A 144179-nucleotide genomic window follows, 5' to 3' on the forward strand; every position below is an offset into this window, starting at 1 on the left:
CATCCCTCTTTTGAGATAGTAAGCAATCTCATATACATTTTACATGTGCAATCGTGCAAAACATTTTTCCATATTAATCCTCTTGTGGAAAGAAATGCTAATAAAAAATTAAGAATGTGAAAAAAGTTTGCTTTGGTCTGAATTCAGACTTCGTTCTTTTTCTTGGAAGCAGTTGGCATTTTTTTTAATGAGTTCTAGATTATTGTATTGCTGAGAATAGCTAAATTTTTCATAGTTGTTCATTGAATGGTATTCCTGTCACTGTGTACAATGTTTTCCTGGTTCTGCTTATTTCTTTCTGGTTCAGTTCATGTAAATCTTTCCCTGAGCTCCTAATGCTCATCATTTCTTAAAGCACAATAGTATTCCATTACATATATTATAACTTCCTCAGCTATTTCCCAATTGGTAAGTATCCCCTCACTTTCCATTTCTTTGCCCACACAAAAAGAGCTGCTTTAAATATTTTTGTACATATAAGTCCTCTCCCCCCCTTTTTAATCCCTGAGAGACAAATCTAGTAATAGTAGGGTGAGGTCAAAGGAAACGTACTGTTTTATAGCCCCTTGGGCATGTCAAAACTGTCCTCAAGGATGATTGAATCAGGTCATAGCTCTCCCAATGGTGCATTCATGTCTCAATTTTCTCACATTCCCTCCAACTTTTGTCATTTTCCTTTTCTGTCATAATAGCCAATCTGGGTGGTTCCTTGAAGTTGTTTTAATTTTCATTTCTCTAATTAATAATGATTTAGAACATTTTTTGCATGGCTAAAGAGAACTTTAATTACTTTGTCTGAGAACTGCCTATGCGTATCCTTTGGCCATTTATCAGGTGGAGATTGACTTGTATTCTTATATTTGACTCATTATTTATTTGAGAAATGAGACCCTTATTAGAGAGACTGGTAAAAAATCTGCGCCATTATGATTGCTGTGTAGTACTCTCCATCCTATTTCCACCTTCCACCCCCATTTAGTTTCTGACTATTTCCTTCCCAAATTTGCCCTCTTTTTTATCAGCCCCACCCACTTATCTTATTCCCTTCCCCTCCTACTTTCCTATGGGATAAAATAAATTTCTATATCCAATTGATTGTGTATGTCCTTCCCTCATTGAACCAATTCCCAGGAGAGTAAAGATAATGTGCTCCTTTTCCTATCTTCCCCATTTCCCCCTTCATTGTAAAAGCTCTTCTTGCCTATTTTATGAAATAATTCACTATTCTATTTTCCTTTCCCCCTCCTCCAAATAAATTCCTCTCTAATCCCTTAATAAATTTTTTATATCATTCCATCATATTCAATTCATATCTTTGCTTTCTGTCTATGCTTTAATAATGATAAAGTTCTTTGGAGTTACAAGTAGGGATGTACACAATTTAATCTTTTTGAATGTCTTTTGATTTCTCTTTCCTGTTTACCTTCTATGCTTCTCTTGATTCTTATATTTGAAAATACAATTTTCCATTCAGCTCTGGTCTTCATCAGGAATGTTTGAAAGTCCTCTATTTCATTGAATCCCCATTTCCCCCCCTGAAGGACTGTGCTCAGTTTTGCTTGGTAAATGATTCTTGGTTTAAGTCCTAGCTCCTTTGCCCTTTGGAATAACATATTTAGGTCCTCAGATACTTTAATAGAGAAGCTGCTAAATTTTGTGTTATTATGAATGTGGCTCCACAATATGTGAATTGTTTCTTTTTTTGGCTACTTACAATATTTCCTCCTTGTCTTTAGAGTTCTGGAATTTGGCTCTCTTATTCGGAATCTCTTTTAGGAGGTGACTGGTGGAGTCTTTCAATTTCTATTTTGCTTTCTGGTTCTGAAATATTAGGCAGTTTTCCATGATAATTTCTTGAAAGATGTCTAAGCTCTTTTTTTGATTGTGGCTTTCAGGTAATACAATAACTTTTATATTATCTCTCCTGGATTTATTTTCCAGGTTGGTTGTTTTTTCAAGTTGGTTATTTTTCCAATGAAATATTTAACATTTTCTCCTATTTTTTAATACTTTTGACTTTGTTTCTTGATGTCTTATGGATTCATTAGCATTTACTAGCCCCATTCAAATTTTTAAGGCACGACTTTCTTGAGTGAGCTTTTGTACCTCCTTTTCCATTTGGTCAATTCTACTTTGTAAAGAGTTCTTTTCCTCAGTGAAATTATGTGCGTCTTTTTCCATAAGGCCAATTCTACCTTTTAAGAAGTTGTCCTCTTCAGTGCATTATGTATAACTTTTTCTGTTAGGCCAGTTCTGCTTTTGAGAAATTGTTCTCTTCACTGGATTTTTGTGCCTCTTTTCCTAGTTGTCCTATTCTGTTTTAAAAAGTTTTAATTTCTTCAGTATTTTCTTTGTGCCTCCTTACCAAGCTGTTAACTTTTTTTTATCATGCTTTTCCTGTATCACTTGCATTTCTTTTCCCTACTTTTCTTATTTGATTTTAAAAATCCTTTTTGTGTTCTTCCATTAATTCTCTTTGGGCTTGAGAACAATTCATATTTTTTGGAGGTTTTAGATGCAGAAGTATTGACTTTGTTATCTTCTGAGTTTGAGTATTCCTTGCCACTAAAATAACTTTCTATGTTGAGTTTTTTCCCCTCATTTTCTAGCCTTTTTCTTTTCTAATTAAAAAAAAAACAACAACTGTTAAGTTGGGCTTTTAAACTGTGATGAAGGGTTCACTGTTCCAACCTTCAGGTTCTTTGTGCAATTGCCTTCAGAGTTGGCTTTGAGGATCACTATGCTTTCAGTTCTTCCAAGGTGGTATGATACAAGGAGAGATGCGTTTAATATTTTCCTAGTCTGTGCTCTGATCTGTAAATCACAATTACTCTTTTTCTGCCTTGGAACTATAACTAGGATTTCCTGCTCCCTGTGGCTGCAAGTGCTGGTGTGTTAGTGTTCATCCTCATCTGTAATAGTTAAAATTATGAGGCTAATAGTAGCTTATGAACTTTATTAAATCAAAGTAATAGGAGCATAAGGCTTAAATTAAGGAGTTCGACAAAGTGAGGAGAGTAGTTTAACAGAAACTTTGTTTAAGAAAAAAGTACAGATAGAAAGATAGGAGAGATTATTAATTTTATACCCTATAAATATACCTAAAATTCCTAACACTACCTAAAATTTTGTAAAACTATCTAATTGTCTTCTCAGGACAGGTTCTTCTGCCTGGCACATTAAGCCTACTCTATTCTACTCTACCTATAAATTATTCACTAACTACCCAATTCCCTAAAATAATAGACAGCCACCACTCACTCATTCCTTCAATCAGTTTTCTATAGCAGCCCAACTGTCAGGAGCCAAACTGCTGGCAGATCCTTGCCTCAGAGACAGACCTCCTGCTCTCTAGAGATCCTAGAGGCAAAAGACCCTAACTGCAGGCAGCTGCTTCCTTTTCTCAGTTCTGGTCTCCCTGGCTCATTGACTCCTGTCAGTTCTGATTTACTTAGAAACCTTGTTTTCTTGCCTCTTAAAGAGACAGAGGAAGAGATTAATAAATCCTTTTAACAGGAGTAGTAAAGAGAGGGAATGGTAGGAGAGAAGTAGAGAGATACTTCACTTCCTAATCTATTGGCCAACCATGATGAGCATGTAGCTAACTCTGACAATGGCTCCTCAAGCCTCCACACTATAGCCAGAAGACCCCCAATACCACCTGGTCTCCACTTATTAACTCTTTTCTCCATCCACTAGCTCTCACATACCACATCTCAGGAACCAACCACCATTTCTTAATTTGCCTGGGCTGCCCAGGGAGGGTTAGGGTTTGCCTGTGGAATCAGTTTCCTGTCTCTTTGGTTGCTTGGTTCTTGAACTTCCTTTCCCCGAGGGCTTATCTATGCCTGAATTTACTCAGTGGTTTTTGACCTCCAGGTCACTGAGATGACATTCAATGACATTAAACAAAGCAACATAATAGAGAGAGACATTTTCTTCCAACACATCCTGAAGCCTTACCCCAGAACTGCTATCTGTATCTGCACACAGGCAATATAACAAGAATTTTATGCTGAGAGTCAGCAAAGGGATCTCTCTAATATCCTTCTGAATAGTTGACCAACCTCCCCTAATTGAGAGTGGCTGAGAGCTCTGGAAGGTTATGCTGAGCCTGTCACCAGTGGGGCCTGCCTTGGCATGTGCTTTATATTCCATCTCTACCCTGGTGCACTAGATTTCTTGCTCTGGTATTCTAAGTTGTTTTGGACTGAAAAATTACTTCACCCCATCTTTTTGTGAGTTATGCTGTTCCAGAATTCATTCTGAGGAATTACCTCATAGTTTTTTGGAGGATAATTTGGTAGAGATCAGATGGGTCCATGTGCTTTCTCTGCCATCTTGGCTATGACCCCAATTTAGATATCTTAAAAAAAATTCAACCAATTTACTCATGAGTTTCTCAAATTATTTTATTTCTGAAAAGTGTTTTATACTTATATTCATATAGTCACTGGGTGAACCTTATTAGGGTACATTCTAAGATATTTTATAGCTTATCTTTTCTTTGAATAGAACTTTTCCTTCTAGATCTTTCTGCTGGATTTTGTTGGTTGCTTAAATTTACTTGTTTTCTTTTCAATTTCCATCTCCTACCTTTAATGAGAATATTTTAAACAGTATACTAGGTCTATTAATTTAAATCCTATACTAAAAATATCTAAATAACCCTCCCCAAATCTAAGTGCTTTCTTTGTAGTTTCTTCTTGTCTGACAGAGCAGACCTCCTTAAACTTACTCTCACTAATCTAAAATGACATTCTCTATCTAACTAAACTATGCTAATTATTAAATTCTTTTTCAACCTCCTTAACCAAGTATCAGGAATTCAAACTGTCAGTGGTGGAAACACAGACAATTCTCCAGTTCAGAGGAGAAGAGCTCTTGGGGTTAAGCCCCTCAGAGATAGACTTCTTTCTTAACTTTGTAATACAAATCCAACTCCCCAACCCTAAAACCTGCCAGTTTCTCTTGACAGAGAGAAAATTGACCCAGTGCCTTCAAACTCCTCTCAGCCTGAAGCCAGAGCAAAATGAAGTTGCTCTGATTTTTTCCTGCTTTATAGTTTTCTCTTAAAGAGATGGAGTTTAATTCTGTCTGCTACAGCCTCTTAAAGAGACAGAGTGATATTACTTAACTTCCTCTAACCTAGAAATTCTTCTCCTAAAGGGACAGAGCAAGTATTAAATAAATTCCTTATAACACTTGCCACTCACAGTCACTTTCTCTGGTTTCTTTACTTACTATTCTGATATCCTCGACCTTAAAGGTCACAATGTTCATTGTTTGTTGACTCTCTAATTATCAAAACCAATGCTCTTTTTCAGCCCTCATCTTCCCTAGTGCCTCTGTCTCACTATTGATCACCACCTCTCTATCTTGGGTGGTAAGGCACCAAATGCTCCTTGTTCTCCTCCCAAATGTTTCTTTTGCCTTGTTTGTTGGCTCCAGTCTGTTTGCAGTTCCAGTCACAAGGAGTTTAAAGAAAAAGTATGGGGAAAACTATTTATGTATATCCCTTAAGCTAGGGAGCAACTACAATGAAGGAAGAATAGCACTCACATGAGACCTCATATTATTCACAAATTCATGAAAGACAAAATTCTAAGAAACAGGTAAAAATATTTGGATCCAAATGTTAATTCAAAGTTTTGGCAAGAAGTAAGAGGAAAACTGTTGGATTTATACCCCAAAGAGATAATTAAAAAAAAGACTTGTACAAAATATTCATAGCCTTGCTCTTTGTGTTGGCAAAAATTGGAAAATCGGGGAGTGTCCACTGATTGGGGAATGGCTGAATAAACTGTGGTATCTGATGGGAATGGAATATTATTGTGCTTATAAAAAGGAATTCTTTATTCCTTTTTTAATTTAACAGGGGACCTGTAGATCCTCTTACCATAGAGATGTGTAGGGATTAACCAGCCCATAGTGACAGGAAGTAGAAACCATAGAGACAGGAAGGAGGAACCATAAAGACAAGAAGTGAGATAGGAAAAGATTATAAAAGGGGCCAGCATGAGTTGGTCAGGTGGTCAGTTGCTGACAGAGTTGGGAGTTGTGGTGAAGTTGGCTGTTGGGTGTGGGTTGGTTGTTGGGGGTTGGTTGCTGGTTGTGTGGGTTGGTGGTTGGGAGATAGTATATATATATATACTCTGCCTGGTGAGCTGAGCTGAAGGGTGATCAGCTGGACTTTCACGGGAGTTATAGGTGGATATTGGCAGTTTTAGGTAGTAATTATAGGTAGTTATAGGATAAATAATATAGTCATTAGGAAATTTTCTTTCTCCACCTCTTTCCTATATTCATTTTCCTATATTCTTTTACTATTTCTATTTTAATTAAACTAAATTGTTAATTGTTAAAAGCTGCTAGAAGTTTTCTTTTTCCTCGCTTAAAGGGATACTATTAATTTACAACTCTACTATATTCTCATTAAAACTTCAGTTATTAAAAGCTGCTCTCTTATTTTGTTAAAACTACTAATTTAACCAGCAACCATGAAGGGACTTGAACCCTCAATCTTATGATCATTTTCCTTACTTATTACTGAAACTATCCCTAAGTCAAGTTCCTTGCAGTAAATTCTATTACAGCTGTTGATCCTTTATGTTAAGCAGCGCCATCTACTGACAGAAAGTTGAACTGCAAATAAAATTAACAATTAGATTAACTGATTCTGAGTAGTCTAGTTCAAATTGTGATGCTGTTTCTTGTCTATCTAAAATGGCTTATTATCCAACAGAATATTTCACTGTGGCTTTATATAGCACTGTTTCTAGATGTACTTATAGTGATAGAAGGCTTGGCATTTTGCCTATTCCTCCTCAGGAAGAAACAGAATAATAGTTTTGCTGAATTAAAAGCTCACCTTGAAGAAAAACTACGAAATAACTTGAATTACCTTAAGAAGTCTGAGGAGAGTTTGGGGGATCTCAAGACTTATATAGAAAGCATTGAGAATGGCTTAAAAAATCCCCTGAGTAAGCAGAGAGATTTCTCTCTCAACACTCCCTCATCATTAGAGTTGACTCAGTCTCTGTCCAGTCCTGCTCCATGCATTTCTGCTCATACTCAAACTACCTCAACTCCTCCTTGTTCTGTTCTAATTATCTCTATATCTACCCAAACTTCTCCCACTTGACCTATTTCCCCACCTACATCTATTACCTGTTCTATGGCAACTCAAATTAAAAAAAAAACAACAACAAGAGGCAGAAACCAAAAATAATTCAGTTACTGGCCTATTTCCCTTAAAAGATGTACCCACCTTTAATAAGAGTGAAGATGTAATCTTGCTAAGGTATCATCCGCCATTCACTCCCAAAGATATTGAGCGATTCAAGTAAAATATCCCTTCTTTTGAGGATGATCCAATTATGATTCTTAAAAAGCTAGAGAACATTTTTCACACATATGATTCTGGATGGATTGATATTGAAAATTTGCTCCAAATTTTTTAACAGAGAGAAAAATAAAATTGCCTCTCTTGTCAGTCAGGCTCAAGGAAGAAGAGGAGTTCATTGGACTCTGCAAGACCCAAAATGGAACCCCAACAATGAGCAAGATTACACAAGACTATGCCAGGCTACTGAGAGCTTGCTATGATAGGCTTAGTACATGGATAAAATTTGAAAATCTTAAACAAAACCCCAATGAAAATCTATCCCAATTCATGAATAGACTTATTGAGCTTGGAGGTAGATACATAGACCTAGGGAAAGGGATTTCAGACAAATAAGGAGACAGTTTGTTAAAAACTGTTGTAAAATGGTCAGAGATTATTTTAAGACCTATTGTTTGAATTGGGCTAGTATGGACCTTGAAGAATTGAGGAGAATAGCAGTTTATGTATTTAATGGCCATAAAAAGAAAGATGAGGAGAGAAGTGACTTAATAGAGACATTAAGGAGAGAAATTAAAAGTTTAAAGGAGGAAATTGAAAGAGGAAAAGCAAATCAAGCAGTGGCCATACATAGCCTTTTTGCAAGAATATACAAATCAAACACCAGTGTGTTATTTCTGTGGAAAAAGGGGTCATGTAATGTTAAACTGTAGAAACTGGAACCAGGTACTCAGTAACATAAAATTTAAAAACAGTAGCAACTCTAGGAATAACAACTTTAGAAATAATAACAATAGGAATGCATTTAGAAATAAGAATCCAAATGAGAAAAATGATAATTTACAAAAATATATCCAAAATGGGGCTTGTCCACACAATACTCAGGGTGGAAATCCCCCTTAACAAGAGGAACCTTAGAGAAATGGACAAGTACCTTTATGTAGGTTGGCGAGGGGAGAAAGGATTCTGGAATCAGAGAATGAAACCTTTGATTTCCCAGGCACTGATATCTTAATACCAATTGTCCCAGTCCATTCTCCCCTACATAGCAATGAACCTTAAGTAACCTTGAAAACTGGGGACACTTATTATGATTGCTTCTTAGACACTGGAGTTTCCAGATTAGTGTTGATGAGTAAACAAGATTCTGAGTGCAGTTCTATTGGATCTCTAAATTTAGTAGGTATATTCTGGGCATCTCTGAAGGTCCCAAAGCTTTCTCCTCGAATGGTGTCTGTGGGACCTCTATTACTAAAGAAAGCATTCTTTCTTTCTAATGCCTAGCTCCCCTAAAAATTTGACAGGGAAAGTCCTTTTATATAACCTTAGAGTCACAATTTCATGCTCTCAAGATGGTGCTATGATGCTAGAATTGCCTGAGGAGTCTTTGAATTTGCTTGCTATACTTTTAGAAAATCAGGAGGTGGACAAATCTCCAACCTTTGAAATACCCGCTAATATACCTGAATCTCTCTGGGCCACATCTTTCAATGTAGGTCTACTTAAATCAGCTGTTCTTGTACAAATTAAAGCTAAAGGTGGCCCATCTCCTTCCATTTCTCAGTATCCCCTATCAAAAGAGGCAATTGAGGGATTTACCCAAGTGATAAGTTCTTTAAACAAAAAATAATTCCATGTGTATCCAAATATGATACATCTATCTTGCCTGTTAAAAACCCCAAATTAGATGGAAATGGAAAACCTGTCTATCAATTTGTACAAGGCCTGTAAACAATCATGTCATCAAAAGACATCTTGGGGTTCCAAGTCAATCCATAATTATCTCCTCTATTCCTAGTACAACCTCATATTTTATGGTTGTAGATTTGTGTTTAGCATCTTTCTCAATACCCATTCATGAAGATTCCAGAAATATATTTGCCTTCACCTGGAAAGGTTCCCAATGGATGTGGTATTATTTGCCCTCAAGGGTATGTGGAAATTCCCACTTAATTTTCACATATTTTAACAGAAGATTTAGAAAATACTAAGTTTAAGGAGAGCTGTTTGATATACTTTGTAGATGATTTGCTCTTGGCCTCACCAAATGCCACAGCATGCCAAGAAGATAGCAAACATCTTATTTTGGAACTATATAAGAGGCCACAAAATCTCAAAGGCAAAAGTTCACTGGTATCTCCCCAAAGTGCAGTATTTAGGGCATATTTTAACTGCTGGTGTCCACTTCATTTCCCCTAAGCACATCAAAGATATTAAAAAATTAAGCACTCCCTCCACTAAGAAACAGTTGAGAACAATTATAGGAGTAACAGGGTTTTGTAGATAGTGGATTGCTTGCATGGGGAAATCATAAAAACATTAATAGCACTGACAAAAATTTCAGTCACTCAACCACTTAGCCTAGAGGAGGAACATCTGTCAGTTCTTTCTAAATTGAAACAGGCTATCCTGTCTGCCCTTCTCTAGGCATCCCAGAATATAAAAAGCCATTTACTTTATATGTACACAAATGGAGAGGGGGTAGCTTCAGGTGTTTTAACTCAAACTTTAGAACCTGCTCAATGTTCAGTTGCTTATTATTTGGCTCAACTAGACCCAGTAGCTTCAGGAGCACCACTATGTCTTAGAGGAGTAGCTGCAACAGCTTTGCTAGTAACAAAATCTGAAATTTAATATTGGGATGCCCACTAACAATAATGTATCCATATGAAATCAAAGTATTGTTGCTAAGACATAGAACACAGGCATTTTCTGACCAAAGACTCACAAGATATGAAATAACCTTGTTAGGCAATGATATCACCTTAAAGTGCTGCATAACACTCCACCCTGCCACCTTGCTTCCAGATTTACCAGTTACAGGAAAACCATTACACAATTGTGAATCTTTAGTGTCCATGGCTGAAAAACCTTGAGATAATCTCCTGGACACTCCTTTAGGCAACCCATATCTAGTTTTATTCACTGATGGTTCTTCCTTCATGAGGGATGGCATACACTACACTGGAACTCCTGTAGTCACAGAAGTCGCCACTCTGTGTTCAGCTTCATTGCCCTCAAATATAAGTGCTTAAGGTGCGGAAAACATAGTTTTAAAACATGCCTGTATAATTGCAAAAGATAAAAAAGCAACAATTTACACAGATTCCAGATATGCATTTGGAAAATATCATACAGTGGGTATGCCTTAGCTTCAAAGGGGATTTTTAACTTCAGCTGGGGAAAGTATTGCAAATGCAGAAGTCATTAATGAAGTTCTTTCTGCTTTCCAAATACATGAAACCTTGACTGTTGTATATTGTTCTGCCTATACAGATGGAACTAACCCTGTCTCTAGAGGGGATCACCAGGTAGATACTGCTGCAAAACTCACTGCCTTAAAAGGGCCTGAACTGATTCTAACTCTGGAGACTAGTAACAAATCAGATTTATCCCTTTCTTATAATGAAAAGGAAGTGCAAAAAAATGGAAACAAAAATTAAAAGCAAAATAAATTAATGGAGTAAAGGTGTCATCTGAAGGAAAACCCCTACTCCCTAGAAGTTTTTATCACCAAATATGTCAATCCCCTTATAAAAACGGTCATTTTGGAACTTAAGGCATTGTAGATACTGTGAAAACAGTATGGATAGCTCCTGGTATAACTTTCATAGCCTCTAAAGTGTGTGCAGCCTGCTCCACCTGTCAAGCATGCCTTTCATTGAAAAAGTTTTTGGTGAACGTCCTTTGACTTACACACCTTTTGCACATCTACAGATTGATTTTATTACAATACCAAATGCTGGACATTATAAATTTTGTCTAGTCATAGTAGGACCAGCTGACCAGATGGCCAGAAGCATTTCTTACCACTTGAGCCACAGTGGCTTTTTTTTTTCCAAAGTGCTCTTAAAGGAAATTATACTTCATTTTGGCCTGCCAGCACATATTGACAGGGGAACTCATTTTACTGATTCGTTTTTTTCTCAAATTTATTCCTGTTTGGGGATAACACCTAAATTCCATGTACTGTATCATCTCCAGTGCTCAGGCCAAGTTGAAAGAATTAATAGAGAACTTAGGATCATGATTGGAAATCTGTGCACCGAGACTTATTTAAAATGGCCTGAGGTTCTTCCTCTAGCCCTATTTTATCTTAGAAGCAGGCCCAGGGAGATCTATATATCCCACCATTTGAGATGCTTTTTGGACATCCATATATATATATAATCTAAGCCTTTCCCCCCTACATATACATCATTGCTAGTGGGAGATACTTCTATTGCTTCCTATATATATGGGATTTACAAATAAAATTAAGAGAACTTCAAGAATCCGGAGTTGTAGTACAAGCAGGACTTATGGACTTTTCCCTTTATGATCTTAACCCAGGAGACAAAGTATATATAAAGAACTTCCAGCGCACAGGGGCAACTTACCTGGCCTGGGAAGGTCCTTTTCAAATACTGTTAACCACTCCAACAGTTATAAAAATTGAAGAAAAGACCTTATGGATACATTGCTCCCATCTAAAATGAATACCTTCCATTGAAATTGATTGACTGTATCCTGTCACATGCATTGAAGATAAAACTACAAGAGACAACTGGATACTATTTTCACTGATATTGAACTCTGGAATTTTTATTTTTAGGGTATTTGATTTTTCCTTGTATTTGGAGCACATAATACCAGTATTAATATTTTTTTTTGATTTTGCAATAGAATGAGTTTAGACATCCATTAGCCAATGAGTAAGTATATAATTGACATTATATTATTGTATTTTGTTTTAAGTATGTGTACTGGCATGTATTCTGCTTGGAAATGGTTATTACTATACTTTATAGGGCTATAATGAAAAGTTAAATAAGTAAATGATAAGTGTTAGAAAATGTTATAAGTATTGGTCAACACCTGCCTCAGGAGGGAATTGATTGTATACTTTTTATGTTTTATTTCTTAGATTGCATACTTTTTTATGTAGTATCTGCTAGATTTAAATTGACATCTCGAGGTTCTTATTTTCCACAGAGTATAATTTTCATAAATTCTAAGATTTAGGATTGTATTATTTGTGATTGGGAATTGTATTTTGTAAACTACAAGATTTGAAATCTTTTGAGGGTAATTTTAGGATTTGTTAACTCCCCGAATCAAGAAAAGTGAACTGTTTTAAAAAGACACCATAAAGAAACCTACACTGCATTGGAAGATCTAAAGTGAACTGTGGGAAGTTTGACTGAACTGAAGGGGGTTGAATGCATTTAATGAATGTAAATTTCTTATGCCAAAGGGGATTGCCCGCTAACTGGCTTTTTTGGCAATGTGCCTACCTACCATTGGTTTTGCTTTTTTTCTCTTTTATTTCCTTTTCCTTATTATTTTAGTTTTCTAAGAGTGTAATATTACAGGCACTTTTAACTAGAAGGTTTTTAGAAGTATAAGTTAGATATGTTTAAATGATCCCTGGGGAGACTAGCCTCCCAAAGGATCACAGGGGTAAAAAGGGGAGAATTCTTTATTCCTTTTTTTAATTTAACAGGGGATTTGGAGGTACTCTTACCATAGAGATGTGTAGGGATTAACCAGCCCATAGTGACAGGAAGTAGAAACCATAGACAGGAAGGAGGAACCATAGAGGCAGGAAGTGAGGTAGGAAAAAGGTTATAAAAGGGGCCAGCATGAGTTCGTCAGGTGGTCAGTTGCTGACAGTTAGGGCTGGGAGTTGTGGGGAAGTTGGCTGATGGGTGTGAGTTGGTTGTTGTTGGTTGGTTGCTGGGAGATTATATATATACATATATTGATTCTGCCTGGTGAGCTGAGCTGAAGGGTGATCAGCTAGACTTCTCTAACAGCAGTTACAGGTAGATATAGGCAGTTTTCAGTAGTAATTATAGGTAGTTATAGGATAACTAGTATAGATATCAGGAAATTTTTTCTCTATCTCTTTCCTATATTTCTCTCCTTTACTATATTCATTTGGCTATATTCTTTTACTTTATTTTAATTAAATGAAATTGTTAATTGTTAAAAGCTGCTAGAAGTTTTCTTTTTACTGGCTTAAAGGGATAATATTAATTTGCAACTCTACTATATTCTCATTAAAACTTAAGTTATTAAAAACTGCTCTTTTATTTTGTCAAAACTCTTAATTTAACCCTTACATGATGAAAGGAATAATGAACTGGAGGAATTCCTTGTGAACTGGGAAGACCTCCATAAACTGATGCAGTATGAAAGGAGCAGAACCAGGAGAACATTGTACACAGAGACTGATACACTGTGGCACAATCAAACATAATGGACTTTTCTACTAGCAACAATGCAATGATACAGGACAATCCTGAGGGACTTAAGAGAAAGCATGCTCTCCACAGCCAGAGAAAGAACTGTGGGAGCAGAAACGCAGAAGAAAAACACAATTTATCACATGGTTTAATGGGTATATGATTGAGGATGTTGACTAAAAATTTACTCTACTGCAAATATGAATAATATGGAATTAGGTTTTTGAACAATGATACATGTATAACCCAGTGGAACTGCTTGTTGGATTTAGGAGGGGGGAGGAAAGAGCAGGGCTGGGTGGGGGGGAGAGGGGATCATGAACCATGAGAAAGTATTGTAAATAAAAAAATAAAAAAAATAGAAGAGGAAGGGGCAAATTTGACCTTATAGTTAGCCCTGATAATTGAGATGAAACCCATGAATGGAATGTGGCACTAAAAGGGTATGCCATATTCAGACTAAAGATAGGTAAAAGGGAGTGGGAGGTGGAAGGCATTGTTGCCTAAGGTATAGTCATATGATGAAACACAGGAAAGAGTGGGAGAAGTATGGGTGATAACCTGTATTTGAAGGTCAATGCAGGGGGAAAGAGGAATATAACATTGTCATTGAAATATTGTAGTAACAAACCATCTGGATTGAAAGAGGAAAGAAGGAATTTAGGAAATAGGATTATAAGCCCTGCATAGAGACATGGTCTAGTAGTTGTTGTGGTAAGAGCAATATTTGTCAAGGTTTCTACCATATAGCCTAGGCAGGTTTTTCTCTAAAAGAATTATTGTTCCAGAGAATTAGGGCTTGAGGTATTCATTGGTGTAGCTTCTTAGTCACTTTGGGCAAAATAGGAATGAAGTCAAAGGAAAAAAAAAGGGAGACACTCTTGAAGAGAACCTTCCCTGGAAATGATGGTAGAAATATGCAGAAGGTAGAAGGTATGCTTTTTAAATAAAACCCTTATCTTACATCTTAGAATCAATACTATGTATTGGTTCCAAGGCAGAAGAATAATAAGGGCTAGGCCTTACTACTGGGGGTTAAGTGACTTGCTCAGGGTCACACAGCTAGGAAGTATCTGTGTTCATATTTGAATCCAGGACCTCCTCTCTCTAGGTTTGGCTTTCAACCCACTGAGTCACCTACCTGCCCTGGAAGGTACTTTTTATGACTCTAATTTAGACAAGGTAGAAATGATTAGAATGAGATAAAGAGGCAACAGATAACAGGAGAATGACTTAAGACAAGTGACTAAATTTTAGAGATTTGTCCGAGAAAAAGTTTTGTGTGATGAATGTGGGAGAATTTTCAGTTGCAACTCAACTAACCTTATAGATTCAGGAAGATTCATACTGGAGTGAAGTCTGATACATGTAATAAATGTAGGCAAGACTTTGGTCAGGTATTTGATTAAATATTCTATCCTGCTAATACCATTTGACTGATGAAGTCCAAGGTTCCCATTATTTAGTATGAACAAGGGCTAGGACTATTCCCACTTCATTTTTAAGGCTTTTCCTGGCCTTTGGTTGCAGATGTATGGCCTTTGCAGAATTTGTAAGGAAGAAATTACCACAATCAGCTGGCAAATAGAGCATGAGTAAGCTTCAACATACTGCTAAGTGTGCAATAAGCTAAGATGATAGAAAACATAAGTGTAATATATAATTTTATATAATTTAATATGAAAGATAATATGTAGGAGATCAATGGTTGGAATAGGAATGGGCCTGCTCCTCTGATAAGGAATAACAGAAGGCCAGAAGGAATGCTCAACTGGTCCTCACATAATGCTAATAGAAGCAGGCTTCTTAGTGTATCTGGGGAACTGTATATACAGAACTTATGGGAGAACATGGACAAGAAAGAATGGTCGAGTGGACTGTAGATTGTGACCTCTCCAGTGAGAGTACGTACACCATATCGCTCATGCTATGGTATTGTATTTTAAATTGTACAGTATGCTTTCGTGCACTTTGTGTGTTTTAACTTTTTTGCTCTTTCTATTTTTGAGAGGATCACAGTTTTTCATTCTGCCTTTTTGGAATTTCCCCCAATTCCTGCCATGACACGAAGGAATACATGGCATGCTTATCAAATTTGTGCTTAACTTGAATCTGTGTTAAAGGCAATATGCATTATAAAACTGGATCTGAAAGATCTCAACAACCTTAAATGATGGGCCAAATCCAAATAGTATGGCATTTAGTAGGGATAAATCCAAAGTCCTGAATTTAGGCTCCAAAAAATCAGCCACACAAACACAGGACCGTGAAGCACTGGCTTGATAGCAGCAGTCAAAATGAAAAGGATTTGGTGATTTTACTTGACCTGAAGTAGGAGTCAAATAGTGTGATGTCACCTCTACTGAGGCTAATGCAATCTCAGACTAATGAACAAGAGAGGTAACAACAGTCCCATTGTATTCTCCAGTGTAAGACCCCATCTAGCATGTCTTGCACAAGTAGACATACCATGAACACCCCCAAGTATCATAAGAGGGAAATGGATGTTAAGGGAATCTGAAATCAAAGCATGAGGACAGGTTGGGTTGAGGGAACTAATGTCTTGTTGCAAACATATCGGGCAATAGAGACAACACTGCATGCTCAAGGAAGGAAGAAACAGGACCATCAGATAGACTCTGAAGGGAAGTAGATTTTGGTTTAAAAGAAAGATTTGTGAACAATTTGAACTATCATTGAAAGCATTAATAGTTTTGATGACCTCATAGATCCTAGGTCTGAAGATTTAGAACTAGAAGGAACTTCTGAGATCTTCCAGTCAAGCTCAGAGGCAGGAAGGGACCTAATTAGGGTCTCCTGGATGGCATCCAAAGTGATATTTGCATGTAGGTTTGAAGGACCACAAATCCCATGCTCTGTTTACTACACTGTATAGCTTTTCTGTTGTAATAAAATTGCAACCATAAACAGAAGTAGAATAAAATGATCTTTTCACTGCCTCAAGCCTCTAGGATTCTTATATAACTATGAGTATCAACTAGAGAATGTGGAAGGTGGTGGAGAGAGATGAAGACTTATTCAACCTAACCACAAACTTGAAAGCCCTTTTGGAAAATTAAAAAAAGGCAGATATTAGCTTATTTACCTTTGTGTAAATACTATGCAGAAAGAATTTAGTTTTTGAGAATGAAAATTATTTAGAATCCATATAAATGTGAGACTTAGTTTTACAATAGCCCAATGAAGAACAAAAGAAGGAACAGCTGTAAAGAGATTGGTTCATAAGTCAATCAACAACAATCTGCTTTTTAAATGGATGTGGAGTTTCCATGCCCAGAGCTTCTTATAAGAATGTGTAGGGTTTAAACAGTAGGATTTTGATAAAAGTGAGGAGAGCAGGTGAATAAAACATTTAGTTTAATTTGAGAAGTATAGATAGAAAATAGAAAAGGAGGAAAGGGAGATTATTATTCTAATACCCTATGACTATACCTAAATTCCTAATACTATCTAAAATTTCTAAAACCCTACTTCTGTCTTCTAAGGACAGGTTCCTTTTGTCTGGTAAGAACAGGCCTATTTAACCTACATTATCTAAAATTGATTAACTAACTACCTATCTTCCTAAATAATCATTCATCACTCACAAACTCCTTCAATCCATTTCTACCACTCAACTGTCAGTAGTACACTGCCAGTAGCAGTCAGACATCCTGTTCTCTCAAGATCCAGAGGTAAAGACTCCTAACTGCCAATTGCCAGTAGCAGAGACAGACCTCCTTATCTCTTGAGATCCAGAGGCAAAAAGGTCTCAATTGCCAGTGTTCCTTCCTTATCTCTCCCTTCATCTCCTTGGTAATGAAATCTTCAGCTCTGGCTCATTGACCCCCATCACTTTTGCTTTACTTAGAAATTCTCCTCTCTTGCCTCTTAAGGAGACAGAGGGAGAGCTTAAGAAAATCCTTTTAACATAACCCTCCTGAGATCCTTTGGGAGACTAGTCTAATACTATATATTCACAGTCAAAGTTGCCTGTACTATTACTTCTTTCCAATAGAAAACTACACTAATATGAGAAACAGGGAGAAATAAAGAAAAAGAAAGCAAGTCTCAAATTACAATTACAAATAATTATAGTTACAAAATTATAAATATAGTTACAAATAACACAATCCTGACTATACTCTACAGAAATAAGAACCTAGATATTAATCCAAATTCAATTTACAATTATGTACAAAAATATACAAGAACATAATATAAATACATTACATAAATACAATATCTCCTCTGAGGTGGGTGTTGACCAATACTTATTAACATTTTGTAACACTTTATTATTTACCTATCATTCAGTTATTTTAATGTTTTCTATAATCCTATAAAAGTATATTAATAATAATTTTAAAGCAGGATTTCTATAACAATAGAATTTATACACATGTATTGGCTATTGCTCATTCTTTTTCAAAATCAAACCTTCAAGTACAAGAAAATCACACCTTTTATTGAAAAAATATAAGTTTAGGAGTTCAATATCATTTATATATGCAGTCAATCTTTTCCAATGGAAGGTACTTTTTTCACATGAGAGCAATGGATCCATGATGCCTTTTTTCCAATTTTTATTGCTGTTGGGGTTAACAGTACTTGGATGAACCTTCCCAGGCTGGCTGAGTTGCTCCTGTGCACTTGAAGTTCCTTATGTATATTGTATCTCCTGGATTCAAATCATGTACAGAAAAGTCTATAGGTCCAGCTTGCACCATGGTTCCTGATTCCTGAAGTTCTTGTATTTTGGTTTGCAGATCTCTTTATATATGAGGGAATAAAAGTATCTCCTCCTAGCAATGATATATACACAGTATTAAATGGTTTAGTATGCATTGGTGGATGACCAAACAGTATCTCAAATGGTGAGATGTGTGGATCTCCTCTGGGCCTACTTCAAAGGTAGAACAGCACTAGAGAGAGAGCTTCTGACCATTTCAAATGAGTCTCAGTGCATAGTTTTCAGTTCCCTGTTCATTCTTTCGATTTTCCCTGAGCGCTGAGGATGGTGTGGTACATGAAACTTTGGAGTAATCCCTAAACATGAGTACATTTGTGACAAAACTAAATCAGTAAAATGAATTCCCCTGTTTGAATTAACACATCCTGGCAGGCCAAAATGAGGTAGGATTTCTCTTGAAAGCACTTTGGCAACAAAAACCATTGTGGCTCGAATGGTAGGAAATGCTTCTGGCCATCTGGTTAGCTGGTCTACTATGACTAAGCAAAATTTGTAATGTTTAGCCTTTGGCATTATAATGAAATCTATTTGTGGATGTTCAAAAGGTGTGTAAGCCAAAGGATGTTCACCAAAGGCTTTTCTGCAAAAGACCTGCTGGTTATATGCTTGGCAGGTGGGACAGGCTGCACACACTTTAGAGGTGATGTTAGTTACGCCAGGGGCTATCCATACTTTTTTTCAGAGTCTACAATGCCTTGGGTTCCAAAATGACTTTTTATGGATGGACAGATTTGATAATAAAAGTTCTAGGGAGCATGGATTTTCCTTCAGATAACACCCATACTCCATTAATCTGTTTAGACTTGAAGTTTTCTTTCCATTTAAAAAATTTTTTTCATTACGGAAAAGGATAAATCTAAGTGATTGATAATTTCCAAATTTAAGATTAATTTGGGGCCTTCTATAGCAGCAAGTTTTGCAGCAGCATTGGTCCAGTGGTTTCCTCTAGAGACAGGGTCAGTTCCACTTGTATGGGCAGAGCAATGTACAACAGCTAGGGTTTCAGGTAATTGGAGAGCAGAAAGAACCTCATTGATATCTTAATATTTGCAAGACTTTTGCCAGCTGATGTTAAAATCCCCTTTGAAGCCAAAGCCTACCAATAGCATGCCATATTCTGAAGGCATATCTCAAGTCAGTGTAGAGTGTTGCTTTCTTTTCTCTTTTGATTACACAGGCATGTTTCAAAGCTATTAATTCTGCACCTTGAGCACTTATATTTGATGGTAGTGAAGATCACCACAGTGACAAATTCTGTGACTGCAGCTGCTCCAGTGTAATGTATACCATCTCTCATAAAGGAAGAACATCTATAAACAAAACTAGATCTGCACCTGTCCAGGAGATCATCAAGAGGTTTTTCTGCCATGAATACTAATGATTTTCAACTATGTAATGGTTATCCTGTGATTAGTAAATCTGGAAGCAAAGTGGCAGGGCTGAGTGTTGTGCAGTATTTAAGGTGATATCATTGCCTAACAAGGTTATTTCATATCTTGTAACTCATTGGTCAGAGAAAGCCTGTGTTCTATGCCTTAGCAACAATGCTTTAACTTCATGAGGACACATTATCGTTAATGGACATGCCAATACTAGATGTGTAGATTTGCCTACTAGCAAAGTTGTTGCAGCTACACTTCTAAGACATGGTGGTGCTCCTGAAGCTATTGGTTCTAGTTGAGCCAAATAATATGTAATTGGATGTTGAATGGGTCCTAAAACTTGCGTTAAAACACTTGAAGCTACTCCTCTCTGTTCATGTACATGTAGAGTGAATGGTTGTAATCTGGGATGCCTAAAGCAGGGGCAGATAGGATAGCCTGTTTTAATTTAGTACTGCTGCTAGGTGTTCTGCCTCCAAACTAAGTGGTTTAGTGACTGCATCTTTTGTCAGTGCTATAAGGGGTTTGCTGATTTCCCCATAGCCAGGAATCCATTGCATACAAAATCCTGTTGTTCCCAAAATTGCTCTCAACTGTCTCTTAGTGGATGGGGCACTCAATTTTTTTGGATATCTTCAAACACGTTTAGGGGAAATGAAATGGGCACCATCAACTAAAACAAATCCTAAATACTCCAATTTTGGGAGACACCACTGAACCTTTGCCTTTGAGATCTTGTGTCCTCTTATATAATTACAACAGGAGATGTTTGCTATCTTTTTGGCATGCTGTGGTATTTTTTGGTGAGGCCAAGAGCAAATCATCCACAAAATGCATTAAACTCAACATTTGCCAAATTTTGTATCAAAATTTGGGAAAATAAAGTTGGACCTTCTACATAACCTTGAAGCAGATAATACCACATGTAATGAGAACCTTTCCAGGTGAATGCAAATATGTTTCGGGATTCTTTATGGATGGGTATTGAAAAAAAGGCAGAAAACAAATTTACTACTGTGAGATATTTAGTAGTGCTAGGAATAGAGGAAATAATGGTGGATGCACTTGTAACAACAGGATGTCTTTTGATGACATGATTATAAACAGCTCTTAAATCTTGAACAAATTGATAAAACAGGTTTTCCATTTTCATCTAATTTCGGGTTTTTAATAGGCAAGATTAGGTGTATTGTATTCTGATCTGCATGGGATTGTTATTTTTTTGTTTTATTAAATAATTTATCACTGGGGTAATTTTCTTAATTGCTTCTTTTGGTAATGGATATTCAGGAATAGATGGATTTTTGATTTCCCCAAATGGTTCTAATTTGAACCCAGACAGCTGATTTAAGGAAGCCTATATTAGAAGATGTAGCCCAGAGAGATTTGGTTATTATCTGTTGGTATTTCAAAGGTGGGAGTTTTAGCCATCTCCTGACTATCCAGAAAGAGTACAGGGAACAAATTTAGAGATTCTTCAGGTAGTTCTAATGTAATATAGCCATTTTGAGTACATATCATCATGGCTCTTAATTTACAGAAAAGGTTTCTCCCCAACAAATTCATTGGGGAGTTAGGCATTAGAAGGAACAAATGTTCCACAGATAAAGGTTCCAGAGACACCATTCATGGTGAAAGCTTTAGGACTTTCAGAGGTGCTCCTGACACCCCCAAAACATTGATAGAGCCAATGGAATTACAATTAGAATTAGGTGTACTCATCAGCACAGATCTTGATGCCCCAGTATTTAGAAGACAATTGCATAACATATTTCCTACATTTAAAATCATATGTGGTTCATTGCTATTTGGGGGAGATGGACTTGGATGACTGGTATAATTATATTGGTGTCTAGAAAATCAAATGTTTCAATCTTTGATTCTAGAATCCTTTCTTCCCTTTCAAACCTTCATAAAAGTCCATGTGCATCTCTCTGAGATTCCTCTCATTGAGGAGGATTTACATTTTGTCTATTACATGGACAAACCCCGTTTCTGATATATTGTAATATGTCATTTGTCTCATTTTGATAATTGGTTCTATCATTCCCATAATTTTATTTCTGTAATTGTGTTGTCATTATTTCTAAAATAGTTGTTGTTCCTACAATAGTTGCACCTAAAGTTTCCACCATTATTTCTAAAATTAATGAATACTTGTGTCCAGCTTCTGTAATTTAACACTATGTGTTCCATTTTTTCTGCATAAGTAACACCTTGGTCTTTGGTTTGTAAATTTTTGCAAAGGGGCCACAACTGTTCCATAATTTGTATCTCTTTTTTCAATTTTTCCCTTTAATGCTTTTATTTCCTTTCTTAATGACTCCATTAAGTCACTTTCATCTTTCCTTTCATGCCCATTATATACATATACTGCCACTCTCCTTAATTCATCAAGGACTATATTCAGCCAGTTAGGGCAGTTGGTTTTGAAATACTACTTGACCATCCTGCAACAATTTTTCACAAACTGCCTTCTCAATTATCTAACATCCCTTTCTCTGGTAAAATCTAGGTCTATATGTCTTCCTCCTAGTTCTACAAGTCTGTCCATGAACTGTGAAGGATTTTCTCCCATCTTGTTTTAGTTTTTCAAATTTTGTCCAGGTACCTGGTCAGTCAGAACGTGAGCTCAAAGATTTAAGTACTGAGTCCCTAGCTTGACACAATCTTGTGTAGTTGGTTTCATTGTTAAAATCCCACTTGGGGTCTTTTCACAGCTAGTGAATTGCTCTTCTTCCCCAAGGCTCATTACTGAGTGTGATAACCTTTTCATTTCCCCTTTTTGTTAACAATTCATCTAGCAAATGCTCAAAATCAGTCCAGGTTGGATCAAATTGTTGGCATATGCCTTCCAGCCTTTTGATAAAAGCTATGGGCTCTTCCTCAAAAGAAGGGGTGCTTTGCTTAAATCTCTCAATATCCTGAGGGGTAAATGTTCTTTGATGTCTTATATTAACTAGCTTGTCTTTGGGATTAAAGGTTGGTACTTCTCTTATGGGGAATAGGATTGTACTTTCTTTCTTTTGGGTTTTTGCTTGAGATGCCCTGGAGTTGGTGGAGGAAGTAGGAACAGTAGGAGAGAGAGGTTGGCTAAAGTGAGAGATAGTTTCATTTAGTTTAGAAATAGTTTTGGCCATTTGATACAATCTTCAAGGTATACAACTCTAGTCTCCATTAAGCTATCTTTCAGCTGTTTCTTTTTCTTATAGAGAACTTGACAAAATATTTTATAAAGTTGGTATCCCTGAAGTAATTCTGACAGAATGAATAATCCCAGAAATGGTAATAATCAGAGACAATCTAAAATTGTGAGGTGTAACAGCTCAGTAAATCTCCCTAGCAGCTGGAGTTGTTTAAGATAGATTAGAACCTCCTTCTTCACTACATGTACCATGATATCTAGCACCATTTAAAATTGCCTAAAATTTCCTACACTTCTACCTTTTTGCCTGTTCTTGAAAAGTAGGGATAGTAAGAAGTGAAGAGCAGAAGATTAAAAGATTGATCAAACTTCTACCTGACTTGCCAGGACTGTAAGAGTTAAACAGTAGGATTTCGACAAAAGTGAGGAAAGCATGTGAATAAAACACTTTAATTTGAGAAGAAATACAGATAGAAAACAGAAAAGGAGGAAAGGGAGATTATTCTAATACCCTATGACTACAGCTAAATTCCTAATACTATCTAAATCCCTACTTCTATCTTCTTCTTGTCTGGCAAGTCCAGGCCTATCTAACCTACACTATCTAAAATTAATTTATTAATAACCTATCTTCCTAACTAATCAGACATTCACCACCCACAAACTCCTTCAATCTATTTCTACCACTCAACTGTCAGTAGTCAACTGCCAGAAGCAGAGTCAGACCTCCTGCTCTCTCGAGATCTCGAGGCAAAGATGCCTAACTGCCAGTTGCCAGTAGCAGAGATAGACCTCCTTATCTCTTGAGATCCAGAGGCAAAAAGGCCTCAACTGCCAGTGTTCCTTATCTCTCCCCTCATCTCCTTGGTAATGGAATCTTCAGCTGTGGCTCACTGACCCCTGTCAGTTCTTCTCTACATAGAAATTCTCCTCTCTTGCCTCTTAAGGAGACAGAGGGAGAGATTAAGAAAATCCCTTTAACAAATGAAATTACAGGTCCAGACCTGTCACATATATATTGTGCCATGTATATAAATCACTGAGTCTGGGTACAGTGAGAACTGTCTTTATTACCATTCATTTTCAACAATGATTACTGGAACTTAAAAAAAAAAAGTCTTTTTAACCTAATAGTTACTGAAAAAGCCAAACCTTCCCAGCCCATTTCATATTCTCTTTCAACCATTTCAAGGCAGAACAATGTTCCAAACTATAAACCTGTTCCATGGTGATATTCACGGTCATGTGCTTAATGAAAAGCTTTGGGTCTGATATCCGAGCAGCCTGGACCAGTCTTTCCACTGCTGTTCGGTAGTCATCCGTAGTCTGTACTTTGTCATCTTCACACCTGTAAAAGGACCATTTCATCAAACACCAAAATGGAGAGAAGTCAACAGAAAGTCTGCTTCCTTCATGTGACATCACAGCCAGAGTGGTAAGACCACCCAACTTTCTTACCATGCAGTATGTAGTTAGTGGACAAAGTCCTGGACTAGGAGTTCAAAGACTTTAGGCAACTTACTCCATCTGATTGAAGCTGTTTTCTCATCTGTAAAAGAGGTCCTTGATCCCCAGATGAAGAAGGCATTTTTAAATTAAAGGGAGCAGAGTTTGAACCCATTGAGTCTGGGTTCAAGGTCTGGTCCTGCCACTTACTACATGGATAGGCTGCTTAACTGTCCTGGGCTTCACAGTTGTTCTCATCTGTAAAATTCCAAACCCCAACCCTTTGACTCCATGGTACAGGACCACAGATCCAGACCTAGCAGGGCCTTATACAATTCTCATATAGGATCCCCATAAATCTGGGAACAACAGAGCTAGGCTTTGTCACATCAAACCCAGGACTCTATCTACTTTACCATGGGAGGGTACTGTCTTCCCTACTTGAGAGATTGGAGGTGAGGATCATTCAAGACAAGGAATTTAAAAGTGCTTTGGAAACTCCATAATTCAGAATACAAATATGTTATTAGATAGTCACTGTTAAAAATCTAGGGCTGTTTCAAATTTAGTAAGTGCATATTAATGCTTGCTGCATTGTGTGGCCTCTTTTAGGTGCACATAGAACCTAAATGTTTTCTCACCACATTTCTTAGGTCTCTTCAATTCCTGACCCCCACACTAATAAATTGTTCTAGTTCTAGTCATCATTTCTCACCTGGACTTCTCAAAGAGTGTACTGAAGGTACATTTTGCATCATAATATCAGACAAAATCTCCAGGGAACTGTCCCAAGAATTTGTGTTTGGTCCAGTGATGTTTCACATTCTCATTAATGACTTGGTTTGTAAAAGCACAGATGACTTGCTTTTCAAATGTACAGATGACATAGCTTAGAAAAAAAGGGCTAGCTAACACATTGGATGAAAGTTAGGATTCAAAAGATTTTTAAAGGCTAAAATGCTGGTCCAGATATCATGAAATTTAGTAGGGAAAAAGGTAAATGTCGTGTTTAGGTTTAAAAAAATCAATTGCATAAGTACAACATGGGGAAGATAGAGTTAGATGGTAGTGTGTTTTTAAAAGATCTGAGGCCTTTAGTGGGTTTCAGTTTAGATGAAGTAACAATGTGTTGTGGAGGCTCAAACATCTAATCAATCTTAGGCTGAGAGTGCCTGGGTAAGTGTCTCATAATTCTCACTGACGGCTAATTGACTGGGCTACATGCATTAGAGAGGCAGTGCATACAGGACAAGGGAGGTGAGAATTTCATTGTATTTGGCTTTGGTCAGACAACAAAGGCCACTGAACCAGCTGGCAAGTATCCAGAAGCAGCAGCAGGATAGCTGAAGGTTCTGGAGTTATTGTCCTATGATGACCAATTGACAGAACCAGAGATTTGAGAAGCCTAAAGGGGTATAGGACTATTTCATGAAAAAGATTTTTTTTCACTCCAGCAGGTAGAACAAACAATGAGCAGAACTTGTAAAGAGACAACTTTGTGCTGGAGGTATGGAAAAAAAACCCCACCAAAACTTCCTACCTATGAGAGCTACTACAAAGTGGAGCTAATTCCCTGAGGAAGTAGTTGGTCCCCCCGATGAGAGGTTTTCCAGCAGTCTGGATGATCCTCCTTTGCTGGGTATACTGTTCCAGATGCTAGAAGGTGGCTTCTGAAGTCCATTCCAATGCTGAGGTTATTAGTGACTTGTCACAGCCTTCTGACTCACCTCCCTGCTTCTAGCCTCTTTCTCCAACCTACTCCTTCCTTTACTATGCGTAGTTTTAAATGAACATTTACATTAAATTAGCTGTTTACTGAAAAAATAACACCATTGGCTAGACAAGTGAAACAAAGTTTCTAGTTTGGTTTGTCCTACTGAAAAAAGGGACTGACACCAAATACTTTGAAGTATAACTCTGCTACTTATTTGAACAGCAGTTGTTCAGTCTTTGTAGCAGGCTCCCTCCCACAAAGCTTTGACTATTACATGGAGATATTTGACCACTTTCTTTTTGACAGCTGTTGGCTATTCTTCCTCTGGCCCAGTGGCACTGCCTTGAAGGATTCAAGGCCTGCCTTTACTAGGACAACAGTGAACCTCAATTAGAAGAAGATGAGAGAAGCTCCTTTTCTTTTGGAAGAAGTTGTTCTTGTTTTTGGAGAGAAATCAAGTAGAACACCAGAAGCATGAAAGGAGGTCATGAGAGGGTGAGAAGTAGATAGCTTTTGCTAGGAACCCCTTAAGAATATTTGGATCAGAGAGGGCAGAGGCAAGATGGTTGCTTAGAAGCAGCAAGGACCTCTGTGAAAGCCCTTCCACACCAATCAAAAACAAAGTGCTTCAAGGGGACAGAAAACCAAATCTAACACCAGGACAGAGCCAGGGGACCCTCCTGCACAATTCAACTTAAAAGGTACACAGAGAAGGCTGAATTCTTGGGTTTAAGGAAAAGGAAGAAGGAAGGTCCCAGGACCCTTCCCCCACCTACTGTGCTGAATCTCCTGCAGTCACTAGAATCTCGGGGCAAAGACTCCAGTCCAGAGGGAATGCCTTGCTGCCACAGTTGCGCCAGGCTCAGGGCTCTAACCACAGCCAGCAGGGAGGCAGCTGGAGGAGAGGTGTGGAGGGGAGGGCAGCCTAATTGCAGCCACTACTCTCCACCTTGGGTCTCCTCTGCTTCTCAAGGTTTTGGCCTTGGGGCACATCCAGCTCTGCAGATCAGCTCTGCCCAGGCTTACTCTTGTCTATCAATAGAGCAGATAAGAAGCCTTCAGAGGGCTGGAAAGTTCAATCTCCAACATCCCTCCCCCATTGACTGCTCTGAGAGCTGAAGTAAGAATCCTGATGAATTGGATCCCAGAGTGAAGGCTGCCACCATGACAGAATACCTTGATAACAGGGCAGGAAGCACAGCTCCATTCAGTCTCCACTTCTTCACTTATACCTTTAGGTTCTCCTACCAGCTGGGGAAGATCTGACCTCAGGGCTCATTAAGACTCCATCTACCTAATCTAGCCAATTAGCAGACTAGAGAAGAAGCCCCTTAAGGATGGAATAGTCCAAACCCACAGATCCAGCAAATAATCAGAGGAGCAAGATTACAGTCAATGATGGGGTTGGGGGGGGGGCGGGAGAAGGGAAAACATGATTAAACAACAGAAAAAGAAAAAAGAAATTACAATTCACAGCTTTTATCCAGGTAATAAACAAAGAGCAAATAGAACAGGAGGACCAAGGAACACCAAGTAAAAACACAGAAACTCTTCAGCAAATTGGACTCAGGCTTTGGAAGAACTCAAAACACAATTCAAAAACAATTAAGAGAGGCTGAAGACAATTGGGAAAAGAACTTAAAAAGCAAAATAAGTCATCTGGAAAGAGGCACACGAATTAAAACAAGAAAATAGTGTCTTGAAAGCCAGAATCGACCAGCTTGAAAATGAGGCAAAGAAAGTGAAAGATGACCTACAAAGAAAAACAGACCAGAAGGAGAACAATGACCAAAAAGCCAGGGATGAAATTCAGTCTTTAAAAATGTGAACTCAACAAGTAGAAGCAAATGATTTCACAAGGCAAGTCTATAAAACAAAATCAAAAGAATGAAAAAAAATGGAGGAAAATATTAAACATCTCACTGATAAAACTACAGACCTGGAAAACAAATCCAGAAGAGACAATTTAAGAATTATTAGACTACAGGAAAATCATGACAAAAGAAAAAGCCTGAACATCATTCTACAGGAAATTATCCAATTTCTTGAACATTCTTGAACAAGAGGAAAAATTGGAGATTGAAAGAATCCACAGATCACCTCCTGAATTAATCCCCAACTGACAACATCCAGGAATATTATAGCCAAATTCAAGAATTATCAGATCAAGGAAAAGATACTACAAGCTGCTAAGAAGAAATCATTCAGATATCATGGAACCACAGTAAGGATAACACAGGACCTGGCTACATGCACACTGTAGGCCTGGAAGGTATAGAATATGATATTCTGGAAAGCAAGGGAACTGGGTCTACAACCAAGAATCAACTACCCAGCAAATTTGACTATATTCTTGCAGGGGAAAGTATGGTCATTTAATAAAGTAGAACACTTCCAAGCATTCATAAAGAAAAGATCTGATTTAAATAGAAAATTTGATGCCCAAACACATAATTCAAAGAATCACCAAAAGGTAATTAAGAAAGGAAAAAACAAACAAAAACCTTTTTTAAGGGACAATAAGTTCAAACAATTTGTAGTCCTATAAGAAAAGATGATATTGGTAACTCTTAAAAATTGTTATTATCATCAGGGTATAGAAGAAATATACTTAGAGGGAAAAGTAACAAAATGTATAGAATGAAATGTAAAAAAAAAAATATATATATATATATATATATACACACACACACACACACAAAGACTAGGGGTAAAAAAATGAGGATAATTCTAAGAGAAATGGGAAAAGAAATAAAATTGGGTAATTTTATATTTCATAAAGAAGTATATGGGGAGGGGAGAGAAGACCAATACAATGGAAGGGTCAAAGAGGTTGGAGACAGACCCCAAGAAAATTTTAATCATTAGAGTGGGAAGGGTCAAAAAGATTCAAATGGAAGGAAAATCTCCAACTCTAAATTCAATCATCATTATCATCATCCAACACATCACCATCAATATTTAACTATCCATCTTTTCCTGACCCAGGAAAAATTTTTGCTAGGTGGCTTAACCTAATAGCATACTATGAAGAGTACTGAATGAGAGCCAAAAGACCTAAACTCTAGGCTTGAGTGCCACTATGTTTCCTTTGGGGGTAAAAAGAAGAAAGCTTTCTTTTTCCTGGACTCAGTTTCCTCATTTATGTATGACTGAAGCTTATCTGGCCTCTGCATTAAGTTAATCAATTAAATCAAAGAATAAACCAGGTGTAAACAAGGGGGAAAAAAAGACATTCTTCAAATCCCATGTTCTAAAAAGGCTTTTCCTAGCTCCCCACTCCTACTGCTTGTGCCATCCATCTGCACATTAGATCGCATATAACCTTTAAGTATGTGTTTGCATGTTTATTCTGCCCTCAGATTGTGAGCTGCTTGAAGTCAGAGATCTTGTTTTTGCTTTACTCCGTGTTCCCAGTGTTTAGCACATTGCCTGGCACACAGTGAGTCCTTAATAAATTCTTAATGTCTGGCCCAAAAAAAAAAGAAAAAAAGAAAAAGAATATTTGGATCATCAGATCTAAAAGAAGTAGCAATCAAAAAATGGGAGGCAATATGGTACAGAGACAGAAAAGAACACATGATGAGGAGTTAAACATGATTCTAGGCCAAATTCTGTTACTAAATTGGGCAAAATCCTTAACTCATTATGGGTTTCAGTTTCTTCACCTGTAAAATGATGGGTCTAGATTAGTTTCTAGAATTCTGTTGAAAGTAGTGGCAGTGCCTGATTGAGAGCGGGGAGGAGTCTTCAAAATCTGTGCCCAGTCAGCACATACACAGAATATGCACACAATAGTCTTAGGTCAACTTTCTAATAAGGCCTAAGATTAATACAGAGGTCTGAGGGACATAACAAATGAAAAAAGGAAACATGATAAATGAGTAAAAGGGGACATAGTGTTGGGAGACTAAGCTGGTGGCACTGCAGAGGATAGTACTAGGACAGGACAGATTTATAGATCAAAGAAGAGCAGTTAGCATAAGCTGGATTATACCTGTGGGAACCAAGATATAATAATGCATAGTGTCAAAAGGCTGTGATAGTAAGCCACAGGAAGCCTTTCATTTATAATATAGTATGAGGACTGCAAAATAGATGCTTATAACTGGAGAATATGCCATGAAAAGAAAAAGAGGAATTACTATGTCTCACAGAATGGAACAACTTTTCCTGTGTTTCCTAATGCTGCTTCTATATTTAGAGATCAATCGTCTCCCTGATATCAGTGGTCTATGCAATGGTGTAGATGACCATGTTTCCATTCCCTTTCCTCCTGGGTTTCTCTAGGTCATATCCTGCAAGAAAAACTTAATAGGGCTTCTACTGAACAGGCTGAAGGTCCTTTCAAAAATCTTGATAGTATGAGGGTGCCAGTGGAAGAGTAGGTTGTTCCTGCTTTCTCTCACTCTCACAATATGGCCTTTTGCAGTCATCCATCATTCTGATAACATCTTCTGTGATGCTTCTCTTGTACAATTCTTTATTAGGAATATACTACATCCTATAAATGCCAACTATTCACCTCTCCATTGCTTTTTGGGTGGCTCTGAACTTGAGCTTTAATTATCCAGAGGCTGTGGCATTTCATGACTCAAGGTCATAAAGCTCACCTAAAGAATACTGCTTTTAGAAGATGAGCCTATTTTAGAGAAAACTTGGGATGTTTTTAAAACCCTCATCTTAACCTTTGGTTCTAAGGCAGAAGAGTGGTAAGGGCTAGGCAAGGGGGGTTAATCGACTTTCCCAGGGTCACACAGCTAGGAAGTGTCTGAGGCCAGATTTGAACCTAGAACCTCCTGTCTCTAGGCCTAGCTCTCAATCCACTGAGCCACCCAGCTGCCCCTGAAAACTTGGGATTGTTCCAAAGTTCTGTACCATTTACCAAGGGCAATCCATTCTACTTCTTCCTCTTGTTCACTGATCTTGCCCAATACCTGGCCAAGATATATGGATGGCCTTCACAACTCTACTGAATGTCCATTCAACTGAATGGCATAGTTGGATGAAGCATTCTTCATCCATTTGTTTTTTTTGGTGTGGCTAGTTAGGCTTAACTCTTTTGAGTGATTATGGGTCTCATAAAGATATTTGGCAATATCATAATGCAGTCAATATATTCTTTGAAAACAGGAGTTATATAGAGGGCCTTGCCATCTACATAGATTCTCTTTTTCCATATATTTAGTGTTAGATATATTTCATGAAAACAGTAAACACTTTGGGAGAATATATCTGTTCTTATTTTGAACTTTGAGGAAAATAACTAGAAAGATTATCTTTTGTCATATACTTTATGGATCATTCTAAAATTCTGACAAATTTATGGTAAGTTTAGTTTCCTAAAGTTACAACATGTAATATAAGAGAAAAAAAAGAATAAGTCTGCTACTTGAATGGATATTTTTGTGATTTCTTTCTGCCTCATTTCCCCTCCCTATTAGGACTGTCTTAATGGATAAGATATTAAGTGCGAAAATCAGCATTTCTAGAGAAACTGGCCAGCTGTATAGAGAAGAAAGTTTAATCAAAGTAGGTAAATTCAACTGAAATATGAACATTTAAGGGCACAGTCTCCTTTTTTTTTATTGAAATGGAATCATAAGTAAAAATTTTTGATTGTGAAATTTCTGATTATAAGGTACTAGAGTCCGTGAGCTACACAAGCATGATATTTTCATCTCAGGTAGCTTTCTTGGGAGGATTTTTAAAGTTTAGAGACTTTGACTAAAGGATGTTATTTATTTGGTTTTCTTCCAGGGACTATTACATTTTTATCTTTGTACGCCCATGAACTCATAGCTAAAACTAGGCACTTGGGCACTGAGGCCAAGCTGCCCAAAAAAAAAAAAAGTGCCTTCAGTAAGACGGGAGGCAGAGAATAGAGAGACCAGAGAGAGGGGATGAATCTATGCAGAACTATTTGACTAATTATTTTTGCCAACTAGGCACTAAATTCTATTGTTTCTGTGTTGTAAAACGATTATAAGGCCACCAATGTCCTCTAAATTTGGCACCTTGGAAAAAGCCCTAATTATAACTGTACTTGATAAGTGTTTATTGAAATACAGATCACTGTCTAGGCTAATGACTACTATTCCACAGTATGCATAATGTGAAAAGAGTCAGCAGAGTTTGTAGCAGACTTTCTATAGCAGTTAAGGCCAAAAGTTTGAGGCCTTCAGGTAAGACATGAGGCAGTAAGTGGCTCAGTGTTTTAGGTCTGGAATAAAGAAGATCCAAGTCCAAACCCAGCGGAGACACTTACTAGTTGTGTGACCTTGTGCAAGTCACCTAACATCTGTCTGCCTCATTCCACAGTAGAAGGAAATGGCAAACCACTCCAGTATCGATGCCAACAAAACCTCATGGACAGGGCTGGCATGCTATGGTCGACAGTTTCACAAAGAGCTGGGCACAACCGAACAGCAGCAACGAGGGAAGGCAAATGGGTAAACAATTGGTAAATGGCTGTGTGGGCATTGGCAAAGAGCTCGAATAGGAGGGTAGAAGCCAGAATAGCTGAATTGTCTTTTTACTTTGACCCTATTATATCAGCCTAAGTATTTATAAGTAGAGAGACTATGTCTTCTGTGTATATATAAGATGATAAATGAAAAAAAATCTGTGAGATGGAAACTGCCTTAGACTTCTTCAGACTCGTGTGTGTGTGTGTGTGTAAAAGATATGTGACTTTCTGACATTTCTGTAAGATCACACTCTTAAAACTTTCCACACTTGTTCAGACAGTCTAAAAATATTCTTGAGGGTAGAAGACGGTACTTGATTGGCTTAATCTGGGAATGTATTTCACAATACCAATAAATCAAAACAAAATTCCAATATCACTAAATTTTGTTTCTCAAAGCTATCTTCTCAGTCCTACATTCCTGACTTTGTAGCTTCTGGCATGGATTCCTGTCTTTAGTCTGTTCCATACCAATTGTTCTAAAGCACACTTGGGATCATAGTCCTTCAGAGATCCCCCTCTGCCTCTAAAATACTGCCCAAAGTTCTTGATAGGACATTCCATCTCTAAGCATTTTATAGGTTCCTGGCTGGGGCCTTAGAAATCATACAGTCCAAGATCCTCATTTTACAGCCAGAGCCTAAAGTCACATAGGAGTAGGTGAGGTACTGGGACTTCCTGGGCTCTTTCCATTTTACCAATGGCTAATCTCTGCCCCTGAGGCCCCTCCTCAATGCAGAGCTTCCCTGTCAGTTTTCAATGTTATAAAAGCAAGGCCCACTAACCTTTTCAGTACTATCTGCAGGGTCTGGGAAGAAGCACCAGGACTCTGAATACTACTAGCATTAGATACTAGAAAAATTTCAATAGCTAAGAGCATTTCAATCTCAGACAAGTAGGAAGGAATCAGCAGAAGTTTTCGGTACAAATTTCCCTCCAAGGGTGGGTAACAGCCCAGTGACAGAGCACCTGAAAGTTAAACAATACATTTATGATAGGTCAAATGTTACAAAAACTTCACACACACACACACACACACACGAATATAAACTTCTATGGAGTCAATTATTTGCATTATAAAATAATGCCATTCTCCATAAAAGTATTTTATAGATGCCTTTTTAAATTAATTTAAATAATCCTTCCTGGCTCATTTAAAATATGTATCAATTTACAAATATTTTTTATGTAAAATGAAGCAGCAAATATCTCTATAAAAAGACTGTTGAGTATCTGCCAAGAACACACTTATTTCAAGAAAAAGTCATTACTACAAATATCAGAACCCTAGATGGATGCATGGAATTTGCTTTACTGAGACCTAAACATGCAAATGAATCATAAGTATACAGCACAATGGCTTTTTAAAAAATCTCTTCTAGAATCATGGAATCTCAGAGTCAGGAGGGGCCTCTCAGAGGCGACCCAGTCCAACATGTATATGCCTGAACAAGAATCCCCTCTATCACACAGTATGATCTTTAAAAACTAAGTTGTATTCTGTTAAAAGTTTGAAATAGTAGAGTTAAGGATAAAAGCTGCATAATAGATTTTTAAATGATCATTATGAAAATAAACTTAATTCTCTATTATAAATTTATACATTTTTTAAGGCTGGTATATATTTCAAATTACATTTAAATTATATGATATCTTTTGTCATTTTTTTAATATAAATATAAAAATTCAATTTCAGAATTTGCAAATGCACCTTAAAACATGATCATTAAAAATTACCAAATATGTAAACAATACATATGAGATTTTAAGATTCATATGGATTTCAACTGTAACTTACTTTTGTAATGGGCTCTGGCTTTTGGCCATAAACAACTTCTCCCTAAAGCAGTAATTAATCTTCTGAGAAAAGAAAAATCAATAGGGATGTTCTTTGAAAACATGAATTCTGCTACAGAAGATGACACACCCAGACTATTGCTTTCTATACAAGCATCTAGAAGCTTGTTAAAAAGAAGGTTATACTGCGAGACCTCCACAGTTTCTGAAATGAAGAAAGGATATTAAATTTAATAAACTGATCTGATTTAGTGCTTCTCCAACTTTTCCCCCTTGAATAGTCACAATCACCTCTCCAAACCTTCCTTCATTTGCTTCCCCCAAGCATGCGACTGCTACTTGAGGCTACAGTGACGTAACCTCGCCTTAATTTCTATGGCCTTTGCTGATCGTACCATCTCTACTTAGACAGCGCCCTGACTATTTTGGGTGTAGCTATTAAGTGGTGGTGCCTAAACTCTGACTTGGGGCCTTGTTATCCCATGATGCGCCCTTGGGTTCGGGCATGGATGCCATCTCTGTCTCTTTTCCTGCCCCCCCCCCCCCCCCCCTTAACTAGGTAGAGAATCTCCTTAATGAAGTCACTTCTTTCATAAGGTATTACTGCCTGGCCCTGGGAGCCCAAAGGACACTACGCTGAAGAGGACTGAAGATTCAAATCTAATTGGATACCTGAGCAAATGCCTTCAGGACTACACCTGGAGATTCATGGGGTGGAGAAGAGAGTAGGCAGGTCAGAGCTAAGAGCTCACGAGAAACACAAACACTTGGTTCTCTCGAAGAAAGCTTCGGCATGGAGGAGCTCCAGGGAACCACATTGGTCTCAGAGAGGCCAGTGATAGAATTAACGCTAGAAGGGACATTCAGGGGCCATCAAGTCCAACCCCCTCATTTTAGAGAGGAGAAAACGAGGCCTAGACTAGAGCCCAAGGGACTGGCCACAGGTCACACCAGAAGTAAGTGGCAAGAGCAAGATTCAAACCCAGGTCCTCTGTTGCCAGCATCAGTACTCTTGGACTTGATCTTTAGCAACCATGAGACCTTTGCACAAGGACAAGCCTTCAAGGTAGAACATGAGTCTGGAGGACTATGCGGGGCTCATCCAACAAGGACCCCTGATGGGCTCAAGTGTGAGAGGCACTTGGTAGGGAGGACTTTTTGATCTGTCTAAATTAAGCTGTCTACATTTTGTGAGCTTGACATGACAGCTGAGAGCGCTTTGGTGTTCGTGGTGAGGACCTAGACACGAGCCAGGTCCAAGGAGACCTAGGAAGAAAGTTGTGTCAGTCAAGTGCCGGGTTCAGAAACCACGCTGTATAGCAGAAGAAGGAGGATGACTGATTGGCTAATGAGGAAGAGCAGGAAGCTGAGTGAAGAAGACCCTGGAAAGATGAAGAAAGTTGGAAGAGACAGCAGGGTTAAGGGAAGATTATCTCCAAGGACAGGTGAGTCTTGAGAATTTCTGCAGGCAGATAGAGGGGAAGGAATGCCTCAAGTGTGAGGAATTGAAGAGAAGAAAGGAAGTGGGACTGGTCAGTAGGTTCCTAGAGGACACAGAAGCAAAGGGTTTAAGGACACAGGTAAAAGGGCTGCTTTCTCTTCTAAAAATGAAGAAAAGAGCTAAAGATAGGTGAAAAATGAACATCTCAAATCTTTTTATGCTCTGGCTTCCTTCAGTTTTTTAAGTTCTACCCACATTATATAGAAATCGCAATAAATTCTGTTAAACTGATCACACTTTTAAAAATTAAGCATTATTACTAATGAAAACATAGTACAACTTACATAAACTGAACTCAGTGTTATCACCCTTGGATTTTTTAGCATGCCCATCTTTAAAACTATAGTAACCTTTTTTTTACACAATTATTGATGTTGCAAGACTTACTCAATTTATAAAAATTATTCTTTAAAGAGCAAATATTTAAACATTTTATTTGTATATTCACTACTTGATAGAGAAGCTAGGAAAGAGAAAATAGTAAAACAAAGCTAGTATTGCAAGTCACTGAAAAATGAAGACAAATTTAAACTAAAGTGTATCTGAATTTTTAATTTAAGTTAATATGAAGACATGATTTAATTTTTAGAAAGGTGCCACATCAATTGGTTATTGAATAAAATGAGGGAATATTCGTAAAGTGAGACAGATATAGTAACTATGTGGAATTTAAGATTTAGTCTCATATAAGAACAGTTCTAATGGGGAAATAATGAACATGAATTTTTCTAAACATACCTTGAGAATTTTGGAAACCAGGTAAGTTCTGAAGAACTTCAAATGTTTGTCGGTAAAGGTTCTTGGCTAAGATCTCATATGCAATTGTACAGAGTAGGTTATGTCTGTTGAGGACATCCATCCTGTCACAGGGCCACAGTGGTGTATTTATTATCCATTCAGACTCTTAAATGCAGAAAGAAATATTGAATTATGAATATTTCATTCATGTAAATTAAGGCTATTAAAATTCAATTACCTATATTGTTCTAACAATTTTTGCAACCATTTTATATGTTATTTCTTGGAGAAAATGGCAAAATTTAAATGGATGTTTAATTAAAAGAGGCTTAAATCATTTAAGAAACAAGTACTATATGTCTTAATAGCCACTATTCTAAACAGATTTTTTTCATTAAAAATAGTTTAAAATTTTTTCCTGTTTCAGACAACATAATTTCTTAGTATCACATTTCCATGGTAAAAGCCAAAATGTTTATTAGGATCTGAATAACACAAATGTTAAACTAAAACTCTTAATTTGGCTTATTTCTTTCAACGATGAAGACTGTAGCCCCTGTCTGCCCATCCAGTGGGATTCTTGTCCAAGTCCTCCCATAAGTTCACCACAGTGGATCCACTCAGTTTGAAGGCTTTCTTCAATTTGTCATGACAATGTGAGGACCCCAGTGTAACACTTGGGCTGTCCATTTGTCATTTCTAGCTCTCATCATGTGACTAACATTTAATTTTCCTGATATATTTTATTCCTGCTCTTCTTCAGAAGTCTTCATTAATGACATGTTGCAGCTTGCTCACACCAATCATGAGTCTCTCTATGGCCCTGTGTGTGACATTCATTTTCAGTACTTTGGAGACTGTTGTGTTTCATGCCATACAACTATACAAAAAACACTAACACTGGTAGTAAAAAATGTTGGGTCTTATTTCTGGGAGAAGCTTTGAGTTATTAAAGGAGCCTTGCTTAAAGCTGCTTAAATTGTGGGTCCAATTTATCTATATTCTGCCTCCATAATGGACAAGCGTAATAGGTAGTCTAAGCAAATGCCTGCCAAAATCTAGTCAATGGAAGTCTTGCACCCACTGGGTTTTCCTGCATGGACAACCTGGAGAAACTGCTTTGGGTGACTGGATTTCTTCTGGGAGGCTCTGCAAAGCAATGTTTTGGCACATAATGCAACCAGAATGTCAAATGCAAAAAAGAACATCTGGTGGATCTCATCCTCTATATGAAATCTCTTTTAAAATTGGATTCTGTGCTGGGTCTCGTCACAGTGGTGAACACCTTTGGGAATCATGCATTTTCTGGTTTAATATACATGATGTTTCCGACCAGTCATTGAACAAGGTTATTTGTATTGCTTTATCTTTCAAGAAATCTTCAATGATTTTATGTAAGAAAAGGAAACACTTTGTTGGAAGAGAATTTTTATATCACTCAACTGAGTCAAAATGTGTTTTCATAACCAACAACCGATTGTTTGCACAGTGGTAGCTTATACCCTCAACATTTTTCAGTCAAATATGTGACGGTAAAGAGAAAATCCACTGTAGAACATCACTGTGGAATGAAGTAGAAAAGGGGGAACTGGAAGGAAGAGGGTATCCTGTTGGTATAAACCCAAAGGGATAGTTCTCAGGAAAGCTCTTTTCTTCCCAGGACATCAGGAACTAATCTATGTTATAAACTTCCTGCTACCACTACTGACTGCTTCCCAGTCAATGTTTTCTTTCTAGCTTAGTTAGTGCTAAAACAGAATATTGTCTCAGAGCTTCTTTCCTACCTCTCCCTGAAGCAAGTGTATAATAGACCTTTGGAGATCAAAAAGTTTGTTGTTTTTTAACCAACAGCAGTAATGACAAGCAACCCCTTTTTAACATTGGGGAACAAAAACAGGGGAAGATGTAAAAAGCTCCTCATATTTACTTTAAAAGACCAACCACTCTATTATTGTCTTTTGCCTATTTAGATATGTTAGAGAAAAGTTATATAGAAGCACAAATTTGGCATTTAGATACTAAAGGGGTGAAATAAAAAGTATTTCTAGTTCAGCAGAAATGGAGATAGTAGTTTATTCTTGTGATATTATCAATACCAAAAAAGGCTGTCTTGTAAAGGACAACAGAGGCACTCTACCACCCTGGTCTGGAGACCACCTTAACAAGACACTCCAATTCATCACTTTAAATCTCTCAGCCCCTCTAAAGCACTGTGATCAAGAGCGACAGACCTTAATTCGATAAACTTTTATTAACCATGGCTATATAGTGCTGGGAACATAAAAATAAAAATGAAATAATTGTCTTTAAGGAACTTAATTCTTTACATACTTTCGGAGGTGAGGGAAGTGAAGGAAATAATATAGACACAGGTAAGAAAAGACAAGGAGAAAAGCATTAACAGTGGGTCAGGCACATCTTTGCACCAGAGGTAACAGCCTGGCTGAGATTTCAGAGCCAGATATTCTAAAAGGCAGACATGATCAGGAAATGTACCCCAAGCAAGGAGGCCAGCTTTTGGTAAGGCACCAGGACAAGGGATGGAATGTCAAGTTTGGAGAAGAGCTAGGAATACACAGTTTGGTTACAACAGATTGTGTGTATGTGTTGGGGGTGGGGAAGGAGGGTGAAGTGAAATAAATCAAGGAAGGGAAATGGGAGTCAAGATTGCAGAGGGCTTGAAATGCCAAGATGAGGAGTCTGTAATTTTATCTTACAAAAATAAGTAGCTGTTGAAGATTTTAAAGCTCTAGTTAGACCCAGGTTTAAGGAACATGAATTTGATAGCTAGGTGGAGAGCAAGATTGCCTCTCTCACCAGATAATCCTTCTATCTGCCACTACTGACAATCCTTGACCAGCAATCCCTTGCCCTGGCCTAACGGGTGAGCAAACTGCAACCTTCTGTTCCGGACTCACCATAGTTTCGATTCACACCATCTTTGTGGATATACCAGCCTTACAGTCATTGTTCTTCCTTTCTCAAGGAGTTTGGTCTGTAGCTCAGTTTAACCTACTCTGTGGAGACTACAATGTTGATGTGGATGACTTCTGGAACACCAACCCTATGGCGCATCCAAGTCAAAGTGCTCAACTCTGGTTCTATTTCTCTACCCTACCCTGGCCACTTCCATGCCATCTTTACCATCTCATCCAGTCCAATTCTTCCTTTGCCCACTTTATCATCCTTGTTCTTGCCTTTTCCCTCTCTTCACAGTTATGACCTATTTAGCTAGCCACTGACCCTTGACTCTCTTTCTTTTCCCTACCCTTTCTTATAATGTTTCTGTGCATTGACCCTGGACCCCCTGTCTCCCCAATCCCATTCCTTCCTTTCCCTTGTTTTGAAGATGAAGCTATTAACTGTGCTAGCTGGGCCCACTAACAGTCCCCAATTGTGCCCCTATGTATCTTCATCTTCCCTGCCAACTTTCCCCTTCAGCAGTTCACTCAGCAGCTGGGGGTGTGTGTGTGCCATAATACATAATACACAGAGTGCTAGGTCTGGGGTCAGGAAGATGTAAATTCAAATAAAAACTCAGACACTTACCAGTGTGACTCTGGGCAAGTCACTTAATCTCTGCCTCAATTTCCTTACCTGTAAAATGGGGGTCATAACCTCCCATGGTTGTTGTGAGGATCCAACGAGATATCGTAAAGCACTCTGCATAGTGCCTGGCATATGGGAGGCATTTAATAAATGCTTTCTTCCCTTCCCATAACAAAGACATTTAATTTATGGAGAAATTTGCTCCTCTAGCCTGAGCTCCCTCTTCTTCACCTCAAGACTACCATCTAGACTTTCATTCCTTCTGTCTAGGGGAGTGGGTGGGGCAGAAGAGAAAGAAAGTAGATTTTTTCTAACTGAAAAAGTATATCATTAAAAAAGAGAATGAGAACTACTGAAAGGGTAGTCTTAGTTAAAGGATGAAGACAGAAAGCAGATCGCAGAGACTCTGAGGAACAAGTAGAGAGATCCATTTCAAATGGTAAGAAATTTAGACAGATCCTCTCCATTTAGAACCTTTCCCCTGCCTAGGGTCTGGCTTGTGCTAGGCCTGTGGGAGCCGGGGTGGAGCGGACACCGAGTCCCCAATGACGAGGGTGCCATATACTGGACGCCAGATTTCTCTGGACAATCGGCTCAGGTGGTACCTAGAAAGGTGGCTCTCAGCCACATTCTCGAGCACAGCTTTTGGTTCCTTAGTTTGGGGTTAAGGTGTGTGCTGCTCCCCAGCCCCCATCAGCCCTGGAATACAAAGTGGGACTACAGGCTCAGCAGTACACCCCCCCCCTTCTCCCCCTGCTTCCTGCAACTCTCACTCTCACTAATGGCTCTGCCTCAAGATGCACGAATTTTTCTCAGCCTACACCTGATTAATTCAGTCTTTCAATGGGGTGTCTCAGTGGAATCTGATGTCCAAGCACTTGGGCATGCTCTGCTTCCTAGGCGGCCAGTGTCCTGCTCTTTCTCCCTATGAAATGGCTAAAGGGCAAAAAGAAGAGGAAGAAGCAGAAGCGAAGTTCCAGGAGATGGGGGCTGAGGTGGGCGCAGGGTGGTCAGAAGCGACAGTCTGCAACCGTGGCTGCGCAGGAGGGAGCCTTCCATGATGGGGCTGATACATGGCAAAAAAGTTCTTGCTTAGGAAATGGAGGATTGGCTGAAGAACTGGGGATACAAAATGCCGAGTCGAGAGGTTCTGAATTGGAGGACTGGGTGAGGTGCGTCCAGGGCTCAAGCTCCTCAAGGGGGTGATGCTGGGCTTAACAGAGTCCCCAAGATTTTATACAGTTTTCCTGGCATGGACATCTTCCAACTTTAGTCACTAAGCTTCTGTTGGGAAGCGGAATGATAGAAGCCATAGTACGGCTTTGTACTTGGGGAGCCGGGGGGGCTGAGGGAGAAGAGTTCGGGGAAGGCGGCCAAGCTTCCTTTGTCCCCTGCTCAATGGCTAGTATCTGGCACCGGAAGTGGCTCAGACCCCAGAAGTCTGATTGCTCAATAAACTCTTTTCCCATCTTCATCATACCACCAGGACATGTAACTTGATGCTTATAGGACTAACTTACTATATAACAGATATTATAACTGATGCCCTTTACATTAGGAACATCTTTTATATATCGTATGCCGCTTTACACCACTTTCAAAGAAGCTGATAGATAACTCCAGGGGGATTTAATGGTCTAGAGAAGCAACGGGTGTGGGTGGATGATAGGATGGGGGACGGAGTGACGTCTTTCAATGAATACTTACAATGATAATAGTAACAATGATGATGACAGTCAGCATTTATAGGTCTTTAAGGTTTTCAAAGTACTATACAAATATTTTATCATTTTATTCTTATAGCTCTAGGAGCCTAATGCTATCATCATTATCTTCATCTCCATTTTATAGATGAGGAAACTGAGTCTAAGTGACTTGCCCAGGGTCATGCAGTTAGTAAATGTCTGAGACCAGATTTGAACTCTGGATTTCTGAACCTGCACTATTCTCTGAGTCACTTAGCTGTCCCATATTTAGTATTTATTAAGTCCCTTCAATAGTACTAGAGATACAAAATATGAAAAAATAACCCCTGACCTTAAGCTTAAGAAGTTTACAGTGTATTATTAAAGAAAGATAAGATATATATAAATGAAAATGACACAAGGTCAAATTTTAAGAAGTTTTACTGATGCCTTTTGTTTTTACATACGTGCTTTCTTGATACTGTAACCTAGTCAACAGTTAAGCACCCCCTACTGTCCAGCAGCTTATGGCACTTCTTGGTTCCTTAATTCCCCACCTCTTCTTACAAGAAGAGGGATGGGTATTTATTTCCTCTTTTGGAACTACCACTGGCTATTCAAGGTGGTTGTAACTTTGAACTCTGAAATTCCATTGTCAGCCCATTTCCTCATTCTGTCTGCCCATCCCAAACCCTGTTTTATGTCCACATGGTGACTAAAGATCCCTTGACCTGCCAATTTCCCCCCAGGCCATCACCCTGGTGCTAGCTACCCTTGCCTCCTTCCCCAATCTTAGCTCTTTGGTCCAGTTCATTTCTATACTGTTCTCTTGAGTCCCTTACTTCCCATCATATCATTGATCTTGCCCTGATAAGCCTCAGACTTAGATCACCCTCACTATCTGCTCCCTCTGCTCCTAGGCATTTGTTGAATGGTGGTGGAGAAATCATGCAACTGTCTTCTTGCCTGGGTTCACTACATATTTATGCTCCATAACCTTCAAACCAAGTTCTCCGTGCTATATAGCAACTTTTTTACACCTTTCTAATTAACTCATTAACTCACTCCCCACAGTGGCTCTTTCAAACCTTTTCATCTCTCCCCAAACTTTCTATATTTTACTGAATAAAAAAAACAAAAACAAAAAATGAAGGCCATTGATGAGACCTTCATCTTCTCCCCTTCCTCACCTCACTTATCATCCTGATGCCTTTTGCCCCTGCCTCTTCCTTCACCCTGACTCACATGAAGAGGTGGCTCTTCTCTTTGCCAAATTTGCCAACCCCTCTACATGCACAAGTGGCCCTCCTTGATCCCAGATTTCTCCAGCAGACTGCTTTCTCTATTCTCCTCATTCTCTGCCTTATTTTTGATTTCTCTCTGCCTATACACATGTTTATATCTCCCCAACTATTAAAAAAAACCTCACTTGATGCAGCTGTCTCCTCTATTGCCCCATGTCTCTCCTGCCTTCTCTAGTTAAATTCTTTGAGAAAGTCATTACAACAAGTGCCTCCACACTCTCCTTAACTCTCTGGATTCTGGCTTCTAGTCTCATCATTTAACCTAGACTCTTTTATCCAAAGTTACTAACCATCTCTTATTTGCCAAATCCAGTGGCCTTTTCTTAATCCTCACACAGTCAACCATCACCTTCTTCTTGAAATTGTCTTCTTTCTAGGCTTCTGAGTCAATTGTTCTTTCCTGGTCTCCTCCTACCTCTCTGCCCCTTATCAGTCTTCTCTGATGAATCTTCATCCAGCTTGTGTCTGCTAACCATTTTAGGCCTTTGCCTCTTCTCCCTCTATATTCTTTTACCTAGAGATCTCATCAGCTCCCTTGGATTCAATGATCATCTCATCTCTATGATGATTCTCAAATGCCATCCCCCCCACCCCTCCAACTCTAGGGACTTTTTTTTTTTAACACCTCTGTGATCAAATACAAATTTCTCTGGCATTCAAAGCTTTTCATAACCTATTCTCCCTCCCTCTACCTTTCCAGGTCTCTTACACCTCATCCTGTCCCAAGTATCTTACACTCCAGTGACACTGACCTACTGGCTGTTTTATGAACAAGACTCTCCATCTCCTAACTTAAGGGTATTTTCTCTGGCTGTCTTCTGCATGGAATTCTCTTCTTCCTCACCTCATTCTCCTGGCTTCCTTCAAGCCTCAGGTAAAATCCTGCCTTTCTTAAACCTCAGTTCCAGTGCCTTCCCTCTGCTAATTACTTCTGATTGATATTTATGTAGCTTATTGGCACACAGTTATTTCTGCACATTGTCTTGGTCATTAGGTTGTGAGGTACTTAAGGGCAGAGGCCATCATTTATCTTTATTTGCATTTTTAGCCCTTCGCACAGTGTCTGGTACCCAGTGGATGCTTAATAAACACTTAATAAGTGCAGTGACTGACTGTAGCAAGATTCTGAGTAGAAAGAATGGAGGTAGAGAAACTAATTAGGGAGATGCTATTACACATAAAGCAGGAAGTGACAAGGGTCTTTAGAGATTTAGAAGTAAAAGAAAATTATCTACGTCTGAAATATCATGGATAGCATTAGTAGACTATGGCTATGGGTTAATAAATGGGAATGGAGGGCTGAAAATGATTTCCGAAGTGTAAGCCTGAGAGTCTTTATTAGTGATGGAGAAGCCGGACAATCCTTATGTAACAATGGGGATTCTTTCCATGTATGGCCATTGAGGTCTTTATGGTTCTCTGATAATTTGAGGAAATAGGTGTGTCGGTCTCAACAAATGGCATCCATTATCCCTTTTAAGAAACAAGAATGACTGTGATCCTTCCATCTTTAATACTCTGCCCTTATCCCAGCTTCTACATCTGAATCAACTCTGCCAACACTGAACTGGCATTTCTACTTTCTGTGGTCAGCTATCTTCCCTGGCATTCTGTGTGACCCCTCTAGGAGGCATTCATCCTCAGCTTGTGCTCTCTGCCCTGCAGACCCAGATGTTCAACATCTTCCCAGGCCATAGTATCTGACCCAGATTTCAAAGATGGGCCACAGAGCCATGCCCATTTGAATCTCAGAATGGTGACGATCTCCCATGTAAAGGATCACAATGCCAAAGATAAAAAGGTCCTTGAAGGTCATCTGGGACACCTCCCCCCCCACGTATATATTCATTCATTCATTCTCTCTCTCAACCATATTCTCTGCAACAAAAGTAGATTGCATTTTCAACAACTTCAGGGGAAAATCATAATTAAATAAATTCCATTTAGGTTAGATGGGGATTGTATGTCTAATTCAAAGAACAATGTTTTCCAATCTTAGATAAAACTAAGTGGTTCAAAGAACCTTTATTTAATCCATTCAACTTTGGGTCAATCCTTGCCTTGGCCATCCCCATCTAGTATGCCACCACTACACCGGCATGGGCAGCATAAGCACCTTAGTATCTACCTTGCTACCAAGTGCCAATCTGCATCCCATCAAATTTCCATTGGACACAGGGAACAACAACCAGATCAGCATTACAATTTCATACAAGGAAAACATCTATTGGCATACAGACTGAAATACATTCTCAATTCCTTTATACTTGGAGCATGCAAACATGAACTTACCCCTCAATACCCAAATGGCGCCATCTATACTTCCACTTTTAAGAAAAATTTCTGCTGCTACATTAACAATTTGGCATCGTGATGCTAATTTCTCAGGGCCAGCAAGTCCTTTTAAACTTGTGAAATGGATTTTCAGCTCATGCAGTTTATCAAGCACCTTCTTTCCCTAGAGCAAAAACAAAGAAAACAAACTAACTTGATTCAATGTCTGAGTTATCTAGAACTTTACTATCTTTAGCATTGGATCACTTTTAAGGTGTTTCAACAGTAACTAGTTGTTCAATTAGAGGGCAGATTTAGCCACTCAAATAACAAAAAAGCCAAAATAACCATGTTTTATCAAAATTTGCCTTTTAAAAATCAATTCAGATAAAGGTCTACTAAAAGAGAAACACAGCTCAAGTTAGGCTTTTAGATTATCTGTGTTTCTTATTTACCATTGATTGTCCATTTACCATTGATTTTAAAGAAATCTAGATAACAACAAGAAAATCTGTATCCTGGTTTTTCCCTACCATATAGAATTAAAAATATTGCCAAATTGAACCATTAAAAAAATTCATCTTTCCTGCTCTTATGGAGGCATATAAATTCTAAAAAGTCCTTTAATATAGTGCCCATTCTTGTGAGGGGATCTCAAAGATGGTTAGGTGTCAATATGAGGGACCTAGAATACTTTGAACTATATAGAAATCCCTCAAAGCTACACAGTACAACAACTTATCTATGGAAAGCCACATAATATTGTCACACCGATTAACCTCTTGGAGCTCCACAGAGGACAGACCTCAAGAATTGTATTCAACTGAGTAAACACAATATCAATTACCAGAGGTAAATAGGGTACAAAGAAATGTAAGACAGTCCTGGATCTTGAGGGGTTCAGTCTAGTGGACAAGTTATCGATAGAACTGGAATCATCATTAGGAAGGGGACTAAATTATGGGGGGGGGGACTAGGAAAAGCTTTCTGTTGAAGGTGGGATTTTGGCTGGGACTTGAAGAAAGCCAGGAAACAGTTATTTCTTAATCAAGAATCAAATATCAAAATAAATAGACAAATTTAATCATTTTATGGAAACTACATAAAGTTCTATTAAAAATATTTTGATGGGGCAGCTGAGTGGCTCAGTGGATTGAAAGTCAGGCCAAGAGATGGGAGGCCCTGGGTTCAAATTTGGTCTCAGATGCTTCCTAGCTGTGTGATGCTGGACAAGTTACGAAACCTCTATTATCTAGCCCATACCACTCTTCTGTCTTGGAAGCAGTACACTGTATTGGTTCTAAGACAGAAGGTAAGCATTTAAAAAATATTCTTAATAATAGAGGTTCTTAAAATATTACTGAAGTAGGCAGAATTTTAGTCGTGAAAGGTAATTGGAGGGAACTCAAAGACTAACCTCAGGAATAGATTCTTTAACATTGGTTTTATAAAGGAAATATAATTACTTCTGTGTTTAATAACAATAACACATAGCATTTACATGTGCTTGAAGGTCTTTAAAATGCTTTACATATATATACATATATATATATAGTCTCTTTTAGAGGTAGGTGCTATTTTTTTCTTCACATTTTATAGAAATAAATAACTTGTTTAGGGTCACATAGCTACTAAGTATATGAGGAAGGATTTGAATTCTGATTTACCATAATGCATGGCAATTTAGACAGTACAAAATAACCTTATTGGAGAAGGCAATGGTACAAAATACATTATAGCACCTAGCCAGGGAAGGTCACTCTCTTTCTTACTTTTTTTTCTTTAGACTATTTCTCCTTAGTGTCTTGTATTCTGTGACATGAATACTGAGGTTCTTTTTTGTCCCAAAGGGTAGGCTTCCATTTCTTAAGGATTTATGGAGGCTGATATTATAATAAGCACAGTTAGCAGGTTAAGGACAACATAAAAGCAGGCCTTACATTCCGATTCCCAAAGTCAATTTTTTAACACCAAGATATGTGTTGGGTAGGTTTTAAGGGGAAATATAATTATCCTATACTCACTCAGACCAAGCCCAGCTAACTGTCATTACCTCACAAGAAAAGTAACACGTTAGAAATGACTTTACTAAACTTCTATGTCCCTCATACATTGGGTTAAGATTCTAAGGCTGAGCAGACGGGCCTTTAAAACAGCTATGATTTATGTCATGTTATGGAAGTATTGTTTCTTCTGACCTTTTTACATCCCTGGTCTCCAACTCATCACCTATCTGCCTGGACTATATTTTTGTCTCCCATAAATAGTATAGATTTTGGGCTTGAAAATTATTAATTATCTAAAATTTTTAAATGGACACAATTCATCCCCAAAACAAAATAGTTCCCCATCCCCTCCAATGAAATACCTTAGACCACTGTAGTAGTTTGTGATAAAAGTAGATTACACTGATCCCAATTCTTCCCAGTAAAGTCTTATCAATCTCACTGTTTTGGGGATCTTTGCTAACTGAAAAGTAAATAGTTATAATATAACAATGGAAATAGCAACTTAACATGCATAAACTATATTAAAATAATATCTTGAAGTCATCATTTTAATATTTTATAGTAATCAACATATGATCTCAAGTAAGGTCAAATTATGTGAGGCTTCATATTTTCTCTGTTTATTGGGGACTTAAATCAGGAAGAAACAATTCTCATTCTCATCCCAATTCACCAGCACCACTGCTGCTACTTCAAATGATAAGGAAAAAAACAAGGTTTATGAAACAGTGGAGATTAGAATGCCAGAATCTTTGATTTAAATGCAGTCATTCATGTAATTTGCATGTAATTTAGTTTATAAAATGCACTTTTAGGTAACACATGTCATTTAAAGAAGTAATGTCTGCAGGTAGGAGTTAGCTGTGTAGCAAGTGGGCTTCCTCTTCATTTTAAGTCATCGAAAGGGTCCCACCAGCTCTTCCTCTGGTCTCACTAAGACTGAGAGCTAATGTCTGCACCACCTAGTTCTCAAGAGACCACAATGGCCAACTTTTACCTGTATCAGCAAATTCACAAAAAGGAATTCCTTGTCTTTCTTCCTTGTAATCTTTTGTTAATGCGTTAGCAATGTAAGCTGAAAATCTCTCAAGATCTGCAAATTTTTCACAACCTATTTTTACATTAATGTAAAAATTTCCCAGGCTAGTCCAATCACCTTTTTCTTTACAATGCTGTTAAGAGATGATAGAAAAAAATGATTACATAACAAATAATTACAAAACCAAATAAAACCTTTAATAAGCATTTCAACTCTATGCTAAGTTAAGGCGCACCTCTCTTTTCTGAATATAATAAATCCTCATGAATTCAGGAGTTAATTAGAATTCATAATAATTTAGTTGCCCATTTAAATGTTCAACTTCTTATGAACTCAATAATGATACCATCCATCCTGAATGGCAAGATGGGATGGGTTTCATAGAACTAGGGTTTTGGCATAGTAATATATATGTAAACTGCTAAAACTTTACTACTTTAAAATATTTATATTTTCCCATGACTTGGGCTTTATGAATTTAAAAAAAAAGTGGTTTCTGCCCCAAATTCCAAATATACAAGATTGTATTGATATATCCTTAGAAAATTGGCTGCAAAACACATTTCTGCAAACAGAATCCTATTTTCCCACTCATTTCTATTATGTAACTAGAATACATTATTACAGAAAAAATGTTGCCCAAAGACATAAGAATGACCTTTAAGTGTGAAGTAAATATTTATAGTAGGTATTTTTAGAGAAGAATATACTTACTGATAAAATATTAGTTTGCTATAAAATCTATATTGAAAAAAATGTGCTAAAGGTCACAATTCCTATTCTACATACAAGATCTGAATTGATATACTTTTATTTAGTGATACAAGTGTGTACTAAAAATGCTGCCCTCACATTGTGATACATTCCTAATTTGAAGAATGTAAGTAGTGAGTAGATAGAGTGCCAGGATGGAGTCAGGAAGATGAGTTCAAATCAGGCCTCAGATACTTATTAGTTGTGTGATATTGGGCAAACTGCTACTCTGGTTTCCCTCAGTTCCCTTATCTGTTGAAGGAGCTGAAGAAGGAAATGGCAAATCATTTTAGGGTCTTTTCCAAGGAAACCCCAAATGGGGTCCATGAAGTATAGGTCATGACTTAAGCAACTGAACAATAACAAAACTCCTACTTTAATATTGTTCAGTTGATCATCCATTTAAAATGTTTATAATATTGTTCCCACAGAGCAGTTGTGTTGTGTGATACTTCATTTAATGTTCCATTTTCACAGTATCAATGAAAAACCTTAGGTGGTATATACTGATTAAAATCATCACCATGTAAGTAACACCAACTCCGCTTTATTCACACAATTACTAAATCAATGGCTAGGTCACCTAAACGAAAACAATCTAGAACCTGAAGCTTAGAAAATGCCCACCAACTATTATCTTTAATAGATTACATTTTCAAGTTAAAATGCATTTTATTTTATCAAATTAAAAAAAAAACACAAAAAAACAAGAAACCTAGATGATACAGAAATGAGTGTTAAAATTCTTAAGTATGTTCCAAAACAATTATTTAAATTTGGTTTGCTAAAAATTTGATGATTCTTCCCTGATTTCCAAAATTTTTAAGATAAAGCTACAATTGGGGGCAGCTGGGTAGCTCAGTGGATTGAGAACCAGGCCTAGAGACGGGAGGTCCTAGGTTCAAATCTGGCCTCAGCCACTTCCTAGCTGTGTGACCCTGGGCAAGTCACTTGACCCCCATTGCCTAGCCCTTACCACTCTTCTGCCTTGGAGCCAATACACAGTATTGACTCCAAGACGGAAGGTAAGGGTTTAAAAAAAAAAAAAAAAAGATAAAGCTACAATTAAACAATTTCTTTGCATTTTTGTTGTATGTTGTTTTTAGACAAATTGCATATTTTCTACTCAAAGATCCTAAATGTATAGGTTACTTACCTCTATTTCAGTAATTGCTGAATTTAAGTCAGAGAGCCAATTCTTTTTAAACTGTCTCACCCGTAACCTTTAACAGTGGGAAAAGGCAAATTACTCTTATGCTCACTAATGAGAGTCATTAATATCTTGGCCACAAGATTTTCAAGAAGTTTACATGTGTTTCACCTTTAACAAATTTCAAGCTACTACAGAAGTTCCTAATCTCTAAAAATCATTCTAACCAGTAATTTCCAGATCCAGGGGTTTTAAGAAATATTTTTTCTGAGTCATCAGAAAATTTCAAACTAAAATTTATTTCAAATATATCATAGCATTTGTTATTACAGAATAATCCTGAAAATTGTCACAGGGAAGAAAGAGGCAATAATGGCAAAAAAGGTAGGTGTTAATCACTTAAAAATGGTGATTTCCTAAGTCTTCAGTTATGCAAATAGAATGGTTTTCAGTTATCTGCTGGGGGTGGGGGAGTGGGGGTGTTAAGGATCACAGCAGATTAGAAATCTACAGGGAAACTGCTGACAGAAAGGAGAGGGGCTCAAGGTGGAGAGTAAGATGTCTGTTTTTGGATAGGCCAATGGAGGAATTGGCTTTGTACATGTGTTTTGTTTTCCTAGTTTTCTTGCCTCACCTTGGGGGACCGGGAGAGAGTCGATGCTTAACTGAAAATCTCTTAAAAAGGAAGCTCTGAATAAGTATGGGGTTACCCTTCTGCCCATCAGTGTCTCTTGACCATCTGGTGCTACCTCAACGGAAGCCTGATTTGTATATATTAGGGAAAAGTTCTTTTTACATCTGGCTGGCAGCATTCCTTGGGCTCTAAGGGTGTGGGACAGTCTCTTCAAGACCTAAACCAGGACACTGGTTCAAATGAGGCTGAGTGAATGACCCAGTGGCGATGATACCTGTATCACTACTGTCTGCTGATAAGGAAAACAAACTAAAATCCCTTGACTTACGAGGGGGCTACGTTCTAAAAGTTTATTACTTAGTCACTTGTTGAGAACTCAGAAAATTTTTCCTTTAGAAACATGAATGTTGTTTGTAATGGCTATGCTATTCTTTCTTTCTCAACAAGGGGATGGAGAAGAGGTAGGAAGGAAGAAAGATAACAGATTTTGGTTGAATGAGAAAAATAAAATTTAACCAAAAAACCAAAAACAATCTAAGAATGTTTGGTATTTCGGGCAGCATATAAAAGCCTCTTTATAGAATCAAAGAAGACCATACCTGGAACAGACTTTCCTTTCTTCACATGTACAGGAAGAGTTTGAATCAGGTTATCTGTAAAGCTACTACAGGTCTCTAATACCACTACTTAAGATTATAGGACCAGGGCTATACCTCTAAAATAATGCAAACTGGCAAAGAAGACTGGAGCATTGCTGCCAAAATATGGTGTTTTGGGGACCAGAAAGGTTATTTAGTTAGGATAGAGAATGTCAGGTGAGGAAGTATCCTTTGCTCCTGCTCTGTACAGTTACAGGGAGAGGCCTTCGACCCAGAGTTGAGAGATCTACTGGGGGTCCTACAGCCAGTCTGGGCCTGAGGGCCTATGGACACCTTTTCTTTTGGACTTTGCCTGAGGCCAGCTCTGTATCCCCTGCAACTCAATGCTTCTCATTACAAAAGTAAAACAAACAAAAAAAACCCCACCTGAATGAGGATTTTAAAAACAGAACATCATCAATGAAGTCTGAAAAAAGTTTAATTGAGATGAAGAGATAAAAGGAAGATTTATGGCAATTCTGGAGGTGTTATTTAGATACTCACATGGATTTGAGTGTAAGCCAACCTAGACTAAAAGTAAAAAGTGTCTAAACTGTGAAGTGGTAGGAAACGGAAGAAAACTGGGAAGGTAAATGTGTAAAATTCCAATGAGAGAAAAAAATGGAGGTGGTGGAGGAGGAGTCTCGAGGATCAAAGAACTGTCAAAGCAGCTTGCTAGCTAAGGGCACACAGAATGGCTGTCTGATGTGGCTTTAGTGGAGGTAGACAAAGGCAGTATGTGACTGACTTTCTTAATTTGTATGTGTGCCATTTGGCCAGGTCCTGAGTATGAGGCTTACTTGTATAATATAATAAATGTTTTGTGATCAACTACAATTTTGTGTTGTTGTCTTAACTTCTGAATTTATTTCCAAACCTGAAATAAAGACATTTTTGGTATTTTAATATGAACAACTTTCTCACCTGGATTTCATTTCTAGGACAGCGTTTATTTCTTGTTTGGAAGCCTGTACTTGGTATAAGAGCTTAATGAGATAGTTAAAATGTTCAGAGTCAAGAATCATCCCAGCTTCTACAAGCTGTAAAGGAGGAAGAGAAAAAAAATGTTTACAATACTTTCTCCTGCAAACACTGAGACAAAATGTAAGTATTCAGCTATTCTTTTCCTTCAGCTATTAAATATCACAGTTTTAGAGAATTTTTAAAAAATTGCCAAAAAGAATGAGGATGGAGCCTACTGGGATCAGGAAAGAATTAGCCAAAAAATACAGTATGTAATCAGAGAAATACTATTTGCAGGCAGAGGAGAAGTGGTTAATAGGTTTAAAAATCTAGTCATAAAGATGCTGATGTAAACAAAGCCACTTTGAAAACAATGTGATCATTAAAAAGTATGTTAAGGGTGTGTGAGCAAGCTTACACACAGTATGGGTAAGTTTAAGTCTTCCCTCTCTAATCTCTTTCTTCTAACTCATTAAGGAGAAGTGCCACTTTCTTCTGTGAGAAAAGGCAAGACTCTTCTACATGAATTTAAAAAAAAATCCTTACCTTTTGCCTCAGAATTGATATTAAGAATCAATGTTGAGACAAAAGACCAGTAAGGGATAGGTAATGGGGGTTAAATGACTTGTCCATAAGACAGCTAAAAAGTGTCTTGAGACCAGACTTGAACCCAGGTCCTCCAGATTCCAGACCTGATGCTCTATCCACTGTGCTACCTGGCTGCCCCTATACATGTATTCTTGAACCCATTCTATTCTATCTGCTCCACATTACCCCCTAAAGACACTCTCTTTCACTAATCTTCAATCAAGATTCTTTAAGTGTAATTTTTGTCTAATCCTCATTTCTCTATCTTTTCCATAAAAGTATGAGATACAATATCAAATGCTTTGCTAATGTCTGGAGTTTGATCTGCTGACATATGAATTTAGTAATCCTGATTAAAAAAGGAACTAAAATTAGTCTGGCACAATCTAATCTTCATTAGGTTGTACTCTTTCAGCAATTACCACTTCCTTTCTAGATCTAATCTTTTCTTTAATGATCACAACTAGGATTTTCCCTGGAATTGCAGTCAAGCTCACTGGTCTACAGTTTGCTATTAGTTCTTTCCTTTTTTTGAAAAATCAGCAAATGACCTGGTTCAGGTAACCTAAAATTCATCAAAGGTAACTTGAAGTTCTCTTATGCCTCATTGCTCATCCCGAGTTTCAATGCCCTCTAGGTTAATCATTTATCCAGACATACACTCATAGCCACAGAGAAGACCCACTATCTTTCCTCTTTTCCCTCCAGATTTTACTTTGTAGCTCCAACAAATTGCACCTCTCACCGGGTCTACAAAAGATGCCTCCATATTGATTTTCCTGCTTTCAGGCTAGTCATCCATCCCTTCTTTCCAGAAATGTAACTCTCCTATTTAAGTTGGCACTGGCTGGCCTAACTGCCTCTAGGGCAAAATCTGGCCCTCCCACCCCCCACTGCCATTTCCCAATCTGTCCCTCAACCACCTTTCCAGACTAATTTCATATTACTTGACTCAGTACCTTATATTACAGCCAATCTTTGGACTTGACATTCTAGCCTCTCATTTCTGCTGCTTGGAACAGGTTGTCCTGAGGGCCTCTCTCTCACTTGTTTCTCTCAGAACCCCTCAGGTTCCACTTCCTACAGAAAGCCCTTCACTAGCTGTTAGATCTTCCAGTGCTCTATCCACTGCTGCTACCTCACTACCTACGCTAGGCCCAATAAACCAGACTTGGCAGAGACCTGAGTTCAAATTTAGCCTTAGACACTTACTAGTTCTGTGACTCTGGGCAAGTTACTCAAAGGGGATGATAACAGCACCTATACTCCAGAGGTTGCTGTGAAGATCAAATGAGTTGATTTTTGTAAAGTGCTCAGCCCATAGTAGGTACTTTATAGATGCTTGTTTCCCTCCTTTTGTCCCCTTTCAAACTGTCTTATATTTCCTTATCCATATAACATGTATCATCCTAGATGAACACAGAGACACTCCATATTTTTCTTTTTCTCAGGGCCAGGAGTTGCTTAATAAACATGTCTTAAAATTAAAAAGAAAAAAGTGGAAGAGAACAGTCATACCTTGCAAAATATCTCAATGAGAGTTGGCACAGCATTCCTTAAGTTCATAGATGCCACATGCTCAAATACTTTGATTAATACTTTTAGAGCAGGCTGGATAAAACAAAAAAAAAGATGCACACTCATTTTCACAATTTCTTCTCTTTCAGGATACTTTTGCTTTCTCAAATTAATTCAGGCTGAAAATTCACTTGTTCTCTAGGAGGTATTTAATAAACATAAACATCAAGCCACTAAATTATGCAAACATGCATTATGAAACAACATTCACTTAGTGAAAAAAACTTTCAAAGGTATTTCTCAGTTACTTACCAACATTTTGACCATTATGCTGATATTCACTACCTGAAACACTTCTTTCAATAAGCAGTGCTTGAGTAAAGAAATCAGAAGGTCATTTAGCACTTGTGATTCAAAATGGACCCCAGGAGGAAACTTTCTGTAGTACTCCATAAATAGGTTTACTGAAATGTAAGATTTAGATGATATAAGTTTAAGACACTGTTATTCTTTGATTAAACACAATTCATCAATTTTTATTAAAAAGATACAAAACAAGAGGCTGTTCGTTGGCTTAGTGGATTGAGAGTCAGGCTCAGAGACTGGAGGTCTTGGTTTTAAAATTGGTCTCAGACACTTCCTAATTGTGTCATTTAACTCCCACTGTTTAGCCCTTACAACACTTCTGCTTTAGAACCAATACACAGTATTAATTCTAAGATAGAAGGTGAGTTTTTAAATTAAGAAAGAGGAAACCAAGTCCCACAGAGCTCCATAGAAACCAACTTGTCCCCAAAGTCACATACATAAACAACAGAGCTGGGATAACTGACTCTATAGGCTATATTCCTTATATTACATTACTGATGCTAACTTAGAATGAGAGAAATCTCAAATAATTTTCATAGCAACCAATAATGACAGTGTTTACAGGGCAAAGCACGTTACAAGTATCACTCAAAGATAAGTAAATTGAGGCCCACAGAGCTAGCAAATATTGGAGAAACAATTGGAATTCAGTGCTTGAGTAAAGACTCATGTACAACACTAGCCACTCAGGCACTGTCATAAAAAATGAATGAGCACAAAAAGCAGAAAGTCTTGAAAGTATTAACAAAGACATTAACATTAACTCAAACTTTTTTTTTTTTTAAAGCAATCTTGGAGGGGAAAAAAGAAGCTCAGAGTTGGAAGAAGCGTGGGCTAATGATAACAGGGGATGCTCAGGTCTTATTAGGTTCTTGTCTCTGTCTTTGTATTGGAAAGGAGAGAATACAAAGAGTTAATCAGGACTTGAAGAGCAGTAAGCTGTAGAGCCTAAAGTACTGGCCCGGGAGTCAAGAAGACTCAAGTCCAAGTCCTGCTAGCTCTGTGACCATGGGCAAATTATTTAATCACTTAAGGCTACTGGGTACTCTTAAGACTCTCAGTTACATATGGGCCATTGACTTGAATTGGACAGAACTTCCATACCAATATATTCCACATTACAATGAAACCAAACAAAACACATTTATTAAGCAACATGCTCTGTGCCAAGCAAGGGCAAAGAATGAAACAATCTCTAATCATAAGAAGTTTGCATTCTAGATACACATCTATAACCTGCCACTCAATCATGCAAAAAATGGAGAAATGGATGCCCAAGGCAAAGAGCTGGAGAGTCCCTAGGAGAAGCACCCGATGACTGTAAACCACCTGGCCTAGATCAACTACGAATAGGTAGTGAATATATCACGATATATTCACAGATGTGATTGTTGAGCCACTGTCAGTAATCTTAGGAAGAGATCCTAGAGGACAGGGAAAAAGGGTATGGACAGATTCAGAGGCAGCAGAAATGGAACCAGTAGATAGGGAGATAGTTCAGATTAAGAAGGTGATCAAAGTGGCAAACTACAAGAGGAAATAGAGGATATGAGATTAGGATGTGAAGAAAGGGATCAGTCTTGATAAAGAAAAGTTGGAAAACATAACTTACATTGGTTAAAAGAGTTAGAATTCAAACAGGTCAAATAGAACTTGGCAGGCTACTCTAAAAGGTGACATGTAATAGGGATAAATGCAATGTGCTATACTGGGGTTAACAAAAATCAACTTCGTCCCTATAGATGGGGATTGAGGGGTGTTCCAAACGAATCCATCTATATGCATCCTGGACAAAGTTATATGCAAATGGCTGTGACAGGATGGGATCAGCTTTGACCTGGAAGAGATCAGTCTGTATTTTTCTAAAAATGCTCATCTTTAAACTAAGAAATATTCTTCTAATGATTCTATATATAGCCATGAATCACAGAATAACTCAAAGGTCTATGATGGACAGAAGCAGTGGGTACATCATGATATGATAAAAATTTGCATATAATTAGTTGAACAGCAGATCTCTGAAGGTATAAAGGAATGGAAAAGACAGAAAACGAGAGTACAGAGGAACAGATTAACTGAACGATATATGAACATCTCTGGCATGCAAAATAAAATGTCTGCAGCATGTTGGGTTGGTCTTGTATAGATTTATGGTAAAACACGGATAAAAAAACATCAAGGGACTGCAATTAGAATCTTGACGTGAGTACCCTTGTCAAGGAATTTAAATGTTGAAGTGTGCAAAGACAGAAGACTATATCCTAATACACAGTGGAAAAGATTTTCAACAAATTGAAATAAAGTTTTAAAAAATTGTTAACCATTCTCTCAATGTCTTCAAGTTCTTCAGGTAAACAGTTTTACCGAATTCTTCTGCAATGCTCCAGAGCCACAATATCCTGCCTGTGATCTGTGATTCATCTCTTATGTTCTTCACTCTATTTTTACACAGCTGTCAGTGAGGGTCCTTGAACTCAGGTCTGACCAATTCACTCCCCTGCTCAGATGGGAGTGACTCCCTACTATGTCTAGGCCCAAATACAAATTCTTCAACATATTCACAATTTAGTTTCTACTTCTCTTTCCAGGTTCCTTCTGTAGCAATGGATATTTGTGACATGCTGCTCACTCTCCTTGCTGAATTCTATAGTTCAAATTCCTCTTATAATTCATCACACGTAACCACTGTCCTCTCTGTTGAATTCTCCATGACTGGAATGTTTTCTCCCATTTTACCACCTTTTAGAATCCCTTGTTTCCTCCAAAAAGTCACTCCAACTGGAACCTCCTATATAAGGCCTTTTTTAAGCTTCCAATTTCTAGTGCCTACCTGGTCCCTGAACTACCTTTATTTGACCTATATTACATGTATCTATGCTGTCTTCTCTGATATAGGGCAGGAGCTGTTTCATTTGTCTTTATATCTCCAGCACCCAACACGGTGTCTGGTACAAGTAGGCACTTAATGCCAGTATCTTGTAATGTCACTAGTGAAGAAGGAAAAAAAAAGAACACCACTGTTCTCTTGCTAGGTATCAAGTCCAATATTAGTGGAGGCTTTCTGGCTTTTGATCTGATAGGCTTGGTATTTTCTTATTTTTATTTTAATAGTTGTTAATAGTATTTTCATTTCAAGAAAACATGTTAAAATCAGAAAAATAAAACTTTGACTAGAATTGTCTGAGGTTTGTAGTTGAGAATGGCATTCTGTGGAACATGTAAAATTTTCATGAAGATAAACCTTAAAGATTGCCACTTAATGGTACCAAACCACTAGGCAACTATATTCTGCTTAACAAAACAGGACTTTCTTTTAAGAATTTCCTTGAGTTGAGGGAATAATTCATTGTAGAACTCAGAAACTATAGCATCACACTGGAAAACTCCTACACACCCACATATTTCCCTTCTTTGGGTAATGTTATTGTTACAGGAAAGTCCTGTTCAAAGTTAGGTGGCTCTTCTGCAGGAGTCAACCAGAAAAGCTCTCCCAAGCTCTATTAGAGGAACTTCCCTACTCTGCCCAAACTTATTTAGCATGTTATCAATAATGAGAAGTTTCTCCCACTCCCAAAAGAGTGAAAGTCCCCCTCTCCACCCCAATATAGTGTGCTTGCTCCAAGACGACAGTATTATTTCCTTCAAGGTCACAAGCAGAGTTTTGATGCAATTCTCCTCTAATCTCAATCTTATTTGTCAACCACTTCTAAAGACAGGTTTTGGACTATACCTTTGGTTACCCCTACTTATCCATTTGATCCTTTAGTAGTTGTGACAGAAAAAAAACCCAAGTAACTTTTCCTAGGTCCTAGCCTCTATCACCACAGGGCACTTTGCTGCCATGGAGTCTCTGCTCACTAATTCCTTCCATATTGTCCTGGTGAATCTAGCTCTTTTGTTTTTCCTCAATACTGTGGATAATAATGAGCATTATTCCTCTCACAAAACAAAAAGTCTGAGAAAGGGAAAACAGATCTGTGGAGAGCTTGAGATAAGATCCAGATAAGACTGAGCACTTTCAGAGGAAACTAGAGACATTTCTAGAGTGCTCTATTATGAGCATGAATGACAGTGGAACCATCATTTTTTTTAATTGTAACACTTTAGTATCTAATATTCTATATGAAGAATCATACAGAAGATAAAGTTTAGAAAAAGCAGCTGCACCAAACCAAGGGTACAGAGAACTGTGCTGGAGGAGACCGTTTGGTAAGGATTCTTGTTCTAGATCCCACATAGCAAATGGCCAACTCTATCTACCTGGTTCCAGTTATACTTCATATTCTACCTCAACCATATTTTTTGGAGGAGGCAGGGCATATCTATCCTGCCTGAAGCTGACCTTTCTAGACTACTGGGACCTGGTCATTTATCCTTTTGTAAATGGATATCCTACTCCCTTTTCCTTTTCAGATAGAATTATAATCAGATCAGTATTCCCCTGTACCTGGAAAGAACATGCCAATTACTTCCTCATTCCCCAAACAAAATCCCCTTCCTTGGCCACCTCTTCTCTATGTTGTCTTCTACTATTAGAATGTAAACTACTTGAGAGCAGGGATGGTATTTGTATTGCTGATGTTTGGCACATAGTAGATGCTTAATATTTTTTATTCATTTATTCATGGTTTAAAACAAAAAATGTCACAGAAAGTACTGCCACAAAAAAATTTGAGAAGACATCAGTAAGTGCTGACTCAAAGTCTACACTCTCCTTAACCATAAAATTTTTTTGTGAATGCTCTATTCTTGTACCAAAGTAACTTTTAACAAAAATAGAAGGGTGAAGGCAGATATTTGTAGAAAATTTTATAAAATTTAGATAATCTTTGCACATAGAATTAAAAAAAAAATTCCTGAATCTCTTATATAAGACAACTACCAAACATTTGGCTAGATACTCTTTGAAGAAGTATGGGAGAATAGAGACAAGAATTTTATTGAAGTTTTGGGTTGTGATGGAAGGGAAATCTACATCAATGATATCATTTAGCCATGAAAACATTGAAGCATAAAAAAGGTAGCATGCTCAGAGAAATAGAATCGAGGATGGAGAAAGTTTTCCTTGATAATTAATATGAAATATGAGAATAGAATAGGAAAAAAAACCTCCTTCATCTGTATAATTAGCCATCAAAGTATTTGAACTTTGCTATATCCCTTCTTACTTTAAAATTTAACTGATAAAATACATAGTAGCAGAGGTTCAAAATGATTGCCAAAGAATGTATTTTACAAAATAGACAATGCTATTTCCTTTAGGAGACCTACTTTTCTCTTCCCAGTAGCTTTAATGTAATTTATTTTTATATAGCATTAACATTAATACCAGTCTCCACATAGTCTTCTCTGGTTGCTTTGAGAAATACAGGTCTTTAGTCATCTGAAGGGACTTATCATTCACTGCTTTACACCAGAGCATTTTGTAGATGCAAAATGAATCAATTAATTGGTTCTCAACTAAACATCAAGATTAGTATCAACAAGACTTTTGGTGAACCATTGGCTAATAGATCAGAGGGGAAATTAAACATATAAGCCAATTTCATTTGACCAATTTCAATATTAAATCTTTTCTATAAATTACTGATATCTATTTTTCTAACACTGCCAAAATTTCTACCAGCACTCTCTCTCTCTGTGGGTGGAAAAGGAAGAGAAAAAAATGAGAAACTGAACAATACATTAAAAAAAATCTGAAAATATATGCCATTTTCCACACTTGTCGACCTCACATATCTGTGAAGTTGTGAGGTGGAGGCTATCTTCTCATAACTCTTCTTTGAAGCCATGCTTATTCTTTTTAATTTTGCCACATGCCCTTTTGATTGTTTTGTGGTTGTTCTCCCTCATTTACATTGTTGTAGTCACTGTGAATATTGCTCTCTCAGCTTTGCTGATTACCCTTCAGATCATTCCATGAGGACCCTTCGTTGCTTCTCATCATAGCTGCCATTTCTTACAGCACAGTAACTTGCACCCTAATCCATTTAGTCATTCTTCAATTGACGGGTGTCTATAATTTGCTTCTAGTTCTTTGCATCACAAGAAGTGCTGCTATAGCTATTCTGGGGTCTCTAGGGATTTTCTTAGCAGATGGCTCCTTTTTATTTGTATGACTCAAAACTGCTTTTCACAACTGCTGTACAGATTCAAAGCCTCAACACAAAATACCGAGGGGCCAATTTTCCCACAATACCTCCAACACTGACTATTCCTATCTTCTGTCACATTTGTACAAAATGTCCAAGCCCTTCTCCCAGAATAACGTAAGCATGTCCAATTAAAGTACCTTCTTTTTGATACATGGTGTTTTTTGGACATATTTAACTATTCAACTTTGTGGCTAGGTGCCTGGGGCCAGTGATGATAGGAGTCAATAAAGAATAACTTGATTTGCACTATTTGATATTATTCAGACAACTTAAGAATAGATTAAGTTGTTTTCTACTTTATACTAATTTTTTTAAACCCCTGCCTTTGATCTTAGAATCACTATTGTATAGTGGTGCCAAGGCAGAAGAGTGGCAAGCACTAGGCAAGGGCACTTAAATGATTTGCCCAGGGTCACACAGCTAGGAGTGTCTGAGGTCATAGTTGAACCCAGGACCTCCTGTCTCTAGGCCTGGCTCTCTGTCCAGAGCCATCTAGCTTCCCTCTGTTTTGTACAAATTATTAAGACTGCTTGACCCATATGGGATGGGTCATCAATTCTATACTACATGTAGAAGAATGATTTCTTAATATTCTAACAGTGCCACATGAACCACAAATTCCAGAGGACTAAAGTATCTAGACACAATCAAATTGCTCCTCTTGTTCTAGCTGCCAAAGAGCCAGACCTTTAAGATCTCTGTAGAGTTGGCACTGTCTGTTGTGGGTCTTGAGGCCTCATACAATAGGGTCTCAAGGTAATTACACAATAGTATTAAAATTTGCCCAATCTGGCTTCTCAGGGCGGCTGACTTCTCAATAGCTCAGCACTGAAGTCACTTGGCACCCACCAATGTGGAGTGAGCCAGTGTTAGCCTGCAGGCACTGGGCCTATGGCTTCATGGCAATCTCAGGAGTTCCTAGTATCCTTTGGTGCAGGTTGTATTTCAGATATTCTTCACAATACCCCCCCTTCTCCAGTCTCCCCAAATGTTGTAGATATATCTCCAGCTTCCAGCTTTTCTGGGCTGTGCTCAGTGTTTTGGTAAAAGGATGGGGATGACAGGGACATTGAAATATTACTCCCTTGTATATTTACTGTTCAAAGTATTTAACCAAAAGGAAAATTTCAGAAAAGAATACTTTTTTTTTTGACAAAATATTGCCAAAAAGCAATAGAGACCTTTTATATTCCTGTCTCCTCTACTTCTAACCCGGTAATTTTCACCTGCCATTTAAAAAATGGCAGGTGAAAATTGGGAGGGTTTACTTTTGAACTACAAGTCCAGACATGAGTTAACTAAGTGCTCTTTGTATATTTTACATGTCTTTAAGAAGACACATATTGTCTCACCTGTGTTCCATCTTCATGGAGCAAGAACCCCATTTACCATGTTCCTCAGGGCAAAAGAGTTTTAGAAAAAGTGGATTTGCATAAGCCAGTAGGAGAAATAATGCAATTTGTGCATGTTTCTATAAAAGAATCAATATGTAATTCCAGTAGTACAGGACAAATACTTCCTATGTAAGCAAACTGATTTAGCAAAATCTTTTTCCATAACTGACTGCATATGAAAGTTTTCTAAATAACAAAAAATGGAGCTTAATAATTATTGTTATGGTATTAAAATAAATACAACACTAAATATAATTGAATACTTTCTTGGATCAATAAAATCTTTTCGAGTAAGTCATGATTTTTTCATGCCTGGGACATGATATTCATTGTCTAACACATGCAACTGAACTTTATATTTGAAATAATCAAATTACTGAATTACATTTCACCAGTGTCTCATACCTGCACGTTGAAGCAAGCACACCTCACCGATATTTATATATTTCTTAAGAATTTCCATGCAGACCTGCAGAAGCCATGAAAAATTGTTATGATGCATTTCTGAACAGATCATTAAAATAAAATGCACATAAACGGTGCTTCCATCTTCTTGGCTATTCCACATCTTGCTTAAGTTTAACTCATTTGAGATGAAAAAGATGATCTTAATTCACATTGACAAACGGAAGAAAATAGCCAAACTTAAAATATATATTAGTATTAGGAGCCATTAAAAAGTATTGTTATGAATTTAAAAAAAAATTACTGATCTCTTCAGAATATCAGGACATAATTTACTAGGTATATAATTAAAACATTCAAATTTTTAAATTTATAAAAAAGTAAAAAAGTGAGTTTATGGTAAAAGCTTTTATGTAGGAAGCCCCAAAGAGTTAAGGTTAGGGTTAAACTGCATTTCTTGTCTACCTCTGAAGAGTTTTCCTAAGAAAGCTCTGTATAATAGTGTTTTTTACTTTGCCAAGTGTAGGGAGATTGCTTGCTTGGGAAATCCAGTTACTAATTTTTAGATCAAAACCATCCCATGTTGAAATGAAAAAATACAGTTCTCTTTTGCTTTTAGCTCCTGAATCAACAAGACTTTTCTCAGTTTTAATTTAAAATAAGCATTATCATAGATCGTACTATTTGGAAGCATTTTTGGATATTCATTACAAACAACTGAATAACCTGAGTGACTAGAACCATATCACACCATTTGTGGCCACAGTTTTATAGGTTTTGATACTTCATCCTAGACCACTGTGTTTTTCCACATGAGACAAATGTTAGTCTCAATGGTTTTACAAATTGAAGATGTGTCAGCTAGAAAAGGGCCATATCTCAGAATTGGAGTTGGAAGGATCTCAAAAGGTCTCCTAGTGCAACATATACTGAAACAAAAATCCTCTATGACATGTCCACTGATAACAATAAACTCAATATGTCAAGAGAATCCATTTCTCCCCACCTCCAACACCCCCCTTCTAATATCTATTTGGACAGAAAGTATCATCCAATCACAACCTCACAATTAGCCCTGATTTCCCACACTCCTTTACCTCTCATTTCCAAACAGTTGCCAAGTCTTATTGATTCTATCTGTATAGTGTCTCTTGCTTTTAATAACACCTTTAAGCCCTCTGCTCATTTCCCGTGTGGGGGAAATGAGGAACTATAGCATAGTCAGCTCTCTATCCTACTGGATGCCTAGAAAGCACTAACTTGCACCTCTATTATCCTTAATTTCTTTCCAAGTTCAGTTCAAATTCCACCTCCAACTTGTATAAATGGAGATTTTGAACTTTTGGACTTCACCCCCCCCCCCCCCCCGAAGTTCCATCATGGTCGCCATGAATGTGGGTTTTAAAATTAATATTCAGTAACTAAGTATTAAATTTTTAAAGTTTTATTAATAATAAAGTGAAAGAACTACCTGAACCCAGCCTGGTTGTGAGAAAAAAAGAGGAAGAGGGAGGAGCTACAGAACTTATAAAGCATAATGTTACCACACAAATGTGGTGGCGCAGGAGAGATTAAAGGGAATTTTGGGAAATACTAAGGGACTTCTGGGGGACGAAGTCCAAAGGTTCAAAATCTCTATGTATACAAAATAAAGCCTTTTTTGTTCTCCTAAGGTCTAGTTCTTTCTCTTTGAAATAACCTTGTATTGACTTTGTATATTCTCATATGGGCATCTCTCTCCAGATAGAACATCAGCTCTTTAAGGACAAGAGTGATTTCATTTTTGTCTTTGTACTGTAAGAGCCTTATGCAGTGCTTAGCACAAAGGAGGTGCTCAGTAAACATCTGATGATTGATTTATAGGTGATTAAACAGTTCACTTTCCCCTGAATATCTGTGAAGAGGAATAATCTACCACCTTTGGAAAAGGCAGCCCACTTTTGCCTAGCTCTGTTAAGATGTTTTCTCTTCTCTCAGGCCTTTAGTTGCTTCTTTGCAATATCCACCTACTGCTGCTAGTTCTGGGGCCCAGCAGAATCATTTAAGTGCCTCCTCTGTGCCAGGCACTGAGATACACCTGGGTAGAAAAAGATAAAAAAATAGAAGGCAATGCTTGCTGCCCAAGAACTACTATAGGGAAGGGACAACTTGTCTACATAAAGACAAAATAAACACAATCAATCAACCAACAAGTGCCAACTCTGTGCCTGGCTCCAGGGAGGCAAAATGGTTGCAGATTTCTGAATATCTAATCTGCCTATCAGATTCCCAAACTAAAGAGAAAAGGAAGATGTGTTTTATCATCTGTCCTTTTGGACTATGATTTATTGTTGCATTTAATCTAAGTTCATTGCCTTTTACTTTTATAATTGTAGTCACTGTGTATCTTGTTTTCCCGTCTTCATATGAACCTTCCCATTTCTGAATTATTCCTAGTAGTAACTTCTTATAGTGTTATAATATACTATTAGGTTTACAAACCATCCTTAAGATGAACCACTTTATTTCTAGCTTTTTGCTATCACAGAAAATGCATCCATTAACATTGCATTATAAGGTACCATCTTGTCTTTGACTTCCTTGGGGCATACCAATCTAGTGACTTTTCTTAAATAGCAAATTCTTTTCTACAATAGTTGGACCAGTTCAGTTCTACCAGCCATCATGTCCCACACACCTTCCTACATCAGATTATTATTATTTTTTTAATCTTTGCTAAGTTGATGGAACTGTGAAAACTCAAGAGCTGCTTTAATAAGCATTTCTGAATAGTCCTTGGGGGCATTTTCTTATGGTTAATAGTTTGCATTTCTTTGTTTGAAAACTGTTCACATTTCTAGGAGGTCTTTTTTCTGTGAAGTAATCTAAGTCACATGATAATGATTTTCCTATAGTAAAGCCACCTTTAACACAAAGAGAAGAATACTAATAATAGCTAGTATTTACAAAGTGCTTTAAGGGTACTAATTACATAGAACAAAAGGCTTTACACATATCATTTCATTTGATCCTCAAAGCAATCCTATAAAGGAGGAGGCAATTGTTATTCCCATTTTACAGACAAGGAAACTGAACCTGAGAAAAGTTAAGTCCTATTGGAAGGGAGATAAGGATGCATTCACCTGTCCTTTCATTCAATGCACTCTCAGAGAAACTCCTGGACTCTGACACCTGGCTCTGGCTCAGGAGACTCTGCATGTTCCTCAGAGTGAGGAAGAGGTTGGCAATGCTCAGCCTAACATGAGTTGGCATGAATCTTAAAATCAGAACATTTTTGGTTAAGGCTATCCCCTAATTGTAACAATGAAGGTACTTAGTCAGGAATGTATGTGAGAACTTTACATTACTCCACCCATACTTAGGCATACTTTAGGGGAAGATAAAGTTGTAAAACTCCTTAGTGAACAATGAAGGTTCTTAACTCATACTTCTAGTGAGGCAAAAGCCCTTAAGCTGGGTCTATTTTTAGATCTAATACAAAAGGGTGCTAAGTACCTATAAAGGTCAAATCAATCACTAAAAGTTCAAGCAAGCTTAGCAAGAGGTGTGAAGTTTTAGTCTACCCAGAAGGTGATAACAAGATGTGAATTAAGAATGGTCAGGCCTTTGGGAAACGTCTACCATGATTGGTAGATGTGAAAATTTAGGGGGAGGTAACATAGGAGAAAATTCTCTTTAAAAAGGAGGTTAGAGGCCTCTGGACTTAGTTCAGCTTAGGAAGCTGAACTGGAGGGCTTGGTGGCTGAACTTAGTTGAGCTGAGGAGCTGAACTGGAGCGTCTCTTTGAACACCAGAGTTTTGCTTGGAAAGATCTTGTGGTGAGTGATTAAAGACCGACTTAGGTTCTCTCTTAAAGAGAAAGGCCTAGGCCAATGGCCTAGGCCCTAGCCTTTTCTATTATTTTCTCTTACTCTGTCTCTCTCCCCTCCCTTAATTCCTTCATTTATATTAATTAAAATCTCCATAAGACCCAGATGACTTGGGTATTTCATATTTGGGAATTTTTCCCATGGCGACTACTTATTTTTGATTTAAATCAAGACACTAAAATTATCTTTACAGTTTGGCAATTCACAGTCTTGAACCCACATTTTCGTGGTCACAGTTTATGGCAACCACAAAGGGACTAAAGGCTAAACCTTTTCCCCCTCCATATACATCACTATTAGGGGGAGATACTACTATTGCTTCCTATATACAAGAGTTACAGCACAGCTAACTATGTGAACTTCATGAATCCGGAGCTGCAGTACAAGCTGGACCATTAGACTTTTCTCTTCATGACCTGAACCCAGGAGACAAAGTGTATATTAAGAATTTCAAGGGTACTGGAGCAACTCCGCCTTCGTGGGAAGGACCATTCCAAATATTGTTAACTACTCCAACATCTATAAAGGTTGGAGAAAAGGGCTCTTGGATTCATTGCTCATATGTGAAGAAAGCATATTCTGTTGAGACTGATTGACTCTACCCTATCATATGCATTGAAGATAATAATCCATAGACAAATGGATGCTGGTTTTTTTTTGAAGACACATTGAATTCCTGATTTTCCCCCTTATTTATTATTGCTTTTCTTTTATTTTGATAAGAATATTTGATTTTTTCTCATTTCTTGTACTAAAAGGTACATATAATTAATATTATTTTTTGCAGTAATATAAGTTTAATATATATATATATTAAATATATATATGCTTGCTATAATATCAATGCATACCCAAAAGTAGTAAACTATGGGAACCTGCCATTTATTGATAAAATGTTATGGGACTGTGATTAATGTCTATGTATGATTCCAGAAAAAAGGGGATAAAAAACAAGGAGCACAGACTTAACCTGAAAAGTGCCAAAAAGAGCACACAGGAAATACTAATGTGAGACTCGAGGTTGCGACGATTGACATATGTCTATCCTTTGTTTGTCACTCTTATAAATAACATGTTTCTAGGAAGCACCATGTAGGCAGAAGTTCTGGTCACCCAATCCTTTTCTCTAGTCCTTGGGAAACTTAACATGTTTCTTAACAAGATTTCCAATCTGGTTAATCTTTGGACGTTTCCTTTCACTGAGAAGCAGGTACATCCCCGGCCACCCCCCCCCCCCCCCCCAAATCAGCTTGTATTTCTCTTGGGACTCTTAGACACTCTTAGGCAGTCATTCTGATCACACTGACTGACCTGAGTCAGTACTTCTCTTCTCGCTAAAAGCATCTCCCTCCTGGGTGTCATGTTCTGACCCAAAGATGTTCATCACTGTGTCACAATTCTCTAGTGAGGATCATTTGAATCTTTCCTTGAAGAATCAGTTATGTGGGGGAAGCTAGATGGCTCAGTGGATAGACCACCAGGTCTGGAGATGGAAGGTCCTGGGTTCAAATCTGACCTCAGACACTAGTTGTATGATGGGCAAGTTACTTAATCCCTACTGCCTGGACTTTACTGCTCGCTCTTCTGCCTTAGAACTAATATTTGGTATCAATTTTGGGATGAAAGATAAGGTTAAAAAAGCAGTTATGTGGTTCTGTATCTAATGGTGCCAGATATGATGCTACTTTGGGAGTGCCCTCAGAGCTGCTTCTGTCCTGGATCCCAAAGCAGTATAGAACCTGATCATGAACCACACATGACTAAAGAAAAAGACAAAAACCCCAGCTCCTGCCTTTTCTGATACAGCAGCAAATGACCTGCACAGCAAAACAAGGCAAGACATCTTACTCAGGGCATCCTGCCATTTCTATCAAGTTTGGGACAATCCATAGGGCCCATCAGGATTAAATGTGAATATCTGCTGGATCTGGGCTGAGTTCTTTCTGGTTTGTGGCCAACATTATTTCCCTTTACTGGTATAGTAAGTTAATGAGCTTCTCATTTGTTACTTCACTTGTAGGTCAACATCTTTTTTGGAAATGATTTTTAAACTTAAAAGGATAAATAATATATTGAAAGATGGACTGTAACTACAAAAATCTTTTCTGATTGAGGACTCATCAGGATGCATTTCAGGAAATGGTGGTGGTGGGGGGGTAGATACTTTCTCTTATGTAATGTAATGATAAGAAAAAGATCAAGAACTGGCTCATCAATAAAACAGAAATAGAAATTGACCTCACTGAGGGCTGAAGAAACTACTATATCTGGCCATTTTGTATGTAATGTTAATCTTATCTGTTGAAGCTTAATAAAAATGACTAACTTTTAAGAGAAGTAGAAAATATTTAAATCCATCATCTTAGAACCATTAATTTTAAATAAAACACAGGTATAAGCCAAACTTCCAATTTTCTTAGATGTTTACTACAAATAACCTCTCCTTAATGTTCGAAACCCTTAGAGACTTTACCTTTTCATGCGCTTGTTCAAGAACATGGGTAAATTTACACAGTGATCGATCACAGCCATGTAATGTATTAAAATGATATCTGCAATATCCATGAGGTAACATCATCAATCCTAGGGACTTCTGGAACATCTAAGGTTGTTTTTTTTTTTAAAGGAAGAGAGAAAAAAAGATAAATGTTTTTGGCTAATAAAAAATAGGTAATATCTGTGTGGGAAGGAGGATATGAGACATTAAGAACAGGTGGGAATGTTATATATACAAAAACGAGCAAGATTATTCAGTGCTAATTTAATAAGAAAATCAACAAATTAGCAAAAGAAAAATTCAGGTTTTCTACCAATTTTTCTACTTTCCCCAATATAATTTCTAATAAGGTTGTAACTTATTGTTCAACATACATTTAGAAGTTTGCTTAACTGAGAAAACACAAGAAATAGGAGGACATGAAAAACACTTAATCTGATATAGAGTCACCAGACAATTAATGAAAATGTAGGAAATCTGCCTTCAGTATTTCTAAGAAGGAGCTTCTCATAACCACCTTGGATTCCTCCCAACCCCAACCTGAATTCTCTCTCTTTTCAGAGTTGTATCTCCTCCAGTGATCAGTGCTTAATAACAGGACCCATCACTCCTCTTTGTAACATCCTTCCATAACTTGTCTTTATTCCAACCCCCCCCCCCCCCAATTTGGCTGTCTTCTCAGGTAAGTTATCATTTTTTTACTCTCCCAATAAAGCCCTACTTTGACTTCTGCTCTATATGAGGACAAGCAAGGAAATACCATTAAGTCCTGTGGGGGAAGCTCATTCAAAAAAGATGAGGCACTCACCCCTGCATTTTTTTCCCTTTTAAAAATTTCACAATTTTCTGGATTTTGCAACATCAGGAGAGGATATTTCCCTGAAAATCTAAAATCTGGAAAAGAGATATAAATGAATTACTATTACTATTCCTTCATAGTCATAAACTTTACTTAAATGTGTTGATTTTTCTTAAAACTTTGGGAAGAATAAATTTCTGTATGAGTCAGAGACAAACTCTTCTACCACAGGAGGGACAAATTTTCTTGAAAGTCAAGGTGCTATTAACATTGCAAACAACAGTCTTTCCCCAGATATCCATAATGAACCTAATACAGCATTGTGAAAACAGATTTTAAACTCACCTGAAGGGTGGCCATAGAAGGAAGCTACTTGTCCAGAGAGGAGATCTGTGGTTTGTTCTGACCCAGGGCCACTGACTATTCCCAGTGGTCTACTGAAAGCCCCTCCATTTCCTGACGTGTGTGTGTGTGTGTGTGTGTGTGTGTGTGTGTGTGTGTGTGTGTGTGTGTGTGTGTAAGGGTAGAGACAGGTGGTGGTAAAACTTTTGCATGAAATACATGGGGAAAATATACATATATGTACCCACACATATGTAACATATATACATACACACACCATCCATTATATGCAGCAGAAAATTTTAGTGGTAATATCAAAGAATCAAGAAGAAAAAACAATGGTATCAAAATCATTACTATTAGAAAGGCCTTTTTGCCTAATACAATGATGATCTCCTTTTCTCCTCCAAAAGATTGTGAATTAAAGGCTAGGTCTACTCAGGTGGTACTGTCAGTGGAATTGGAGGAAAGAAGCACAGAACAATGGAGCTGAATGAGAACAAGGTAGCTTCCTGAGTGAAGCTGCTGTGGTTTCAGGATTTGGGTGGAAACATTATGAATTTCCAGGAAGCCTGAATAAAATAGTGACAACCACTTCAAAATTCTATAATATCAGATTTTTGAAGCCATTTATGTGATCCCATTTGATCCTTAGATTAAGCAAATCACATAGGTATTATTAGCTCCAAAAATAGATGATGGAAATGGAGGCTCTCTGCGTTTCTGTGACTTGGCTCAAAGTCACACTGTTAGTAGGGATCAGGCCCAGGATTTGAATCTGATGCTTTCAACTTCAAGTATAACACTCTTCTATGATATCTTGCAACTTTATTTTCAAATAATATGTAAAATAAAGAAAAGTCTTGTAAATCCCATTTACTTATAATAATGCACCTTTCCCCTGTCACATATAATCATGATTTCACTGTGCCAATAGTAATAAATCACTGGGTGGAAGCTTTTGTATATTAATAGATGAATATTAATAGTGACTTTCTAAACCATGACTGCAGCTTTCATTGGACATCACACTCCCCCTTCTCCTAGTTATTAAAATAGCAACAAAGACAACAGATTGTTATTGTTCAGAATATAATACCATTCATCCAGGGTTTCAGGATTGTGCCATCCTGATGAGCTTTTATATTCAAAGAAGGTATTGGCAGGCATGGGGTTGTTGGACACAGAGATGCTATCTGACGCTCACCCGTGAGAATCTCTGCATATTTAGAATCCTTGCTATATGAAAAGAAAACAAATTGCAACCAAAATTTGTTAAATCAGTGAATTATCAAGTATTACTTGTAGTATCCTAAGTTCTACAAAATGGCTTTAGAACTTAAAAATAAATTTACTATGCTTAATTAGCTTTCCCAAAGTCTTACTTTTATGTTCTGACATGGTCTGAAGATAACTTTGCAAAAAAAAATTTTTTTTAAAGGGGAAAGGACGTACTTGTACAAAAATATTTATAGCTGTTCTTTTTGTGGTAGCAAAGAATTGAAATTGAGAGGATGTCCATCAATTGAGGAATGGCTGAACAAATTGTGGTATGTGTTGGTAATGGAATACTATTGTGTTATAAGAAATAAGCAAGATGATTTCAGAAAAAGCTGGAAAGATCTGTGGGAACTGATGCAGAGTGAAATAAGCAGAATCGGGAGAACATTGTACACAGTAACAGCAATATTGGACGATAATTATCTGTGAAAACTTGGCTATTCTCAGCAGTGCAATGATCTGGGACAATCCTAAAAGATTTATGATGGGGAATGCTCTCCATCTCCAAGAGAAAGAACCATTAAGAATTGTCTTTCACATCACTGAATCTTTGGTCTTATATTGGGGCTTTGGTTATGTATGAGTTTGCTCTTACAACAATGAACATTGTGTTTTGCATGACAATAAAAAATGAAAAAAAAAGTATTAAGGAATTATCAGCCCTGGCCAGCCCTAATTCATGGCAGAGGATTAGCATATGATGAGGGTCACAAAATGTGTAATGGTTGGCCCAATTATATTCAGAGAAGCCAGGGTTCTGGAAGGTGCTTCTGAAGAACATTTAATTAGTTAGGAAGGGTCAAAATCTACATTAGTTGAAGAATTTCCCATACAAGAGGGAAAATCACAGTGATTTAAAATGTTAAAGTAATTATCTAATAACAAGTAAAATTTCATTCTAACCAGAACATTTGCTCTAGAAAATTTATAGTAAAATTAACTAAGATTAATGACTTTTTTATAAGGGATTTTTACAGGGGAATTAAAAAGATGAATTGTATTTATTGTGTGACAGGGAAATAGTGGGAGAAGGCTCACTAAGATTCTAAGTCATCTGATGATTGACTAGCAATGAGTTCATCAGCCTGAATTCTTCAGGGCTACTGCATATGTGGAGAAAAATAAATAGGGACAAAAAGGAATACACCTTTTCAGTAGCACATGGTACATTCACAAAGATTGACCATTTATTAGGGCATAAAAACATTTCAAACAAGTACAAAAGAGAAGAAATAATAAATGCAACCTTCTCAGATCACAATGCAATGAAAATAATAATTTGTAAAGGTTCATAGAAAAGACAAATAAAAAATTAACTGGAAATTAAACAATTCTCCAGAACCGGTTAGAGAACAAATCATAGAAATAATTAATAACTTCATTGAAGAAAATGACAATGATGAGGCATCCTTTCAAAATCTATGGGATGCAGCCAAAGCAGTACTCAGGGGGAAATTCATATCCTTGACTTCATATATTAACAAATTAGAGAGGGCAGAGGTCAATGAATTGGGCATGCAAATTAAAAAACTAGAAAGCGAACAAATTAAAACTCCTCAGATGAAGACTAAATTAGAGATCCTAAAAATCAAAGGAGAAATTAATAAAATTGAAAGTCAAAGAACTATTGATTTAATAAATAAGACTAGAAGCTGGTACTTTGAAAAAATAAATAAAATAGACAAAGTACTGGTCAATCTAATTATAAAAAGGAAAGAAGAAAACAAAATTGACAATATCCAAGATGAAAAGGGTGATCTCACCTGTAGTAAAGAGCAAATTAAGGCAATCATTAAAAAAATTATTATGCCTAATTATATGGCAATCTAGGTGATATGGATGAATATTTACAAAAATATAAATTGCCTAGACTAACAGAGGAAGAAATAGACTACCTAAAGAACCCCATATCCGAAAAAGAAATTGATTAAGTCATCAAAGAACTCCCTAAGAAAAAATCCTCAGGTCCATATGGATTCACACATGAATTCTATCAAACATTCAAAAAACAACTAATACCAATATTATACAAACTATTTGACAGAATAAGCAAAGGAGTTCTACCAAATTCCTTTTACGGCACAAATATGGTACTGAGTCCAAAGCCAGGCAGGTCAAAAACAGAGAAAGAAAACTATAGACCAATCTCCTTAATGAATATAGATGCAAAAATCTTAAATAGGATACTACCAAAAAGACTCCAGCAAGTGATCACGAGGGTTATTTACTATGACCAGGTAGGATTCATACCAGGAATGCAAGGATGGTTCAATATTAGGAAAACCATCCACATAATTGACCATATTAACAAGCAAACCAATAAAAATCACATGATTATCTCAATAGATGCAGAAAAAGCCTCTGACAAAATACAACACTCATTCCTATTGAAAATACTAGAAAGCTTAGGAATAGAAGGGCCTTTCCGAAAAATAATAAACACTATATATCTAAAACCATCAGGAAACATCATCCTCAATGGGGATAAAAACTAGAAGCCTTTCCAATAAGATCAGGAGTGAAACAAGGATGCCCATTATCACCTCTAACATTGTACTAGAAAAAACTACCTGTAGCAATTAGAGAAGAAAAAGAAATTGAAGGTATTAAAATAGGCAATGAGGAGACCAAGCTATCTCTCTTTGCAGATGATATGATGGTCTACTTAAAGAATGCTAGAGAATTAATCAAAAAGCTAGTTGAAATAATCAATAACTTTAGCAAAGTTGTAGGATACAAAATAAACCCACACAAGTCATCAGCATTTCTATATATCTCCAACACATCTCAGCAGCAAGAATTAGAAAGAGAAATCCCATTTAAAATCACCCTAGACAATATAAAATATTTAGGAATATCTGCTGAGACTAACACAGGAACTATGTGAACACAATTACAAAACACTCTCCACACAACTAAAACTAGATCAAAACAACTGGAAAAACATTGACTGCTCATGGGTAGGACAAGCTAACATAATAAAAATGACAATCCTACCCAAATTAATTTACTTATTTAGTGCCATACCCATTGAACTACCAAAAAAACTTTTTACTGAATTAGAAAAAAACATAAAGTTCATTTGGAAGAAGAAAAGATCAAGGATATGCAGGGAAATCATGAAAAAAAATGCAAAGGAAGGTGGTCTTGCAGTGCCAGATCTCAAACTATACTATAAAGCAGTAGTCATCAAAACAATTTGATACTGGCTAAGAGACAGAAAGGAGGATCAGTGGAATAGGCTTGGGGTAAGCGACCTCAGCAAGACAGTCTATGATAAGCCCAAAGATCCCAGCTTTTGAGACCAAAACCCACTATTTGTTAAAAACTGCTGGGGAAATTGGAAGACACTATGGAAGAGATTAGGTTTGGCTCAACATCTCATACCCCACACCAAGATAAGCTCAGAATGGGTGAATGACTTGAATATAAATAGCAAATTAGGTGAACAGAGAATAGTATACCTGTCAGATCTTTGGGAAAGGAAAGATTTTAAGACCAAGCAAGAGCTAGAAAAAAAATCACAAAATGTAAAATAAATAATTTTGATTACATTAAATTAAAAAGGTTTTGTATAAACAAAACCAATGCAACCAAAATTAGAAGGGAAGCAACAAATTGGGAAACAATCTTCATAACAAAAACCTCTGATAAAGGTCTAATTACTCAAATTTATAAAGAGCTAAATCAATTGTACAAAAAATCAAGCCATTTTCCAATTGATAAATAGGCAAGGGACATAAATAGGCAATTTTCAATTAAAAAGAAATCAAAACTATTAATAAGCACATGGAAAAATGTTCTAAATCTCTTATAATTAGAGAGATGCAAATCAAAACAACTCTGAGGTATCACCTCACACCTAGCAGATTGGCTAACATGACAGCTATGGAAAGTAATGAATGCTGGAGGGGATGTGACAAAGTTGGGACATTAATGCATTGCTGGTAGAGTTGTGAATTGATCCAATCATTCTGGAGGGCAATTTGGAACTATGCACAAAGGGTGCTAAAAGACTGTCTGCCCTTTGATCCAGCCATAGCACTGCTGGGTTTGTACCCCAAAGAGATAATAAGGAAAAAGACTTGTACAAGAATATTCATAGCTGCTCTCTTTTGTAAACCTTAAAATTTCTTAGACTTATAAATGTTGGAAATTTCACCATTGGGAAATTTCATACTTGAAAAATTTCCTATTGATAGTGGGAACTCTATTGGAATGTGAACCCCATTGGCATGGGAGGTTCCTCCTTCTCCCTTCTTAAGATTACTTTAGGACAGAAACCTTTTGCTGAACAATGGAAAGGGCTTTGACCTATGCTTAAGCATAGAACAGGAATTTCTTTGAGTCATGATTGATTTTAGAATTGATACAATAGAGATACTTGGAATGACAGAACCAGGTCTTGGAAAATACAATTTCCACCCCACTCAGTCCTAACAGGATTTAGGGAGGGCTGCAGCAAAGGATCAAGATTTAATTATTTGAGAATATGACCTTCAACAGACATGTGCAAAGCCACAGACCTCTGGGTGGTCCTGGGTTAAGGTAGAGCCACCATTGGCACAGGGAAGACATGGATAGTGATTGGTAGATGTGAGAACTGAGGGGAGGGAACTTGGATGGTTTCCTTAAAGAGAGAGGGGTCTGAGGACTGGGGGGGTGGTTGGAGAGGTTTTTGCTCTGAGAGGTGGTGCTTTGAGAGTTGGCTCTGAAGGAAGCTGGAGGTGGAGGCCCCTGAGACTGTTTCTCCATTTTGGTCACGTGAGTAATAGGGACTGATCTCCTTTCTTTGCCTCAGCTATCTAAGGGCTTGGGCCTTTTGGCCCAGCCTAAACAGAAGGGGTATTTAAGCCCTATTCCCTTCTCTCCCCTTTCTCTCTCTCCCTCTCCTTCTCTCTCTCTCTATCTCTAATTCCTTTCTTCCTCCTGTTTGTAATTAAACTCTATAAAAGGTTGACTGCTGACATGAGTTTTCATTTAGGAATTACATAGCTGAATTCCTTGGCGACCTTAAATTAATATATATCAGTCTTTTAAAGTGATTTCCTTGTCACACTTTGTGGTGGCAAAAAACTGGGAAATGAAGGGATGCCCTTCAATTGGGGAATGGATGAATAAATTGTGATATATGTTGGTGATGGAATATTATTGTGCTCAAAAGAATAATTAAGTGGAAGAATTCCATGGGGACTGGAACAACCTCCAGGAAGAGATGCAGAGTGAGAGGAGCAGAACCAGGAAAACATTGTACACACAAACTGATACACTGTGGTACAATTGAATGTAATGGACTTCTCTTTTAGTGGCAATGCAGTGATCCTGAACAACTTGGAGGGATCTATGAGAAAAAACACTATCCACATTCAGAGGAAAAACTGTGGGAGTAGAAACACTGAAGAAAAACAACTGCTTGAATACATGGGTAGAGGGGATATAGCTGGGGATGTAGACTCTAAATGAGCATCCTAATGCAAACACCAACAATATGGAAATAGGTTCTGATTAAGGACACATGTAATACCCAATGAAATTGCATGTTGGCTATGGGAAGGGTGGAGGGAGGAGAGGGAGGGAAATAATATGATTCTTGTAATCAAGGAATAATGTTCTAAATTGACTAAATAAATTCATTTTAGAATTAAAAAAAAAAAACCAAGAAGTTAGATAATTTTCCAGTCAAAGAGTTAAGGCGGAACTGGCAAAGACAAGTTGATTTATATATTTTGATGTATTTTATAAAACAGGTAGACACTATTTTAGTTTAAGCTCAGCTCCTCCAACATATAAAGTTTGTCTTTTGGATAATTTTCCTTTTTATAAGATTTTCCAAATGGTTAACTCATGAGAAACATGATTTGGAAGAGGGAAAGGGAGAGTACTGCATTTGTAGGCAAAAGAATTGAGTTACTAACAAGATGGCCTTGGGCAAGTCATTCATTATTGAGCCTCTCTTTCCTTATCTATAAAATGAGGGGGTTGGGCTAAACTGACCTTTCCTATCTTTGTTTTAAAATTTTATAATCATATACCGCAGTTTTTGAAGTTTTAAATGCTATATACCAACCTAATTTGTATCTAGCTTCTTTCAATAATAATCAGCTTTAATTTCTTGGCTATTTTGTTTTCTGGGCTTCAGTTTCTTTCTTTTTTTTTTTTAAACCCTTACCTTCCGTCTTGGAGTCAATACTGTGTATTGGCTCCAAGGTAGAAGAGTAGTAAGGGCTAGACAATGGGGGTTAAGTGACTTGCCCAGGGTCACACAGCTGGGAAGTGTCTGAAGCCAGATTTGAACCTAGGACCTCCCGTCTCTAGGCCTGACTCTCAATCCACTGAGCTACCCAGCTGCCCCCTTTCAGTTTCTTTTAGTAAAATAAGGGAGTGAATTATAAGATACAAAGTTTATGTGAACTCTAAATGTTATTTCTAAATGTACTCATCAAATGTGAATCTAGGAAAAAAAAAAGTGGCATGATTGTCCATTCTTGTTTTTGCTTCTAAAACATTCACAAGACCAAATATTCCCCCTGTAGTATTTATCTCTTCTGGGTTTTTTTTCTTTAGCAATATGTTTTTTAAATTTATTTTTTATTTTAGTAACAAATTTTCACAGAAATTTTCTGAAGTTATATGATCCAAATTGTCTTCCTCCATTCTCCCTTCCCCCTCCCAGAGTTGGCAAGCAATTCAATTTGGGTAATATATATATTTTCATGCAAAACATATATCCATATTATTCATTTTTATAAGTGAATAATCTTACAAAACCAAAACTCAAACATATACACAACAGGTGATAAACCATATGTTTTCATCTGCATTTCTTCTACTCCAAAAATTATTTCCTGGAGGTGTATAGCATTCTTTTTCATAAGTCCCTTACAATTGTTCTGGGTCATTGTATTGCTGTCAGTAGTTATCACATTTGATCTTTCCACAATATTGCTGTTACTGTGTACAATGTTTTCCTGGTTCTTTTAGCAATATTTTCTGACTCAGACACATATATACTAGTCTTAAGAAACCCAAGTCTCTTTTGGTAAAGAACAACAATTCTCATAGTATACTATACTAATTTTCTGACATTTTCAACAAATCATGTTCCAAATTTGACCCATTGCTTAAGTTACAAATTGTATTAATACCTTTTAAAATATCATGTAAAATTATAGTGCTTTAAAAATATTTTGACAAACCTTTTCTCAACTTCATAAATATTTTCTTTTTCTTCTTTTATTGCCACACTACTTGAAAATTTACACTGTGAAGAGATCAGGGGTAAACATGTTTTAGATGAAAATTAGCGTTATAATTTACAAAAGCTAGGTTTAACAGGAAGCAAATTTAAAGCAATTTGTTATCAAGCTACATTTAGTCAAAGTTAGAGACTCAGTTTCTTACATAGCTCTAAAAAATAACAGAATCATTGCATTTTTATATGATTTTACATGGTCACTGAAGCATAAGAATCACAGCAATGCATTTCCAAACTTCACTCATATAGATCATATAAGCCAAAAGGTTAAAGTTTCTGATAAGTCAAGTTGTTTGCTTCCTAATATTTAAAACAAAATGCCAAGTCAGATCAATTTTCATTTTCATTTTTCAAAAAGTGTTGAGAAATTTATAATTTGCTATAAATATTTAAACACCTTTAGACTATATTTTGCTTGGAAAAAATGACTATAGCTATTTATTGTATGGTTATTTTCCCTCAAATAACTGCCAATAATTTAGAAATCTTGATTAAGCCCAGGCACCTCAAGTTCTTTTAATATAATGTACTAAACAAGTGATCAGATCTTAGGTGTTGGTTTCTATCCTTGGGTTTTGTTTCCTATTCGCATGACATAAAAGAGAAAGTAAAGTTCTAGCAAGGGCTTTTTTACTTTCTTCCCAATGAAAACACCTAGTAGATAAAAAGGGTTTAGATCATCCTAGATACCTGGTGCTTAAATATAGAAAATTCTTTAGTTCCATATTCCTTTGTCAAATATAGAGTTTACTATATGGAAGTAGCATTCAGAAATTACCATTTCTAGAGACATAAGAAGCCAAGTAGTGAGGATGTGGAAGAGGATTCTGAAGAGATGCCAGTCTTTAGTAAGTGTTAAGTCATAGAGCTAATGGGTTAGAAAACCTGAAGAATGTTGCCATGCTAAAGGTTCAGAAACATTTGAACATACAGCAGCACCATAGAGTATCCAAGAAGGCAGGGCTTGGCGTCAAAAAGATCTTAGTCCAAATCCGAAATCAGTCATTTACTAGCTATGTGACTCTTAACCTCTTTAAGCCTCAGCTTCTTCATCTGAAAAATGGAAATCAGAATGGCAGCCATCTTTAGAAGCTTGTGAGAATCAAATGAGAAAATGGTTATGTAAACTTTAGATCTATTAATGTGAGCAGTTTTTGAAGGCTTAAGTTTATCTACAAAAATGTGAATGAACAAGTATACTAGTATTTACTACACGTCACATAAACTAATGTAACTACAGCAAACCCTATCCTTCATTTTGATTCCTACACAAAATTAAAGCCCAATAACTTTGTTGCTGTTCCGTGGCATCTGACTCTTTGTGACCCTATCTTGGGTTTTCTTTGGCAGAAATACTAGAATGGTTTGACATTTCCTTCTCCAGGTCATTTGAGAGGTGAAGAAACGGAGGCAAACAGGGTTAAGAGTCTTGCCCAGGGGGTCTGATGTGAACTCAGGAAAGATGAGTCTTCCTGACTCCAGACCTGATGCTCTATCCACTATGCCACTTAGCTGCCCCAACTTCACCAGTGACATTAAAGCTAAAGATATATGTAAATGTGTGTGAATTTATACACAAACACACATCTTTTAAATTTTATATGTATATTTAAATTAGATCATATTCACTAAGAATTGTTTATCCTTGTAACAATTTGGTCACATACACAATATTTTAGACTGATTTTTAAGTTAAAAAAATAAAAAATCTATAATCTTTTCTTTTATGAAGCATGGAATGCCCCAAGACCACAAATACATCTTAGTGAACTGGCATTCATAAAAATAGGAAGGGGAATAACTATCTAATGCTTACTATGTGCTAGATGCTGTACTAAGCACTTCATGAGGATTATCTCATTTGATCCTAACAACAATCTTGGGAGGTAGGCGCCAGTATTATCTCCATTTTACAGTTGAAACTATGACAAATAGAAATTGTGTGACTTGACCAGAGTCACACAGCTCAGCATCTGAGGGTGGATTTGAACTCAGCTTTTCTTGACTTCTGACCTAGCACTACCCAAATGAATAAAACTGTGCTGACACATTGACAAGGTAGTATTTTAAAATAAAACAAAGTCCTCACTACTAGACCAGGGTACAGTTCAATGTCATGTGTAAAAGTATAGCTTTATATCTCAAAGTGGGAATCCTATACATGGATCTCATCCCCGTTGGGCAAGGTTCTAATGTAGCATTATGACTAAGGAGAGAGAGAAAAAGGTAAAAAATTTCCCCAAATACCTTTTCATCTACATCCAGCCCCTTTTTGTGCTCATTTAACTCGGCTGGTTTTTCATCCTCAGAGGTCTCATTAGTAATTCTTCCCAAAGAATCACTCAGAACTGGAGAATCATGTTTAATCTCATTTGCTGAAAAAAAGAAATATTCAACTATAAAAACTTTAATGGTATAGAGACCCAGTTACTTAAAGGTACAAAGAATGTTAATTCAAATAAACCAAGAACTCAATGCTTAACATTTAATGGTTAATAATTTAAATATGAATTGCCTCCAAATTAAACAATTTCCTCTATACAAATAACTCATGTAGAGCTCTCCATAACCAATCAATAATGTGATATAGTTTTAAAATTAAAGTTCTGAAGTAGGAAAGAGATAAAAGGCTTGCAACAAAACAAGAACCTTCATGCTTATATAGGATGGATGCTTTCCTTGATAACAGAATCTGACATGATAAAAAACAAAATAAGGATTAATTTGATTACAGTCTAACACATAGGAAACAACTGGATACTGATGAAACAAATAGTTGTCTGTGTCCAGTCAAATTATAGATTTATCAGAGCAAAAATTAAAATAAATGTCAAATGAGAAAAATAAAAATGAGATACAAATGTACATCTGAGGAAATTCTAATCTAACCTATTTAAACAGACTAACAATTGGAAAAACTGAAAAATTGAACATAGAGTAGTATACCTGTCAGATCTTTGGGAAAGGAAAGATTTTAAGACCAAGCAAGAGTTAGAAAAGATTATAAAATGCAAAAATAATTTTGATTACATTAAATTAAAAAGGTTTTGTACAAACAAAACCAATGTAATCAAAATTAGAAGGGAAGCAACAAATTGGGAACCAATCTTTATAACAAAAACCTCTGACAGAGGTCTAATCACTCAAATTTATAAGGCGCTAAATCAACTGTACAAAAAATCAAGCCATTCTCCAATTGATAAATGGGCAAGGGACATAAATAGGCAATTTTCAGATAAAAAATAAAAATTATTAATAAGCACATGAAAAAAATGTTCTAAATTTCTTATAATCAGAGAAATGCAAATCAAAACAACTCTAAGGTATCACCTCACATCTAGCAGATCTAACATGACAGCAAAGCAAAATAATAAACGCTGACAGGGATGTTGCAAACTTGGGACATTGCTGGTGGAGTTGTGAATTGATCCAACCATTCTGGAAGGCAATTTCGAACTATGCCCAAAAGACTGTCTGCCCTTTGATCCAGCCATAGCACTGCTGGGTTTGTACCCCCAAGAGGTAATAAGGAAAAAGACATGTACAAGAATTTTCATAGCCAAGCTGTTTGTGGTGGCAAAAAAATTGGAAAATGAGGGGATGCCCTTCAATCGGGGAATGGCTAAACAAATTGTGGTATCTGTTGGTGATGGAATACTATTGTGCTCAAAGGAATAATAAAGTGGAGGAATTCCATGTGAACTAGAACAACCTCCAGGAACTGATGCAGAGTGAAAGGAGCAGAACCAGGAGAATGTTGTATACAGAGACTGATACACTGTGGTAAAACCAAATGTAATGGACTTCTCTACCAGTAGCAATGCAGAGATCCAGAACTATTTGGAGGGACATATGAGAAAGAACACTATCCACATCCAAAGGAAGAACTGTAGGAAAAGAAACACAGAAGAAAAACAACCGCTTGATCACAAGGGTCAATGAGGATATGACTGGGGACATAGACTCTAAAAGATCACCCTAGTGCAGATATTAATAATATGGAAATAGGTCTTGATCAATGACACATGTTTAAACCCTCTAGAATTGTGCTTCAGATACAGGAGAGGGGAAGGGAGGGAAAGAACATGAATCTTGTAACCATGGAAAAATATTCTAAATCATCTAATTAAATAAAATTTTCAAAAAAAAAAGAAAAAACTGAAAAATGAAAGGTATCAATACCTTCCAAAGAAATTTAATGTGAATAAATCAATCACCATAACAAGGAGACTAAATGGGACTAAACCACTTCAGCCAGCAAACACAATCTCCTTGCCAAGCAGTTAGATAGAGGGGAAAATATGTAAATTGTTTCATCTTGGTCTAGACCTCAACATGAAGGTCATACTAACCCCCCTTCCTCTTCCTCACCCCAAAATCTAAAAATATGCATTTGATCAAGCAATGCAAGATGTTGTCTTAAAGGCTCACAAGGTATCTCCCAAGCCCAAGTCATGAGATGTGAAAGTCCTCTGGATAGCTCTATAGGAGGAGACCACTGTCCTGATTATCATTTAACAAAGGCTTGAGCAAAAGGAGTAGTATAAAAGATATCAACAGAAAGATAAATTAACATGAAAAGAAGGTTAATCATGAAATGAGAGATGGCTAAGGTGTTCCACTGAGCTCTCTGCAAAGTGAAGGTAACGAAAAAAGTGGTTCCTCCTAAGGAGGTGAGTTATGAAAGTTACAGGATAACAAGGACCAAAGTGGCAAAGAATGGGCAGGCACAGACAGATTTCAGTCGTTTAGCATTAGGGAGAGTATCTGCATGAAAGCACAGACCCATACAAGCAGAGAAACATAACTCATAACTTCGTTTAATGGGATATCAATAACACTGGATCCTATGATCCTTGAAAGGTCAATTAATTTCCCCAAAACTTTTAAATTTGGTAGTCAAAGAAATATAATCAACGAAGCTATGTCTTTCAAAGTAAATGTCAATTATCATAAGATTTAAAAATAAAGCTGGCAAGATATTTTGAGACTTAAAGAAGTCTAGTTTTTTTTTTTAATCACAAAAATAATTCAAAGAACATCTAGAAAAAGTGTCCTTGAAGATTGAACTGTGAAAGACTTTCAGATTACAACTAGTTATTATGTTCTAATACGAATTTGGCCAAGTTAAATTGATTAATTTTTGATCCAGTCTGAAAAACAATTAAATTCCTATTTAGCATTATAATTCTGAAATTTTAATTATTACCAGTTATTAATGAAGCATTGGAAGAGATATCTGATGTCAATGATCCATGGTCCTGTGCAGGAAATTCTCTATTATAAAGCAAACAAAATTTAAAAATCAAAATGTATAATCAAACATTAACAACCATCATATGATACTTGTCACTGGCTACAATAATGCTATATGCCTAGCTCGAATCTGAATTTCTCTACAAAGTCTTACCTGATTACTCCAATCTACAGAAATATCTCCATATCCTTTGAATTTACATTTGATTATGCTGTTATTTGGCACTTAATCATAATGAAAAAAAATTTAAAAATGCATGGAAGTATATGAAAGACTATAAAGTATTTATACAAATTCAAATTACATTTGCGATATCCATCTCTGACTTGTTAAAAAACTACTGTATTTGAATCTAGGCTCAAATCCAAATTCTGCTATTTACTTTTTTATATTTTCTACATGACAAGTAGACAAGTCTTGACAGCCCTCTAGTTTTAGTTTTCTCATCTGTAAAATGAGCAGATTGAACTAGAAGACTGCTAAGTCATGCTTCCATCATTCTTTCCAGCTCTAAATCTATGATCATATGGATGAGTCTTTAAGTTCCTCAAAAGTAGAACCATTGTCCTATAAATCTCTGTATACTCTATAACAATTTGAAGAGCACTTTACACACAGTAGACATTCATATTGACACTCTTATGTCATTCGTTTTTTAATATATCCTTTCCTTTCTCTTACCTATCAAACCTAATAAAGAGCATCAATTTAGCTCTCTTCCTTCCACCTTTTAGGCATATAACTCTAAGATTCCCTGTAAGAGATGGGGAAGGACTGACCTTTCTCTGCCTCAGGCCAGCATCAAGGCAATCTCATCCACGTGGGGGCTAGTAGAGGGAGACTCAAGAATGCCTGTGTTTGGGCCCCTGGCAACCTTTCCATTTTTTGTGTTTGTTCTTTCCTGGTCTTAGGTGAGTAAGTATTGTTCCTGGGATGAATGGATTGAGGCAGAGGAGACTTTATGAATTCAAGAGGTGCAGATTACGTGGGTCCAATGACTGAAGCTATTTGGTGGCAAAAGAAGCTTTCCCATTTGCTTCAGTTTCCTCATTTCTCAAATGAGCTAGAGAAGGAAATGGTAAAGCATTCTGGTATCTTCACCAAGAAAACTCCAAATGGGGTCATGGAGAGTTGAACATGATGAACAACAAAATAAACTATGGAATATTACTGTGCCATAATAAATAATGATGAATACTGACTGAGAAGCATGCAAAGGCATATGAACTGGCATGCATTTTTTGGATTCCTTTTGTTTCATGTTTATGGAAAGAAAAATAAACATGAAACAAAGGGAATCCAAAAAATTAAAAAGCAAATATGGCCTCCAAGGGGTGATTTGAGAAGATATATTCCTTCATTTGTCTGCAGAGGTGGGTAACATTGCATATATTTTCAATTTCTTTTTCTGTACTTATTGGGTTTGATGACTTTTTTTCCTTAAAAAAATAAAAACAACAACAACAAAAAACAACACACAACCTTGCAAGTTCTAAGAGATTTCTTCATGACTCAATTGTCCTTAGAAACAGCAAGGAAGGGAAACTGTTTTTCCTCCCTATCAGAAAAAGACAAAAGCTGATACTTCTTCAAACATTAAGGAGTTTATTGTCTATGACTGAACTATGATACCACTATCAAGTTATTTTAAAATGAATGAATTTTTTATTTTGATAAATACCATGAGATGTGTGAATGGGTTAAGAACTATTTGGTTTTTAAAAAAACTATCCTTAAGAACTACTTGGAACTTTTGATATGGCATTTGGGAAGCTGTTGAGAGCTGTATACGCATATTTTATAGGCACTCAAAGCATTAGGGAGGCAATTGAATTGCCAATGCTGGATCCATCCTAGACCATTCTGGAATTGTGGATTTGTACAAGAAGATCCTACGATAGGTGGGGCTTCAGTTTAAAAATATAGACAACTGCTTTTATTGCTCTCTAATGGTCATCTCTCTCCTCCTTACTTCTGACTTCCTAACACTTGTGGTTCTGTTTTAGTTGTGTCTGACTGTGATCCTATTTGGCTTTTGTTGTTGTTGTTGTTGTTTGGCAAAGATGCTCGAGTGGTTTGCCATTTCCTTTTATAGCTCATTTGAGAGACGAGTAAACTGAGGCTAACAGGGGTAAGTGACTTGCCCAGGGTCACACAATTAGTGTCCGAGGGCGAGACCTGAAATCAGGTCTGACTCCAGGACTGGTGCTCTATCCACTACATCTATCCACTAGCTGCCCATCTATCTCATAGCAGGTACTTAAAAATGCTTGAAGTCATCTATCCCATGTGGAAGCAAGCCCTACTAGCAGTAGAATGGGTACTAGCATGGACAAAAACAAACCCAGTTTAGTAATTAAAAAACAAACAAACCTTGCCTTCTGTCTTAGCATCAATTCTAAGAAGAGCTGCAAGAGCTAGTAATCAGAGTTAAGTGACTTGCCCAAGGTCATACAGCTGGGACACCAGATATGAACTCAAGCCTCATGTCTCTAGGTGTAGATTTTAAAATATCCGGTACTCCAAGTATAATATTTATAATATTTATTAATAGTAAAACTTGAAGCAATAGAGAAAGAGAGCTCAGCAACCTCTCATGTGAAAAAAGAGAGGGAGAGAAGCATTACCCACAGCTTAAGAACAAGAACATAACAATGCTAATGTGAACGCAGAGGAAAAGGATTCTTGGTTCAAGAAAAGAACTTTGGGAGATGGAGTCCACATTTTTCTAATTATGCATAGGCCTGGCACTCTATCTACTATGTTACCTAGCTGCCCTTTGTAGTCATTAAAAAAAAAATCTATAATTGATGGGGTCCTTCCACACAAGTTAGCTATCACCAAGGAGGGCTAAGAGAATGGGGATTCTTAACCTGGTGTGTGTGTATTTAAAAATGCATTTAAAATGTCCTTCAGAGAGGGGATCCATAGACTTCATCTGATAATAAAAGGGGTCCCACTCCATTCAAAAGGTTATGAACCCCTAACAGAGGCTAGTTTTGGTAACTAACCCTGAGTAGGTAGGAGGTATCTTCTTCACATGGTATCCCTGAAGCTGCTCCTGGTCCTCTTTACATCTGAGGATCCACTATCACCCATAAAAGAGCTGACATCTCACTGCCCAGACCCCATTGTTTAGATGGTAGCCTTGATCTTTTCAAAAAGGGAAGGTGTAGCCTGGGATTTCTGATCTTTGTCCTCCCATATTCAGTCACTTTCAGGAACCATGACATTGCTTGTTGTATTTTGTTTTTGCTGTGTTTCTAGTTTAATTTTCCTCCTTCAGAGTTACCCATGCCAGGTTTTTCAAATCTCCAAGGTCAGGGTTGTCCACTAAAAGCCTTAACACCTTTTTCAGTGGTGGAAGATCTAAAGGGAAAGTTATGGGAAGGAAATATAAATCTTTATACTTGTCTCAAAATTAGGTTTAGGGCTAAAAAGACAGGGGAAAGGCAATGTAAATATATATATATATATGTATATATATATATATAATCTTCAAAATATATTTTAAGTTCTAGGGCTAGATATTTTTTTTTTAGTTATTAAATTCATTGGTTTCCTTAAGAAAGAATTATAGAGGCAATGGTAGAAAATTTGAAAGAATATTCCCAAAAGTGCTCTGAAGAATTATATAGATTCCATATGCCAAAGCTCTATTCATAAAGGTCAAGTATGTTCTCTACTCTATTACAGTGTTAATTCAGTATCTCATAATACTGCTTTGTAGCTTATTCCAAAGTTGGGATTTTCTCACTTCCTATCTCAAAACTCAGAACTATCCCCTCAAGTCCATACTAATCTTGGTTTATGACTACCATATACCATATAGGAAAAGCTATCTCAAAAGAATGACTGCCTAGATTAAGTAGCAAGCCATCGTGCAACTCAATCAGTAAGACAATTAAAGAGCTACCTTTAGAGGGAATGTTTTTTACTCCGAGAATAATTTACCTCACTTTCTTCACCTGTAAAATGAAGTTAATTCCTGGGGCAACCCTCAGGAGTGTTGTAAGATTCAAATGAGATAATGGATTTAAAGTCAGTTTTTATTTAGGACTAAGTTACAGTACTGTGCAAATTACTTGGGGAAGGGGGAAGCAGATTCTCATGGTTTCATTTTGTGAACGCCATGTCACGTACACAAGATTCCAATGCACTAGGCCAACTCAGAACGTTGGATCTTGATGAGATCAAATAGGATTGCTGCTCATTTCCACACCTTTGGTTATTTCTCCATAAACTATGTGCAGGATTTTGTACCAGGGAGTTCACTGACTTTAGGGATTTGAAATGCATAAGGTATGCTACTGGTCCTCAAGGAATTTACAATCTAATTAGATAGCTATGACTAATGTATGATGTAGCAAAAATAAGCGTAATGTGTAAGCAGATGAAAAGAAGCATTGTAGGAGTTCAGGTCAATGAAGGCTAGAATCACCCAAAGGCTTCATATAGAAGACCAGAAGTAAACTTGAGAAAGTGGGAAAAACGGGAGGTCCTTCCAGGTCAAGAGGATACGAGCAAATCACAACCAGAGAAACACAAAGTAGTGAGCACATAGGTAGACAGTGATGAGCAGGGAAAGGAAAAGAGGCCATTCCTTGAGACTCAGGCATGGGAACTAGACCCCTGGAAAAACTTTACTATTCACTAAATTCAGGAGAGGGCAGTCATTTCTGCTCTACAAATGAACAGAGGTGAAGAGATTAATTTTTAGCAGGCAGACAAATAAGCAGAACTTGGGTTCTGATGTACAAAGAGAAAGGAAATCTCTGGCCACTGAGAGGTGCTGATAGAATCCAAGCAGGCTCCAGAAGGTTTTGACTTTATCTTTTTTTCAGTAAGGGAAGCAGAGTAATACTTGGATTGAGCTGTCCAAGCCCAAGTGCCAGAGTCCTCAGCTATAAAATGCTTGTACTAGAATCTGATGAAAGGGGTTTGTAAAGTCTTCTATAAGCATGAGCCTTCAACATAGGCCAAATGCTAGCCACTGTGATGATGAGCCTATGTCCTGAGCCCTGTACCAAGAGGTTCGATGTGGTATAACAGCTCTCCCAGCTCCTGAAAATGAGAAGGTCCAGGGAATGTGGAACAAATCCAGATGTGAAAACCCACAGCAGTGTCCAAGGCAGCAGTTGGCACACATACCTTCCTACCAAAAGTGTTAAGGAGACCCTTTAGGAGGCTATTATAGTCATCTAAGTATGAATTGATAAGACTAAGTTGATGGCAGCAAGAACAGAGAGGAAAGACAAATATGAGAAATTACAGGGGGAAAGGTGTGATGGTACTGATGATTGGATAGGACTGTAATCAGGGAAGAGGGATCACACTGCAGCTAGAAGGGATTTTACAGAGCATCTAGACAGTGAGGAAAGAGATCTATAAAGGTGGAGAGACATATGGGGGGGTGGAAAGGGAGAGGGAGGAGTTTTAAGGTGAGACGGGATTTTCTGGCAGATGGTTTCAATTTTCCATATAGAGTACCTATGGAAGGTCCTCAGTTAAGAATAGTGTATGAGGGTTGAAGAGAGAAGAGGTTTGGAATGGCCTTTGTGAGGGATAGGGTAGAGAATCACTGCTGTTGATCCATATGTCTAACTCTTTTAATTCCATTTAGGGTCTTGGAAAAAATAGGAGAGTAGTTTGCTATTTCCTTCTCCAACTCATTTTACAGATGAGGAAACAGGCCAACAGGGTTAAGTGACTTGCCCAGGGTCACAAAGCTAGTGCCCGAGACTGAATTTGACCGTGGGTATTCCTGCCTCCAAGTTCAGTACTTTTATCTATAGCCACCTAGTTGCCTCCTGCTATACAGTAGGTACTTAATAAATGTTTATGGACTAAGTGCTTGAAAAAGTGCCTGAGGGTTTCAGTCTATGTGAATGGGTAAATAGTGCAGAGAGAAAAGAAGAATGATTTAGGGGAAGTTAAGTTTAACTTAAGATCCCACAGGCTGAGTAAAATCCAGAAATGTTTTTCCTATGAAGCCACTCCACAGCAAAAAACATGATGGTATTAGAAATCAGCTTTTTCCCAATGCCAAGACTAGTATTAAATACTCACTAATCATGTACTGTAAAGAGAAAGCTTTTTAGACAGGCACAGCACACACTTTTGTGTTATCAAAAGATGGCAAATGAACAGAATGTGGTTCTCCATACACAACATTTGATGGACTAGAAGAAACATGACCTGCACCTTCATAAGCAATAAGAATAGCTACAGTATGGATTCAGACCTGTGGAAGTGGAAGCAAAGTAACTGAGCTCTCACGAGCAGGCCCTCACTGCCCACCTTAATTTTGAAACAAACACAGAGACTGTCTCTTCTCAGAGGCCATATTTAGTTTCGAGTAATGCAATGGCTTTTCCTTAGGTCGATTGTGAAGATGCATTAACTTAACTGCAGCCTTGGCAGACAGTGTTGTAGGACAATGATTCTGCACTTACTCCACTGACTATAGGGGCTTACTGATGTGGAAATTCCCTGATGATGCAGACTACATAGAGTCCATCCATGGCTGCTAAGGCCTTGGGATTCTGGCCCAGGTTCTCTCCAGTTATCCATGGGGAAAGGGAGGAAGGTCTTAATATAACCAGATGAAGAAATGCCCAAGTCCCAAACAAGTCTACTCTTCCTTTATGCCCAATGCCTCCTTCACACCAATACATTCAAAACTTCAGTTAGTCTAAAATGCATTTCCCTTGCTTTTCTCTTCCAATGCCCTCTCCTTGAGAAGCAAATCTTTTGCAGTCATTCCTCACTGTTGCGTCTTTGTAGATGCCACTAAATCAGTAACTCCTTTTTTCAATTTTCAATTGCCTTCTAGAGAGTTCTAGTATCCTGATTATAAAACCTCCTTAGTAGATTATTTCTGTACTAGACAAAAAACAGTTACTTGCTGATGTCTAATCTTGCCTATTTTTGCATACTATCCTTTATATCTAGAACATTTCTCCCTTAATATCTTCAGACTGCTTTTTTTTAAGCCCCAGATCAGATACTGCTTCCAACAAGTCCTTCATACCTCAAAATTCAGACTCATTTAGATTTTTTGTAGGCACTTATTTTAGTTTATTAGGGGTTGTCTTCCTCTTCTGCTAGATCGCAAACTCTGGAGAGTAGGCACTAGGTCTTATTTCATGTTTTTAACAAAAATGCCCAGTGAAGAGCATTTCCTCATTCCTATCGAGGGCTTTCTGGGGATCATTTCTGTTGTGGGTTTTAGTATTCTGCCAGTTACCCAAAACTACAACTTTGGAATCATCCTCAACTCCTTGCTTTCATGCACTTCACACATACAATCAATAGCAAGATCACTTATGTAGGACCCCTTATTTCCATCAGGGAAGTCTTGTTCTAATTACTGATTATTAAGATGTTTATAAAGTAGTTCCCAGTTTGAATCCCAGGTTGATTCCAGGGGCCAGGCCACCAATGGTTTTCTGCCTTGATGTTTTAATAAACACCTCTTTAACTTTCTCTTCCTGAATTTTGCCTTTAATCAGGACTAAGACCCAAACATAGGTTATGTTCTGTGCAAACCTGGTTGTTTACATTTTCTTCTCCTATAAGCTTCTTGAGGGCAAGGGTTATTTGTTTTCCTTTGTAACACCAATCCTTGGAATATTGCTGTAGTACATAACAGTAAGAAAAAATGCTTTTTGACAGACACATTGATTTTAATGCCCTTTAAGAGCTTCCAAATCAAGAAAGATATCCATCAGGTTGCCATGCTTGCTCCCTATATCCTATTACAAAGCACTAAACACTTTAGCCACCTACTCTTGAAACTATTTTGTTACCTTTGACTATTCTCTTATCTTTTGTCTTAGAATCAACACTAAGTATTGGTTCTACGGCAGAAGGGTAGTAATGGCTAGGCAATCATGGTTAATACAGCTAGGAAGTACAGCCACCTAACGAGCCCCTGTAATATCCTTTTTAACTCAATTGCCTTCAGTCTCCCTCTTCAAACCACCTTGTAAATTGAGCCCCAGAAAGAGGCAGTAATACCTGAGTTTAAATCCAGATAAAACCTGAGTTTAAAAACAACTTCAGACTTGTATTAGCTGTGTGATCTTGGGCAAGTCTTTTACTTTCTGCTTCAGTTTCTTCAACTGGAAACTAATTATAACAATACCCACATCTCAGAATTATTATAAAGATCAAATGAGATCATTTGTGTAGTATTGGCACAAAGGAAGTGCTTAATAAATGCTTCCCTTCTCCAAGTTTGAGTTTTAACTTGGAAAAAAGATGGATCTTCAAAATAAAGGATCAAATATTATCAAAGCCTCTGTCTTCACTCAATTCTCAAGACCTCAGGCACATTGTTTTACATTTGTCCCTTATGTTCCCTAGCTAACAAGAAGGACAATAATATTTGTTCCATCTCCTTTATATTTATGACAGCTGATGATCTAATTATTCCATATTATATTCTAAAGCACTTAGAAGGTATAAAAACAATAAAACTTCTATCCCAATTCATCATAACCTTTGCCTGACTTAGAGCAATCTTCTCCAACCTTGAGATGAGCTTTGAAGGATAAGGGCTTCCCCCAGGGAGGGGTGGGAGATGCAATATTGTATGAAAAGCCCACTGAGAACTCAAGGGAGTAAGGGAAATAAACCTTAAAAGGTATGTTAGTCCCAGGTTGTGACGGGCTTTAAATGCCAAATAAATGAGTTTGTTGTATTTGATCATAGAGGGAAGAGGGAGCCACTGGAGTTTGAGTTGGAGTGACCTGGTCAGATGTACACTTCAGGAAAAATGACTCTGGCAGCTGGGTGAAGGATGGACTGGAGGAAGAGGAAACTGCAGGCAGGAAGACCAATTAGGAGGCTGCTCTACCAGATTGATAAGAGATAATCAAGTCCTAAGTTTGGACCATTATGGTATGAATGGGAAGGAGACAAAGGAGACATATGTGAGAGCTGTTGTAGAGGTAGAATGAACAGGACCTGGGAACTCATTAGCTATGGAGGATAAGAAAGTGTGTGAGGACTAGGGTGGGGTAGGACAGGTGACAGGTCAGATTGGTGCTTTAAGGGCTGAAGTTTGGATTGTAGACAGTGAGCGTCAGGATAAAGGGGGACATGTAGGTGAGATGCTATAATTCCTGATGTGAGGTTAAGTGAATTTCCTTTTTATTGGGTGGGTGGAAGGGCAGAATTACTAGATGAAGATTATCAGAATACTGCAGATAGCAGAATTGAGAAGAGCATTTCATGAAGTCAATCATGCTATTCTAGTGGGAAAGATGGAGAGATGTGGATTAGATCATAGTATAAGTAACTGGATTCAGAACTGGCTGAAGTGCCTTGGAAGGTCTCCAGTAGATAGCCCCTAGGATCTGTGCTTGGCCCTGTGTTTTTTGTGTGTGTGGGGAATGCTTCTCAAAATGGGCAGAAGAAAAATCTGCAAGAATAGTTGTTACACATGATGGCCCCAAGAAGGTTCAATAAGATTTCAGATGAAATTTAAGAGTGACAAAACATGTCTTGTCTTTAGTAGACTAAAAGTTCAAAATATCTAAGATCCAAGAAAGCTATAATCTAGGCAGCAAGAAAGGCATCATGCCCATTGTGCCACTGTTCCCTGCCCTGATCAGACTACATATGAAATACTGGATGTAGTTTCCAGTACATTTTAAGAAGGACATTGATAAGTAGAGGAGGGCATCAGGACTGTGAAAGCTCTCAAATTTATGTCTCATAAGTATTGGTTGAAGAATTCAGGATGTTTAGCACAGAAAAAAATGGGTAAGCAAAGAGAAAGGAGAAATATATGATAAATTGTCTTTAAGATAGTCTTTATGGGAGAAGAAACAAGTTTGTTTCTCTTAATCCCAAGTGTAGAATTGGGGAACAAGGGGCAAAAATTATCCTAGAGATTTAAAAAATCCCAATGATCAGAGCTGTCCAAAAGTGATATAAGCTACCCAAGAGTACTAGTGCATTCCTGAACACTGGAAGTCTTCTAAGAAAAGTCTGTGTAAAAGGGATTCTTGTTCAGGTATTGATCAGTTGGAATAAGTTCCTGATTCCATGATTGCTATTTGCCATTATTTCTGGGGGAAGGAGGTGGTGAAAACAGATATCTGGACTAGGATCAACCAAACTCTAGAGCATAGTTTCCTCCCCCAAACTACACTATATAGTGAATGGCACAGCTGTTATAATACAGATTATTACAGACATAGCATACACTGTATTCTATCTTTTGTCCCACCAAATGACATTACTTTTAAAAGCAAACATCTGGTTTTTTGGCAACAAAAACTACTCTCCTTATCAGAAAATAATTTCCTAAACATACCTGCATGACAGAATGTTAGTAGGAAGAGAAGCAGACATGTTCTGATATTACTGAAGTTCTGATAGGAGGATATCTGATTGAGTAGAACAAGGCATTTGGGCTCACCAAGTGAAATGACTACCCAACCTTGGGACTTCTTTACCTATGGTGTTGCAATGTCACTATCTATTAATATTAATCCAGGTAAGAGACATATTTCATAGAATATTTATGGAGAAGATGTCAAGCTGTGGCCTATACATCAATGAGTTTGAACCAGTGGTGACAGTGTCAGAGGAGGAAAGGCTGTATATTGGAGAGATTTTGTAATAGATTCAGAACTGAACTATTTAGATGGATTCAGAACTAGTTAGATGGCCAGATTCAAGTTTCATACTGAAGGCTCAATGTCAATTTGGTAAGAGGTCTCTGGTGTTCTGCCTTCAGGGATCTGTGCTTATTAGCATTTTATCAATGATTTAGACAAAGATTTATAGCTGGTATTCTTAATGAATTTATAAGTGATATGAAATGGAGTAAAACAGCTAAAACTATTGGAAGCCAGAAGCAGGATCCAAGAGGAATCCACAGGCTCAATCATTGGGTTGAACCTAATAACACAATAAACACAAACTTTTACATCTGGATAAAAAAAAAACACAATGGTATAATCACAAGAAGGATAAAGCATGCTTAAGCAGGTTGTCTAAAAATGATTTTGAGATTTTCATGGGCTAAAAATTCAATGAGACAGTAGTGTGATATATGACAGTGAAAGGAGAAAATGTGATCCTGGTCTGCATTAGGGAGCAGTTTCCAGGAATAGGGAGATGATATTATCATCTGTACTCTTGTCAGACCATCACTGTGCAGCTCCATGCACTCTGGTTTAAGAACATATTTAAGATGGAGTGTCTAAAAGGTGGCCAACCAGGATGGTAAAACACTTAACTCCCATGGGCTCTTCAAGGAGAAGATGGATGACAATTCACTTCATTTATTATGTGGGTTGATTAGTTGACTAGAGGTTTCTTCTAGATTCTGACTCCTTTCAAAATCTTTTGAATCTGAGTCCCAGGAGCATTTTCATATATTATTAGGAAAATAGTTCTCCCTTGCCTGTGTCTACAGGTGGAAAGTAGCCAGGAGCCTAGATGCTTGTCTGAGAGTCAGAGCTCAGCTCTTGTCTAATAAAGCTAACCCTGGATTTTCCTTTTATCTCTCTTCTTTACTTGGGGGGAGATGTATCTTCATACTATCTAGGAAATGATGTGCAGAAAAAAAGTCTGGTAGGCATTTATTTTAATCCCTCATATTAATAACAAAATTAAAGGTATTTATTACATTTATAAAAATCGGCAAATTTATATTTATATAATAAGAGGTCAGTAAATGTCAGCCTTGGGAAAATCATGAATTTGACCCAATTCAAACAAAGGTAGCAAAGAATTTTTTTAAAATGGTAGCAGACTGGATGAAGAATTATCAACTCCATACAAAAACATGAGATTTGGCAACAACAATGAGTAGTTTTAAAGAGCAGATATTTAAACAAAAAAAAATCATGAGTATATTTCATTTAAGAAATACCATGTAATAAATAAGAAAGAGGGCAAAAAAATTTTAAGGGCTTCACTAAGGTCATATTGTTTATACTCCTATATGGAAAAATGATATTTGTAACTCTCAAAAACTGTATTCACTATCATAGTATTTAGAAGAATTATTCATAGGTGGAGGTTGGGGTACTAAGTGGTTTAAGATGATATGTAAAAAAAGAAAGGGGGGGTGCCATAGAAGATGGCACCAAGAGAAACCTGAAGGAATAAGAAAAATATGATAAATTATACCACTAAATGGTATAGTGGCTAATGGGGAGGGGGAGGGGAAGAATACTTTTATAAGGAGAGGAAGAGAGTGCTAATAGATAATACTTAAACCTTACTCTCAGTGGAATCAACTCTGAGAGGGAAGAGCATCTAGATCCATTGGGCTATTGAATTCTATCTTATCCTACAGGAAAGTTGAGAGGGAAAAACCAAGGGAGGGAAAGAGGGGGAGCAATTTAATAGAACCTTAAGAAAAATAAGAGGGAAATAAGAAGGCAGGGGGTGGAAAGGGAAGTAAAATAAGGGTGGGAATTAGGGGAATGACTAAAAGCAAAACACTGGTGTAGAAGGAAATAGTGAAAGAAGAAAGGGCAGGACTAGAAATGAAATCAAAATGATGGGGAATACACAGATGGTAATCATAACTCTGAATGTGAATGGAATGAACTCATACATAAAATGAAAGTAAATAGAGTGGATTAGAAACCAAAATCCTACCATATGTTGTCTACAGGAAACACACATGAGGAAGGTAGACACACACAGGGTAAAGTTAAGAAGCTGGAGCCAAATCTATTGGGCATCAACTGATAAAAAAGGCAGGAGTCACAATCATGATATCTGATAAAGCCAAAGTAAAAATAGATCTGATTAAAAAATATAGAGAAGGTAATTACATTCTGATAAGAGACAGTATAGACAATGAGGAAATTGCAGTACACAACATGTATGCACCAAATGGTGTAACATCCAAATTTTTAAAGGAGAAACTAGTGGAGCTTAAGGAGGAAATAAGACAGTAAAACTATACTAGTGGGAGACTTGACCTTCCTCTATCAGATCAAGATAAATCAAACCACAAAATAAATAAGAGGTAAGAGATGTGAGTGAAATCTTAGAAAAATGAGAGTTAATAGATATATGGAGAAAAATAAATAGGGACAAAAAGGAATACATACACCTTCTTTTCAGTAGCATGGTACATTCACAAAGACTGACCATGCACTAGGGCATAAAAACATGGAAAACAAATGAAAAAAAGAAATAAATGCAATATTTTCAGATCACAATGCAATAAAAATAATAATTAGTAAAGGTACATAGAAAGGCAAATCAAAAATTAATTGGAAACTAAATTATGATTCTCCAAAACTTGTTGGTTAAAAAACAAATCATAGAAACATCTAATACTTTCATTGAAGCGAATGACAACATATCAAAATCTATGGGATGCAGCCAAAGCAGTACTCAGGGGAAAATTTATATCCCTGAATGCATATCAGAGAGGGAAGAGGTCACTGAATTTGGCATACAAATTAAAAAACTAGAAAGAGAACAAATTAAAACCCCCCAGATAAAAACTAAAGTAGAAATTATAAAAATTAAACGAGAAATTAATAAAATTGAAAGTGAAAGAACTATTGAATTAATAAATAAGACTAGAAACTGGTACTTTGAAAAAATAAAATAAATACTGTTTAATCTAATAAAAAAGGGAAAGAAGAAAACCAAATTAACAGTATCAAAGATGAAAAGGGCAACCACCCCTCTAATGAAGAGGAAATTAAAGTAATTATTAAGAACTATCTTGCCTAATTATATGGCAATCGAGTTGATATGGATGGTTATTTACAAAAATATAAATTGTCTAGATTAACAGAAGAAATGGAATACTTAAATAATCCCATATCTGAAAAAGAAATTGCTTGAACAAGCCATCAAAGAACTCCCTAAGAAAAAAACCCCCGGGGCCAGATTGATTCACAAGTGATTTCTATCAAATATTTAAAGAACAACTAATCGCAATACTATATAAACTATTTGACGAGATAAGCAAAGAAGGAGTTCTACCAAATTCCTTTTATGACACAAATATACTACTGATTCCAAAGCCAGGCAGACTAAAAACAGAGAAAGAAAACTACAGACCAATCTAATTAACGAACATAGATGCAAAAATCTTAAATAGAATACTAGCAAAAAGACTCCAGATGGGATTTCTATCAGGAATGCAAGGATGATTCAATATTAGGAAAAACATCCACATAATTGACCATATCAACCAATCAAACCAATAGAAATCACATGATTATCTCAATAGATGCAGAAAAAGCCTTTGACAAAATACAACACTCATTCCTATTGAAAATACTAGAAAGCATAGGAATAAAAGGGCCTTTCCTAAAAATAATAAACAGTATATATTTAAGACCAAAAGCAAGTATCATCTGCAATGGGGATAAATTAGAAGCCTTCCCAGTAAGATCAGGAATGAAACAAGCATGCCATTATCACCTCTATTATTTAACATTGTACTAGAAACACTAGCAGTAGGAATAAGAGAAAAAGAAATTGAAGGTATTAAAATAGGCAATGAGGAGACTAAACTATCCCTCTTTGCATATGATATGATGGTCTACTTAAAGAATCCTAGAGAATCAACTAAAAAGTCAGTCAAAATAATCAACAACTTTAGCAAAGTTGTGGAATACAAAATAAACCCACATAAATCATCAGTATTTCTATATATTTCCAACACATCTCAGCAGCAAGAGTTGGAAAAAGAAATTCCATTTAAAATCACCCTAGATAATATATTTAGAAATCTATCTGCCAAGATAAACAAGAATTATATGAACACAACTACAAAATATTTTCCATACAATTAAAACTAGATCTAAACAATTGGAAAAACATTAATTGCTTATGGGTAGGACAAGCTAACACAATAAAAATGACAATCCTGCCCAAATTAATTTATTTATTCAGTGCCATACCTATCAAACTACCAAGGAACATTTTTACTGAATTAGAAAAATTTTTTAACAAAGTTCATTTGGAAGAACAAAAGATCAAGAATATCAAAGGGAAATAAGGGAAAAAAATGTGAAGGACGGGGGCCTACCAGAACCAGATCTTAAACTGTATCATAAAGCAGTGGTGAACAATATGGTAGTCAGAAGGGAGGTTCAGTGGAATAGACTTGGGGTAAATGACCTCAGGAAGATTATGTATGATAAACCCTATGATCCTAGAGCTTTTGGGGAAAAAACCCATATTTGACAAAAACTGCTGGGAAAACTGGAAAACAGTATGGGAGAGATTAGGTTTAGATCAACATCTCATACCCTACACCAAGATAAATTCAGAATGGATGAATGATATAAATATAAAGAAGGAAACTATAAGTAAATTAGGTGAACATAAAGTAGTATACCTATCATATCTATGAAAGATTTTAAAACCAAGCAGGAGATAGAGATTACAAAATGTAAAATGAATAATTTTGATTACATTAAGAAGTTTTTGTACAAACAAAACTAACGCAACCAAAATTAGAAGGGAAGTAAAAAATTGGGAAATAATCTTCATAACAAAAACCTCTGACAAATATCTAATTTCTCAAATATAAAGAGCTAAACCAATTGTACAAATATCAAGCCATTCTCCAATTGATAAATGGGCAAGGGACATGAATAGGCAATTTTCAGTTAAAGAAATCAAAACTACTAATAAGCTATTAAAAAGCACATGAAAAAGTGTTCTACATCTCTTATAATTAGAGAAATGCAAATCAAAACAACTCTGAGGTACCACCTCACACCTAGTAGATTGGCTAATATAACAGCAAAGGAAAGCAATAAATGTTGGGGGGGGGATATGGCAAAATAGGGACATTAATGCACTGCTGGTGGAGTTGTGAATTGATCCAACCATTCTGGATGGCAATTTGGAACTATGCCCAAAGGGCTTTAAAAGACTGTCTGCCCTTTGACTCAGGTATACCACTGCTGGGTTTATACCAGAATGAGATAAGGAAAAACACTTGTACAAAAATATTTATAGCTGTGCTCTTTGTGTTGGCAAAAAATTAGAAAATGAGGGGATGCCCTTCAATTAGGGAATGGCTAAACAAATTGTGGTATCTGTTGGTGATGGAATACTATTCTACTGAAAGGAATAATGAACTAGAGGAATTCCATGTGAACTGGAAAGACCTCTAGGAATTGATGCAGAATGAAAGGAGCAGAACCAGGAGAACATTATACACAGAGACTGATATACTGTGGCACAATCGAATGTAATGGACTTTTCTATTAGCAGCAATGTAATGATCCAGGAAAATTCTGAGGACTTATGAGAAAGAACGCTATCCACATCCAGAGACAGAACTGTGGTGGGAGAAACACAGAAGAAAAACAACTGCTTGATCACATAGTTTGATGGGGATATGATTGGGGATGTAGACTCTAAGTGATCACCCTAATGGCAATATTAATAATACGAAAATAGATCTTGCATCATTGACACATGTAAAACCCAGTGGAATTGTGTGTTGGCTACAGGACAGGGGTGAGAGTAGAGGAGGAAAGAACATAATCATGTAACCATGGAAAAATATTCTAAATTAATTAAATAAACTTAATTAAAAAAAAAAAAAGAAATACCATATAAACTACAATAGGAATTCAGCGGGCTGACACTGTCTGATGGGTTAGAAATAGATATTTTCAAATTCCCATTAAAAGATATAATTGTAAAACAATTGCAGAAACTTTTGATGAAATGTTAGGATTCCTGACTGAGTAGGTTCTGGAACAACCAAATGAAGTTACCTCAAATAAAGCTAGATTGAAATAACATTTCACAAAATCAGGAAAGTATGTTTAAGCAAAGACTATTATAGCCATAACATTCAGTTTTTTACTTCAGAAAATAGTAGTTATTACAAGCACCATTCATGTTTTTGCAGGGGGAGAAACTAAAATAAAGGTGAGAAAGCACACTAGTATGGAAAATGAAAACTTTTAAAAAATTGTCAATATTACCTCTCCTTTATTTCTAAATCCTTACAACAATTAAAAAAAAAGGGGGGCACAAAATCAAGTTGTACGTGCCGGAAGATATATATGAATTGTTGAGAAATTGTAATCTTCTTAAATTCTCCATTAAGCTTCCCTTGTAAGAGAAAAAAGGTACTCCAGCTACCACATATCTCCTAAATAATACCACTCTTAGAGCTAATACCAAACTCAGAGCCTGTGAAAGAAGAAAGGAAAGCACCGTATGATTTAGAGTAATTAAGACAGATTTTTGTACCTCCAAATCATTAAGAAATTAAGTTTCTGAACACTAAAAAAATGACTACTTGGCTTCTAGGGTAACTTGCCAGGCACAGATTGGCACAATGCTCACACAATTATCTAAGCTTAAATAGTATACAACATGATCATTTATGCAGAGATAGAGACAACAAAATTAACTTGTTAAATTACAATTTTCTCAATCACCAAGAATAGGAGATGCAATTATTCCCTGGCATGAATACTACACAATATTGAGGGAAAAGTATTTGAATATAGAGATTTTTGTTTTGTGACCAATATTAGAAAACACTACTGAAATAACCTATTGATAGACAGGAAAAGTAGTCATTCTATTAAAATGTGGGTTGACCACCAGGTGTTTTGTTTTGTTTTTGGACAGGGGATGGGGAACAGTAGTTCAACTTAGGGAAAGTCTCCTAAAGCACAAAGTATTGAGGTATTGAAATAAAATGTAATGATGATGGTCAATGTGTGATTATTTCTATATTCTTACCCACATCATTAATGGAGAACTGTGCACTCAAATCTGTCTTAAAATCCATTATACCTAAGGTCCCTTGACAACTGAGTTATTATGGTATAAAGAGCACTGTCAGGAAAGACCTATGTTAAAATCTTGGCTCTTCTACATGTGACTTTGGGCAATCAACTATGGGAATCTCAGTCCAAAAATAATCTCAGTGTACCAGTTCACCTGTAGGGTCCCTTTTAACTCTTATTTTCTTATGATAATACTATCTTTAGAATTCAGTAACAACTAAAAAAATTGGTTAAACATTTAAGATTAGAATTGTACAGTACTGTAGTTTTCAATAAAATTCAAGTATCTTAAAAATTTTTGGTACACCTCTTGGTAAAGAACTGTGCTAGGTACTGTTTTCTAACTTTAATTACAAATGACATCTTCACTAAAACCAGAGTTTCAAATAAAAGTCAAGTTTTTTGAGTTTTTTCTAGTAGGGATGAATGAAGGAATGAAATATATTTGTACCTAACAACATTTTTATGTCTGCTAAGTATCAAGTATTAAGCTTAATGAAGTCAACATTCCTGCTTGGAAAATGAAAAAGGCGACCATAATTATGTCTACTTAAGGGCAAGTATTATATTGTCTATTACCCTCTACACCTCCATCTGCTTTTATATTTTTATTAAACACTAAGGCTAACTCACTTAAAGGTATAAGCAAAATGGAAGATGCAACCTCTCCCTTAACAGATAAAGCTTGTCCCCACAGAAAGACTCCCCCACCCACCCACCCAAGAACTTTAAATATCTGAATAACCAACAATAAGAACAAAAGTTGAGATTCAAGGGAGAAGCACCTTTCAGGAAAGGAAATTAATTAAGAAGGTATAAAAAAGGATAGGAACTTGAAAATAAATCAGGAACCCTCTCTGCTAATACTGCTCATTTTCCATTAATTACAAAAGCAATTTTAATATTCACTATTGATTTGTAAAACTTATCCAAATGTAACAGTTGCACAAGAAAAAAAAAAAAGGTTCTCTCTCACATATACACTTGATATTTTTACCTAACCTACATCACCATGATTCTAAGATTCTAACTTTTACTTCCACCTTGTTTTAATCAATTAATTCCTAGTCTTAGTACTCTGCTGTGAAATTACACTAAAGGCCTGGGAAAAAACCAAAGAAACCCACCACCCACTTCATTGGTAACTGAAAATAGTGTCACCTAAAAGAAAAAAAAATTGAACTTCTACAATATTTTGCATCTAAAAAGGTACCTTTTTACATGCTGACAGGCATACCTAGAGTCATTGCTTGGCTCTCTTTTCTCTGGTAGTTTCATAGGCTTTGAATCAATTTCTTGGTAGTCTTCAGCACCAGTAGGTTCTTGGTTTTTAAGAGCATCATCTGAAGTAAACAAAGGTTCCCCTTCAACTCCAAAGAGGTCTGGATCATCTTGAATTACATCAATTACAAGGACATCATCTTCATAAGCTTGAAGAATATCTGGAAAATCTACTTTAATTTCTGCAAAGCTTTTTCTAGATGCTTCCCCACCAACTTCTCCAGAGGAAATAAAAGAATCAAACAAATGAGGTTCTGTAGAAGGTGAGCATGTAGGGCTTTTCTTTGTATACCTGGAATCAGAAGAAAAATCATTCTTTTCACAGATAGGAGATATAGCTTCTGTGCCAACTTCAGAAAGTTGGTCAAGTGGGTTGGTTTTAGCTTGCTTCAAGGAGCTCTGAGAAACAGTACTGGAGTTTCTACTGCAGATCTCATCAGGATTGGCTTGCATTAGTGTAACATCAGCTGGGATACCAAGAGACTGCTGATTTGGATTTACTGTACAGTCAATTTCTTTCATCCTATTCTGCCTAATCTCTGTTGTAGACAAATTGTCAAGGAGCTCTAGGGGACTATAGGCTTCTTTCTCTGATTTAACATTTAACTCCTTTTTAGGTTCTGTTTTATTCTTGAGTAAAGGAATTTTAAAGTTTGTCAGCCGTCCAGTGTTTAGCATTTTCACTAAATTTGGCACTGCAAGTGTCTGTTGGGCAAGAGCTGCTTTCCGCCTCATAATTTTGCCCCCATTATTGTTTATATCCTGATTATCTTGAGAAGTGGATAGATTAAGTTTTGTTGAAATTCCTTTATCTTTTCTTGGATTTACTGCCAAGTGTAGGGTCATATTAGTGAAATGATTATTTTCACTGCCATTAGAAATCACTTCTGATTCAATTCTACTCAGATCTTCTGACTTCCCTTTTTTGTTACTGTTGATTATATGCTCTTCTATATCCATTGAAGGAGATGTTCCTGTAGTAATGGAAGACAAAAACTCTGCTTTTATGTCCACCTTTTCTTTACTTGAAGGTACTTTCTTTGTCTCTATAACAAAATTCTGTAACATTAATTTGGAGTTATCAGCTAGGTGTTCATTACTTAAAAGCAGCCTATCAGAATTATCTTGACATAAATTTTCTTGAGACCCAGAAGGAAAGGCATTTGATTCAACTAAGGTATCCTTTTTATGAGACCAAACAGATGTCCTGGCACATGAATAACAAGGCCAAATTCTTTTACCAGTCATTGGAACTATTCTTCTACAGCTTAACTTGAATTCCTCAGTTTCTTCTGAAGCTTCCTTTTCAACATAATGATAAATAGGAATACCAAATATATCATGAGATACTTTCACTACAGGGCTTTTTGCCAACTTAAGGTGTTCATCCCGCTTTGTGCTTTTATGATCAAAGGGCTCTGCAACAGTCTTAGTTCTTTCTTTTCTACTACAAGGTTCAAATGTTTTCTCAACTATATCATTTGCATGGTGTTTTGAACTCATCTTCTTGTGATTCTTCTCTTCAGTAACTTCCTGAGGACTTCGAGAATTATCCATTATAGAGGAACCCTTCCTTAAAGCAATTGAATTTGTCTTAAACTCTAAAGTTTCTTTGCTTTCTGTGAACATTTGCTTTGCTTGCAACAATAATTCATCTGATTTATTATCTATATTTGGGAAACTTATCTCAGTGACTGTTTCATCCATTTTTTCAGACAATCTCATCCTTTTCCTGGGTTTTCTCCCAACCCCTTTTTTTACTTCCTTGGAGTGCTTGTTTTTTGTATTTTGAAGACAAGAAAATGTACCATTATTTCTATTCTGGTGTAATCCTTCTTTGTTCCCTTCTAACACTTTTTTTACTCCCACAATATTTTCTTCACTTTGCAGAAGATGAGGGCTACCATTCATATCACTCTTCTCCACATTTTCTCTCTTTAACTTTGTGGCCATTTCTGCTACATGCCCATGCTCACTTTTATAAGCAGAGTTTCTTCCATCACTAGAATCCTTTAAAAAGGGTTGGCAATTATAATCACTTTTAATCACTGTACTTGTTTCTACTGTAGGTGACAGGCTGTTATGAGAATAATTGGAATTCTCCCTACACAGTCCATCTTGGAACTCTGCTAGAGTGTTCTGTGCATCCTTATTTTCAGTTACTTTGGGAGATGGGTTTTCCAAACCTTTAGGTTTTGTGAGTCTAATTTTTCTTTTATTACAAGGTACCAAATCTTCCTTGCCCAAAGTCTGCATTAAAGTCATGCTTTTAATTCCATTGGGCTCCATTGTTTGAAAAGACTCAGAACTGATTAATGATTCCTTCATGCTACAATCCCCTGGGAAATTCAAGTCAGTTGCTGGCTGAAGTTCATCTTTTCCACTTGAACCTTCTTTAATTTTTTTCTTTGCTAAATATAAAGCAAAAATCAACATTTCAGATGGCTTTCAAAGTTAGTAAACAAGTAATTTTCAACTTAAACTAATCTTCAAGTAACTGTATCTTTTTAAGGGGAGTGGCTAAGATCATTTTAATAATTTTTTAAAAGGCCACCTTCTTTTCCTCAAGCCACCCCTCCCTTTCTGAAAGAGGACACAAAGCCACAGTGAATAAACTCAGATATGAGTAGCTCAGCTATGGGAAAGGAGGAGCCTGAGGCACCCAGAATGAGGTCCCAGCCTCAGTCTCCCCATCTGCAGAACAGGGATGATCACACCCCCAGTTCACTGACGCCAAGGCTCCCCTAAAAGCCCCCACCTTTCTCCTTGGACTCCAGCTGCGGCTCGGGGCTGGCTGCGGCCGGGGCCCCGGGAGGCGGTGGCTGCTGCTCTGAGGCCCGGGAGGGCAAGCCCCGCCCTCCGAGGCTCCGGCTGCCGCTGCCGCTGCGCCTCCGCCGCTTCCTCTCCTTCCTTTCACCGCCACCCGCCCCGGCGCTGAGGCTCTGCTCGCCTGAGGCCTCGCTCCCAGCTCGGCGGGGTCCCGTGGGCAAGGAGGCTGCTGCCCCTCTCCGGCCCCGGCTGCGGCTGCGGCTCTGGCTGCGGCCCCTACAGGGCCCGCGCCCCCGAGGCTGCTCCGGCGGGGCCTCCTTGGTGCCGGGCCTGCGGCCCCGCTTCCGCCGCGGCGGCACCTCCTCCTCAGCCGCAGTTGTGGCCGCCGCACTTGCGGCCGCCACAGCCTCCCGGGCCCGCCGCTGCCTCCGCCGCCTCTTGTCCCGCTTGGCTGAGGCGGGCTCCGGGCCAGGGCCCGCCGACGAGGCCGAGGCCCGAGTGCACAGGCGGCGGCCTGACGCCGACTCCCGCTCTGCCTCGTCGCTGCCGCCGCCGTCGTCGTCGCCGCTGCCGCCGGGCCGCGCGGGCCTCGAGCCCCGCGACCTCAACCGCGGCATGGCCCGCCCCGCCCCCAAGCCGCTGCTGCCCCGACGTGCGCCCCGGCTCCGGCCGCCGCCGCCTCGCGCCCTGCCTCGAGCCAGCCTCTCTCTCCCGCGCTCGCGGCTCGTGCTTTCCACACAGAATGGGCTAGCCGGCGGGAAGCGGAAGTGACGCGGGGCACTCCCTCTCCCTCTCTCTGGCCTGCCTAGCCTAGGGCCCTGTCAGTCAGGCGTGCTGCGAGAGCGAGGCAGGGAGGGGGTTGGGGGAAGCGAGCGGGCGGGGTGGGGGAGGGGGGGAGGGAGGGGAGCAAGAGAGACCTGTCAGTCAGGCGGCATCCAGAGCGAAAACGAGGCCAGCGCTGGGTGGGAGCGGAAGGAGAAGGGTAGGAAGACCTGTCAGTCAGTCACAGTAGTGAAAGCGAGGCCGACCCAGGAAGGCCTGGGGAGGTGCGGGGTCGGGGAGCAGGAGCGGCCCCATCAGTCAGGCAACATCCCGAATGAAAGCTAGGGCTGCGCCCAAGGGGAGTGGGAAAGAGGCCTGTCAGTGCCGAGGAGGACCCCAGCAGGGAAGAGACACTGTGCTACCCTGTAAGGCTCCTTCCTTGCATAGAGGACTAGAGCCGGACAACAAGCACTTATGGAGCGCCCCCTGTGTGACGGGCCCACTCTAAGACGTGTCCCTCAGAGCTGCCTTTACCCTCTCACCCCTCGTCTCCTGGGCTCCCAGCAGCCTCAGCACAACGGCCGCCTCGAGTACCTTCAGAGGGCACCAGGCCCCGCCTCCACCTCGTGGGGCACCACCCCTTCCGGCCAGGCTGGGCGCCTCAGCTCCTATCCCACTGGGCCTTGGACATTTAGCCCTCCCTCTGTCCTCCCTGTTGGCCCTTTGGGCCTTTTAGATCGGACCTCAGCCGGGCGCAGGGCTGGCCACCTACCCGTGACGCCCTTGGTCGGAGAGCAGAGGACTCCGTCCTCCCTTTGCCAGCTCCCCACTAGGCCGGGCAAAAGGACCCCACCCCTTTGTGCACTGGTTCTCCCATGCCCTGGGACAGCGTCGAAGCTCCTTGGTACAGAACCTGTGACATCCTACCGCCCTCACCTCGAAGCCTCCCCTGCCTTGTCTTTGGCCAGGAGCTGACCTCAAGGGCCTCTTCTGTGTTCTTCCTCTCCCTCCCCGGGCCCAGGAGAGACATTCTCCTGGACTCGGCTCATCACCTGCGCCCCATCCCCCCAACCCCAGCCATCAGACCTCTCTACCGCCCTGCAGCTTTCTGAGACGCCTTTTTCTACCCACTCCAGGCCGCACTCTCACTCTAAAAAACCCGCAAAAACCAGATTGGGCCTGGACCTTCGTCTTCCTGTCTTGAGTGATTACGACCAGTGAGACACCGTATGTGCTCTAAGTCCACCTTTCCAGCCGTCTCACACTCCATCCGACTTCTGGACTCCAACCGGACAATTCAACATCCCCGCTCCACCCCCACCCCCCTCCCCTTTTCGATTCTCACCCTGTCTCTAAGGCCTGGAATGTCCTTCCCTACTTAGAAAGGTTTAAACCGTCCTTTTAGATCCAGCTCAAATGCCATCATGTCTATGAATCTCTTCCCTGATCCTCCAAACGAATGAAATTCCTCCCTCATCTGATATCATAGACTTCATGCATTTAATTGCAACATAAATTGTGATCAGTGTATGCCTAATTACATCTTCTAGAAGAAGTTGCTCAAAGCAGGAACTGTCATAATTTGCATTTCTCTTCTCTCCTAACCCCTCCCCCCATCCCCAAACACTGCTTTGAAGAGTAGGTACTTAATGAATTGTTGGCTAAATATTAAAAATGTCCTTTAATGCTCATGTCTATTTGGACCTACATGGGCCATCTAAGACTTGAATCAGAAAAATAAAGAAGCCATTGTGATATTAATCTATTAGTGCTTACATTCTTTAATATATTTAATACACATAATTCCCGGACTTTGCCAAACATAGTCACAAATTGCTGAAATGGTATTTCCCCCTCCTTATTAGGAGGGAGAATGGAAAGATATTCTAATATGCTTTTTTGTTCTGTTTAACAGATTTTTATTATGTCTTCCACTGCTACTCCCTCAAATTGAACAATTGAAAAAATGAAATATGAAACCCTCATAACATATGCATAGTCCACCAAAAATTCCTGCCCTGGTGTCCACAAATGTATGCTTTTCCCAGCATCTTGGTAAAAGGCTCATCTCTCTCAAGAGGGTGGCATATTTCATCTTTAGTCCTTTGGATTTGTAGTTTCTCCTTGCATTGATCACAGTTATAAAAATTTTCTAAGTTTGTTTTTATAATTTTTTTTAAACCCTTACTTTCTGTCTTTGAATCAATATCAGGTATTGGTTCTAAGGTAGAAAAGTGGCAAGGGCTAGGCAATGGGGGTTAAGTGACCTGCCCAGGGGCACACAGCCAGGAAGTGCCTAAAGCCAGATTATGTGACATTTTGACATTGTATAAGTTGTTCTCTAGTTCTGCTCCCTTCATTTTGCATCAGTTTATAGAGGCCTTCCTCTGAAACTGTCCATTTCATCATTTCTGTGATAATATTCTATTATGTTCATATGTCACAATTTGTTTAATCATTCCTCAGTAGATGAACATTTCTGTAGTTTCTAGTTTGGAGTTACTTTGAAAAAAAATCCTATTGCTTGAATGTATGCATAATTTTTTATTTTCTTGATCTCATGGGATATCCACCTTATAGTATTATCACCTGGTCAAAGGGTATACCCAGTTTAATAACTATTTGTGTATAGTTCCAAATTGCTTTCCAGAATGGCTATGCTAATTCACAGCTTCACTAACCATGTTAGGGTGCCTGTTTTTCCAATGCCCCTCCAACATGTCATTTTCCATTTTTTGCCATCCTTGTCAACCTAATGACTATGAAATGGATATTCAGAGTTGCTTTAATTTGCATTTATATGATTTAGTGATTTGGAACATTTTTTTCCCCATGGAGTTGTTGATAACTTGGATTTCTTCTTTTGAAAACTGCCAGTTTCTGTCTTTTGACCTTTCAGTCAACTAGAAGATGGCTTTTAGTTTATACATTTGAATCAGTTCCTTACGTATCTTAAATAAAAAGAAATTTATTAGAGAAACTTGCTACAAAAATGCCCCATATTATCTGTTTCTCTTTTCATTTTAACAATAATAGTTTTATTTATAAAAACTTTTAGATCTTTATAAAATAAAAATAAAAATTATCCATCATCATCATCAATTCTCCCTATCCTTTGATTATAAACTCTTAACTTCATTTATTTACATAAAGGGTCATTTGTTCCTTTGATTATCTAATATACTCATATCACCTTTATGTACATGATATATCGATTTGCAGTTCATTCTGGAATATAGTGTGAGATTTGGCCTATACCTAATTTCTGCCCAATAACTAGTTTTCCTAAAAAAAGAGTCCCCTCTTTAGGAACTGGGATCTTTGAGTCTATCAAACATTATGCTGTTGTGTTCATTTGCTTCTATATGTTGTCTATATAATATGTTCTACGAATTGACACATTTTTAACCAGTAACAAATTAGTTTTAATGATTACTGCTCATGCAATAGTTTGACATCTGACACTAATAGTATTGATTTCCCCATTGTTACCTTTCATATGGCTTCAGTTTCTTCATTTTTGAAATGAAGAAGTTAGACTAGATATCCTTTAAAGTCCCTTTCAGATTTAAGCCTATGGTCCTAAAACTCTCCTGAGGGATCCTATTTCACTTATTTACATGGCTCTATTTGTTGAGAAATTTCTTTTAATAATTTAAAAAAAGTCTCATTAGCTATTGGTTGGCTACTTGGTAATAAATTCTTCAGGAAGCTCATAGCACCAAATATCACCAAAAAAAATTACATTTTAAAAGACATGAAAATTATGAATATAAAAAAACTCGAACCAGCTGTAATTCAGACTACATATTTGGGGAATGATATCAAAGACCCCAAATGATGAAGAAATATGGTATGTGGTGAAAAAAGATCCATTTTGACTTATTTAAACAAATTACTAATGCTGAAAAACTGATTATAACAATCTTCTATAGAAGCTAAACCTATGTAGATAAATCAATTGCTATAACAAGGAGACCAAAAAAGAGGCTAAAAACTGCTTTAGTGAATGATGCCTTGACCTATTTGCCAGGTAAAGGATATGGTTGCCAGGGCAACACTAGTTTTGAATATAAACTCATTTGTAAAATCTTATAGAAAAGGATGGTAGAAACTTAAAGCAGCATTTCCTTGCACATGGCAAGAGGCAGTGAGAGTAAAAATCAAATCTAAGACCAAAAATTGTCAAGAGAATCAAGTGAAGTCATCTCTAGGAGAATATAAGAATAAAACTGGAATAAAAAAGTGTAAGAAATTTGCTAAGAGTTTTATAACAAAATCTGTTTTAATCATCAAGGACAGTAGAGTCACTATGTTATGATCTTGGATGTGCTTTTGTTGGAATTGGCTCTAAAAAACCAAAACAAAGGTGGGAACAGTAGTTGAATTAAATGAAGTCTACAGAAGGGAGGTTCATATTTTGACAATTTTGAGGTAACTAAGGGAGCAATTTGAGATCTGGAGGAAAGAAGATACAAAAGATAAGGAAAAAATAAGACCTAGTTGGAATAAAAGATGACTACTAACCTTTATGCTTTCTCATTCCATTCATGAGAATAATCTACACACAGAGAAGACATTCTTAATTTGTATTAGAAGGAAATAGGTTGGCTTTTGCCAGCAATATTCCATATTTTTTCTATCTCACAACTGACTAAAAGATGTCAAGAATGTAAGATCCCATTTCATGTGTTTGTTGACTACATTTAAAACATTTTTTTGATTCAATAGAGTAAAATGCCATGTTATAGGTTCCTCTGCAAAACTATCAGAAACTTATTTAACCATTCTCTGATAATAATGAGAAGTGAAAGACAACAGGGAAATGTATACTCAAAAATGTCTATCACTGACAGGATAAGCACAGAATCCAATTATGAGGGAGACTCCCTACAGACAGCAAGGTCTACTAGATGCTTCTGTTGACCCTACCAATTGCAGCCATCTTCAAAACATTTCAGAGATTAAGTGAAATCTGGTGGTACTTTAAAAGATTCTGATCTTTATAGAAGAAACCAAGGGAAGACTTCTCAACTATTATTCAGGATGTTTTGAACATCTTGGGGCAATTTTTTTAAACCCCTATCTTCTGTCTTAGAATCAATACTGTGAATTAGTTCTAAGGAAGAAGAGTGGTAAGGACTAGGCAATATGGGTTGTGAAGGGTCACGCTAGGAAGTATCTGAGGTCAGATTTGAATCCAGGACCTCTCAATCCACTGAAACACTTAGCTGCCCCCTTGGGACAATTTAAAACTACCAAAGCTTAATTGATTAAATGATGATCTACACAACTTATCCATTAGTCAATATATTTGGACAGAAATTCTGAATGGCTTAGTATTAAATATTATTAGTAAAAGCTGACTGCCTTGGAAGAATTGCATCTGTCCTTTAATGATCAATAAAGACATCCCTTTTTTAGCACTAATTTTCCTATTGATGTCATATGGTTATATCCACAATCTGAAAAACTGATGATTACCCAAATGGTAATAGAAAATGGATGGTGTTCATGCATATGCTGTAATACAGTGAATGCAAAAAGTTTCATAGGAAAAGCAGCATGTGATTGTCAAGAAATATACAATTGGGGATAGGGGGACCGTGTTTATCACGTAGCAAGAACGAGAGAACTGGAAATAACCCAAAGTGATATATTGGTATTCTCACTTTATCAAGAAAGTGTATAGAAACCCACTCCTTCCCCCTGAAACTGATGAGAGGATATAGTTGAAAGAGTCACATAGTAGGGACAAGTATGGATGAATTACTATCTACTTCACAAGAGGAAACACATCAGTGATATCAGAACTACTTCAGGATGGATAGAGATGATACTACTTTTATTGCAAAGTACTTCTGGCAAAATCTAAACTAGGAAATTTCACAAGACACAGATTACATCAGAGGAACAGTTTCATATAGATACTAGTTCTATAATCTTAAATAACATGAGAAAACTTTAAATTATATTACACACACACACACACTCTAAATCCAAATCTACAATGTATACTTTCTAAACAAGAAAATAATTTCAGTATGAATTTTGTGTGGGGATTCTTTATTTAAATATTTCAACTCAGCAGAGTCATAACTTAAAATAGCAAGTAGGGCAAATTCCTTTTTGGTATAATCCTGGTCTAATCTGTCATTGTTCCAAGCTGCCTGAGAATCTCACAGTTTCTCTTCTCAGGCTTGAGCTCTTCTAGTTAACCCGTCACCCATTTTTTTTTAATCATAGGAAGGGTGAACTGAGATCTGGGATCTTTATTACCTCCTCTGGGAAGGAAATTCTCATAGGATTGCATCTGAGAGAATGATTTTAAAAACAGTTTTCATGAATCCTCTATTCCATGTGGTATTATTGGCAGAAAACACATCTTTACCAGCTCAAGATATACTCTGAAAATATCCTGAAATGTATTTTGTACTCGTTCATCCTCATCTTTCTTTCCAAATGAATTCCTAGTATTTCATTAGTTTAGATCCTGGATCTAACTTTAGATGGGTAATGTCTAGTTTGACTACAGGGAAAAAAAACAACTTAATTTTTGCTTCAAAAGTCATGCAGCCTAATAGTAACATTTAAGAATACAAATTCAAAACTCTACAGTCTCTGATTAGCTTTCTTTCCACTAGGGGACATCAGACTCATAGCTACCAAAGAATATTGAATTCATTTTTCTCTCTTCCTTCTGAAACTCAAAAAAACCCCCTAAAGACTTGGAAATGATGGATCGGTTTAAATCTGTCCAATTTCTCAGAGTATTTACCAGTTATGACATTGGACCCAGTAAGAACTCAACTTTAGTAAATCAAAAATAATTGTAGAAGGGTCAAAAGGTACCAGCTTTTCAGGGTCCAAAAAGATTTCCTGGCTCACCTCAGCTACTAGCTCCTCAGGGAATTCCTTCCCCACCCCCATTGGTATTCTTTCTATCTCTTAAAACAAACCAATAGACTATCAAACAAATTTATACAAATTATGACTTAGCCAAAACTCAAACTTTTAGGTACAAAACATTAATACAGAACATTTCAATTGTTAAAGTAGCCAGATTATAAGTTGACCTTATTGCAAATACCCTAATTAAAATTCACTTATTTAACAGAAACAAAAATGGTACATGAAAATTGAATGCTATATCCTTAAACTTAGAACATTTTTTAATGAGGATCTCTGCCCCCATTCTTCCTTGGGGTCTTGTATCATAGGACATATAATTTCCACCCCCTACCATAATCACATAAGCACCTTGAGATCAGAACTCTGCCCTTTCCCCCCCACTTAGCTTTCTTTCCCAGTGTCTAGCACAATATCTTGCACAGAATAGGGGAAAAACACTTTATGTAGAACCTACTGTGTACCAGGCACTGAGCTAAATAAAATAAGATGAGCTGGAGAAGGAAATGACAGACTATTTCGGTATCTTTGCCAAGAAAATTCCAAATAGGGTCTCTAAGAGTTAGACATGACTGAAATGACTAAACAACAACAATATGCCAGGTCCTGTGCTAAGTGCTTTACAGCTTTCATCTAAGTTGATTCTCACAACAGCCTTGGAAGGTAAAGTGCTATTATTATCTTCATTTTACAATTGAGGAAACTGAGGCAAACATTATTTAAGTGACTTGCCCAAGGTCACAAAACTAGTATCTGAGGAAAGATTTTAACTCGGGTCTTCCCTAACGCTAGACCTGGTGCTTGATCCACTGAATCATCTCCCTGCTTAAATGCAGTTGTATATGCTTTATAAAAATGCTTGAATTGAATCACTTAGGTTTAAAATGGCAACTAGCAGCAGAAACAAATAAAGTTCTAGGAAATTTCTACAGAATCTGTACCCTGATCATTTTAGGGAATATTGCAGTGATCAGATTCCCTTTACTATTGTCCTCTGAAAAATAGAATATTTGAACTTTATACACAAATTACAAAGAAGAAACCTTTTGGGTGGTGTTAACCTAATGTTGCCAAACAGCTACTACCCAGAATCCACCAGCGTTGATATGGTAAAATGGGCAATTATGGGATTGTTTCATGGAGGATTTTGGGAGAAGGACACCTGACAGAGGAGAAAGCCATTCTGGTAGTATCTGTATCTTGGCACAAAGTAAGGAGATACAGAAGACCCAGGTGTTCTGCCTTCCCTCTCCCTTTCCAAGGGGCTGTGATGAGTTTCTCCTTGGCTAAGGCTGAAGAGGCCAGTGATTTGTGGATTAGCTAAGTCCCTCAAAGGCATTCCCTTCTTTTGCCTCCACATTGGAGGAAGATGCCCCCTAACACCTCCTCTAAATAAACAGTTTTTACTGAGCTTTATCTCTCACCTTCCTTCCCCCAAGAGAGGGGGTGTGTGACTGCTATATCCAGAGTCCTGCATTGGCAATGGGATGGCCAATAAATAGTATATCTTTGACCTTGTACTCTCAGCTGTTATTACTTTATATCTTCCCCTTCCACACAGGAAATTAGTGATTACTAATCCTTGCTGGGTAATCAGTGCTTTCATTGAAGAGAGATATTGGGGAAATGTGTCAAACAAAGCAAGATACACATCCAAATGAGAGGCAAGTGGTAATGTGCTGGGAGCCATCAGGCCACGATATCTTGACAAGGTCACTTGTGGAAGCCAAGAGGTCACAAAGTGGCTCTTTGGCAGGATGGGCTTGCTCACTCAGCCCCCCCTGCATGACTTCTCTCATCATCATCCCTTACTAATGAAATTGACATGATCATTGTCCTCTCCCTGATCTCAGAAGAATATAAGAGCAAAATGCTTGCACACTATTTCCCCCAAATATCACCAAAACATTAGACTCACAAAACCAAACCCAAAAGACTATTATGGGTTAACTATTGCTTAGGTACATAATTTCCAACAAAAACTGTACCCACAAGTCAAGCCCAGAATATCTCCTACTCCCCCTGTAAAGAAACTAATTATCCTAAAGCCAGTGCATAAATCATTCATAAGGAAAGACTCATACAGGTACACCAAACTCCACAATGCCTCATTCTTGATTCTACCTAACAAAACTCCCCTTGAGAAACTCCCTAGTAAACCCTGAAAAATGACCAGTCTAATATTAAATCTGAATTGTGTTCAGGACCTCTCTGGTCTCAATCTCATTGCTATGATTGTTGAATTATTTTTATGATTGTTGAATTGTTTCTAGAATTTCTGACTGATTATCTATTTTTATTAAAGGTAATAAGTGATTTTCCTTGATTGTCTGTAAGCTCAAAGCCTCTCACAGGTTAATGAGAAAATTAAGCCACCTGTGATGAAATTGTTTATCTTGTATAGAACCTTTGTTTCCTGTCAAATCAATAGTTACCATACAAATGTATAGAATGATCTCAGAATGTTAATCAAACAGTTTATTAAAAGTTAATGTATCAAAATAAACCCACATAAGTCATCAGCATTTCTATATAATTCCAACACAGCTCAGCAGCAAGAACTAGAAAGAGAAATCCCATTCAAAATTACCCTAGACAAAATAAAATACTTAGGAATCTATCTCCCGAGACAAACACAGGATCTATATGAACACAACTACAAAACACTTTCCACACAACTAAAACTAGACTTGAGCAATTGGAAGAACATTAACTGCTCATGGGTAAGACGAGCCAATATAATAAAAATGACCATCCTACCCAAACTCATCTATCTATTTAGTGCCATACCCATGGAACTTCCAAAAATGTTTTTTACTGATTTAGAAAAAACCATAACAAAGTTCATTTGGAAGAACAAAAGATCAAGGATATCCAGGGAAATAACGAAAAAAGATACAAAGGAAGGGGGTCTTGCAGTCCCAGATCTCAGACTATATTACAAAGCAGCGATCAAAACAATTTGGTACTGGCTAAGAGACAGAAAGGAGGATCAGTGGAATAGACTGGGGGCAAGCAACCTCAGCAAGACAGTATATGACAAACCCAAAGATCCCAGCTTTTGGGACAAAAATCCACTATTCGATAAAAACTGCTGGGAAAATTGGAGGATAGTGTGGGAAAGATTAGGCTTAGATCAACACCTCACACCCTACACCAAGATAAATTCAAAATGGGTGAATGACTTGAACATAAAGAAGGAAACTATAAGAAAATTAGGCGAACACAGAATAGTATACATGTCAGACCTTTGGGAAGGGAAATACTTCAAAACCAAGCAAGAATTAGAAAGAGTTACAAAATGCAAAATAAATAATCTGGATTACATCAAATTAAAAAGTTTTTGTACAAACAAAACCAATGTAACCAAAATCAGAAGGGTAGCAACAAATTGGGAAACAATCTTCATAAAAAACCTCTGACAAAGGTTTAATTACTCAAATTTATAAAGAACTAAATCAATTGTACAAAAAAATCAAGCCATTCTCCAATTGACAAATGGACAAGGGACATGAACAGGCAGTTCTCAGCCAAAGAAATAAAAAACTATTAATAAGCACATGAAAAAGTGCTCTACATCTCTTATAATCAGAGAGATGCAAATCAAAACAACTCTGAGGTATCACCTCACACCTAGCAGATTGGCTAACATGACAGTTATGGAAAGTAATGAATGCTGGAGGGGATGTGGCAAAGTGGGGACATTAATGCATTGCTGGTGGAGTTGTGAACTGATCCAACCATTCTGGAGGGCAATTTGGAACTATGCCCAAAGGGCGATAAAAGAATGTCTACCCTTTGATCCAGCCATAGCACTGCTGGGCTTGTACCCCAAAGAGATAATGGACAAAAAGACTTGTACAAAAATATTCATAGCTGCGCTCTTTGTGGTGGCCAAAAATTGGAAAACGAGGGGATGCCCATCAATTGGGGAATGGCTGAACAAATTGTGGTATATGTTGGTGATGGAATACTATTGTGCTCAAAGGAATAATAAAGTGGAGGAATTCCATGGAGACTGGAACAACCTCCGGGAAGTGATGCAGAGCGAGAGGAGCAGAACCAGGAGAATGTTGTACACAGAGACTGATACATTGTGGTACAATCAAAGGTAGTGGACTTCTCCATTAGTATCAATGCAATTTCCCTGAACAATCTGCAGGGATCTAAAAAAAATACTACCCACAAGCAGAGGATAAACTATGGGAGTAAAAACACCGCTGAAAAGCAACTGCTTGACTACAGGGTTGGAGGGGATAAGACTGAGGAGAGACTCTAAATGAACACTATAATGCAAATTCCAACAACAGGGAAATGGGTTCGAGTCAAGAACACATGTGATAACCAGTGGAATCATGCGTCGGCTATGGGAGAGGGAAAGGCGGGGGGGGAGGGATGGGAGGAAAAGAAAATGATTTTTGTTTCCAGTGAATAATGTATGAAAACGACCAAATAAAATAATGTTAAAAAAAAGTTAATGTATCACTTATCCAATTATCTTTACTTGACCATGTATGTTGAATAATGTATCTGTGGGCCAAAAAAATGAGTATAAAAATAAAGGCCAAACCTGGTGAAGCAGCCATTTCATGCAGATCATGCCCCTGGCAGGAACATATACACAGAGCTGCCTTCCATCTCTCATTTTGACTATCCGCTCCACCTACTGAGGACCCCTGGAGCCACAAGTGGGGCTGGACCCAGCCTGTGGCAGTAAGGTGGTAGAAGAGTTCTTTCTATTGGGAAATCACAATTTCTTTCAGTTACTTTGCCATCTTCATTGTCAAGTATCCCTTCAGAATCTCAGAGTGGGAAGGGCAGGTGTAGGATCAGAGATCAAAAGGGACCTTAGTGCTCACTTTTTTGTCCAGTTCCCCTCATTTCAGAGATGAGGAAATTGAAGCCACAGAGGTTAAGTGGCTGGCCTGAGGTCACAGAGATAGAAATGGACAGAGTTGAAATTTGAACCTAGATCCTCCAACAGCAATGCCAATAAACTCAAAGCTGATTGATGAATCAGAATGTAAATCAAACCGAAGCATATTTCTTAAGAAGCCAGACTATGGAAGATAAGCCCCTTGGGGACAAGTCCAAAACAGTCTGGGATGAAGGGAAAAGAGGGGTTGTTTGTCTTTTGGGGGTACCAAATTCTCATTTGGATTTCTTTGGTGATATACCTGCTTCCCTATACCTATCTCTCCCCTTTCTGGTGGAGGGTAGAGGATATTTATAGGGTGAAGGATTCTCCTTCAGCTCCTTCACACACTATATCATCATCTTTTATGTGGAGGCTACCTCCAATAAAGTTTAACTGCTATCTCAGGTAGAGAGAGACCTCAACCTTAAGCCAACTTACACACCAGAATGCTTTCACATGTGCAGAAGATTATTGCCTTGAGGACAGCTGAGTAGCCTCCCCTTTTTCCCCTCCAGAAACTATAGGCACATGGTGAAAGAAAAGAAAAAGCTAGGAATAAAGGAAGAGATTTTTACATAATGACAGGGATGAAATATTTAAGATGGCTACAGTAGTAGGGAATAGGGTATGAAGAGTCATTGGGTGATTCCAAGGGCTAAAAGATGGCAATGGTGGCAGCTGCCAGGAGACAGAGGAGCAAAGGGAGTGAAGATCCCAGTGAGGGCAGCTATTGTTGTAGGTGTCCAGTTGGAACCTATTTTAGCACACAAAGCAAAGATTGGGCAGCTGTTTTGGGGGATGCAGGGTGGGAGGGAAGAAGAGAATATGTGATTGAAGGCTATAAAGGAACAGGAGAAGTAGAAGTCAGCAGTCCATGATTTATTCTGACTAGCCCTGAGTAGAGCTCCCCTATTCAGCCCAATTTCAGCTTACTTAAAAAAATATTTTTCTTGGCTTCATCAAAATTTCCAGTTATCTCCCTCCTCTCCTCTCACTGGGGGGTAGGGGGAATTAAAAAAATTATTTAGTCAATTTAGAACATTATTCCTTGGTTACAAGAATATTCTTTCCCTCCCTCCCCTCCCCTACTCCTTCCCATAGTCAACGTGCAATTCCACTGGGTATTACATGTGTCCTTGATCAGAACCTATATCCATGTTGTTGGTGTTTGCACAAGGATGTTCATTTAGAGTCTACATCCCCAATCATATCTCCTCGACCCATGTAATCAAGCAGTTGTTTTTCTTCCGTGTTTCTACTGGGGGGGGGCATTTCTAGACCCAAAAAATGTATATTAAAACCATATCTTTCATGTTTTCTCTATGTGTTAGTTTTTTCTAGAGGTGGACACACAAGTTATTCTTCAAATATTAATTCTATAGCTGTATATAATGTTCTCTTGGTATGACTTGTTTCACTTTTTATAATTTCCTATGTCTTTCCATTTTTGTTTTGTCTTGAAATTAACTTGCTCATCATATTTTATGATGCGATAGTATTCCATCACAATCAAAGATCATAACTTGTTCAGACATTCCCCAATTGATGAGCATCTCAATTTTTAGTTCTTTGACACCAAGAGAGTTGCTATAAATATCTTAAAACATATTGGTTCTTTTCCTTTTCACCTGGTCACCTTGGGATACAGACTCAATAGTAGTATGATTGGGTCCAAGAGTATACACAGTTTTATAGCTCTTTGGACATAATTCCAGATTGCTCTCCAAAATGGTTGGATCAGTTCACAGTTCCACCAGCAGCATATTAGTGTCCCCATTTTTCCACATCCCTTCAAACATTTGTCATTTTGCCTTTTTATCATTTTAGCCTATTTGGGAGGGGTGAGATGATCTCGGAATTGTTTTGACTTGCCTTTCTTTAATCAGTAATGATTTAGAGCATTTTTCTTATGATTATGTATAGCTTTTTATGATTATACACGGCTTTAATTTTTTTCATCCAAAAATTGTCAGATGTTCAGCCTATCTTTCTCTAAAGTAAGCAACATCAAGCAGAATGTCTAATAATTAGCTATCCTTCACTCCTCTCTGCATTCTAGGGACTCATCATACTTTTGAGGAGTTTGATGGAAAAGTACTGCACAGCCAGGTTTCTCCTCTGAACAGGGAGAAATGGAAACTTCCAGAAATCCACCCCCCCCCAAACCCCAACCAGTTCTCATGACCTTGGCTTAAGGTAAGATCTTCCTACTACTCACAGATTATGAGGAAAGTGTTTTGTTAACCTTAAATCCATATAAGTTGCCCTTGAATAAGGCAAAAAGGGGAGGGCAGCCAGCTGCTGGGAAACATTATTGACAAAGCAGGACTGAAGATTCTTATGTGTGTGACTCTTCTAAAGGAGAGAAAGGGGGGAAAAGTCAATGGAATTCTTAATAACTGCTATCTTCCACAGGTACTGACAGGAAGGCAAACTATAGTTGTTTCTTTGCCTTGTTAACTAAATTAGGCAATTAGATCCTTCTATATTTTACAGATTTTTGGATGTCTGCATGCTAATGTCTCAGTGGCTTCTGTTAGTGGGGGACTAGGACCTGAGAGATACTAGGGAGGTGGGACCTTTGGATACAAGCAACCCAAGCCATAAAGAGTATTATACTGTTCTTGAGAAAATTTCAGGCTGAAATTGATCCAACAAGTCCAGAATTTTGGTAATGAGCCCAAGTAATAGTATCATGAGTGACAGAGCAAAGACTTGGTCATCTGCTCCCTCCATCCCATTCTAGTGTCCTTCCAACAAGAAATACCCATCCAATACCAAGGCACTAAATGTAGGCTTGAATTATGAATTTGCTGATGATCTATTCCTCTCTGTCTGCTCTTCAAACATTCTCCACTCACTAGACAGTTCTAATGAAAGGATAAATCCATTTCAGCATTTCAAATTAAATCTGTCAGAAAGTACAGCAGTGCCCTTCCATCTAAGTCAACTATCTTTCTACCTAATTTTTTTTTTTATAATGCATCCATAAACTCTTCCTTTCTCTTCTCTGCCCCATTTCCAAAAATGCTTAAGTTAAATGATGGTTATCAAGTACATGATTCCACACTATTGGGCAAGAATAATTAAAAATTCACCAAAATTTTAAAAAATCACTAAATTAAAAAATATTCTACTGGTACTTATTTTAAAAGTCACTTGAAGATAATTGTCAAAGCAATCCATTCTCTTAAGCTTGGAAAATTGATAATTTCAAGTATATTTTAAAAGGAAAGATTTCCACATTTAAAAAATCTGAACATCATTAACAGAAATATTTAAAGGAGGAAATGTTAGAACAGTTTGGTAACATTTCTATCTATGATCTCACCTCTAATGATCAATACGAATCAGCTCTTCCTTAGGCTATCTAATCTAAATCCTCTCATAAGCCCTCATGCATGTCCTAGTTGTGTGACCCTGGGCAAGTCACTTAACTTCCATTGCCTAGCCTTTGCCACTCTTATGCCTTGGAACTTATACACAGTATTGATCCCAAGATGGAAAGTAAGAGTTAAGAAAAAATTTCCCCCTGGTGTCCTTTGGCAATCTGGGGGAGTCTATGTATTCATTATTATCTTTTAAATTAATAAAGTAATGAAGGAAATCAATTATGTCAAATTACAATTATCAAATATTTTAGGGGAGCAGCTGGGTAGCTTAGTGGATTGAGAGTCAGATTTAGAGACTAGAGGTCCTGGGTTCAAATCTGGCCTCAGAAACTTTCCAGCTGTGTGACTCTGGGCAAGTCATTTGACCCCCATTGCCTAGCCCTTACCACTCTTCTGACTTGGAACCAATATACAGTATTGATTCCAAGATGGAAGGTGAGGGTTTTTAAATTTAAAAAAATATTTCAAACAAACAAGTTAGGTGGCTGAGGGAAAGAGCTCCTGCTAATTTATAGCAAGTTAGCACATCATACAGGGCCTTCCTCTAGTTCTCTTCACATTATTTGGGTATCAATGCAACCCAAGGGGCATCCATCAGTTATTCCTTGTTCTTACTACCTAGTTTCACAATAGACAAAACAAATGCAGGTCCACCTCATTTTCTAACCATGTATTTCTTTTGAGATCTTTTATATGGCTTCTGTGCAATTGTTGGTTGGCCATAAATTACAGATTAGCCATACCCATGGTGTGGGTTTCTCCATTGATGACCTGCAACTTTGATCCTTGAGTCTATGACATTCTGTGATTATCACATCATCACTGACATAAATTTGGTGTTTTAAAAAGACAGATTTTTGTTTCAGGGAGAAATCATTAAAAACATTAAACAATTTAACAAATACAGTTCAATTCTGGGGCAGATCAGAGTCTCTTGCAGCTTCTTTTCAAGATGTATATGTGCCAATGGACCAGCTCTATGGGCTTTCTGTCCAACTACACATTGGCCACAGAATCTCAGGCTCTGTAGGATCAAAAGAACCAGATCTAGAGTTGGATGGGACCTTAGGAGGTACCCAATTTCACTCTCCTCCTTTCCTCTTTTACAAATGAGGAAACTGAGGCCCAGAGAGGTCAAAGAAGTCAAATAATTTGTTCAAGATCAAAGGTGGTAAGAGCAGTGTAAATTCAAATTCAGGTCTTAGGATTCTACAGTCAGCTCTTTGGAGAGAATAGCCTTCTGCCTCACCCCCTCCCCCATCTGAATATTTCACATAGTCCCACTCTATCCCTGAAATAAGAATCCTCTACTCAACAAATGGTCATCTAACTTTTGTTTGAAGGAATGACATTGGCTCAGCAATCACATCTAGTTCTCATCATGTGCATATATTCCACTTGGGGCAGGTGGCAAACTCAAAGGCAGTTAGATGTTCTTACTTGTTTTTATCTCTTTTGGCTATCAACTCCTTGGAAGTCATCTTTATCCTCTTTGCCAGGCCAAAGGTCATTCCTCTTAGCAAAGAAAAGAAAAACCAACCAAGAGTGGGAAGCCCTGCTTTCTTCATAACCTGTTGTTTCATTATCCTGAATATCAATATTATTTTCTTTGATCTTTCTCCCCAACCCTCAGATGGATTTTAAAAAAAATGTTGTCCTTACTTTTTCTCTTCATTCTTAATTCATTTGGAACTTTAGCGTAGACAGCCTGGTCTTTATGATGAGATGCCATACTTTTGTTTTCTTCTTGATATCAGTCCTTGTTTTCTTCTCAGTTTTCTCCTGATAACAAAAAATCAAAACCAAAATCATTTTTCTCTCCTGACTTTCCCCATTTCTTAGTACCACCTTCCTCTAGTCATCTAGGCTCAAACCTCTGAAGTCCTCTTTTGTTCTCTTTCACACCCAAGAAATCTACTAGTCTGGTGATGGCACAATCATCGAATCTCCCTGTTTCTAATTTCTTCTGTCTTCAGTTCATCCTAGACTGGTAGCCAGACTAAGCTTCCTAAGATAGAGTTTGAATCAAGGATCAGCCATCTACTGTTGGAAGGCCCCTCAGACATATTCTTCAATGCCCTTATTTATTCAGATGAGGAAACTGAGGCCCACAAGTCATTAAGCGACTTGTCCAAGGTGACACAAGCAGTAGATTACAGAGTGAGGATATGAATCGACTGCAAATCTCATGCTCTTTCCACTGCTCCATGTGGCTTCTCGAGAGTCTTCCACTTAAAGTGGATGCCCCTCTAGTAGAGTTCTTCATTATCTACTGAAAAGTACACTGATTTGAGCTGGGCAGGTAAGAGTCTCCATAGCTTGGCCTTAAGCCATTTATCTCCTTTTATTTCTCCTTTCTGAAACCCCAAATGATCCAGCTAAACAAGAGCTCTCCTTGTTCCTTGAAAATACACTCAGTCAATCTGGTTTCCATCTAGAACCAACCTACATGCAAGAAAGCCCTCATGGAATATCTGTTAAATAAATTAGATCATGATGAAGATGAGATGGGAGGTAAGATGAGAAGGAAGGAGAACTCTTCTCCTCAGCTTCCATTCTTCTCCTTGGAGAGTTCTCTTTCTGCAATTACTAATAGTTTACATGCAGATTAGTGACGAGTCCCTTTCAGTCACATGATCTCTTTTGAGAAAAACCAATCTATGGACCAGCAGGTTTATAGAAGAAGGGAAAAAGCATCAGAGAGGTGATTTGTGTAGAGAGAAACCTAGGCAGGTAGGAGATACCTGTAGTATAACCCTGAACCAATCACATCATTCAAGTCTTAATTTCCCATCTGAGATGGGGAACACTAATACCTTTACTCCATATTTCACAGGAGATTGTAAGAAAAGCCCTTTGAAATCTAAAAGGAATATGACTTGGGCATTTCCCTCCACTAAGCCATTCATCGAGTTAGCATTGGGTTGAATGAGAAGACCTGTGTGGCTACTCTTTGGAAGAGCCCTTGGAGGTCATCCAGTCAGATTCCTTTAGTTTACAGATGGGAAAATGGAAGACCAGAGACTTGTTTGGGCAAGGAGTAACAGAAGGGATTTGAACTCAGGTCCTCTAATTTTAAATCCAGACAATCATGGATTTTCTGATGATGTGGCATGAGGAAACAAACTTTTTGAACTAAGCTATTGGAGGGGAAATAATCTATGATCAAGAAATGGAATATTGGAAGTATTTGTTTTTTCCATTAGTGATGACAGGGGAGAAAAAACAAATTAGGTCAAGGAGGAATTTTGATCAGTCAGAAGTGGGCAGAAGAGGCAGAGAAAACTCAAAGGACTTGATTGGGTATCTCCTGGCTAGTTGCCTTTTAGATAAAAAGAGAAGGGCATTGATTTCTACCAAAGGAAATTCCTGAGTTCATGTATTGAGCCTTTAGAAATCATGTAAGAATAAGGTTGCTTAAGACCCTGTGCTGGGGGTGTGTAGAACATGACTTCACTGTCCTTAGAGTTAAGGATCTGGTAGGACAGAGGTCACGAATACCAATAAACTATCTTACAAAACAGACCAATAATTGCACGAAAGAAATCTCTTATTAACTCCTCAAAGTTCTTAAACCCTTACCTTCTTGTCTTAGAATGGTTCCAAGGCAGAAGAATGGTAAGGGCTGGGCAATGTGACTTGCCCAGGGTCACACAGCTAGGAAGTATCTGAAGTCATATTTGAATTCAGATCCTGCAGAATTCAGGCCTGGCTCTTTATCTGATGAGCCACCTACTAGCTGCCCCTCTCTCTAATTCATCCCATTACTTTCTTCCCCCAGCCCTACTGCAAATTCTTTTAGGATGGGATGTAAATTTGGACTAACATCTTTCTAGTACTATTTGAAGGCAAGGACTATGTTTAATACTAGACAATTAGCTACTGAATTGATTTTTTAAAAGGGTCGTTACATCTCACACCAATTAATTGTCATCCATGGTCCCATTGAAAGTCTTTGTTCATATTTTAATGGATATTTGGGGATACACAGTTAATTTTATCACTCCTTTGTCAGTGCATCTGTGTATTAGAGGTAGGAAGGTTTAGGGCTGTCCAGGATGCCCAGATTTCTCCCCATTGTAGATTCTATCAGGAAGTTTCTGTGATCTCAGATCTGGTCAAATTTTGAAAGAATAGGAAAGAGATGGGACAGTAGGGATGGTATGGTGGGAAACATTCCAAATTTAGAGTCACGTCCGGGGTTCAAATGCTATCTGACCATAGCCAAATCTCTACACCTCGATTTCTTTATCTGTAAAATGGAGCACTTGGAGTTGACCTCCCAAGTCCCTCTCAAATCGGAATCCTTGAGCCTATCTACATTGACTCATTTTTGTCTGGAGACCTGAAATTTAAGTTGAATTCTGGGGTGATTTTCCCCCCTTAGAGTCTCCACCCAAAGTTAACATTCTCAAAGTCACATTAAATAAGGAAGAACAAAAGCCATTTAAAAACCCACAAATCAAACCCAGGGTATACTTAGAATCACAAAGCTTCTCTGATGCTTCCATAAATCCAGTGGCCTATTGCCGCCGCTAGATTTCCAGGTGTGTTGTATGTTGGACAATATCGTAATCAAGTGCCACGTATACCTGGAAGCAAATGAATGAGGATTTGGCCGACTCCAGCACAGCTCTCCAGATGGAGAGAGCAGGAACACAGGTAAGCAGAAATAGGAAGAACGCTGAATCATGGGGGTGGAAAAGGAAAACCGCTCGCCAGAAGGGAGGTAAATAAGACAGTGAGCTCCAGAGCTGATGCCCAAGTTTCAGTCCTCTCACAAGTATGCTAATCAGCTCAACAGCCACAAACTCAACTTAAAGACAAAACTCATGGCCACTTTCCTTTCAACAACCTGTTACATCACCTTTTTCTAGAGTAAGAATGAACCAAAACAGTATCTTGCAGGAAGGCCACTCTGCAGGTTCTCAAAAGTATGTTTAGGGGAAACTGAGTTACTTAGTAAATTCATAGAGACCAACTATGAGTTTAGCAATTCGGGGGTGCCTTCAAGGACTTGCCGAGATCTCTCCTTTTTAAGAGGTCTGTCCACTGTTTCCCAGCCCTGAAGAACGGTTAGGCTATTCCTCTTCCCCCTCTGATGTCTTGGGAAGAAGGCAGGAAAAATAAAAAAGATTCCACCATGTTGGGATTGGTTTTTTGGAATGGGCTGGAATAGAACCAACCAATGAAGCTCCTTCTCCTAATTTTATCCTCTTAGATGAGGCAGAAACCCAGGCCAGCCTTCCTGCAGTTGGGTCCTCATTCCCTTGGAGCATTTCATGCCAAATACAAATGAACTCTTGATTAGGGAGAAGTCAGAATCACAGAATGGGGTGGGGATCCTAGCAGTAGACAGCCCTACTCATATTCTAACAAGAGTGCTCTACAGCTTCCTGGACAAGGAAGGGGTCAGCCTTGGGCTTGCCTCTTAGACTTGCTACCCAAGTGGTCCTGAGTAAGTCATTTAATGTCTTATTAAGTAAACGTTTATTAAAAGGTTCAATGTACAAAGTCTTGGCCTCAGACTTTCAACATTTGAGTGGAGGAAACTAGCTGGGACTAGATGATGTCTGAGGCCCTTCAGCATAGATGGGTTTAGGATTCTTCATTCCTGAAGGCAGCCTATTCATTACCTTTATTAGGGAGTTGTTTTTTTTTGCCTCAGTAGCCTTTGTGAATTAAACCAGGGCGATTTTCTTTTCCTCCCTTTGGCTAGTTGTCCCATTCATTTTACTATTTGGGAAAAAATATAAGTTTTAAGCTTGTCAGGCAACAGATCAGGTAATAAAAATCCACCATGAGGTCACTTTTCCTTATTCACACTGCTCTCAGATGGAGTCTTTCCCTACTTCATTTGTGCATCCTTCCCCCTTCATTTTTCAAGAGGAGGGGGAAAAGGGGGAAGATAGGTGGCTCAGTGGATTGAGAGCCAGGCCTAGAGACGGGAGATCCTGGGTTCAAATCTGGCCTCAGACACTTCCCAGCTGTGACCCTGGACAAGTCACTTAACCCCCACTGCCTTAGCACTCTTCTGCCTTGGAGCCAATACAAAGTACTGATTCCAAGATCGCAGGTGAGGGTTAAAAAAAAAAAAGAGGAGGGGAAAAGGATTCTTTTCTTTTACTGGACATGGTGCTCCTTCTCCTTATTGGGCTAGCAAGGCCATTGCCAACAGGGGCTTCTCAGGGGCTGAGTTTGCTAGTGACTGAGATATAGGAGTCACCACTTGGTGGTGTCTTCCAGTCTATTGCCTCTTCCCCGTTTCTACCTCTAGAATGGAAGCCTTTTGGGCTCCCTAGCTCACCCTTAGCTCTTGGGGGGGGGGGGAAGGGTACACCCTATGGGTCTACCTGTGAAATTAAGGCAATTTAAGATCTAAGCTGGAAAGTTGAAAAACATCTAACAATGTAGCTTCCTTCCAACTTTCCAACATTTTAGTCATCCTCCTCCTGTCCCACCCATTTAAAAAAGAATCAGAAGGAAGCCCAGCAATAAGGAAAGTCTGGATCAAGGATTCTTAAGCTGGACCCCACAAACTCATGAAAACAAGATTTTGAGCAGTATTTCAACCAAACTAGATTCCATTGAAGTCTTCTATACTTTGTGCATCTAAAAGGATGATTCCTCAGATGGCTAAAGGAGTCCAGAACCCAAAGAAGACCAAGAACGTTTGGGCTAAATGGGGCATTTCAAGAAAAGGAGGAAGGCATTGTAGGCGAGCGAGATCAACTTAATTTCACACAGCTGAACTTTGTCATGGGGCCTTGGAAAAAGATTAGCAAAGAGTTGGTGGAGTCCATACACAAGGACTCAGATCTACCCCAGGAAAGAAAGATTGTGAAAGCTTATCTCCTCTGCCCTTTAGGGATCCCCCATTTCTGCTGCCTACCAATTCCTGTGGGGTTCAGGACTGAACAATTGGACCAAGTTCCAGAAGTATGACACCCACATTTAGAGAGTGAATAATTAAGGCCAGAGGAAAAAAAAATGATAGCTTAATGTGGTGCTGTTTGTCTCAGGAAGTTAGGACAGATTGGGGGCAGCTGGGTGGCACAGTGGATAGAGAGCCAGGTCTAGAGACAGGAGATCCTGGGTTTAAATTTGACCTCAGTCACTTCCTAGCTGTGTTACCCTGGACAAGTCACTTGACCCCCATTGCCTAGCCCATACCACACTTCTGCCTTGGAGCTAATACACAGCATTGATTCCAAGATGGAAGGTAAGGGGTTTAAAAAAAAATAAAAGAAGTTAGGACAGACTGAATTAAAGTTACCCAGAAATCTTTGCCCTAGTACACTCCCAGTATTCCAGAAGTGGTCATCTGGCCTTTAGTAAGCTGCCTCTGCTGAGGCTAGTTGTTAGGAAGTTTCTCTTTGAATAAAATCTGAATTTACCTAACCCTCACCCAGTAGTCTTGGTGCTGTCAGAGGGCACCAAGCAAAAGAAAACCTCATCTTTCTTCCATAGGACAGCCCTTTCCAATGCTTGATATAAGCCTTCTTGTCTAGACAGACCTTGTTCCTTCAGACAGTCTTCACAAGGCAGGATTTCCAAGGACCTTCTCCCTTCTTGTCCCTCCTTGGCTGTTTCCCAGTTTGTCAACACCCTGCTTACATGTGGACCCCAAACTGAGCCCAGTATTTTTGGGGGGTCCTGGGAAGAGTCCAGGGGAACTCTCCTCTCTCTAGACTTATCATCAGTCACTGTGATGTTCATCTAGAAGCAATGACTAGGATATAACTATTTACAGGGCCAAAAGAGCAAACAGGACCTTCATTCATCTATACATTTCCTTGACTCAATGGAGTTTCAAGAAATGGTTCTCCTACCTTAGGGGGTCCCCTACCCATCCCCCAATCCCATCCAGACTTGTAACTTTGTCAATTCAGGAACTGGTGTAGAAACTACTTCCAGCAATGCAGATCTCAGTACTTGATAAAGAAAAAACATTCACTGGCCAGTGAGAGTGAGGAGTAAGAGATGGGTAAGAGAGGAGGGCTGCTTAGAGCCCGGATCACTAGCTAACGCTAGGCTACATCCTCCTCACCTAAGGTCAAAGCTCATAGGGCTGCTCTAAGTGTTGCCCCTGGAGACAGCTCAGCTTGTCTCAAAGGGAAGGATCTCCAAGTAAAAACCTTTGGTAGAACAGAGGAGGAAAAGAGAGTCTTGATTTAAGAGTCCCCCAACATGGGAAGGATTCTTCACCATGCAGTGAGAGTATCCTGGCCTTAAAAGGAACCACCCAAGAAGGCCACCCACTCAAGTGTCCTCTGGTACCCCCAAAGCTCATTCCAAGAGGAGCATTCAAAGGCTAACCTGCTTCAACAGCTCGAGTTCCTGGGAGCCGCGGATCCCTCTTTATATAGACGCACTTCTGGCTTTTTAGTTGATTGCATTCCCCTGAGCTGGTTCGCACTCCCCACGCTCCTTTATTTGGGGCTAACTGTAATCTGCTCTAGATTCCCCAGCTGGGATCCAAGCTACAGACTCTTCTTTCAAGGAATCTATAGCTACCAACAATGCTGAATTCCCTCCCCTGGCTGGCTATTGGAATTCTTGTAAAGAAAGCCAAGGGTGATTTGGGGGGGTGTTTTAAACTGTGTGTGTGTGTGTGTGTGTGTGTGTGTGTGTGTGTGTGTGTGTGTGTGAAAAGAGATTTGTGAAACAGTTCAGCATACAAAACTCTATTTCTGAGGAGAATTCCATAAGTCACTTTATGTGTTCTCCAAACTATATATTAGAAGCTTTGCCCGATTTCAAATGCAAACAAAATATCTTAAGGAAGCTTGTCAATCAAAGCAATTAGACACCCTGCAAGGGACACAGGGAGAAATATAGTTGTTGTAAAAACCAGATAGCAATAAAATTTATTAAAAAAAGATAAAAAACCCTTTCTGTCTTTTGGTTCTAAGGCAGAAGAGTGGTCAGGGCCAGGCAATGGGGGTTAAGTGACTTGCCCAAGGCCACACAGCTGGGAAGTGTCTGAGGTCAGATTTGAACCCAGGACCTAGATCTGGCTCTCAATCCACTGAGCCACCAAGCTTCCCCCATTAAAAAAGATTTTGATAAGGACAAAGAATTTTCATATTAATTGCAAATATGTGATGTTGCTTTTTCTAGGCCACTTAAAGATGCTTAGAATAGGAAACACATAACATTGGTAGAGACATTTCTTCTGCACTCAGTAGAGATTTATCTATGACATCACTGATAAACTGCCTGAGTGTCTAAATAGATACAAACAGATCTGACCCTTTTTGATAGCCTTAGTTAATGAATTACAACATCAACAAGAGAAACCATGGAGTTATGAAACATTCCAGGAGGACATAAATTTGTAGTGGGGGGGGAGGGGAGGAAGCATCTTCCATTTACTCACTGGAATACAGTTTTTTATGTCCCCAAAAGTCTTAGTGAAGTTTTAAGCTTTAATGACTGAGATTGTATTAAAACTTTAGGATAATGTTGTATAAAAGAATTCACGTGATCCTTTCAGACTGCAAAATGAGACTCACCACAATCGAATGAAAAAGTGAACTCATATATGATTATTCCCATTATGCAGATGGGGAGACTGAGGCAGAGAGGAATGATTTACTGATGGCCACATAACTCACTAATAAATATCAGGAATCATATATAGGACTTTACTGACTCCAAGTCCAGTTTTTCCACTAACCTACATAGTATGGAAAGAAATGGAATACCTGCTGGGCTTACAAATATTTTGGCTATACAGACATTTTCAGTGAATTGACTTCCAGAAATAGCATTGAAATTAAATAGAATTTCAAATAGAAATTGTAAGAAAGAATTCTCATACCAAAAAAGATGTTCCTTATAGCTCTTAAAGCTGGGGCAGTCCTTGTATGCTAGAATGGGGTACATGAAAGGAGGGGGGAACTTTGGTCTGATGGAGAGTATTTTACACGTCATGAACCATAAGGGCCTCTTTCTTATGTGATCCTGTCTTTTGTTCTTTGTATATTGAAATGCTTGTTTTTGTTGATGGTTAAATTCATAATAACAAAAATTTAGTAAGAAAAAAGGAAAAAAGAAGCTCCTTTCTGAGCTGTCTAAAGGGGCAAATTCTTGCTACACATTTGGCTGTAACATGATTGCATGCCACACTAATCTTTCTGATTATCTTTTTTTCTTTTGCAAAAAAAATTTATGATCATTTTTATTTATTGAGTTTTTAAGGTGGTTCAGTGATTGGGGATACCTTTCAAGTTAACACCCCTTGCCTAAGCACACCCCATCTAATCCTTTCTGATCCCCAAAGATCCATTCTAATCAGTCTCATCAATTTCAGAGGGCATAATCTTGTCTATTTCTGGCACCAAAGATACAGACTAGTGAATGCACTCAAGTGTAGCAGGAGTCTTTACACTTAGGTATACTTTAAAGAGAATTTTCCCTTTTCATTTAACATAGTCAAGGATTGTTATTCCCAGGTCCTTTCAGCTTGACTCATAGTGCCATGAAGGTTTTTTTTTAATGATCTTTACCTTTGAATATCATATTTCAGTTCTTCTGACAGTGACAGGCAAGGTCAGGCATAGCAAAATTGTACATAGACTCAGAGCTCTGGGACTAATGGCATTGAATTTTAAGTACCTGAAGCTTTTGGAGACAGCGATCTTCTTGTTGTTTTTTTTTTAAAGTAATATACATCTTAGCCTCAGTCTGGGAACTGAGCAGGTCCTTTGGAAGTACTTATGGAAGAAGCCAATCACAGCAGAGAACTGTTCTAAGTGTAATTTATTTCTTTCCTTTTGGCCACAAGGTCTTCCTCTAATAGTATCACTAATTCTCTTCAAAGTTTATCCGAAATAGACAAGCTCCAAGGGCCAGCCCTTTGAGTCTGTTGGTCCCTGGCTGGGTTCTCATGCTGTCAATTGCACTGAGAAATAATAACCTTGAATTTCCTTTGGTTAATTTCACCTCTTGAAATGTTTAACTTGATGCAATTGTTGGCTTTGAACTCTGGATCAATATCGCCTTCACTTAACATGGAAAGTGGGTGGCTTTGGCATGAATAGATTTCCTGTGGCTAAGCCAAGTTCTCAGGCACAATTCATAGCAGAGCACGGGCTTTCCTTATATAGCTCCATCTTTTGATTGTTGTGCTAACTAACAGGATTGCCAAACGTGTCTTAGATGGCAGAAAACGCAGAGTACAGATTGTACGTCTTCAATCTCAGAATCCATCTCCAATGTCCTATACAAACTTCAGGTTTAGAGGAGGCAGCCCTAGTCTAATAAGGTGAAGACCTGCTAGTTGAAATTTGGTCATTCCATTGACTAGCTGTATGACCTTAGTTAAGCCACTTCCTTAATGTGGGCCTCAGTTTCCTCATCTGTAGAGATTTCCAAGGTGATTTCTAAAGAGCTACAATTCTATAAATCTTTGAATTGGTGAGCTTTTGGAAAGATTGGATGAAGTGGCTGATGGGATTTAGTGTAAGAACAGAATCTGGAGATCATCTAGGGGGACAGGGGAGAATCTATGCCTTTTTGGGGGGACATTTTTGTAATGATATTTTTGTTATTATATTTCAGTATAACTGGTTTCCTTGGCAAGCCTATGTATTTTATTTATATGTATATATATTATATCATATTATATTAATGTACAAACATATATGTGTATATTTATTTTGTGTTATTAAAAGGTGTTCTGAGAAGGCATCTATAGACTTCACCTGCCAGTTAAGGACTTCACTATCTTCCCAGTTACTCAGGCTCAAACCCTAGATGTGATCCTCAGCTCCTTATTCTTTCTTACCCCTTTCCTCTGTTAAAGGGATTTTCTTAATCTCTCCTTCTGTTTCCTTAAGAGGCTAGAGAGCAGGATTTCTAAGTGGATCAGAACTGACAAGAGTCAGTGAGCCAGAGCTGAAGATTCTGCTACCAGGGAGACTAGGACTGAGGAGAGGAAGTAGCCTGTGCTCTGACAGGAAGTTAGGGGGGAAGAGTTGGTCAGTGAGGAGAAAAAAGAAAGCAGCCACTGATAGTTGGGGTCTTTTGCCTCTGGGATCTCTAGAGAGCAGGAGATCTGTCTCTGAGGCAAGGATCTGCTGTCAGTTGGCTACTGACAGTTGGGCTGCAATAGAAACTGATTGAAGGTGTGAGAGGGTGGTGGCTGCCTATTAATTTAGGGAGTTAGGGAATTAGTGAATAATTTATAGAGTAGAGTAGATTAGGTTTGATGTGCCAGGCTGAAGAACCTGTCCTTAGAAGACAATTAGAAATAACTTTAGGAAATTTTAGGTAGTATTAGGAATTTTAGGTATATTTATAGGATATAAGATCTCTCTTTCCTCTTTTCTGTCTTTCTCTCTGTACTTCTTTCTTTAATTAAACAAGATTTTAATTAAAACTGCTCTCTTACTTTGTCAAACACCTTAATTTAACCCTTACAATACTTGGCAAGCAGCTAGGAGTTTGATTAACCTGTTAATCTTCTGTTCCTCACTTTTTACATACTATCCCTACTTTTCAAGAATACATAGGCAAAAAGTAGAGTAGAAGTGCAGGAAATTTTTATAGGCAATTCAGTATAGTGTTAGAAATTATGGCACACATAGTGAAGGAGGAAGTTCCAGTCTATCTCAAACAACTCCCACTTCCCAAGAGCATTGATGAGCTGGCACAGCTCCCAGTTTCTGATTTTTTTCAAGCTGTTACCATTTTGGGGAGTATTTTTTCAGATAATATTATTTCAAATATACCAAATAATTTACCTAGTTCTCTCTAAGGAGAAGAATGACAATGGAAAGATAGCTTAATTTAGATTTTATTTGCATACCTTGAAGATTGTATCTCTCAAACAGTCCAAATTGTTGTTCAACTTACTGAAACTACCTCTCACTCTAATCAACCTGACTCTCCTACTGTTCATACTTTCTCCATCAACTCCATGGCAGCTCAAGAAGAAACCCAAGAGAATAAAACAATAAATAATCAAGAAACATTTCTATTTCCCTTAAGAGAGGTACCGACCTTTAATCCTCAAGAAGAGTTAGTTACCATAAGACATCAAAAACCACTTACTCCTTAGGACATTGAGGAATTTAAGTGGAGCATCCCTTTGTTTGAGGATGAGCTCACAGCTGTTATCAAAAGGCTAGAAAGCATATGTCAAAATTTTGATCCAATCTCTATTGATTTTGAACATTGGTTAGAAAAAGGGAGAAAGATAAGGATATATAAGTTTATATAAGGCTTGGGGAAGGGGAGCAGTTTGCTGATCACTAAAAGACCCCAAATGGAATTTTAACAATGAAGCAGATTTCACTAGATTGTGTCAGGCTAGGAAGTCAGTACTCAAAGCTATGAGGGCATGTTCTGATAGACTGGATAGCTGGACAAAGTTTGACAAATTCAGACAAGAGATCAATGAAAATACTTCCCAGTTCACGGACAGACTTATAGAACTGGGAGGAAGATATATAGATCTAGATTTGACCAGAGAAAGGGATGTTAGACAATTGAGAAGGCAGTTTTTGAAAAATTGTTGCAAGGTGGTGAAGGACTATTTCAAAACCAGCTGTCCTAACTGGCCTTGATGGATTAAAGAGAGTGGCAATATATGTGTATAATGGGCATGAAAGGAAAGATGACGATGGTGGTGATGTAGTGGAGGCATTAAGAAAGGAAATAAAAGTATTAAAGGGAAAACTTGAAAAAAGAGATACAAATTATAAGGTAGCTATGGCCCCTTTGTGAGAACCTACATACCAAAGACCAATGTTTTACTTATACGGAAAAAGGGGATACTTAATGTTAAATTGCAGATATATAAGTGTGAGCAGTAACACCTGAAACCCCGGCAGGCGAGCAAGGGGAGCTCAGATCTCGGGTGCCCAGAACTAACACGTTATAATTAATGAGTGCAAGAAGGGATTCCCTCAAGTGATCAAGGGGCATCTACAGGTCTTGGGTGTTAACCAAGACCAACAAAGACCTACCCCTGAGAGCAGTAACACCCGAAATGTCGGCAAGCAGGGGAGGGCAGACCCTGGGCTCCCCTGGGAAGACAGCACAGCTGCAGAGAACAGAGAATTTTCCCAAGGCTAAAGCCTTGATCATTAGACCCATACACTGAGAGCAAGCCCTCCTCACTCATATTTCTGACTAGAAAGGGGAGAAAAAAACCATGGAGATGGCAAACACTACCCAGGAATCACAACACCCCAAACACCAAGAAAAGCCAGAAGAAGGGGGTGACTGGATACATTTTATGGAGGAAAAATACAGAATACAGAGAAAATAGTAGAAGAGGAAACACAAACAAATGCTCCAAAACCTTCCAAAAGAAATGGAAATTGTTCACAAGCTCTTGAAGAATTTAAATTGGAAGTTATCAAAAAAGATGGAAGCCTTCAGGCAGGAAAAATGGGAAATAATGCAAAAGGAATTCAGCAATTTGAGGGACGAAAACAACCAATTGGAGAAACATCTGGAAACCTCAAAAAGCAGGACAGACCAAAGTGAAAAGGAAAACCAGTCTTTAAAGGTCAGAATCAGGCAACTGGAAGACAATGATCTTGGAAAAGAGCAAGAATTAATAAAGCAAAGTCAAAAGACTAAGAAATTAGAAGATAACATAAAACTATCTCACTGACAAGGTGACAGACCTGGAAAACAGAGGAAGGAGAGACAATCTGAGAATCATTGGTCTATCAGAAAATCCAGAAATAAACAGAAATCTTGATATCTTAATACAAGATATAATCCAATAAAACTGACCTGAGATTCTAGAACAAGGGGGAAAAATAGGCATTGAAAGAGTTCACAGAACACCCTCTATACTAAATCCCCCAAAGACAACTTCCAGGAATGTAATTGCCAAATTCCAAAGCTTTCAAGCAAAAGAAAAAATCTTACAAGAAGCCAGAAAAAGACAATTTAGATATAAAGGAATTCCAATCAGGGTCACACAAGACCTAGCAACTTCCACACTGAATGACCGCAAGGACTGGAACATGATATTCAGACAGGGAAGAGAACTGGGTCTTCAACTAAGAATCACCTACCCATCAAAACTGACTATATACTTCCAGGGGAAAGTATGGGCATCCTACAAAATAGAAGATTTCCAAGTATTTGTAAAGAAAAGACCAGAGCTCTGTGGAAAGTTTGACATCCAAACACAAAGATCAAGAGAAACATTAAAAGGAAAATATGAAGGAAAGGGAAAAGGAGAAAAATGTTCTTTTTCTTTTATTCAAACTCTCTTCTATAAGGACTACATTTATATCAAATTATATATATTAATATGTGGGGAAAATGTAATGTGTAACTCTCAAAAATTGTATGCATAATTAGAGTAGTTAGAAAAATCATGCATAGGGAATGATTGGGGCATTAAGACAATATGGAGAAAGGAGGGGAAAGAAAGAAAAAGGGAGGGGGAGGATCATTGATGGTACTAAGATATATTTCAAGAAATAGGAAAAAAAATAGAATAATCTTTCTCACACAAAGATACACATGGGAAGGGGAGGGGAAGAATTCTCCTATAAGAAGGAGAGGAAGAGATTGCTAATTGGTATTACTTAAACCTTACTCTCAGTGAAATCAACTCTGAGAGGGAAGAACATCTAGATCCATTGGAATCTTGAATTCTATCTTAAACAGGGTAAGAGAGAGGGGAAATTAAGGAGGGGGGAGGGAGCATAAAAATGGAGGGAAGTTAACAGACCCTAAAAAATAAACAAACCAACCCTCCCCCCCAAAACCAACCAACAAACAAGAAGGGAACAAAAAGGGAGGGGCTAGAAAGGGAAGCATAACAAGGGAGGGGACTAGGGGGACTGATTTTAAAGTAAATCACTGGTATAAAAGGTTATAGCAAAAGAAGAAAGGTCAGAATTAGGGGAGGATATCAAAATGCCAGGGAATCTACAAGTGACACTCATAACTTTGAATGTGAATGGGATGAACTCACCCATAAAACATAGACAAATAGCAGAGTGGATTAGAATCCAAAACCCTACCATATGTTGTCTTCAAGAAACACACATGAGGCGGGAATATACTCACAAGGTCAGAATTAAAGGATGGAGTAAGAACTTTTGGGCATTAACTGATAGAAAGACAGCAGGAGTTGCAATCATGATATCTGACAAAGCCAAAGCAAAAATAGACCTGATTAAAATAGGGAATGTAAATATATTCTGTTAAAAGGGAGTATAGTCAATGAGGAAATATCACTAATCAACATGTATGCACCAAATGGTATAGCATCCAAATTTCTAATGGAGAAACTAGGAGAATTGAAGGAGGAAATAGACAGTAAAACCATATTAGTGGGAGACCGGAATGAACCACTATCAAATTTAGATAAATCAAATAAAAAAATAAATAAGAAAGAGGTAAAAGATGTGAATTAAATCTTAGAAAAATTAGTGTTAATAGACATATGGAGAAAAATAAATAGGGACAAAAAGGAATACACCTTCTTTTCAGCAGCACATGGCACATTCACAAAGATTGACCATACACTAGATCACAGAAACATGGCATACAAATGCAGAAAAGCAGAAATAATAAATGCAACCTTTTCAGATCATAAGGCAATAAAAATAATGATCAGTAAGGGTACATGGAGAGCCAAATCAAAAATTAATTGGAAATTAAATAATATGATACTCCAAAATCGGTTAGTTAGAGAAGAAATCATAGAAACAATTAATAATTTCATTGAGGAAAATGACAATGGTAAGACATCCTTTCAAACCTTATGGGATGCAACCAAAGCAGTACTCAGAGGAAAATTCATATTCTTGAGTGCATATATTAACAAATTAGGAGGGACAGAGATCAATGAATTGGAAATGCAAATAAAAAAACTTGAAAGAGAACAAATTAAAACCCCCAGAAGAAAACCAAACTAGAGATCCTAAAAATTAAGGGAGAAATTAATAAAATTGAAAGTGATAGAACTATTGAACGAATAAATAAGAATAGAAGCTGGTACTTTGGAAAAACAAACAAAATAGACAAGGTACTGGTCAATCTAATTAAAAAAAGGAAAGAAGAAAAGCAAATTAACAGCATCATAGATGAAAAGGGGGATCTCACCTCCGATGATGAGGAAATTAAGGCAATCATTAAAAACTACTTTGCCCAATTATATGGCAATAAATATACCAATCTAGGTGATATGGATGAATATTTACAAAAATATAAATTACCTAGATTAACAGAAGAAGAAATAGAATTCTTAAATAATCCCATATCAGAAAAAGAAATCCAACAGGCCATCAAGGAACTCCCTAAGAAAAAATCCCTAGGACCTGATGGATTCACTAGTGAATTCTATCAAACATTTAAAGAACAGTTAACCCCAATACTATACAAACTACTTGACATAATAAGCAAAGAGGGAGTTCTACAAAATTCCTGTTATGACACAAACAAGTACTGATTCCAAAGACAGGCAGGCCAAAAACAGAGAAAGACAACTATAGACCAATCTCCCTAATGAACATAGATGCAAAAATCTTAAACAGGATACTAGCAAAAAGTCTTCAGCAAGTGATCAGGAGGGTCATTCACTATGATCAAGTAGGATTTATACCAGGAATGTAGGGCTGGTTCAATATTAGGAAAACCATCCACATAATTGATCATATTAACAAGCAAACCAACAAAAATCACATGATTATCTCAATAGACGCAGAAAAAGCCTTTGATAAAATACAACACCCATTCCTATTAATAAACACAAGAAAGTATAGGAATAGAAGGGTCTTTCCTAAAAATAATAAACAGTATATATCTAAAACCATCAGCTAACATCATCTGCAATGGGGATCAACTAGATGCATTCTCAATAAGATCAGGAGTGAAACAAGGATGCCCATTATTACCTCTATTATTTGACATTGTACTAGAAACACTAGCAGTAGCAATTAGAGAAGAATAAGAAATTGATGGTATTAAAATAGGCAATGAGGAGACCAAGTTATCACTCTTTGTGATGATATGATGGTCTACTTAAAGAATCCTAGAGAATCAACTAAAAAGCTAGTCAAAATAATCAACAACTTTAGCAAAGTTGCAGGATACAAAATAAACCCACATAAGTCATCAGCATTTCTATATTTCCAACACATCTCAGCAGCAAGAATTAGAAAGAGAAATCTCATTCAAAACCATCCTAGACAAAATAAAATACTTAGGAATCTATCTCCCGAGATAAACACAGGAACTATATGAACACAACTACAAAACACTCTCCACACAACTAAAACTAGACTTGAGCAATTTGAAAAACATTAATTGCTCATGGGTAAGATGAGCCAATATAATAAAAATGAACATCCTACCCAAAATTATCTATCTATTTAGTGCCATACCCATTAAACTTCCAAAAAATTTTTTTACTGAATTAGAAAAAACCATAACAAAGTTCATTTGGAAGAACAAAGGATCAAGGATATCCAGGGAAATAATGAAAAAAAATACAAAGGAAGGTGGCCTTGCAGTCCCAGATCTCAAACTATACTATAAAGCAGTGGTCATCAAAACAATTTGGTACTGTCTAAGAGACAGAAAGGAGGATCAGTGGAATAGACTTGGGGTAAGTGACCTCAGCAAGACAGTCTATGACAAACCCAAAGACCCCAGCTTTTGGGACAAAAATCCACTATTTGACAAAAACTGCTGGGAAAACTGGAAGACAGTGTGGGAGAGATGAGGTTTGGCTCAACATCTCACACCCTACACCAAGATAAATTCAGAATGGGTGAATGACTTGAACCTAAAGAAGAAAACTATAAGTAAATTAGGTGAACACAGAATAGTATACATGTCAGACCTTTGGGAAGGGAAGATTTTAAAACCAAGCAAGACTTAGAAAGAGTCACAAAATGTAAAATAAATAATTTTGACTACATCAAATTAAAAAGATTTTGTACAAACAAAACCAATGTAACCAAAATTAGAAGGGAAACAACAAATTGGGAAACAATCTTCATAATAAAAACCTCTGACAAAGGTGTAATTACTCAAATTTATTAAGAGCTAAATCAATTGTACAAAAAATCAAGCCATTCTCCAATTGATAAATGGGCAAGGGACATGAACAGGCAGTTTTCAGCCAAAGAAATAAAAACTATTAATAAGCACATGAAAAAGTGCTCTAAATCTCTGATAATCAGAGAGATGCAAATCAAAACAACTCTGAGGTATCACCTCACACCTAGCAGATTGGCTAACATGACAGCAAAGGAAAGTAATGAATGTTGGAGGGGATGTGGTGAAGTAGGGACATTAATTCATTGCTGGTGGAGTTGTGAATTGATCCAACCATTCTGGAGGGCAATCTGGAACTATGCCCAAATGGCAATAAAAGATTGTCTGCTCTTTGACCCAGCCATAGCACTGCTGGTTTTGTACCCTAAAGATATAATAAGTAAAAAGACATGTACAAGAATATTCATAGCTGTGTTCTTTGTGTTGGCAAAAAACTGGAAAATGTGGGGCTGCCCTTCAAATGGGGAATGGCTGAACAAACTGTGGTATATGTTGGTGATGGAATACTATTGTGCTAAAAGGAATAATAAAGTGGAGGAATTCCATGGAGACTGGAAAGACCTCCAGGAAGTGATGCAGAGTGAGAGGAGCAGAACTAGGAGAACATTGTACACAGAGACTGATACACTGTGGTACAATCGAACATAATGGACTTTGTCATTAGTGTCAATGCTATGTCCCTGAACAACCTACAGGGATCAAGGATAAAAAAAACACTACCCTCATGCAGAGGACTAACGGTGGGAGTAAAAACACTGAGGAAAGGCAACAGCTTGAATATAGGGATGGAGGGGATATGATTGAGGAAAGACTCTGAATGAACACCCTAATGCAAAAACCAATAACATGGAAATGAGCTTGGAATGAGGACACATGTGATACCCAGAGGAATCAAGCATTGCCAATGGGAGGGGTGGGGGGGGAGGAAAAGAAAATGATCTTTGTTTCTAATGAACTATGTTTGAAAATGAGCAAATAAAATAATGTTTTAAAAAAAGAAATAATAACAACATAAACAATTACAGTAATAATAATAATGGAAATTATGGGAATGATAGAACCAATAATTAAAATGAGGCAAATGACATGTTACAATATATCAGAAATGGGGCTTGTATATGTAATAGCCAAGATGTAAATAGTCCTCAATGAGAGGAATCTTACATGTACTTTTATAAAAGTTTGAGATAGGAGAAAGGACTCTGGAATCAAAGATTGAATCATTTGATTTTCCAGGCACCAATATAATTACACCAGTCATCCAAGTCCATTCTTCCCCGAATAGCAATGAACCACATGTGACATTAAAAGTAGGAAATGCGTTATATCATTGACTTCTAGATATGGGGCATCAAGATCTGTGCTTATGAGTATATCTGATTCTAATTGAAATTCTATTGGTTCTATCAATGTTGTGGGGGGTGTCAGGAGCACCTCTGAAAGTCCAAAAACATTCACCATGAATGGTGTCTGTGGGATCTTTATCTTTGGAACATTCATTCCTTCTAATACCTAACACCCTATGAATGTATTGAGGAGAGATCTTTTGTGCAAATTAAGAGCCATGATAATATGCACTCAAGAAGGTGATATTACATTAGAACTACCTGAGGAATCTCTAAATTTGTTCCCTGTACTCTTTCTAGATAGTCAGGAGGTGGATAAAACTCCCACCTTTGGAATACCAACCTCTCTATTGAAATACCCAAATCTCTCTGGGCTACATCATCTCCTGATGTAGGCCTGCTTAAATTAGCTGTTCTGGTTCAAATTAGAATAAGAGGTGACCCACCTCCATCCATTCCTCAGTACCCATTATTAAAAGGAGCAATTGAGGGAATTAACCCAGTGATAAATTCTTTAATTGAACAAAAATAATAACCCCATGGAAATTAGAACACAATACACCTATCTTGCCTATTAAAAAACCAAAATTAGATGAAAATAGAAAACCCATTTATTGATTTATTAAAGATTTAAGAGCTGTTAATAATCATGTCATCAAAAGACACCCTGTTGTTCCAAGTCCATCCACCATTATTTCCTCTATTCCTAGCATCACTAAATATTTCACAATAGTAGATTTGTGTTCTGCCTTTTTTTCAATACCCATTCATGAAGAATCCCAAAACATATGTGCATTCAACTGGAAAGGTTTTCATTACATGTGGTATTGTCTATTTCAAAGTTATGTAGAAAGTCCAACTTTATTTTACCAATTTTTGACACAAGATTTGGCAAATATAGAGTTTAAGGAGAGCCTTTTAATACGCTTTGTGGATGATTTGTTCTTGGCCGCACCAAATTCCATGGCATGCCAAGAAGATAGCAAACATCTCCTTTTGGAATTATATAAGAGAGGACACAAGATCTCAAATGCAAAAGTGTAGTGGTGTCTCCCAAAATTGGAGTATTTAGTATTTGTTTTAGTTTATGGTGCCCATTTCATTTCCCCTAAGCATGTTGAAAATATCCAAAAATTGAGTGCCCCATCCACTAAGAGACAGTTGAGAGCAATTTTGGGAACAACAGGATTTTGTATGCAATGGATTCCTGGCTATGGAGAAATCAGCAAACTCCTTATAGAATTGACAAAAGATGCAGTCACTAAACCACTTAGTTTGGAGGCAGAACACCTAGCAGCAGTACTAAATTAAAACAGGCTATCCTGTCTGCTCCTGCTTTAGGCATCCCAGATTACAACAAACCATTCACTCTACATGTACATGAACAGAGAGGAGTAGCTTCCAGTGTTTTAACCCAAGCTTTAGGACCCATTCAACATCCAAGTGCATATTATTTGGCTCAACTAGACCCAATAGCTTCAGGAGCACCACCATGTCTTAGATGCATAGCTACTACAACTTTGTTAGTAGGAAAATCTGTGCATCTAGTATTGGCATGTCCACTAACAAAAATGTGTCCTCATGAAGTTGAAGCATTGTTGCTAAGGCATAGAACATAAGCATTCTCTGACCAAAGAGTTACAAGATATGAAATAACTTTATTAGGCAATGAAAACATCACTTTAAAATGTTGCACAATACTCAACTATGCCA

At 37.7% G+C, this 144179-nt stretch overlaps 1 protein-coding gene and 1 long non-coding RNA gene across 5 annotated transcripts; one reads left to right on the top strand and one right to left on the bottom strand.

Moving 5' to 3' along the window:
* Positions 1-23291: 23291 nt before the first annotated feature.
* Positions 23292-108138, bottom strand: TOPAZ1 (testis and ovary specific TOPAZ 1). 4 transcript variants are annotated; one of them, XM_056800400.1, is made up of 20 exons: positions 108031-108138; positions 103247-105725; positions 84200-84267; positions 81238-81365; positions 78932-78996; positions 71554-71693; positions 70122-70207; positions 69290-69418; positions 62948-63011; positions 54937-55088; positions 54625-54717; positions 52480-52595; positions 50290-50356; positions 48339-48513; positions 47701-47801; positions 45351-45516; positions 36521-36685; positions 34283-34486; positions 33270-33453; positions 23292-24203 (listed from the first exon to the last, which is right to left on the bottom strand). In XM_056800400.1, exons 1-20 carry the CDS (start codon positions 108113-108115, stop codon positions 23990-23992), a joined length of 4881 nt encoding a protein of 1626 aa, XP_056656378.1. In that variant the 5' UTR covers positions 108116-108138; the 3' UTR covers positions 23292-23989. The 4 variants fall into 4 exon arrangements, with proteins under 4 accessions (XP_056656378.1, XP_056656376.1, XP_056656375.1 ...); XM_056800398.1 differs by lacking the exon at positions 108031-108138 and adding an exon at positions 106073-107995 and having other exon boundaries at positions 103271-105725; XM_056800397.1 differs by lacking the exon at positions 108031-108138 and adding an exon at positions 106073-107995.
* LOC130454673 (uncharacterized) lies at positions 106968-108606 on the top strand. Its single transcript, XR_008912504.1, has 2 exons — positions 106968-107065; positions 107982-108606. It is a non-coding gene; the product is annotated as an uncharacterized LOC130454673 (long non-coding RNA).
* The last annotated feature ends 35573 nt before the right edge of the window (positions 108607-144179 follow it).

The sequence above is a fragment of the Monodelphis domestica genome, chromosome 5 (assembly GCF_027887165.1).
Source record: "Monodelphis domestica isolate mMonDom1 chromosome 5, mMonDom1.pri, whole genome shotgun sequence".
NCBI classification, from domain to species: domain Eukaryota; kingdom Metazoa; phylum Chordata; class Mammalia; order Didelphimorphia; family Didelphidae; genus Monodelphis; species Monodelphis domestica.

Coding starts and splice junctions, on each gene's coding strand:
- TOPAZ1 (XM_056800397.1), bottom strand. CDS start 106,700: ATGCCGCGGTTGAGGTCGCGGGGCTCGAGGCCCGCGCGGCCCGGCGGC. Junction 71,694..78,931: donor ATTTATGAAGTTGAGAAAAG/GTTTGTCAAAAT, acceptor CTTTTCATATAG/CAAGGATTCTAAATATGCAG. Junction 55,089..62,947: donor GTGCTTGCTTCAACGTGCAG/GTATGAGACACT, acceptor CTTACATTTCAG/TAAACCTATTTATGGAGTAC.